The sequence below is a fragment of the Polypterus senegalus genome, chromosome 2 (assembly GCF_016835505.1).
Source record: "Polypterus senegalus isolate Bchr_013 chromosome 2, ASM1683550v1, whole genome shotgun sequence".
NCBI lineage: Eukaryota > Metazoa > Chordata > Cladistia > Polypteriformes > Polypteridae > Polypterus > Polypterus senegalus.
This window is the reverse complement of record NC_053155.1, coordinates 145427810-145534105: the sequence shown is the minus strand read 5'-3', so window position 1 is coordinate 145534105 and position 106296 is coordinate 145427810. Positions and strand designations below refer to the sequence as shown.

At 36.8% G+C, this 106296-nt stretch overlaps 2 protein-coding genes across 3 annotated transcripts; both read left to right on the top strand.

Annotated features, from left to right (window-relative positions):
* The first annotated feature begins 14143 nt into the window (after positions 1-14143).
* LOC120524246 (putative defense protein 3) lies at positions 14144-58889 on the top strand. Its single transcript, XM_039746102.1, has 5 exons — positions 14144-14500; positions 45971-46080; positions 50949-51061; positions 57847-57911; positions 58277-58889. Exons 1-5 carry the CDS (start codon positions 14302-14304, stop codon positions 58396-58398), a joined length of 609 nt encoding a protein of 202 aa, XP_039602036.1. The 5' UTR covers positions 14144-14301; the 3' UTR covers positions 58399-58889.
* Positions 58890-65279: 6390 nt separating this feature from the next.
* upf3a (UPF3A regulator of nonsense mediated mRNA decay) lies at positions 65280-97253 on the top strand. 2 transcript variants are annotated; one of them, XM_039744782.1, is made up of 10 exons: positions 65280-65442; positions 77889-77995; positions 79438-79544; positions 80080-80178; positions 80429-80539; positions 86321-86376; positions 88065-88223; positions 89533-89591; positions 90534-90828; positions 96803-97253. In XM_039744782.1, exons 1-10 carry the CDS (start codon positions 65302-65304, stop codon positions 96965-96967), a joined length of 1299 nt encoding a protein of 432 aa, XP_039600716.1. In that variant the 5' UTR covers positions 65280-65301; the 3' UTR covers positions 96968-97253. The 2 variants fall into 2 exon arrangements, with proteins under 2 accessions (XP_039600716.1, XP_039600715.1); XM_039744781.1 differs by having other exon boundaries at positions 89533-89690.
* The last annotated feature ends 9043 nt before the right edge of the window (positions 97254-106296 follow it).

Sequence of the window (106296 nt, the reverse complement as noted above, 5' to 3'; positions counted from 1 at the left end):
ACTTATACTGTTCCACTAACATTTGCAATACCAGAGAAAAGGTTGAAATGATAGACCAGGAGACAAAATGTTTTAAGGTGTTAGCAGTATTGTGGTCAAGGAACAGGATAAAGGTTAAAACACCAGGAAGTAAAGTAAAAAATAAATGGATTATCAAAACTAAAATATAAGCTAAATAATCAGTCAAAAGAAAGAAAGTGAAACGTTCACTACCAGTCTAAGAGCATTTTTTTAACTGAGTTGTGGGCATTGTGAATACTGCACCACCATCTTAAATACTGGCCACTCCCAAATGGCCGGCAATTGACAAAGCAAATGGTAAAATACATGGATGATGCCATAAATCATTCCCAAATATCATAACAAAATTAAAATGTTAAGTATTTATAATAAACAAAATAAGCAATAAAATATGCAAAACTTTGGACTAAATTAATATGTATAAATTGTAAGTGACTGAGAAGTAAGAAAGGCATCCCGGCCAGGATGAAAACTAATCTCTTGCCTCGACTGGATGCCTTAATGGAAGTACCACTGCAATGAAGACACAACCCAGTAAGAACACCCTATAATTTTTATCCCAGCTGGGACCAGTCTTTAATGGATAGACTAGTACAACATGGATTCCTGGAACAGAAGGTGGCAGTGTTCCTTGAGGCTGATCCCAATCAGGACACCCACAGGGCTGGTGGGAATTGAAGTGCGGAAATGCAACCCTGTCAGTGTCTTTGGGTACTACCAGGGGTCGCTGTCGGAGAAGGACAGAAGTGCTCCTGACTGCCAAGGCAGTGACACTGGAAGCAGTCCTGTATTTTGTTTGAAAAGAAGCCAACCGCCACAAATAGGAGAGTCAAGAGTCTGGAGGCAGCAGGAAACACAGCAGGCAACACTTTTGGAGGAAGGAAGGATGGAAGGAATGAAGGAAGTAGGAAGGAAGGAAGGAAAAACAATTGAATTGTATGTTGTTGATGGGTGATTATTGTAAGGGTACATTGTATAAATAAATATCTCTTATTTAAACCCAGAATCGTGTTGGACAGTACTGTGATTGCAGTTTGGGGCTCTTTAGTACCCCCTTGTGGTTACAAAATACAAGAAACTTTCAATTATGAAATTTTCTAACATTATTTTGGTAAAAACATTGCATTACAATTTTTTTTCTGTTTCATGGGTGCTGCCATTTCATGCCATTGTAGTCGCCCTTTTGTGTCTCTAGATTTCATGGGTCCAACCATTTGTATGTCTGGTTGCTATGATAGTATTTGGTCGCTAGGCATATGACGTACATTATCAAGTTACACAAGACATCACTGTGGCCATGATATATAAGATGACTGCCCAAATAAAAGTATGATATTTAGAAAATTAAAGGTAAAACCTTGTGAGAGAATTGTGTTCAATCAACTAACAAGCAAATAATTTAGGAAAAAATCCTGATTTTGACTTTAGTTTTTCTTCTATTACGTTTCTCTTGAATTTAGCCCTCCAGCTTCATTGAATAATCTTGCAGTTTTGGTATTCAGACCTTTACTAAAAGCAATGACTATCTCTTTCTGATAGGATTCTTCTAAAATCCTATTTGAACATAGCACAATCAATCCACATTCAAAGTAAGATGTTATGAGTTGGAAACCCCTTTTGGTTTGTGAGATTTTCATTTTCCGTCCGAATTTGTTTGTTTTTTTTAGTTTATAAGATTTTTATGTTTTAAAATCCCAGTTTGGGCTTTAATTTCATATACATTTTAAATTCTATTTCTTTGGTGGAATAAGGGTTTCATTTTTTTTGTTTTTTTGTTTAACTTAATCATTTAAGTGTGTTAAGAAGCCTCTATGTGTGGGAAATAGGTTGCTAGTGGACAGTGTCCTGCTGCAAGTAATCAGCTTCTTGAGTCATTTCATGAATACTCGCTAACAGATTTCAGCACACTAACAGTAGTCCTTTGTCCGAGACACGAATTTGACTAATGAACAATTGCAGTTTGATGATCCTAATTGTGACACTCTGGTTTTCAGCTCATAGCTCAGCTGTTTTGACTCGGTTTTTATGATAGTATTTTGGTTCAGGCTATATAATATTATTCTGGTGACCGATCTTTTGCAGTCCTTGTACAACTTCTATTACGGTTTAACCATCTGGCTTTCAGAACAAATCACAGTCTTTGAAAAAAAAAAATTTCCATTTCATTCCTGAAAGAAAGGCACATTTTCTGCTCTGCTGCTGTTAAAATTTTAGTAGTTGCTCTCTATCATCCTATGTCATGAAAATATTCAGGCTGGTTAGTAGAGGATAAAAAACCTGTGCTTTTGTGACTGACATAGTACAAGATAAGGGTGACATATATCATGTCACAAACTCCCCCCTGCTATGACAGTTTTGGCAGTTATTCACCCATTCCTGTCATATAATTTATTCTTTTATCTGTTCTTTAAAGGTATAAGCAATAAAACAGTTGTTGACCTATTAACTTCATTGTTGGTTTCACTGTAACTGTAAATTCTAAGTCATTTAAATTCCAATATTTACCCCAAAATAAGATAAGGAAGTTTTGTAGTACCACTTCCTCCAGTGTGACTGACATAACCAGCATGTTTATTTCTTTTCAATTGGATTTTATTTCCTCAATTGCTCTGAGGTAGACATTGAGTTTAATTCAATGGATTGTTATATAGCTCTCTGAATAGGTTCAGAGCACCACATATTAAGGACTCAAGCAGTTTTATTAACAGTATGTTCTATCGCACTATATTTTTTAGTACAATACAGCAGTATCAACTACAACCCAGCTATGGGATGCACAAACCAGTGTGTTTCTTCTTGCCGGTCTCAAGCCCAGATAAATGGGCAGGGTTACGTCAGAAAGGGCATCCAGTGTAAAAGTTTGCCAAATCAATATGCGGACAACAATCCAAATTTCAATACAGGATTGGTTGAGCCCCGGGTTAACAATGACCACCACTAGTACTGTAGGCCAACAGGGTGCTGGCAGAAATTTGGCTACTGTTGGCCGAAGAAGAAGAATAAGAAGGAGAAGAAGAGGGGGGAGATGTGTCCAAAGGCAGAAGGAAAGGAGGAAGGTAAAGAGAGTGGAACTGAGGGTAGGAACTTTGAATGTTGGCAGTATGACTGGTAAGGGGAGAGAGTTAGTAGATATGATGGAGAGAAGGAAGGTTGATATATCGTGCATGCAAGAGACTAAATGGAATGGGAGCAAGGCTAGTTGGATCGGAGGTGGATTGAAATTGTTATATCGTGGTGTTGATAGGAGGAGAAATGGAATAGGGGTTATTCTGAAGGAACAGTATGTCAAGAGTGTTTTGGAGGTGAAAAGAGTGTCAGACAGAGTAATGATTATGAAGCTGGAAATTGGAGGTGCGATGATGACTGTTGTTAGTGCATATGCCCCACAAGCTGGGTGTGCAGTGGATGAGAAAGAAGATTTTTGGAGTGAGTTGGATGAAGTGATGAACAGTGTACCCAAGGGACAGAAAGTGGTGATTGGAGAGGATTTAATGGACATGTTGGTGAAGGGAACAAAGCAGACGAGGAGGTGATGGGTAAGTATGGTGTAAAGGAGAGGTATGAAGAAGGTCAGAGGATAGTGGATTTTGCCAAAAGGATGGGCATGGCTCTGGTGAATATGTATTTTAAGAAGAGGGAGGAACATAGGGTTACGTACAAGAGTGGAGGAAGATGCACACAGGTAGATTACATCCTATGCAGAAGAGTCAATCTGAAGGAGATTGAAGACTGCAAAGTGGTGGCAGGGGAAAGTGTAGTTAAGCAGCATAGGATGGTGGTCTTTAGGATGACGCTGGAGATTAAGAAGAGGAAGGGAGTGAGGGCAGAACCAAGGATCAAATGGTGGAAGTTGAAAAAGGAAGACTGCAAGGCTGAGTTTAGGGAGAAGGTGAGACAGGCACTGGATGGTAGTGAAGAATTACCAGACAGTTGGGACACTACAGCAGATGTAGTAAGGGTGACAGCAAGAAGGGTGCTTGGCGTGACATCTGGACAGAGGAAGGAGGAAAAGGAAACCTGGTGGTGGAATGGGGAAGTACAGGAGAGTATACAGAGGAAGAGGATGGCAAAGAAGAAGTGGGATAGTCAGAAAGTAGACAAGAGTACAAGGAGATAAGGCACAAGGTGAAGAGAGAGGTGGCGAAGGCTAAAGAAAAGGCATATGATGAATTGTATGAGAGGTTGGACACTAAGGAGGGGGAAAAGGACCTGTACCGATTGGCTAGACAGGGAGACCGAGTTGGGAAAGATGTGCAGCAGGTTAGGGTAATAAAGGATAAAGATGGAAACGTACTCACAAAACAGGAGTGTGTTGAGCAGATGGAAAGAGTACTTTGAGAGGCTGATGAATGAAGACAACAAGAGAGAAAAGAGGTTGGATTATGTGGGGATAGTGAATCAGGAAATGTAATGGATTTGCAAAGAGGAAGTAAGGACAGCTATGAAGAGGATGTAAAATGGAAGGGCCGTTGGTCCAGATGACATACCTGTGGAAGCATGGATGTGTTTAGCAGAGATGGAAGTGGAGTTTTTAAACAGATTGTTTAATGGAATCTTGGAAAGTGAGAGGATGCCTGAAGAGTGGAGGAGAAGTGTACTGGTTCTGATATTTAAGAATAAGGGGGATGTGCAGGACTGCAGTAACTACAGGGAGATAAAATTAATGAGCCACAGCATGAAGTTACAGGACAGGGTAGCAGAAGCTAGATTAAGAAGGGAGGTGATGATTAGTGAGCAGCAGTATGGTTTCATGTCAAGAAAGAGCACCACAGAAGTAATGTTTGCTCTGAGGGTTTTGATTTAGAAGTATGGAGAAGGCCAGAAGGAGTTGCATTGCTTCTATGTGGACCTGGAGAAAGCATATGACAGGGTGCCTCAAGAGGAGTTATGGTATTGTATGAGGAAGTCGGGAGTGGCAGACAAGTATGTAAGAGTTGTACAGGATATGTACAAGGGAAGTGTGACCGTGGTGAGATCTGTGGTAGGAGTGACAGATGCATTCAAGGTGGAGGTGGGATTACATCAAGGATCTTATTTTCAATCTTATTTGCAATGGGGATGCACAGGTTGACAGATGAGATTAGACAGGTGTCCCGTGGATTATGATGTTTGCTGATGACATTATGATCTGTAGCGGTAGTAGGGAGCAGGTTGAGGAGACCCTGGAGAGGTGGAGATATGCTCTAGAGAGGAGAGGATTGAAGTTCAGTAGGAACAAGACAAAATACATATATGTAAATGAGAGGAAGGTCAGTGGAATGGTGAAGATGCAAGGAGTAGAGTTGGCGAAGGTGGATGAGTTTAAATACTTGGGATCAACATTACAGAGTAATGGGGATTGTGGAAGAGAGGTGAAAAAGAGAGTGCAGGCAGGGTGGAATGGATGGAGAACAGTGTCAGGAGTGATTTGTGACAGACGAATATCAGTAAGAGTGAAAGGGAAGGTCTACAGGACGGTACTGAGACCAGCTATGTTATATGGGTTAGAGACGGTGGTACTGACCAGAAAGCAGGAGACAGAGCTGGAGGTGGCAGAGTTAAAGATGCTAAGATTTGCATTGGGTGTGACGAGAATGGATAGGATTAGAGCATTAGAGGGTCAGTTCAAGTTGGACGATTGGGAGACAAAATCAGAGAGGCAAGATTGTGTTGGTTTGGATATGTGCAGAGGAGAGATGCTGAGTATATTGGGAGAAGGATGATAAGGATAGAGCTGACAGGGAAGAGGAAAAGTGGAAGGTCTAAGAGAAGGTTTATGGATGTGGCGAGAGAGGACAAGCAGGTGATGGTTGTAACAGAACAAGATTCAGAGGACAGAAAGATATGGAAGAAGATGATCCGCTGTGGCAACCCCTAACGGGAACAGCCAAAAGAAAAAGAAGAAGAAGAAGCAGTATCAAATACAAACAATATTAAGCAAAATAAAAAATGTATATTAGAACACACCAGTATTGACAGAATCCAGTAGGTAGGAAAGAACTAGATGTCAGTTGCAATGAAAGAGTGCCCTCTTGGTGACTAAGATCAAGGAAGAGAAGGATCTGCTACCCAACTGGACTTTCTTACACAAGTTTCTTACACAAGTTTGCCTGGTGGAATGACATGTTCACATGCCCCAATCTGAAGAAAAAAAGCCTTCTCCATCACATGACTTGCAACTACATAGCATTATATCAACCATACACACAATTTTGATAACCAGACTAGGAACACAAAATATCACCATGTATTTAAATCGTATTTATCATTTAAAGTTATTCTTACCTTACTCTTATCTCTATTCTATGTGTTTTGTTCTCGTTTACATTTTTTATAGTTTGAACTTTAATTTTGACATTTATTTTTAGATTTGCTTTAGTTAAAATATTGTCATATCTTGTTTTTGTTTTCCTGCAAAGTCATTTTGTTTTCTGTGATTGCTGCGATTATGTAGTCAATTTGCTTATGGTTGCTACTGCATTGCAATACTTGGATGACAAGAAGTACACACACATTTCATCATCACAATTTTAAGGGTCAGTGTTATGCACTTCCTAGATTTCCAAGATTCTGATTGCTCTATTATGATGTGCCCAGCTCACAAAACAAAAAAAACACTCATATGCAAAAATTAGGCCTCAAGGCATTAATGAGGCCGAGACAGAAAACCCCAACCCTCAAGCAATTACAGGAGGCAAAGTCCAAAGCAGAGCTCAATAATGTGAAAATAATAAAAAAAAAATTTTACAGAATCCCAAAATAGGTCAAAATCCAAAATTTAAAAGGAGAAATAAATGGAAAAAACTGAATTATTACTGAAGCTTTCACAAGATTCTCAGGGCCTTAATTGGTCCTGCCCCTTTAACCCCAACATAAAGAGGACAAGGCACAGAACTGAAAATACACACTCAACATAATGCAACAGTATAAAATAATGAAATAACAGACAATATTCACTAAAATGCAATGAAATACAAACACAAATAGAATCTACAATTATATTTAAAGGACAGATGAACGCATTAAAAGAAAAGACGCCAACATTTGCATTTTACATGCACTTTTGTGAATTACTGTTCTGGCTCACGATCTGTTTTCTTGACAAAGGTTTAGTTTAGTATTTTGGTTTTCCCAATTTGATTAGTAATCTCCTGGGTTTTTTTCTGTTCACTTATCTTTAAGCCTGTCACATTTCCACCCTTTGACTGAATGTACACAAATACAAAATGGTGGTGCCCATGAAAAATTGGGATAAAACTGAAATAATGGAAACTAAATAAATAAATAAACAAAAACAGTACATTATTTGTGATAAACTTACATATGTATCATGGTGCTTTCTTGTTTGAACTGTACTTAAAAGATAAAAGATATCTTTGGACAGATATAGTGATAGGTCATATCAGCTAACCCTGATGGGTTAGTATTAAGGGTCTGTTGGATGTCTTAGAGCCATATGCTAATTTCCTTTTTGAGTTCCCTGTTACTATTCATTTTTGGTGAGCCATCAGCAAATTTTGTGGCTTCAAAAATGTATATTTAAAAGGCCAATAAGCATCAGTGCTTCTAAGGGTTCTCCAAGATCCCTCATTCCATCTGGTGCCTTCTCCATGGTCATCCATCTGATAAAGTCAAAGGGTAGCCATATCGAAGAGTGGGGTCCAGTTTCGGCATTCTCTAACACTGTACACAGGTGTCTTTTGAAAGTGCCTAGGTGTATCATTTAGATTTTGCTTTTACCTTATGTTATATTTATTATACCCATTTTTTCTATCTTTCTGTATTATGAATATCTGGTTTTGAAACACAGACGTAATAAAAAATAATTTGTTATATATTTATACTTTAGCTTCCATTTAATTTTTTTTGCTCATATAATTATACTAAACACTTAAACTATTTTATGATTACCATCAAGTAAAAAGACTTGTAATGGACAGCCTCATAGCTGTAGTGATTTGAACTGGATACCATTACCTAATAACCATCTACACTGTTGTAATACAGAGCATTTGTGTTTGAAATAGAGTATAATTAAAAAAGGTAAATAAATAAATAAACAAATAGCAAGCTTTGAGAATTTTATGTAATAAATAAAGCAAGAAAGAACCATAGATGTCTATTACAAGCTGGCTTATAAACCTGAGTGCATCAACTGATAAAGCTAATATTCAAACTGCACAAAGTATTATTTTTAATATACCATCACATAAACTTGATTTTCTTTTCCACTGTAAGTCTAAACTGAAAGGAGTTTGTTTCAGGTTAAGAATTTGATTCAAGCAATTGAACAACAAGTTGTAAATAAGCACAAAAAATAGCAGTAGTTCAAGCAGGTGCCTCTCTCTCATTTCCTCTTGGAAAAGGGAAGTTCGATGTTTTACTTCAATGCTGTGTTGGACAGCTGATAAAAATTCAGGCCACACCATAAATGTACAAAAATTAAAAAAGCCATAGACAGTATTATCCTTACCTAAAAAATCAGCAAGTGGTACAAGAATTCACTGCTCTCTGTAACCTTGTCAATTCTATTGTCAGTGTCAAGTTCAACAAGAATTTCAATCTCTACTGATACAAGTATAAAAGCCTCAAGGTGCCACAGCATGTTCTTCACAACCTACAGTGTGGAGAAGTTTCATTCACAGGCCATTTTTTTTTCTCTAGCCCTCTATCCTCATTTTATTCTTTGTTAATTAGTACTGCCTAATTTTATTTTTATATTTTTTCTTATTTCTTTCTTCATCTTGTTAAGCACTTTGAGCTACATCATTTGTATGAAAATGTGCTATAATAAATGTTGTTGGCCAAAGCCTATGACATGGTAGGCATCAGACAACGGTTTGTAGTGAAACAGGAGAACATGGCAGCATATGGCAGTTTTTGCTGTATAATTTGTGCTCATCAGCTTCAGGGGCTCATCAGAATCCTGTCGATTATCAAATGATCCTGAGAGCTCCTACCCTTTCCTCACTCCATAAAAGTTTTTTTACTCTCACAAATGGGTAAGCATGCTAAAACTCATAATATCTGATGGATTCTATTAACTTATTTATATAGAACATTTCAAGCACAAAGTGCTTTCCAGATTACAAATGATTATAAAATAATAAAATCAGACATTCATACAATCCCATCCAAGCCAACCCTTGTATACATGAATAAAAACATCAGAGCATGAATTTTAAAGGAATGAACCCAAAAAAAATCAGATAAAATGCAAACATGTTGCAGCAGTGTGCCCAAACATAAAAGAGATAAAAGTAATGTTTTAATGTAAAAATTGTAAAATATTAGTAGTTGTTAGCCATTGCCTAAAAGTGAGGTTTGGGAAGCATTGAAAAGCTGGCATCCCATATGGTGACAACATTTATGATTGGCCTACTACTGCTTATGAAAATTATTCATTTCTATTTAGACCTACAAGATTTCTGAGTGACTCTCTTGGAAATATATTTATTGACATCAGAACACATTGTGCCAAAACAGGCTTAGTTAACGTGACCCAGCAAAAAGTAACCAAGAAGACATTTCTATTTATTTTCCTAGAGATGTCTACCTCTCCCCAAAAATTATTTCTGAAAAAACAATCTCCATGTTTCCTAAGCAACACACAAAGAAAAAGGAATAGTGGAATCAGTCCACTGCAGTATATAAAATTATGAAAACCTGTTTCTTTTTGATAATAAAAAAGACAGTATTGGAACCCCAATTTTTTTTAAAAAGAATGATCATTAATTGTTACATGCAAAATAATCCCCTGTCATTTTTTTTTTTTTCTGTATATGTTTGTTATAGAAAGTAATCTATAGCTACGTTTGTCCCAAATTACCAAAGTTCTGCAACTTTTAGTTTGCTTCATAGAACAGTTCCGGTGCTAATTGATTTGTTTTCAAATAATTCCACAGACCAAAAATCTTTGTTTTAAAGGTTTTAGTAAAATTTTAAAGCAAAGCAATTCACACAAAAATTAGAGAAATATTTGATGTTAAAGAAAAGAAATGTTCTTGTTTAAAGAAAGTGCTGCTTAAGGATCAATTATCTTGTTTCTTTTTTAACCAAGTTTGGTCATACAGTTGTACTTTCAAAAGTTTATATAAAAACTGCCAGAAAACTGTATGCCAGTCTGCTATTTGCACAATAACCTAACAGTCCATAATCTGTATATATAAAAGCCAAATACCATTGACTCACTCATCACGAAATTTCCAGAACCATGAGGACTTGGGACTTGAAATTTGAAATGTAGGTTCCACTTGTCTAGAATTGCCAGATTAGAAAATTAGAAATACGGACACTCTTAAAATCTCTCTCTCTCTCTCTCTATCTATCTATCTCTCTCTCTCTCTCTCTCTCTCTCTCTCTCTCTCTATATATATATATATATATATATAGTATCTATCTATCTATCTATCTATCTATCTCTCTATCTATCTATCTATCGATCTATCGATCTATCGATCTATCGATCTATCTCTATATATATTACTACATTTATACAGTACATGCTCCCTACACACCCAGAACATTATATTATATAAAAGTAGAGACATAAGTTAAAAACATAAAGCAAGGATTTTAATAGGTTATGAGGAAAACAAAAGTAAAATCATTTGAAAATTATTTAACACAAGCTAAAAAAAATTTTGTAAAAGTGAAATCATCAGTCAGACATTTTCCAACCCGCTATATCCCAACACAGGGTCACAGGGGCCAGTCCCAGCCAGCACAGGGCGCAAGGCAGGAACAAACCCTGGGAGGGGTGCCAGCCCACCGCAGGGGACACACATACACCAAGGACAATTTAGGATTGCCAATGCACCTAAACTGCATTTCTTTGGACTGTGGGAGGAAACCGGAGCACCCGGAAGAAACCCACACAGACACGGGGAGAACATGCAAACTCCACGCAGAGAGGACCCGGGAAGCGAATCCACTGCGAGGCAGCAGCGCTACCACTGCGCCATCGTGCCGCCCTAAAAATGAAATAATTTGAAAATATCTATTTAATACAGACAACAGATAAATATTATTATTATTTAACACAGTCAGTAAGAAAAAAATTGGGCCGTGGCAAGCAGTAACAACACACTTAGCTGACACTGTTGCTATGCTGATACAGAACGGCACAGCAGTGCGGCTGGAGAGCAAAACGGTAACAGTGTCGCTGTCCTCAGCCAACCATAGCAAACACTGCTTTCCTCGTTACATTTGGGTTATTTTCATTAAGAGAATCTGTGAAAAGAAAGCATTATTCATTATAAAATTGGAACTAAATACCATCCATCCATCCATTTTCCAACCCGCTGAATCCGAATAGGGTCACGGGGGTCTGCTGGAGCCAAACCCAGCCAACACAGGGCACAAGGCAGGAACCAATCCCGGGCAGGGTGCCAACCCACCGCAGGACACACACAAACACACCCACATTTCTTTGGATTGTGGGAGGAAACCGGAGCGCCCGGAGGAAACCCACGCAGACACGGGGAGAACATGCAAACTCCACGCAGGGAGGACCCGGGAAGTGAACCCGGGTCTCCTAACTGCGAGGCAGCAGCGCAACTAAATACCGCAAGAAGGTATTAAAATATATTTGTATTACGAAATTTGAAAATGAACTAAATACGGGACATTTAGGTGTGCCTGGAAGGTCATTACGGGAAAGGGGACACAATTATCAAATATGGGGCATGTCCCGTATGTAAGGGACGACTGGCAACCCTACCCTTGGCCCATAGGTGCTCGCTAAGAAACGGTTTTTAAAATTTCCTGGTCCAAGCGCGAAATTTCTTATAGTTTTTTAGACCAATTCACTCCATTTCTTTCTAAAATAAATTTCTTTAAAGTAAATTAAAAATACTTTCATTTTTCTGAAGAGTACAAGTTTTGTTTTGATATTTTTGATTTTCCACAAAGCGTTTATAATTGCCATTTATTTATCTTTTTAAAATGATTTAGTTTAAGTTATTCCAAGGTATATTAAAGCAATTTTTTTGAGGATTTTGATTTTCATATATTTTTTTTTTATTTTATTCTTTTTCATACTTTCTTCACGAATTCTTCTATTAAGTTAATACGTCTTTAAATAAACCCGGAAAACTATGACTGAGGAAGAAAGTGTTTGTATTGACAAAGTGGTGCGGATGAGTGGTGACGGCGCGTGCCTGTTCTCCTAGCTGGCCTATACCTTGTGCACGGCACCGCCTCTATGCCCGCTCAGATGCGGGTTGACATTGTTAGATTGCTTATAGGATTCGTAATTTTTTTATGATCTTAAAAACCCCTCGAAAATCTATTTTTAATATAATTCATATTATAACATTCACCTTCATCTATTTTTATTAACAAATAAATTTAGCACTTAAAACTTATGAGGTCTGGTTACTAAATAATACCATGAGTGGTGATGGGATCACTGGGGCTTTAGTCCAAAACAAGTTTTGATCATCACTGTTGAAGTCTTCTATATTAAAACAGCTTATATTTGAGTAAACGAGAAATAATTAGTAATCTATTTTATTTCGTTTATGTGCTATATCTTGTCTTATGACCTTTACAGGACTTATACTGTCACTCTGTATATTTTAGAACACATTTTCCTGTTGCTATCCTGTAGCGAAGCACGGGTATTCAGCTAGTAAGCCTATATGACTATTTCTTAAATAGCTTAATTAACATTCTGTATACAGATACAGCTAAGAAAGTTCTATATTATATTCACTTACTGGGGGGTAAATGACCATATTCTAAGTAACTATAAGAAACTGATATTCTGTTATTGAAATTAAGCAATTACATTAAGATTGACTCTTACATTCTCCATGCAGGAGTTGTATCATCTCCAGTGTTTGCAGGAGTTGTATCATCTCCATAGAGGCAGACAGATTGATAAGTATATTCTAAAAATATATTTAATGAATCAAATAACAAATTAAATTGCAAAAAAAAAATAATAATAATTTGCATGACGTTATCATTTGTTATACGAAAAAAAACATCTTAATAATTCAGTTTACAAAATACACAACTTCTTTCTGTCCAAGTTCAAACATTTCCCCAAACCTACACATCTCCTAAGCTTCCAGACACAACTCTAAAACAGTTTCATAGAATATAATAACATTTTAAACTCCTTCCATACATCTCCTCCAACTCTACACTCAATTTTCAAACAGCTAGTTTGATATACTGTGGCATAATCGCTTTTAAATATTCCATCGCCCATATCACATATTACACACGTAAATATAACAGGATTAGATAGATAGATAGATAGATAGATAGATAGATAGATAGATAGATAGATAGATAGATAGATAGATAGATAGATATTAGCATATAAGGCTTAATAGTGTATGGGGACAGAAATGAAATCTTTGGAACTAAACAGAATAGAACAGAATATGATTCCTCTTTTTTGTCATCATAAAATCACAGGTGGATAAAGACAGACTGTGACCATGCACCAATAAAGAACACTGACTATTTTTATTTATCCAAGCATACATCCTACTTTCTCTCTTGCTATTACACACGCTATTTATTAAACAATAAAAAAAAAAAGTCTTTTGAATACCCAACCACCTCTTTTTGTTATCTGCGTCAGGCATGTGAAAACCTTTCCCCTTCTTACATCTTGGATGAAATAACTGCCTGTTCAGAGCTGGAAACAGGTTCGCAGAAAATTACATGGATTATTCCATACCTGTGATTACACACAACCCCCTGTAATATGAGCAGCATGCTGAAATATCATCCATGTTGATTGTAGGATTCAATCCTCGCTCTTCGTTTGAGCGTAGTGAAAGACACTATAGTGACACCATATGGCCATTATAGAAAAGAGATGGGCTACTTCAGCGATGTCTGAGAGACATAAAGTAATATCTGCTAGAATGAAGTTATTAAATGGACACATTTCAAATGTGGCAAAATTACTAAAAACGTACAAGCATTATACATTGTACAAGTGTTATTTTATATGATGTGATGGTGACGCCGTTCAATTCTGTTACTCCGCGTCATTTACCAATATCATTTGTCCCCAGCTGCCCGCGATCTTGTCTAGAATAAACACATTCAAACACCAAGTTCATTTGTATTTAGATTTTCCTAGTTTATAGCACGGCACCTCCTCGAATGATAGATAATTAGCATTTTCCTTAGAGCGCCGTACTGTGATGCTAATTGGCTCCGTGTCCTACTGTAAGTCAGGAGGGCACCACTTTCCCCGCCCCAAACAAGCGCCTTTTCTATCCTTTGTAGTCCTTCTGATCCTTCATTTCAAGTACGAGCTGCTACAGAATGGCATATGGAAAAGTTGTTTCCCTAGTAGTGTCTCTTTTCGTCGTGACCAGAGTGCAGTCTTATCCCAGCGGAGCTCCTACTGGCGTTTGCTCTTCAATGTTGCCTTCGCATCCACCTGCCTCTCCTTCAAACAACACATCGATCTACACGGTGAACTTCACCGTAAATGCCTACAAACCGGGGCAGGCTGTCTCAGGTGTGTTAAGTATTTCTTAGAATTTGTTAGAAAAAAATGTATTTCCTATAACTACTTTGCAACTGTATCGTGAACATGAGAGAATACAAGAAAGTTTAGTACTATTACGTTTCCTAGGGTTAAAGTCTTATCCCAATGTGAACTCAGTGGAAGACAATCAAGCGATATTAAATATAAGGCAATCCGGTCTTGTTTATCGTGCATTAGAAGGGGCGACACTTTAGAAAAGCGGCATCCCTTATTACTTTGCACTTTATTTTGGAATAAAACGCATGCCATCACCAAAAGTGATTTATTAAGTAAATAGTGTGTTATTTTCAGTGATGGTTTTTACAGTGTATAAAACTGGTTCACTCACGATAAGAAGCAATATTACATAGACGTGTGTGTGTCGATAGATATGTAGAATAATTATTGCATTCAACACAGACTAACACAAAATGATTTACAGTGAACACGGAGGAAATAAAGCAATACAAAAAGAAACATTTTGCAAAAATGTTTCATTAAGTTATCCGTGTCTTGTTAACATTGGACTAGTAATACATAAATCCATTTCCTGACGCTGATTTTTCAAACACAGGGTTGACTGTATCAAGCACGATGCAGAAATCAACCCTGGAAGGGACAATATGTGTGAGCCTTTTATGTGAGTCAGTCATTGTCCAACCCACTATATCCTAACATAAAGTCACAGGGGTCTGCTGCAGCCAATCCCATTATATTTGTCATTAATTGTTTTACATTTTCATTTATAAAACAAGGGATTGTTTATTATTAGGTAGTGTCGTGGTGTATTTCTACCTCACAACTTCAGACTGCAGGGTTTGACTCCAAGCCGAAGCACCGTGTGGAGTTTGCAAGCTCTTCTTGTGAAATTTTCTTCTGATATTAGTATTTTTTTTCACATCCCAAAAACATGTCTTTTAGGTTTATTGGAAAGTCTCAGTGATAGTGTGTCCTGTGATAGTTAGGTGTCCTGTACAGCATTTGAACCTAAAGTTGGTAGAATAGAGGCACCACCTCCCAGTCACTTTGAACTGGATAATTGGGTTAGAAAATAAATAAATGATAGCATGCAAGAATATGCCAAAACAAAAAATTACATTCTGAGATGGAGGCCACAATTATTATTATTATTTTTAATTTTGTCACACTCCTTTTTGACTGGGTGCTATGGTACCTGAGTGTTTAGTGCTGCTGTTACACAAGTCCAGAGACCGTGTTGAGTTTATATGTTCTCTGTGCAGGTTATTACTCTATCTGTTCTTGTTTTCTCCCATATCCTAAAGAAACTTAAATTTCTAACTCTACATAGTTCCCTTGTGAATGTGGGTACTTGCTATTGAACTACAATGGCTTGGGTCCTCACCAGTTAGTTCCTGAACTACACCCAATGCTGCTAGAACAACTAACCTGAAATGGATACAGTAAATTAGTTTAGATTAAAATGATTAGATTACTCTTGATGGAGAGGAAATATTGCTATGCATGATAGGCTGTAGACATATTAATTGTTAATGGATTTATTTTATATTTTTTTCTATTACTAGTTTGTCCATTCCAGATTTGCCTTATATTGCTTCTTTTTTATCATTCATTTATGTGAAACTGTTACTCCTTTCAAGGTGAATTGCAGTGCTGTATTTTTTATGTTTCAGCAAAATAAAATAAAATACACTACAATAAGTTATTATGAAAACAAATTAAAGTTTATTGATCTGAACTGAATTGAATTAGAACTCTGCACTTGTAATGATAGTTATACAAATACAGTTATAAAAAGATAAAATTATTCAATGAGTCTCCATGCTCACTGTGGACACTGGATATTGCTATCTTAATCTATTGCCAATCTATTAGGGACATGTAATACTTAGGTGACTATAGGGTCAATCATCACCAGCTACTGAGGACTGACCATGTGACCCTGATGAAATCACTTACGCTGCCAATGCTCCATATTTTAAAAAAGCATCTTGGAATGATCTTAGCTATAAAAAGCAGCTAAAGTTGGTACAATAACAAGATTTACCTATGTTATGCTAGTTAGTGCCAGGTGGCATAGTGGGTATATTTGATTTGATTAATGTTTGCAGAAACCAGAAAGAAAACCATTAAAAAAAATCATAAACAAAAAGGAGTATGATGAGTTGTATGAGAGTTTGAACACTAAGGAGGAAGCAAAGGACCTGTACCGATTGGCTAAACAGAGGGACTGAGCTGGAAAAGATGTGCAACAGGTTAAGGTGATAAAGGATAAAGATGGAAATGTACTCACGAGCAAGGAGAGTGTGTTGGGCAGATGGAAAAAGTACTTTGAGAGGCAGATGAACGAAGAGAATGAGAGAGACAGAGAAGGTTAGATGATGTGGAGATATTGAATCAGGAAGTGCAACGGATTAGCAAGGAGGAAGTAAGGAAGCTATGAAGAGGATGAAGAATGGAAAGACAGTTGGTCCAGATGACATACCTGTTGAAGAATGGGGATGTTTAGGAGAGATGGCAGAAGAGTTTTTAAACCAGATTGTTTAATGGAATCTTGGAAAGTGAGAGAACACTTGAGGAGTGGAGAAGAAGTGTACTGGTGCCGATATTTAAGAATAAGGGGGATGTGCAGGACTATAGTAACTACAGGTGGATAAAATTGATGAGCCACAGCATGAAGTTATGGGAAAGAGTAGTGGAAGCTAGGTTAAGAAGGGAGGTGATGAATAGTGAGTAGCAGTATGGTTTTGTGCTAGAAAAGAACACCACTGATGCAATGTTTACTCTAAGGGTGTTGATGGAGAAGTATAGAGAAGGCCAGAAGGAGATGCATTGTGTCTTTGTAGAGCTAAAGAAAGCATATGACAGGGTGTCTTGAAAGGAGTTGTGGTATTGTATGAGGAACTCGAGAGTGGCAGAGAAGTATGTATAAGTTGTACAGGATATATACAAGGGAAGTGGTGACAGATGACATTAGACAGGCTTCCCTGTGGACTATGATGTTTTTTGATGATAATGTGATCTGTAGCAAGAGTAGGGAGCAGGTTGAGAAGGAGGTCAGTGGAATGGTGAGGATGCAAGGAGTAGAGTTGGCAAAGGTGGATGAGTTTAAATACTTGGGATCAACAGTGCAAAGTAATGGGGATTGTGGAAGAGAGGTGAAAAAGAGAGTGCAGGCAGGGTGGAATGGATGGAGAAGATTGTCAGAAGTAATTTGTGACAGACGGATATCAGCAAGAGTTTAAGGGAAGGTCTACAGGACGGTAGTGAGACCAGCTATGTTATATAGGTTGGAGACGGTGACACTGACCAGAAAGCAGGAGACAGAGCTGGAGGTGGCAGAGTTAAAGATGATAACAACAACAACATTTATTTAAATAGCACATTTTCATACAAAAAAAGTAGCTCAAAGTGCTTTACATAATGAAGAAAAATAAAAGACAAAATAAGAGATTAAAATAAGACAACATTAGTTAACATAGAAAAAGAGTAAGGTTCGATGGCCAGGGAGGACAGAAAAAAAACTCCAGACGGCTGGAGAAAAAAATTAAATCTGCAGGGGTTCCAGGCCACGAGACCACCCAGTCCCCTCTGGGCATTCTACCTAACATAAATTAAATAGTCCTCTTTGTATTTAGGGTTCTCACGGACACTCTTGATGATGATGGTCATGCAGACTTCTGGCTTTTAATCCACCACTGTTGGAACATCACAGTGCTTTGAGTAGATGGTGGTGGCACAACCGGAAAAAGAAACAGAAGAGAGAGTAGGGGTTAGTGCAGATTTTAGAGCCACCATGAATAGTTATTATAATGAATTGGATATACAGAGTATCAGGATTAAATTACAGTGAAGTTATGAGAAGGCCATGTTAAAATAATGTGTTTTCAGCAGATAAGGTTTGCATTGGGTGTGACGAGGATGGATAGGATTAGAAATGAGTACATTAGAGGGTCAGCTCAAGATGGACAGGTTTGGATTTATGGATGTGGTGAGAGAGGACATGTAGGTGATTGGTGTGACAGAGCAAGATGTAGAGTACAGGAAGATATGGAACAAGATGATCCGCTGTGGCAACCCCTAATGGGAGCAGCCAAAAGAAGAAGAAGAAGAAGAAGTTTAGTCACAAAGCACAGTGCTGGAGTAAAGCTTTTGGTCTGACTTCTTTTACTGTATTTCCTTTGTCCCTTCCATTATTTGACTTCAGTGAGATGAGTGTTATGCCAGAAAAGACAGAGATAGGCGGAACAGAGAAAACAGTAGGCAAAAGAGTAGAAGTGAATGGCCCACTCAATCCAGAGAAATCAGAATATAAAAACAGATGATTCTGCACGTTTTAGAGAAGTGAGTCAATGATATTTAACACCAGCCTCCACATCCAAAGTGCATTTATTTTTAAATCAGCAGATGGTTTTAAGATAAATAGGTGGGTAAATGGAAATGAACTGTTTTGCTCTACTATTTTGTTTACTACAATGTGGCAGCTTTGAAAACAAAGACACCTGATCATTTAACAAACCCAAAGGAATTAGTACCTGTGGGGGCATCTAAAGAAACACAGTTAAAGTTTAGAAAGGTTAAACATCTTTTCATAAACTCAAAATAAGCACCTAACATCAAATTGATTTTTACACAAAATGTTCAATGTATCTGTCTTTCAAGCAAAACCTTTTTGACTAGTTTGACTCTTTGGACATACATGCTGTAAACACATCACAAAGATTTATTTAATAACAGCATTAAGGACGAACCATAAGAGCTGCAGATGTAATAGTAGAGAATTGAAGAGCTGAAAGGCAAAAAAAAAAAAGAAAAAAAGAAAGGGCCTACTAAACCAGAGACTGCAAGCAAATTGAGGTCTTAGGATTTTAAGTTTGGATTAGAATTCAGGTTGTGGTGTACAGTCATTTTGACTTTTGGTTTGTTTCATTACTATTATTGTGATTCTTTCATTTTCTGGTCTATTTCCTTAAAATTCCTTCTTTGTATTTAATTTGTGGAAGAACACTGGCAAATGTTCTTGATAAAAGGGCAGAGCAAGCAATGTCTTCCATAACATACAGTACAATACAATACAACTTATTTTTATTATTTTCACTGAGTGCATGGGCAGAGTGCTGTGAACAAGTTCTCAGAGGAAACACAAAAAAGATTATACAGTATTTATTACTAAATACATAATTAGTTCATATAAAGATATGGATGTGTTAAAACACACCAACACACCAAATAGAAATTAGCAAACATTATCTGTGCATTAATAATTGTTGAACTATGATCAGTTGACAACAGAGGAGATTTAAACTGTAAAAGCAAAAGTCAAGGACAAAGTCAAACATAGTCACAGTACTATAGCATTTGGCCAACTAACCGCCCCCCTCCTCCTGGGCTTTCTGTAGTACAGTCTATGCTGGGCCATTTAGTATGATGACAGGATCTTTCCATCTGATGATTCCAATGTTCCTTTATTTGAGATGACTTTTCCATATATGTAGGGTGGCAGCTTGGCAGTGGAGTAGTACAGAAAAGAGAAACAATAGAAGAGGGTTAGTAATGGTTTGTAAATATCATATTTCTAATGCTTTTGTACAAATGACTAACAAACAGAGATACAATATGTATATTCAATATTCAGCTGTAGTCAGGGTATGTTAGACTAAAGCAGTGAGCCTTCAGTGTGTATTTAAATGCTGAGACTAAAGGGGCATCTTGTATATTAGCATGTAGATCATTCCATAGCTTTGCGGCCCTGTAACTAAAAGCTTGATCCCCCACTGTTACCTTCTTAATTCTTGAAATCTTAAGTAGGCCAACATCTTGAGAGCTCAATGTTCTCTGTGGTTTGTAAGTAATGATCAATTAAGGTAAGAAGTGCTTTTTCCATTTAAGACTTTATATGTTAAAAGGAAGATTTTGAAATCAGCCCTAAGGTTAACTGGGAGTCAGTGCAAGGACTTGAGAACTGGAATTATGTATTCATATTTTCTGGTTTGTGCAATTTTTCTTGCAGCATTTTGAATTAAATGAAAGCTGCATACAGAATAATTTGAAGAGCCAGTGAATAAAATGCACCATACTAGTCAACCCTGCTAGAAATAAATGCATGAATTAATTTCTCAGTATCCAGCATATTTAGAAAATATTTTAATTTTCCAGTATTTTTAAGGTGGACAAACATGTCTTGGATTGTTTTGTAATGTGTATTTTAAATGACGTCAGTGCCAAAGACAACACCTAAATTGCTTGCTGATTCAGTAAAACTGATTCCAACTGATTTAATAAGTGACAGAGAGTTGCTGCTGTCAGCATCATTCTCCCCAATAATACCATTTCTATTTTTTTGTATTCAGAGAAAAATAGTTTTCATCCATCCATTCCTTTAACTCACTAACACAACTTATTAAGGACAGCATATGAGAAACATCAAGGTGTACAGTAGTTGGGTATCATCTGCATAAGAGTGACAATTAATGCTGTATTTCTAATGATAGTTCCCAATGGAAACATGCAATGTGAAAATAGAAAAGGTTCTAGTACTGAGCCTTGCATCACAACATATTTAACTTCTAAGTGTAATGATAAAGGACTGTCAGCACATTTCTGCATACACTGGAATCATTTTTATAAATAAGAACTAAACCAGGAAAGCACAGTGCCAATGTAATTTTTCAGCTTGTGTAGTAAAATAGAATAGTCAGTGTTATCAAATGTTTCACTTAAATCTAACAACATAACTCCTATGCAGTTTCTTTATTCAGAGGATATTAAAATGTCCTTTTCAACACAGTTCAGTGCTGTTTCTGTGCTATGACCAGCACAGAAGCCAGAAATGTATTTCTTAAATAAATTGTGATGTGTTAAGCAAGGCTGAAGCTGAGCAGAAACTACTTTTTCAAGTATTTTAGAGAGAAAGCAGCAGCATATATTCAGGTAAAGCAAGTGGCAAGTCCCCATGAATATTTAATTTAATTTTGTTAATTCTGTTATCTATGTACATGAAGGAGGGAAAACATGCCAACCTATTACAATTGTGGAATAGTATGTTCATACAGGCTCTTTCAAGTTCACATACGGAAGATTTATAGCATGATATTCTATTGTAAGAGCTTCTCAGAAACACACAATTTGGCAGTTGGTGAAAAAGTGGTGCACTACTGGTTCAGTAAGCAATGTACTGAAGCCATGAAACCCTTCTGACCATACACCAGAGGTTGTTGTTGACATTGCAGATCATATGCAAAGAAGTCATCATAAATCAACACAATGATTATCACAAAAAAGACCACGTAAGCGTGTACTTTATTATGCCCCACCCAGTAGTATTGATTGTATCTTTGCCTTTTCAAAAGCAGTGAGCAACAGGTAAAGTAGTTATAGCCTCGTAATGCGTTTGTCTCTTTATCTTTGCAAGCAAAAAATTCAGAAGTACAATATAACAGAAAAAACAAAAATCAGTGTTAATTCTTGCAGCTCAACATTTTGAGTAATATACAGTGCATCCGGAAAGTATTCACAGCGTATCACTTTTTCCACATTTTGTTATGTTACAGCCTTATTCCAAAATGTATTAAATTCATTTTTTTTCCTCAGAATTCTACACACAATACCCCATAATGACAACATGAAAAAAAGTTTACTTGAGGTTTTTGCAAATTTATTAAAAATAAAAAAAACGAGAAATCACATGTACATAAGTATTCACAGCCTTTGCTCAATACTTTGTCGATGCACCTTTGGCAGCAATTACAGCCTCAAGTCTTTTGAATATGATGCCACAAGCTTGGCACACCTATCCTTGGCCAGTTTCGCCCATTCCTCTTTGCAGCACCTCTCAAGCTCCATCAACTTAAATGGGAAGCGTCGGTGCACAGCCATTTTAAGATCTCTCCAGAGATGTTCAATCGGATTCAAGTCTGGGCTCTGGCTGGGCCACTCAAGGACATTCACAGAGTTGTCCTGAAGCCACTCCTTTGATATCTTGGCTGTGTGCTTAGGGTCGTTGTCCTGCTGAAAGATGAACCTTCGCCCCAGTCTGAGGTCAAGAGCGCTCTGGAGCAGGTTTTCATCCAGGATGTCTCTGTACATTGCTGCAGTCATCTTTCCCTTTATCCTGACTAGTCTCCCAGTTCCTGCCGCTGAAAAACATCCCCACAGCATGATGCTGCCACCACCATGCTTCACTGTAGGGATGGTATTGGCCTGGTGATGAGCGGTGTCTGGTTTCCTCCAAACTTGATGCCTGGTATTTACACCAAAGAGTTCAATCTTTGTCTCATCAGACCAGAGAATTTTGTTTTTCATGGTCTGAGAGTCCTTCAGGTGTCTTTTGGCAAACTCCAGGCGGGCTGCCATGTGCCTTTTACTAAGGAGTGGCTTTCGTCTGACCACTCTACCATACAGGCCTGATTGGTGGATTGCTGCAGAGATGGTTGTCCTTCTGGAAGGTTCTCCTCTCTCCACAGAGGACCTCTGGAGCTCTGACAGAGTGACCATCGGGTTCTTGGTCACCTCCCTGACTAAGGCCCTTCTCCCCCGATCACTCAGTTTAGATGGCCGGCCAGCTCTAGGAAGAGTCCTGGTGGTTTCGAACTTCTTCCACTTACGGATGATGGAGGCCACTGTGCTCATTGGGACCTTCAAAGCAGCAGAAATGTTTCTGTAACCTTCCCCAGATTTGTGCCTTGAGACAATCCTGTCTCAGAGGTCTACAGACAATTCCTTTGACTTCATGCTTGGTTTGTGCTCTGACATGAACTGTCAACTGTGGGACCTTCTATAGACAGGTGTGTGCCTTTCCAAATCATGTCCAATCAACTGAATTTACCACAGGTGGACTCCAATTAAGCTGCAGAAACATCTCAAGGATGATCAGGGGAAACAGGATGCACCTGAGCTCAATTTTGAGCTTCATGGCAAAGGCTGTGAATACTTATGTACATGTGCTTTCTCAATTTTTTATTTTTAATAAATTTGCAAAAACCTCAAGTAAACTTTTTTCAAGTTGTCATTATGGGGTGTTGTGTGTAGAATTCTGAGGAAAAAATGATTTTAATCCATTTTGGAATAAGTATAAGTAAAATTTAGTAGCTTTGTTTTTAAAGATGGAAAAGATGGAAATGCTTATTCTATTTTATCCTATGCATATAAAATATAACTGAATAGTATGCTTCATTTTATAATATGCTCTGTAATCACCTAGTACTGTAGTTAGATACGTATAGTATGTAAGTAAAGCATTCTGACAACCTTCATATTTTCTACAACTCCGTGATGGCCAGTGTGATTGTGTACGCTATGGTGTGCTGGGCTGGTAACATCACTTCAAGAGAGGCCCACTGAATCAACAAGCTAATTAAAAAGGCAGGCTCAGTTATTCATCTGTCTATGTTGCTAAACCTCCCATTTTGCATTCATAATGCTGTCATCCCTTGAAACTTCTTAATTTTGCTACTCTTCCAATACTCTATGTGTCACTTCTTAATGTTGCCACATTTTCTTGTTTGCATGCAACATCACTTTTAACTTTGAGCTGGCTGTACTACAGAGACACTGTATGTACTGTATATTATAAAATTAGATGTTCTCCAACTTGTATCGGTGGAAAAACAGACAAATGTTAGAGGTAAGATATTGTAATGACAGTCATAATCATAGCTATTGTTGTTAAGAAGCAATGATGATGCAAACAGAACTGCCAAAAATCAGAGGCGATGATGTGAAGAGAACAAAATACAAGAAAACACAGAAAAGTTAATACATAATGTAGAAAAGAACAACCACATACAGTAAATGCAATGACAAGAGTTGAAAAAACACGAGACTTGCTTTATGTTGAATTACAGTAACTATCTGGACACTCATCAGAAATGGACCCTTCAGTGTCATAGTTCAGGTCATAGTGAAAAGTATATTCTGTTAGTTGGCATCATATACATTATTATGGTGCTACTCCAAAAACATAAAAAACTAGCTAAGTACTCTGTTGCTGAAACTGCCTTCATTCAGTTCATTTACATGCACACTAGGATAAGGCGAATTAACCCAGTTAAGGCATAATTCTGGTTTCTTATAAAACAGTTTACATTCGCAAGTAATATTCTGGCGTTCTCCTTTACCAAAACACTCTGACATCATTAAATTGCACAAAAAACAGTTAAAAGTCATCATTGGCTACCATGAATCTGAAAACAAACATAAATCCTGTGATAATTTCCTTGTGTCTTCTCCAACCTGAGCCCCCGGTAATTAGCGGTATGAACATTGATACGTAACCTGATCGCACTGTTTCATCACATCTATAGCAAATAGCTGCCTGAAAACTAAACTGACACTTTATTAATATGTTTCTTTTACTCTTTTATACTTGGCTGTGCGATTGAGCCCTGCAAATGATTCAGTACATGTACTCCTTACCCCTAGTGATGCTACAATAATAATAATGCAGGTATTTTAACTTCAATAAAATAAGTATTGTGTTAGGTTACTCATTATTTTAAAAAGTAATTGAATTATGTAAAGCACACTCTCAAGATCTAGTGGATGCTTCTACCTGTGGCTGCTAAGCTGAGCAGGCCCATAAAGTGCAACGGACACGCACAGACTACAAAATCCTCAACTGTAACCCTGTTAAGGGTCTACAAGGCCACATGACTGGGTTATTCGTGGAGAGATGCACCTCTGCTAACCAGGAGATTAATAACCTGGTTTCTCTAACCACAATAAGGGTTTACATGGCATTTTAGACACCAGGTTTCTGTGAAGCTCTGGGTTATTAAGATGCATGTAGTCACAATCATTGACAAGATATTAATAACCTGGGAATAACATGCAATGTTTTCACAAATTCTGACTCCAAGAAGATAGCTGTAGCTTAGTATTTGTCCAGTTTTTCTATTGGGATACTTGTCCAGAAAGTGTTACAGACAGGGTGTTTTTGCATGACTCCTTCACCTAATTGAAATAGTTGCTACACATGGCACAACAGAATACACAAAATTCTAATAGTATACCCACAAGGATCCTTTCTTACAGAACTAATGAATTCTGGTAAGTTTTACATTGAAACAAACCATACATTCAGAAACTGGCATCACCAGTCTATATCATGTGGAAAACGCATGTAAAATATCACAAGGAGCAGCCGATATTGAGCACTTTATGCACTGTGCCAAATTCAGATACAAATATATATATTGTTATATAATGAAAACTTTATTTCCACTTGGGCAATCATGTCTTCTCTTAATCGATATTTTTGTGAGAGCTATTGATGTTAACATTTTTGGCAGAACATAAGGCAATTCAGATGACCAGAAGTTCTTGTGATATTTAATGCATTTTTGATTCATGTTTGTATGTTATACATGCAAATGGCACAATTTTCTGTGTTCTTTTGTAATTCACACTAAATCTAACATTTGACTTTATTCATTTATTATGTGTTTGATTTTAAGTTTTTTATAACAATACTCCATCATACTAAAAACTCCTACACTATTCTCCTAGAAAGCAAAGAAAAAAAAACTTTAAAATGAAATGATCAATTAAAAAACCCAAAATGCCCAATTATTAGTAATGGTTTAAGATATTCAATTACTTGTGGCAATTGATCAGATTATAATGAACTTTGGAACTCTTCCTTGTAAAGTTAATTGAATTTTTTTTTTACAATTTTCAGTATAATGGGACATTATTTAACCCTTATTTGATAGTGGCCTAGGACCTTTCCTGTTGAGCAAAAGATAAACAGTGCACTAGCAGTATAGTGTAAATTATGAAAACAGATTGTTCCTTAAGTGGTAATGTCCCATGTGATGTTATCCCAAACAAAGCTGTTAGATCATTATTGTGACTCCTATTGTTGGAGTTCTCTGTTTCACACTCCCAATGGGACAGCAGAATCATGAAGAGATCTGTTCAATTTGTGGTGAGTCAATGCAGTCAGCTTTCACTTTCTCTGTTTGTAGTTTGAATATGGTGATGCAAATAACCTATATGTGCTTGCTGCAAAAAACAAAATACATTTTATTCATGACATAAGGATAACAGAAGATGGATAATGCAAGTCTGTGCAGACAAGCGTCATTAACGAACAACAGAAAACAAATGTACATTAGCATCATTTGATTATCGTCTTTCCTTTTGAAAAAGGCATACAACTTGTGAATTCTATTTCCTTAATCCTTCTTTAAAGAATTACCCCCTAAAATGTTATGTGATCGAGAGTGATTTAAAATGTTCTCGTCTTGGTTCTGATCTTTCAGCTGGTTAGATAATTTGTGTAAGTTTTTTTAGCATATTCTCTTTGAGTTCTTCTGCAAAGCCAGCCTGAAATTGCTTCCCATCTCACCAATAATAATAATAATAATACATTTTATATATATATATATATATATATATATATCTTCATTTGGATCTTGATCTTTGTTTGTCTGTGAATGAATTAGAAGAAGAAGCACTAGATGGCAGTAGAGAGACAGCTAAAACATAGGCATTGCATTAAGAATCTCCTCCAGGCTTATACTACTGAAGACTGTAGTACTCCAGTCACACCTCAAAACACAGACAATCAAACTAAACAAATTGTTGTGCTTTAAATTACCTAAAGAGATCTTCATTTAGATCTTGATCTTTGTTTGTCCACGAATTCCACGCATGCGTAGACCACCTACCAGTTTAGTAAATTTTTGTTACTCATGGATGTCAACAATGTGCCGGAATAACGAAAGGGGTGGTGGACAGTGTTACGCTGGTTAGCTCCTGAGGCCAGGTTAGAGAATGAGATTGCCGAAGATAAAAGATACGTGCCTACGTAACATATGAATGAAAGAAAGACAGTGGGTAAAATGAATGACAACGTAACAGCACGTAACAGCAACAGCAACGTAACAGCACATTCCGGCAATTAGTTGTGCTTTGGCTTGCTCACATGTCAGTGAAGTGATCCCTATTTATGCTTTAAAGAGCCTGGATACCCCTGTGTCCCCCTTTTATAACAATTGCTCCGTGTATATTGCCTTACTCTTTAGATTGCCACAAAGCAACCTGCGAGATTGGAGAAAGGTTGAGAAGACATCGTGAGAGGAAACGATAGTGTTGTGAAAACTGTGAACTGTGAACGGACAGAAGCAGAAATGCTCCACCACCACCACATAATTACTATTCGGACCGTGATTCCGAGTAGGCCTTTCCTATCAAATCAATGTCCAAGGGTTTTCTTTTGTAATTTTGTTTACCTTATAAAAAATCATAATGCTGTGCGACAAAGGGCCCAGTTCACGACTGGCAGCCGCGTTTAAACAGGGAGCCCTTCACAGACAACTTTAACACGCGCGTAGTTGGGCGCACATGGCTAGTATATATATATATATATATATATATATATATATATATATATATATATATATATATATATATATATATATATATATATATATATACTGTATATATAGTGTCTTTCCTGTGCTCAAGGTGCTATACAGAGTCTCAGAAAAAACAGCAAGGTACTGTATATGCAACATTGGGTATAAATGTTTCCTACATAGAACACTAAAATAGATAAATACAGGATATGCAAAGAATTAAAGGAAATGAAAGACAATTAACCAGAAACAATACATAAATCTGATACTAAAAGAAAAGCCTGAACAAATAATAAAATCTGTGATATAACACACATTCAAATTATTCTGATTGTCTGGAGAGATAAACTGAAAGAAGGGGACTGTCAGGTTAAGTTAAAAGCCATCTTGTACAGATGAGTTTTAAGTTGTTTTTTTAAAAGAATGAATTGAGTCCGCTGATCTCATTAATTTATGGAGGTCATTCCAAAGTTTGGGTGCTATACAGCTGAAGGCCGTGTCACCCACAGAATGCAGGTTAGTGTGAGGCCTAACAAGATTGCTAGAATCAGAGGATCTTAGTGGGCAAACAGGAACATAGTGATAGAGAATCTCACTAATGTAGTCCAGTGAAAAGCCATTTAAATTTTTTTAGGTTTATAATAGAATTTTATATTTGATCCTGTAAGGAAGCGAGTGAAGATGATGCAGGATGGGAGTTATATACTCACTGTTGCTGGTTCATGTAAGGACTTTTGCAGCAAAGTTTTGAATCAACTGGAGCTGAAATAGAAGATTAGAAGTTACACCTGCCAATAGGGAATTACAATAACTGATGCGGGATGTGATAAAAGCATGGAAAAGTTTTTCAGCCTTAGAAAAGTAGAGGAATGAGCAAACACAGGATATGTTTCAGAGGTGGAAGTGAGAAAAATTCTTAATGTGTTTTGTGTGGAAGGAATAAGACAGGGTGGAATTTAAAATTACACCAAGATTTCTGGCATTACAAGGTCTGTTGAGATCATTCTCAAGAGTGATTGAAAAGGAGCTCATTTTTTTAAGCTGCGCTGTAGTGAAATTGCAAGAGTTCAGTTTTATTGCAATTTAATTTTAAAGAGTTCTACTCCATCCAGGTTTTAATTTCACTGAAGCAAGCTGTGAGCTGAGAAAACTTTGATGAAATTTCACTTTTAGCATTGAAACAGAGATGAGTATCAACTGCATAAAAATGATAACCCAGCCCAAAGCTACAATTAATATGGCCAGGAGAAGCATATAGATACAGAAGAGCAGAGGACAGAGGACAGAGCCCTGTGGAACTCTTTGTGTGACTGGCGTTGAGCTGGATCTGCTGTTGCCAAGACTAACAAATACTTGCCTATCAGTCCGATAGGACTTGAATCACTGGAGGGCAGTGCCAGAGATCCAGTATCCAGAATTTTTTCCCTTCTAGACAGTAGAATGTCATGTCTGACAGTGTCAAATGCTGCACTGAGGTCTAACAGAATTAATATGCTGGGTAGCTCAGAGTCTGCTACCGTATGCAAATCATTGGTTACCCAAAGGAGGGCAGTTTCACAACTGTGCTGCACCCTGAAGACAGACTGAAAGGGTTCTATCAAATTATTAGATGTTAAGTAATTGGAGAGTTGGGAGGCTACAACATGCTTAAAAACATTTGGCAGAAAATGTAAGTGAAAAATAGGCAGAAAATTATTAAGACTGTGAGCATCAAGACTAGACTTTTTAACAGTGGGGTTACAGAAATGATTTTAAAAGTGGCAGGAGCAAAGCCAGTGTCAAGGCATGTATTTATTATTGTTGTAACAGTCAGGGTTATGGCATGAAGGCAGGATTTAAGAAGTGTAGCGGGGATGGGGTCCAGTACACAAGTAGTCGGCTTCATCTTACAAAGCAGGTCATTTACAAATACAGATTTGACTGGTGAAAATTTAGAAAAGGAGCTGGATGGAGTGGGAAGACAGGGAAAGATATAAATGGATGATGGATTTATGTTAGTTGAGTTATTTAGATTTTTAATTTTATTATGGAAAAAGTGGAGAAGTGATTCACATAATCTGTCTCAAGACAGATTATTATTCTTAAAACAAATTATTACTTTCAACAGCAATAGCCAGAAATGTATATTTTTATACATTTTCTAGCTCTGCTCTGAGTACTCAGTTACAATCATCTCAAAATCAAAACATACTGTAAATCGTACTTATCTGCTTCATTCCTATTGTTGCTGAGTGGAGGCAATGCTTTGTACCAGTTTCTTTAGGATCTGCTTTTGGTCTTTCTTCGTCTGTATTGACTTTGGTCACATATTGTAGTTATTTATGGAACTGCAGTTTCAGTTTTTCAGGTTTCATGTATAGTCGTACCTAGTTGAAACATGACATCTGCTGGTGATCAGTTGGCACCCTAAATTCAGCAAAACAAACAACCTGTTATTATGCATGGTCTCTCTTGCTTATGCACCTTGCTGCTCCTAAGCAAGGCTGAACTCATTGCAGCACAAACAATCCAGCTCCACTATGAACTGTCACCTACTCCTACATTTCCATGCCCATATTTATTAAGCATCTCAGAGTAGGAAAATGGCCCAAACTGGATCACATTGATGCAAATTTGGTCCAGATTTGAAGCAGAAGTAATAGCACTGTTTAATTTTCCTATTTAGGAAACTACTCCTAAGTTCACCAGGGTTTAGCAGAAGTCATGAGCTGTCCTCACTTGTTAGAAGCTGCCAGAAGATGGTGTCCAGGCATAGATCAGCATGCACATTCCAGGAAAGGTGGGATATTTTGGATACACTAGACACCAGTAAAAAGATACTGATTTGATAGAGATGAAATAATATTTGTAAGAAATCTTATCATTGATCATCTATGTGGAGAAGCCAAAATGAAAATGTTGGAAATGTAGCTTTGTTTTGCACCAGGGAAAATGCAGCTTTGCAATAGCAATGATTTGGGAATTTCACAACCTCCCATTTCTCGAATTTTGCCACAAACTTTGAACTCACTTACAGTGCATGAAGTAATTCACATATTTATACATTTCCCCATGATTCCACATGAGGTAATGTTGAAATAAGGGGCAATTGATAAATGGAGCCTCACAAAAGATAATAGAGAATCACCAAGAGATTCCATGCTGCTATGGAAGACGATCTGAGTAATACAGGAAGATGAACACAAGTTCAGAAACACAAGAACAGCCGTGGGCTGTTGTAGTCTAAGTTTTACTTTATAAGGTATTTCCCATGGCCATAACAGCAAGAAGGTTATTCTTCTGAAAGTATGGCTGTGGAACATTCATTGTTAAATAAATATGCCCATTATTGTGATTTACTCTCATTCTGTCAGTGTGTCTTGGTCCTTACATCTTCATGATCATTGTAGTATTATGCTTGATTTATTGTGAACTGGCAACAATTATGTGCAACTTAATGCAAAAACCCTACCTTATTAAATTTATTGGTAACACTTTAGATTAGGTGCTGCAAAAGTGTGTCATTTCTCATTTATTATTAGGTAACAAGAACTTAGCATACACTTCTTTGGGTCTCCATAACACTTACAAAGCTTCAGTAAAGTGTTAATTTAACTCTGCAACATGACTCGCTAACAAAACGTCACTTTGGATTTGTCCAGAGATGAATAACCAATCTACTGATGCTTTGTAAGTGTTATAAAGACCAAAAAAAGCTTTTGTTAAAGTCTTGTTACATAAAAGTAAATGAGTAATAGATATTTATGCAGTACTTAAATTAAATTGTTATCATTTTGTGTCTTCTTCTCCTATTACTTTGATTATCTATACTAATAAAAGGCAAAGCCCTCACTGACTCACTCACTCACTCACTCACTCATCACTAATTCTCCAACTTCCCGTGCAGGTAGAAGGCTGAAATTTGGCAGGCAGCTTACTTACAAAAGTTAAGCAGGTTTCATTTCGAAATTCTACACATAACGGTCATAATGGTCGACAACATCCGCCATGTTGAACTTTCTTATTTATGGCCCCATCTTCATGAAATTTGGTAGGTGGCTTCCCTGCGCTAACCGAAACCGATGTACATACTTATTTCGGTGGTATGACGCCACTGTCGGCTGCCATATTGAACTTTCCAGCATCACTAATTCTCCAACTTCCTGTGTAGGTAGAAGGCTGAAATTTGGCAGGCTCATTCCTTACAGCATACTTACAAAAGTTAAGCAGGTTTAATTTTGAAATTCTACGCATAATGGTCATAACAGTTGACAACATTGGCCATTTTGAACTTTCTTATTTATGGCCCCATCTTCACGAAATTTGGTAGGCGGCTTCCCTGCGCTAACCCAAATCAATGTTTGTACTTATTTTGGTGGTATGATGCCACTGTCGGCCACCATATTGAACTTTTCAACTGTCTTTGTTACCTATGGGCCCATCTTCAAGAAATTTGGTACATGGGTTCCCAACGCTAATTGAATCCTACTTACGTACATATATACGTCCATAGCCTGGAGTTCAGTCACCATGTGAGGCGGCGTTGGGTCCCCCATCCCAACGCCTCCCACGCTGTTGGCTGCCTGCCTATATAAGGCCCTCCGTCGCTCCTTTCTCTACATTCCCTTCGTTGCTTCACTACGGGATTCACGTCTCCCTGCTGATAACTACAGCCTTTTTATTTAATCCACAGCTTCTCCTCTGTTTTATTGTTCATTTATTATGATTGTAGTTATTGTGTAGGTATTTTAGACTTACTTTAAATTGTTCAGGTACCCATTTCCTTTATCATTCCAACCGTACCCCCATTAACATGTCTATCGAGGTGATCACCATCGATCAAAGAACTGTCACTTACAGAGTGGTTTCCATGCCCAGAGATGGCACCCACCTTTTCCATTCTCTTTGTTACATATTGCACGGCCATATCAGGCTCACTCTTGATATCCGGAGGAACATTGTGTCTTATGTATTGAATGACTGGGACAGGTTCAAGGTGTGGACTGATGACGGTACAGGAGATAATCATACTACACAGGAGCAGTATAAGAGTGAAATGCTTAAGCCCTTCACCTATGGTTCTGCATGTGAGTTGATGGCTGCCGCTGAATTGTTCGGTTGTCGCTTTCCAGTGTACCGAAATGGCCAAATATTTTACACCTTTCGACAACCTCCAATGCCTCTTAAACATCTTAGATTCACAGGTGACGATTTCGGTAGTGGACACTTTGATGTTTATGAATGTTTAAACTCTTAAAAGCTGGATGTGAAGTTATCGATGAAACCGGTTATATACTTACAACACTTGACAGATGCCGAATGTCTCTTCAACACAAGTCCTACAAATACTGTCGTAATTGAAACAAACCATGAAACTCAAACCGATTATGACAGCAGCAATCCAAGCTGTGAGATTTGAAACAAGATTACTGTTCTCATGGCCAACTGTATGTTGCATGCTCAAGAGTAAGCTCAGCGCACAGCTTGGTCATATTACAACTGGAGGGCCGAACTCACAATGTGGTATACAAAGAGATCCTTAACAAATAATTATTGGTATATTTTCCCTCAGTTTAAAAAGGTTTAATTTTCTTCTTAATAAAAATTTTAAGGCAGTACTTCGCCGCTGTGAAGCGCAGGTATTTTGCTAGTTATTAATATTATTATTATTATTATCTTTGTTGTGAAGTCATTAGTATCAGAAAACTACAAAACATTATCTTGAGTGCCAGTTTGTGGCTCTGGATACCATAAAATCGTGACGTCATTAATTCTCAAATATGGCCTCCCAATTCTTGCTGGGAATGGGTATAGGATGCTTCAAACTACGTCTCATGTCCTACTCTGGGATAGGATAAATTCTTATTCTAGTTAGACTTTTAGTACAATTCCTAAGAGTAACTCTTGATCAATTCATTCACAAAGCTTGGTTGCCCTCTGGAATAGAAGGATCACTTACCTTTTTTTATAGCCACGGACTATGCAATATGTAATCTGCTAAAGTACAGAAATTAAGGCCAGATACGCAGCGGTGAGAGACCAGAGAGTAATAAATTATTGTATAAAGGATGAAGTGAACAATTTGCCATTCTTTTCTTGAATATACACAATTCCATCTTTATGTCTGATAATGTTAATAACTGGTACAAAGTTTTGTCCATTTAGGTTGCCAGTGGTTGACTTATGGCTCTATTTACTGACCAAGTGTAGCAAATCTCTGGATATCATTTATCTCTGACTGAACAGTGTTAATTACATAAGACCCAGAAACTGCATACCGAAGAGAGGCCCAAGAGGAGAACCTATACTTTAACTAAAATAAAATGTCAGTGAAATATAGGGCTTGGAGCTGCAGCTTAAGTAAAGCAAACTGGGCAGATGTCTGCCGGTCCTTTATTAAGCTGTCTGATAATAAGCAAAGATTGCATTTTAATAAGGTCTAAACGGTAGACATTCCCAAATCAACTGACCCAATGAAGCAGGTGCCTAATGACATTATTCACAGATATGTCTCAACCTGGACAAATTGTACATAACTTGAGTCAAAATAGACATGGGTGCAGTGAACAATTTTTCAGTGCGTTAGATCATACTTTGCACAAATTGAGGAAGAGTGTATTTTATTGATTACTGAATTCCATTCATTATCTGACAATCTAACTGAATTGCGTTGTCCCCAACACTATACCTCAGATTATCCTCAGAGAATATTGGTATTGTGTGGATATACTACCTATATACTGTACTTATCATGACTAGAAGGTATAATTTCTGTGATAGATTAGTGAAGAAGGATTGAATTTATTTGGCCATGTATTTTTTTCAAAGTTTCTAACTTGCATATATTAAAAGATTTGTTTTGATGAAAAGTCCTTCTTAGGAAGTTAAAGTTCATGCTGCATAATAAAAATGAGTATTTGCTTAGTTTTAATAAGGAATTCTCAACTTTACAATACATAGTTAAGTACAAACTGTTAGTATTGATAGCTTAGGATAACCACCTCCTGAACTTATATGTAAATACAACATTTCAACCTGTCACTATGCTAAATTCTGCTACAAGCAGTAAAACAAATTCATCTTGTTTGCAAATGGCATGGCATAAGGGAACACAACTTTCTAATTATAAGTATAACATATCAAACATTGAATGTAAACAACATAACAAAAGTTTTTCATGTCTGTGCTATGAGATTTCCTCTTCACTTTTTGTGATGTGTTCTTACTTTGAATTTTACAAGAATAATGAAAACAAAATTACTATGGTCATAGAAATTTTTATGTTCTGTGTCATGCTATATGCTTGAACATTTGGCATTTGAGAAGCAGTACAGTTTTGGCAACCATGAAGAAATATAGCTACATTACACTTTTCTCTGTATGTGTATATTTTTTGTTTTTAATTGAAAAATTAAATTGGTATTCCTAAAAAACACTTCATTCCTTAGTGACTGCAAATGCTAGGAATACCTTAGCTTTGCTTATGTCAGGTTTACTGTACTGCTGGAAGCTAATAGGCCAGACTGTCCTTTCTTGAATAATATGGACAGTTACTATTGTCATTTCATACCAAGTCTTTTTTCTTTCTCAGATTATCAAAAAAAAAAAAAAAATTCTCTTGCTGGTGATGTACTTTAGAATTGAAAGCCACACCCTTCATCTTTACCCTTAAGAAAGTAAAAGCATTGTAACAAAAAACCCAGACAAGCGTAAAGGTTTGAGGCACCTACAGGTAAACCCCACATAATTGAAAATAAATGCGAGATATAAATACGTAGAAAAAGAGGAAAAAAGATGACTTTAGAAATGTGAGATATAAATACGTGGAAAAAGAGGAAAAAAGATGACTTTATAAAAGTTAGTCTCAAAATGGGTGCTCCAAGATGGCATCACTTCTGGGTTATGTACAGGACAGCACGAAGAGACAGGTCCAGGGGGCAGACACCAGACGTGACATCAGAAGTGGTATTGCTGTCAATCATCTGGTCTGTAGATGGAAAAAGAGGAGTTAGCAAACAGCACTACCTTGTGGATTGGCAAAGAAATACCACCACCAGACCCTTTCGGCTGTCCCAAAGGAGCATGTGCATGACAGCAGGTGCATGGGTTCTTCATGTTGTATATGATGTCTCCAGTATGCTGTTTTATACACTTTTTTGCCATTTATATTCAATAGGTAATGATTGTTCCTCAACCATTAATCGGTAAAAGAAAATTCTGCTTTACTTACCTGATTAATAAAGTCAAAAACATAATAACCCATGTAAATTTGTTAGTTAAAGGTAGGAAATTCACATATAATGTGCAGATATATATATATATATATATATATATATATATATATATATATATATATATATATATATACAGTATACTGTTTAACTATAGTCCTACAGTAAACAATGAGCTCACAAAACATATGGACTGTATATTTGTCCAGAGTGACTTTGCAGGTCTAAACCATTGTTTGCCTTTTGTGTGGAAAAAAGAACATTGCCTAGCCACAAGCAAGGAATAAAACACAAATCCAAACAGCTCTCCACAGGTTCTCATCATGTGTGACTGGGGTTCAGTTCATTCCCTGCAGATGTCTTACTCCATAGCAGGTAAGTCAATTAACTTTCTAACCCTTTTGTTTTACTAGGCATTCCAAACACAAACCATCTTGATTAAAGCTGGTACACCCTTCTACAAATTGCTCAAATCATATGTAGCTATCAATGTTCAGGCCATTTTTTGCCAATTTTTCTTTCTGGAAGATCTATGATTCTTACTAGGTGGAACTTTTGGTTTTCTGGTTCCTTTTTTCTTGTCTTCTCTTCTGTTTTTTGCAATTACTTGTGTCTCCCATGTGCCATGCTCCCTTTTTTATCTGTCCACTCTATTATTTTCACTTTATTCCAATATTTACAATTATTTATACTGGTGGTACAGTGGTAGTGGAGTTTGTATGTTTTCCCTTTATCTGTAAAGGTTTCCTCCGGGTGCTATGGTTTCCTCCCACAGTGCAAAGAAATGCAGGTTAGATGAACTGGTGATTCTAAATTGTCTGTAGTGTATGGTTGGGCTGTGTGTGTATTCGCCCTGCTATAGACTATGACAGAACTAAGTGGGTTAGAAAATGACTGACTGAACCATGTACAGTATGTCAATTAAAATATAGTCATATAGATCAATGTGAAAGCAGTTTCATGTTCATTTTTTTCATTTCCAGGAAGAACTTGAGTTGAATTGGAGAAGTCCATCTCATTGTGGTATATATCCAGTTGCGTTTGATTCTGAGAAAGTAGGAGATAGCCACTCAAAACTCCAAAAAAATGCTTCAGGAATTTAAAAAATGTTGGAGGTAATGAAGAAGCCAGCCACAAAGTAGAATAGTCTACACATTTTGGAACCAGCTGTCCCACCTTCAGAAAAAAAAGAAAAAAATCCAAAATAAATACTGATTAATAAGTGTAAAATATTGAACAATAGTTACAAAGTTTTTTTATTAGTATTATTCTTACTGCTTATGTTTTACTCCTTTCATGTAAAGAATGGAATGGAATATGGATCACTGGAAATCATATACCATTGAAGTATATAAGCATCAATAAATAAAATAGTTCAGGACCAATAGTATATAACAGTCAAAAAAATGAAATAGAGAAAAGGAATCACCTAAAGTAGTGTGTAAAAGATACAAAACTAGCCAAAGACCAGAAAAGAAGTGTTCTGACCAACACCATCAGAATACACTGACCTTCAGTTGCTTTATTTGTCTATTTATAGGGAGCAGGCTAATTCATTGGTTTCATTAAAGTCTTGGGGTGACAATGTGTTGTACTTAAAGATCCAGGCTGCTTCAGTGTTTAATAAATGAGTATCTAGTCTCTATGACTAAGAGATTATGTAACGATTTCCAACACTGAATATTTAAGTGGAGATACAAAATGCTTTTTTTCACAAAATGTCTTAAAACAGGATGCTGAATAGAGCCCATACTAATATTGCTTTTATGTTCCATGATTTCGTTTTTAACTGGTCTGAATGCTTTTCCAACATAAAAGAGGGGGCAGGAGCAAGTCAATCATAAATGGCCCCTTCACTATTAGAATCAGAGTGCTGTTTTAAGGCAAAACAGGTATTGTTAATGACAGTCTGATCACATTTTAATTTTATTTTATCTCAACAAGTACATCTTAAACATGGCAAATGACCCAGTTTGTTAAATGTAAAATGGTTAAATGGAAGGAACATAACCCTGTTCTGTATTGACTAGTAAGTCCTTAATGTTTTGATTGCAGGTAAAAGTGAGAACTGGGAAAAATCACAAAAACTGAGTTAAGTTTTTTTAAACCCTAACCCTAATATTTTTACAGATCTGACAAACTAGTTAGCAAAGACAGAACATAAAAAACTACACACCAATTTATTATTATTATAAGTTTTTTGCATGAATCAAGCAGGCAATAACAATCTGTTAGATATACACCATCAGTGAGATGGACTTCTATTCACTTCAAACTCCTGAAAAAAAAAAATTCCATGAAACTATTTGTACCATGTACTATATGACTGCTTGTTTAATTTTTGCGCAATGCAAATGAAACCAAATACAGAATTGTTTTGCAGACATTCAATTAAAAGATAACAGTTTTCCTTTCCCAACCTTTCAGTGTCTGCTTATTTTATTTTCATTAGACTGTTTAATGTGTTTTTAATATATAGTGACAATGAAGTGAAACTTTCAAAATTTTAGAAATAATGTTTTGACAGCATTAAGTATTTAAAAGAGAAATCATATGTCATGGAACAGTATCCTACACAGAGATTATTTGCAGTGAGGATGTTGGAGCATTGAGGTGTTAACTCCCATCTGGTTTATTACTTGAAATCACAAAGTTATAAACAGCTTTTGTAACATTAATTGAGTGAATAGGGACCAGAGAGTCTTCAAAACAGTCTTCAAAGCTTCAAAACAGGGAACATTTTTACAACATTGTTCATACTGGAAGCCTCTCTGTGACTCAGCACAGTATTTCTTTTGTTGGCAAAGCTACAGCACGATTCAAAGTAAGATTCTCTATACCACATGTAAATTATTATTATAATCAATATTATTAATAAAAATGGACCTTGAGATATGTTGTGCTTTTATCCAATGCCACAAACTATTTCTGTCACTCTCCTTTTTTGTTTTTAATAAAACGGTACACAATAATGAATTTAAGAAACAAACTAATAATAAACTAATAAAGAACTACAGTTATGTTAGGTACAATGCCCAGTGGGGTCTGGGCAGACTTTTGGCCTGGAACCACTGCAGATTATTTATTTTATTTTATTTTATTTTTTTTTCCGTATTTAGAAACCTAATAAAAAAAACAATTTATATTCTATATTTTAAGGACTCAATTTCTCTTTGTTATATACAGTATCTTTCAATGTAAATGTGCATTGTAAGTGTAAGTATAAGTGGGGTCCCCTTGATACTGTATGGAGACTGAGTGTTTAAAAAATTCATACCCTTCCATCCAGCTTTTTCACTTAGTTCACCTAAATGGTAGAGCCAACCCTGATTGCAATAAGACCTACTTTTGTCATCATGTTTGTCTCTCCACATGAAACAACTCACAGTGTGCCAATTTTGTTGAAATTTTACGCATCAATTCTTCAAAGACAATTTTTGTTGCAATATCTCTAATAAAGTGCACTGCACAAAGTTTTTAAATTTCAAAAATGGAGGAACATTATGTGCAACTTCAGTTATGAATTAGCTTGCTATTTCAAATATACCTTAAGAAAGAATACTTAAACTTGTATATCATGTATATTTTCTTCTTTTACTTATCCAATAGCCATTCCTTATGGCAAAACAGTGAAATGCCTGCAAAGTGATGCCTGCAGTTTCAGCTTGTGTTTGATGCTGCCTGTAGATGTGCCTTAAGTGAACCTGTCATACCAACTCTCTTCTCATGTTATATGAAATTATCTGCAGGTCACAGTGATCTGCTATCCATCATGGTTCAACAATCCTAGCTTAAGACCTCAACAAAGAATGAAAATTTCCATTGGGTACTTAAAAAATGGCAATTATTCATTGACCCTCCACAACCAGCCACTAACAACAGTACCTTAATTAATCCAATTTTTACATAACTTTTGTTTTCAATCTACAGTTTATGAAAGAAATCTGGGTTACCACAAACTCCACTTTTTTGCTCCATTGATATTGATATTACTAAGTATTTTATGTACTTACTAATACATGTAATTACTTTCTGTTATCACTGTTATTTGTATTATTGCTCATTGTTAAAAATATTTAAGTAAGAAAAATGTGATAGATAGATAGATAGATAGATAGATAGATAGATAGATAGATAGATAGATAGATAGATAGATAGATAGATAGATAGATAGATAGATAGATAGATACCAAGGGACTTATTATAATAAACACTATAAAATAAATATTAAAATCAACAACAACCCCTCAAATACGCATGAGAACTTCTGGCCTGAATAATGAACAGTGGCTGTAGTCAGTAATAGGCATGTAGGTGGTAGGCCCCGCTTGCTTTGTCCACAAAAGGAACATGCCATTTGATCCAATTTTGCTGTGAGGTCCAAAGTTTCATGGTTGTTCAGAATTACTCATCTTTAGAGACAATCATTTCTGTTGCCATGTTTAAAAATAGGCATCAACAGGATGATGTCACCTACTCTAAGTCATCAACGTGGACAAATTCAGAATGTATTTCAAGGTCCGGATTGCAAATTTAGGCTTTAATTGTAATGTGCTTGGCTTTTTAGTATATCTTATTTACACAAATCTTGAGACATCTTTTCACTCTGATCTTATTATATGTAACCAGTCCAGCAGTAAATAGCATCTGAAATAGGAGGTTTAAGTCTAGATTGAAGCAGGTTGAAATTTGCCAGGATCAACATATAAAATACAAGTCCTAGCTGAATAACATCAAATTTATTGTGTTAATAATATCATTTTCGTATCTGGTAAATTAAGTGTGCTGTGTAAGGATCAGTGTACACTTCTATTGGACTATAACCATTCCTGAAGGCAGGAAACCACATATTCATACGTACATATTGATGTATGAAACAAAATGTATATATGTAAATTCTAAATTTATTACAGAGAAATAAGATTTAAAAATAATTATTCAAAATGAGTACTATGCCTGATATCATCCCAGCAGTTCCAGGGACTATTAGGGACAAACTCAGTTATTTAAAAATTGTAGAGACGCAAGTGCTGCTTAGATTTAAAAGGCTGAAATCAAACAAATTGTTGGGACCATATACTGTAATATTTATCCCAACATACACAGGTAGGTTAGTAAGTACATAAACAAACCCTTGACACATATTTTTCAAATATTAGTGCTCAAGGTAGTTTCTACATGTGCAAATGTCTAATTACATAAAAAAAGTGATAAAGCTGATTCAAGTAGTTATAGGCCAGTAAGCTTAAACACATCACAGATAAGTTAATGGAAGTAATTATTAAGTAAAAAAATTTAGCATCACATGTCAAGAAATTATGCATTAGTGAATATTCAACATGTGTTTTCACGCAAAGATCATATTTCGTCAATATGCAGGAAGAAACAGAAGCATTTGATCAGAGGTTTTTATAAAGCTTCTGATAAGGTCCCACACAAGAGGCTTCTGATCAAACTAAAAGAAGTGGGATTTCAATGAGTAGTGTGTAGATGGCCACAAAACTGTTTTAAACACTTAAAAGTGTTGTCTCTCGAAAGTCAGTGCTTGGGCCACTAACTCTTTAATATCTGATCTTACTAAGAATATAAATGATAAGCTGGTTATGTTTACAAATTATGCTAAACTTGGTGGAAGGGCAGATGACCTAGAGTGAACCGCATTGTAACAGATGGACAAATGCATTCAGATTTGGCAAATTTGTGGCAAATGAAACTTAACATAAATTAATGTGAAATATTAGACATAGGAAGTAAAAATGTTAGATTTAAATACAAAATGGGAGGTTTGTATCTTGAAAGTAAACCTTATGAGACAGACCTGGGAGTAGTTGTGGACTCTTCACTTTTAATATCCAGACAGTGCACAGAAAGGATAATGGGATGCTGGATTATAAAGCCCAAGGTATGGATTACAAGTCAAAGGAAGTTGTGCTTAAGATGTATAATGCACTGGTGAAGCCTCATCTAAAGTACTGTGTACAGTTTTGGCCCACATATTACACAAATAATATACAGTTGGAGCGATAGACAAAAATTCAGAGAAGAGTGATTAGGATCAGTCTGTTATTACAAAGTATGAAGAAAGACTGAAGGAGCTGAACCTTTTTACTTTAAGGTAACAGAAATTAAGAGTTGACAGAAATGAAGTGTTTAAAATTATGAAAGGAATTAGTAGGATGGAATCAGATTATTTGAAAATGAGGTCTTTATCAAAATTAAAGAAAAACAGATGGAATCTTCTTAAGAGTAAATTTTGTACAAAGGTCAAAGTTTTTCATCACACTGAAAATACAGAAAACTGTGAATAAGTGACCAAGTAGTATGGTAGAGAGTAGAACTTTATGTACCTTCAAAACTCTGCTTGATGTCATTTGGGAAAAATTGATAGGCTTTGTTGTTGTGAATGGTGTGTTCTTGTCAAAATTCTTTTAATGTTTTATATTACAAAAGCGCTATACAGGCACTCTTCAACGCTGGACACCACAACTGGTTTACATTGCAGAAGCAATATACAGTAATTCTAAAGTTGCACGAAAAGCACAAATACTGTGTTCAAAATAAGTTCAAATGTTTCATATGGTCTAGTACTCTTCATGATCACTTCAAACTAAACCCAGAGATATATCAGTGGTATGTTCCAGCAGCAAAGAGTTCTGCAGGTTTAGTAATGGTGTGGGATATTTACTGGTCTCTTTTGGGTACTCATCCTTTTAAAAGGCAATGTCAATATCAATTACTCTCTGTTGAATCTGAATTAAACCTTTCATCCCATCCATCCATTTGAAAATCTGTCCAATCCAATATTAAGGATACAGATGGACAAAGCCTCTTTTTCTCTGTCTACAACATTAGCACAAAGCAGTAGCCAACCCTTCCTTTGTTGGACTAAATTTTTGTCTCTTTTTTCTTTTCTGAGAGGAGAGGTATGTTAAGGATGGAAAATGCTCTAATCACCAAAGTATTTGTAGTGACCCAATAATTTGATGAGGGTGACAACAAAGCTATCCAATGGCCAGTAAACAGGACAAATCAAAACTCAAACTCAAAATCTAGCAAATATTAAAACATGAAATTCTGCATTTGATTTAAATATTTATTTTAGGGAATGTGAACATTATTTTCTGTATGGTAATAAAGAATCACAACAGCAGCCCCTAGCTTTTACATAACTAATAACTAATTAAAGAACTACTTTGCTGTTCCACAAATTGAAACACATGCAAAGGTGGACTCACTGCAAGAATTGTGTCTCAAAATCATTTGCAATGATAAAACTAAATCATGTCATCAAGAAAATGAGAAAAAAAGTGTAATAATTAAATACTAATTTAAATAAATACTAATAACAAGGAACAGAACAAAGAAAATTTTTTGAAACATATCAAAATTACATTAGACAGCCACAGTTTTCTCATGTACCAGATCTGTGTCCAATCAAGCATTTATTGCAGATTCTTAAATAAGACCTGAAACTGACATGAGAATATTATATTTATATTTTAAAGCATGAACTGACTTACATTCATTTGAAAAATAATTCTACATACTTCCAAGTGAAATCTGCATATAAATACATGTAAATAAGCTGTGTCATTGGCAGATAATGTCCAAAAACCAAAAACATAATGTATAATTATTTCATGCTGCTTATGATACCTATTTAATAACTCAGGTGATACATATATCAGAAATGCGTTAAACTTTAAAAAGAAAAGCAAAGTTAAAGTAAGAAAAGTTGTTTTGTCAGGTGCCCAGATTCCAGTGAAATTCTTACTCGCATACATGAATTTTGGTCATATCATATAACTACGGTTGAGCATGGTTTTCAATTTTAAGGTTGCAAATGTAATTCTGAGTATACCAATCATTTAATGAGATATATGGTAAGAAAATAAAAAATAAAAAATACATACTTGTCGGATTTCCGCTAAATTATACATTTATTTATTTATTCCACTGAAGTCTAGATATTATTGCTGTTACGTTTGTTGCAATTTGACAGTTCTGATTCAATCTAGTAATTTTTTGAATTATAGCAGTCAATGTTAATTTTTATCACAGCTTTCTTAATATCATTGTGGTACCATTTTCTTTATGGTTTTCTTCAGAGGCATGGCTATTTTGTGTGTTTTTCCACTGTGTTGTTAACAGCCATGTGGGCTACACCGATGTGACACATTATGTCTGTTGTAGCACACATCAGTCTGTATCTGAACTTTGGATTACCAAAAGTAAAAGATCTATGATAGCTTAGAACTATAGTAACTAATAAAGAGAAATCAAAGAAATAATAAGCATAGTTTGGCCGATTTCACTTATGACTCAGAACATTTTGATTTGGTGTAAGGCTTCTTGATAAACATGTACCTGACTTCTGTCTTCTTAAAAACCATCCATCCATCCATTATCCAACCCCCTATATCCTAATTACAGGGTCACGGGGGTCTGCTGGAGCCAATCCCAGCCAACACAGGGTGCAAGGCAGGAAACAAACCCTGGGCAGGGCACCAGCACACCACAGGGTGCACACACACACACACACCCACCCACACACTAGGGACAATTTAGGATCGCCAATGCACCTAACCTGCATGTCTTTGGACTGAGGGAGGAAACTGGAGTACCCGGAGGAAAACCATGCAAACACGGGGGGAACATGCAAACTCCACGCAGGGAGGACCCGGGAAGCAAACCCGGGTCACCTAACTGTGAGGCAGCAGTGCTACCCACTGCGCCACCGTGCCGCCTCTTAAAAACCATCCATTTGGAACACACAATGGTTATTTATCTCTGCCTGCTGCTCAACACACTCACAAGATAATTTCAAACTAGTACAATATATTTTCCAAATACCTTGAAATGATACTAAAGAAAAAACATAATAATAGCAGGTTCCTATGATCAGCAAATTTTTCTTAGTTTCCTCAAAATATTATGTTTTGAACCAGCCGTTAGTGAATTATTTTTTTAAGTCTTTGAGGACCACATAATATACATTGATGATGTATACTTCCCACATCATCATGGAACATTCACTTATAAATTTTAGTCAGGAGATAATTAGAAAAAAAATCAACATTACATTTTGTACAAAGAACACTTTCAGGTTTATGCATAAGGAGGTTTCATAAAACAAATGTTTTTTCAAAATGAGTTGAAGTTGTATCTTCACAGGCATGCTATATATGAATCTGCCAAGCAAAATTTTGTTCTCAATTTAAGCACTTTCTATAAATTTAAAAGAATATCTTGCACGCACTGGCACTTTACATTGGGGTATGGAAGAAAAACAAGACAGTTGTTGATTAATATAAAATTGTTTATACAAGTAATTTTTGAACAAAAAATCACCAATATTATGAGATTCAGCCATTTTCAAACAATACCAGCTGTGTACGATACCTCAGCAGTAAGTCTGCCTCTGAAACAACCTTTTGTCACCTTGGGGGGAGGGGGATGGGGGCAGTTAAAAGACAGACAGACCAAATCACCATAAACCTTTCATGCCACGTGTTTGGCTTGTTTTGATTTACTTCCATTTATTTACATGACAATTCACACAAGCAAATAGAAAACCTATCCTTACCATACGAAAACATGCGTCAGAAGGCATGGATCAATACCCGACAACTGTCTTGGACTCCCGACAACTGTCTTGGACTCCCGACAACTATCTTGGACTGAAAAGTGGACATATTTGCTAAGTTTTTAAGCTATTTCTCCATGCCCCATACCTTCCACTGTGAAGCACCACAGTTGGCAAGGTATTTTTTTTAATTTATAGAATGTGCTTAACTTCAAAACACCATGTTTGGGAAGAAATAACTATGATTTGAAAAATACCAATTGTGTAATTGTGATTACAAGTAAACTTATAAATCCTATTTTTTTTTTTTATTTATTTATTGCAGTGAAAATAGCAGGCAACCAGTACAAAGGATTTCTTCTTGAGGCCAGAGATGCTGGGCAAAATATAGTTGGAAGTTGGATTTCTCCTCCAAGTAACTGCAAACTCATAACTGTAAGGCTCTGTTTTGCTATGTTTTCTAGTACATATATGTCAACTTTATCCAAACGTAACACCAAATTAAGTGAGTTAAAACAAAATTTCGATTTCTTTCTTGTATTAGTAGTTTAGATATCTCCTTAAAAACAAAGATTATATAAAGAAATATGTGGTTTTCTCATTTAAATAAAATGATTGCAGTGATTTGGCATGCCAGTGTACGCAGGAGTGTGCCACCTCAACTCACTTTCATATGTGTATGACACACTAAACGTAAATGAGAGAATGAAAATATTTATTTGCAAGAGGATGAAGAATACCCTGGCTGTGTTAGGCACAAGGTAGCAATCAGTGCCACTGCAATGTCATTCCATATCGACAAAAGCCAGGCATACAACCTAACAGTTTAATTAGATTTTAAAAATCTTTTAATGTAGTTCAAAATCAAAAGTTCATCTTGTAGTTAGAAGCCATTGGCATTAGCAATAATGTGGATTGCAGGTTAATTAGATAGATAGATAGATAGATAGATAGATAGATAGATAGATAGATAGATAGATAGATAGATAGATAGATAGATAGATAGATAGATAGATAGATAGATACTTTATTAATCCCAAGGGGACATTCACATAATCCAGCAGCAGTATACTGATACAAAAAACAATATTAAAGAGTAATAAAAATGCATGTAAAAACAGACTATTAATAATAATAATAATAATAATCCCGCTAATAATGTTAGTGTTTACTCCCCCGTGTGGAACTGAAGAGTTGCATAGTGTGGGGGAGGAACGATCTCCTCAGTCTGTCAGTGGAGCAAGACAGTGACAAAAGTCTGTCACTGAAGCTACTCCTCTGTCTGGAAATGACACTGTTCAGTGGATGCATGGATTCTTCATGATTGACAGGAGTAATTAGAAGTAAGTTGACAACCATGTTAGCTATGGGTATAAAGAGAGCTCCTCAGACATACAGTAGATTCAAATATCTAGCTAGGGAATTTTATTATAGTAGATCTATTATAGTAAATTATAGTAAATCTGACATTTAGAAAAAATGGAATCATGCTTCTGCTTCTGCCAGAGTTATTCCATTCACTATTTTTTCTGAAAACATACTTGAAATATTTATTTAGTTTATTTGCTTTTTCAGTCTCACTTTCACTCTTGGTTTTGTTATAAAACATGTTTAGCCTTCTATGTTTATTTTTTCTTGTTTTACAAATATTTAATATTATATTTCCCAAGGTTAAACTTCAATTAATATTATTGTTCTGACAACACTTATTGCCATTTTTTTTTTTGCTACTAAAACATTGCCACTGCCATATTAAATATTATTTTGAATGACTAGTGTCAGGGATGCCAGGGGCAACGACCCGGCCGGGACGCCATGAGGGACCGGAAGAGGGTCAAAGCCCACCCTGGATCACGTGGGGGTCGCCTTCCTGGTTGCTTTGGGCGCCACGGGTTGAGGGCATGGAAGCCCTACCCTGTAGGGGCCCGTGGTCACCGCCAGGAGGTGCCCCAATGCCTTGGGGACCTGTTGCCCCAGCACTTCCGCCACACCAGGAAGTGCTGGGGGGAAGATTTAGGATGACACCCGGAGAGCTGCCGGGAGGACAGCCGCCACTTCTGCCACGCTGAGGCGTGGGCAAGGGAGGAATGCCGGGAATACCTGGTGCTCATCCGGGAACTGTATAAAAGGGGCCGTCTCCATTCATTCAGGGCTGGAGTCGGGAGGCGGAAGGACGAAGCACAGGAGAGATGTGGAGGTGGCCCGAAGAGAGGCATTGTGAGGCCAGGACTGAGTATTTGGGGGGTTGTGCACTGTTTGGGTCTTAGTGACCATTGCTGGGGTCTATGTGACCCGTTTATGTACTATAAATAGTGTAAATAAAACGTGTGGTGATTGAAAACCAACATGTCCACCTGGCTGTGTCCGGGTTGTTTCCACACTGGGTTATGTGATTCTGTGATGTGGAACATCAGTGCCATCATATTATAGAAGATGGTGGCACATTAAGTGCCTAGTTGGATCAAAAAATACCCATATTGCTTATGTGAGCAGAATGTTCCCTAGTTTATGCCACTCGTTTTCATATTGATCAGTCCATTTAAATTCAATTGGTGACACTTTAGGTACTACCTATAATGATTAATGATGAAGTGGTTAATTATCACCATGCAGTGTGTCATATTAACAGCATGTGATATGCTGGTAAAATGACTTGTGAATATGAGAACTTCATTTGGTCTTATTAAGCACTAACTGAGGATTCGCAAGCCTTAATTTATTTTAGTATTGAAAGAAATATGGTCACCCACTTTGACCACCAATGTTATTTTAGTATGCCACAATGTGCAGAGATAAGTAATCAATTTATTGATGCTTTATAAGTGTTAAGACCAAAAGAAGTCTTTGTTAATGCCTTGTTACAAAACAGTATGTGACTAATAAATTGCTTCTACATAGTACCTAATTTAAAATGGTACCATTCACGTGTATTACATAACAGTTCTCTCATGTACCATGTTTTAGAAGACAAGTTTGATGAATTTTCTAATGAAATGAGTCATTCCCAGCACTTGTAAGACTGCTTTTTACCTTTGGCACTGGGCATACTGTATTAAGATTGCATTTACCTTACTTAAAACAGTTTGTATACCATCATTTGAAGGCTTATTACCTATACTGTACATGGTATTATTTTAGTATCAAACTGGTATTTAGCTTTATTCAGTTTCAGTTCATACCTTTTTATTTCTGGTAGTGCTCTGGTTAGCCTTTTATTATGCTGCTCAAGAGCTGATCCCCTAGTTCCAACATCATTATTTCAGGAAATAATGAAATGCCAAACGATAACCAAAGGTCCATTAAACGCATATAGCTTTGCACTTTCTTCATGTATTTTCAATTGCCAAAAATCTTGAGATGCACTTAGTGGTTTAAAAAAGATGTCACACTTGTTATTTCACTTGTTATTTCTTCCCTTGTTGGTGTTTCATAATGTTCTCTTATATTTGCATTTACATCTTTGGATTCCATACATTTACATGAATCTACATTTTCATTTTTAACACACACCCTTAAGTTTACACATTCTGTAGGTTCTTTTACTGTCTTTCTCAACTCTGCTGCAAGAGTCCTTACTCGAACCAGCAACAGTGAACACATCACACCCATCTTACTTCTCCTTCTCTGGCTCCCTGTGTCTTACAGGATTGAATATAAAATTCTATTAATAACCTACAAAGCTTTAAATGGCCTTGCACCGGACTATATCAGTGACCTTCTAAATCATGATGCTCCTGTTCACCTACTAAGGTCCTCTGATTCTGGTAATCTTGTTGTGCCTCACACTAACCTGCACTCTATGGGTGACAGGGCCTTCAACTTCATAGCACCCTGACTTTGGAATGACATCCCAAAATTAATTAGATCAGCTGACTCCATTCATTCTTTTAAAAAACAACTTAAAACTCATCTATTTAAACTCATCTGTTTTAACTTAACTTAACATTCTGCCCTTTCTTTCAGTTTACCTCTCTGTTCAGGTGTTCAGGATAATTTGTGTGTGTGTTATATCACAAATTAGGTTATTTGTTAGGTTTTTCTTTTAGTATTGAATTTAGTATTTTATTCTTGTTTATTGTTCTTTATTCTATTTAATGCTTTGTTATCTGTTTCATTGTTCTATTTAGGAAAACATTTGTATCCAATGTTACATATACCCTGCTGTGTTTTCTAAGACTCTGTGAAGCGCCTTGAGCATGGGAAAGGTGCTACATAAATAAAATGTATTATTATTATTATTATTTCTGAATTCTAGTGCTGTCATTTTATCTAACTCCTGCTTTAGGTGACACATTGTATATTTTTTCTTTCACTTAAACTTGGTAACTGCACATACTTTTTAATTGAGTGTGAAAAATATTCCTCTGTTAGGTTTCATTTTTTCCTTGTCAAACAGAGTTTGTCAAATTCTTCCCTGACATCTCGCCAACTTTGTTGAATTTTTCTTTATTATTCTGCTTATTTGCAACACAAATTAAATTGCTTCCATGCATTTGAACACACACTGTTCTCTACGTTTCTCTCCAATTCACGGGTATACACTGTTCATGTCAACCTGAGAAACTAACTGAACTACTAGCCATACTTACAGTATACTGGTATCTTGAACTCAGTGTCCACTTATCTCTTTGACATCTGACAAAAACCTTGGGGTATTTCATCAATGCAAACTTCATGAATTGTTTGTTTACTTAAAAAAGAAGAATCTTAGGGTTCTTTAATTGAAATGTATTATAATTATAAAGCAATGGTATAATCTCTAATATACCTCTTATGTAGAAAGTTTGCCTACACTTTAATGTCATACTTTAGTATCATCAACAGGATTGACACACTTATTTACACTATCATTGTAAGTGTAATTTAAAGGTCTTCTGTCCTTCTAACAATAACATCTTTTGCAAATATGAAATCACGTCGTTACTTAGAAAGTGTTTTAGTTCCTCAAACATGATGCTACTTTTCAGTATTTAAAATTGCAGTCATTGTATCAAGGGTGGTCATTAGGCCTTTTTGTTAGGGGAGCTCATCTCAGGCCATTCTAATGAAGGAGTGGAGTGGTGGTGGGGTGAGTACGGCATGATTAGAGCCAAAGTTACTTTGCTGGTTGGTCAGAATCTTTTGGGCAGGAGAAGAGAGTACATATCTTTTAAGTTGCTCTGCAACTCTCACCCTCTACCCCATGTACCTTTAAAGGTATTCACTGTAAAGAGACAGGCTTTTCTGTTGTGTGTGACGGTAAATATACTTACTAAATTATTTTAGTCTCCCATTCTAATACCATTGTCATTTTTGTATTGCAGTGTACAACAGGGAATGATGCTGTCACCCATTCTGATAATACACCAAAAGTACCTTCCCTACTCTTTCAGTGGAAAGCCCCGAGTGAAAATTGCCCAAGCAAAGTCACATTTTAGTAAGTATCCTAATGATTCCATGCAAATGTACATGAAACAAAATGAAGTTGAAGGCTACTCATAAGTTTCAAAGAGATTGTGTGTTTGCAAATTGCACCTTCAGTGTTCTGTCTGTCCAAGAGCAGCACTACGTAGAAACCAGAGGAATTTGAGGATGACCTCCAGCATCTCAGATTGAGTATTCAGAAAACTTAAGCAATTCTAGACCTTTGAAACAGAAGCCAAGTTGTAAGCCAAATAACAGTTCCACTCAAGAATAAACACCAAGACCTAACAGTCCCCCACCTCCAACAAAGAATGATTTTATAGAGAACATACACACTTCTTGATAGAGCATATGAATTTGTAGTTATGGCATTATCAGCCAAACCTCTCAGACAGATCCATAATTTTATGTGTAAAGGAATGCTTTGCAGGTGTGGTGTTCTCAGAAGAATAAAGGCCAAATTGCCCAACAGAAAAGTCACCTATAATTGTGAATGTGAATAGGCAGGGGGTTTGTGCCCTGTCACCCTATTTGTGAGCCATAAGGTGGCACACAATATTACAGGCACCCAGGTACCTTCCGTTCAGGACAGATGCATACACATGTATAACACTAGCTCCCATAGAAAGCCACACAGTATAATTAAAGACCTCAAGCATCTAAAGTTCACTTTACTTGCTCTTTCGTTCTGGCAAATAGGAGCAGAACCAATGGCACTTGAACTAGCAGATTCAATGAGTGTTTCTATTATCTATAGTAGATAGAATAGATCTATAGATCATTAGCTCACTAAACAGCCATTTAGCTAATTTGTGTGTTTGTTGGTATTGTATTATTGCCACTGTCCTATTAAGACTTGCAAATATGAATTTCATTTTACTATGTGTAGTACAATGCCTATAAAAAGTACTTACCCACTTGGAAGTTTTTATATTTTATTGTTATACAAGATTGAATCACAGTTGATTTTTTTGGCATTAACCAATAGAAAAGGACTCTTTAATGTCAAAGTGAGAACAGATTTCTACAAAGTGGTCTAAATTAATAAACAAAAAACCAACTGACCACATAAGTATTCACTCCCTTTATCACCCTTTTTATCAACTGGTGCAGCCAAGTGGTTTAAGAAGGCACATAATTATCTTAAAGGAGATCTGTCATTTGTAGCCAGGGGGTTTCAGTTGATTGTAGTATAAATACACATATGGAACCTTGTGGTGAGTCAGTATCATGGCCTAACTTACATAACAAAGACAAAAGAACACGCCAGGCAGCTTTGTGAGAATGTAATTGAAAAGCACACGTCAGAGGACTGATACAAGAAAAAAACTATGAATATCCCTTGTCCATTTAAATCAATTGTTAAGACTTGGAAAGAGTATGGCACAACGGTAAATCTGCTTAGAGCAGGCCTTTCACAAAAACTGAGTGATAATGCAAAAAGAAGACTACTGAGGGAGGACAGCAAGAGACTTGTAATAATTTGAAAGTTGATACAAGCTAAAGCTGATGAGATTGGTGACTGTACATGCTGTGCAACAACTGTTGCCTGGGTGCTTAACCAGTCACATATTTATTGGAGAGTGGTAAAAAGAAAGTTACTGTTATAAAACACAGACACACACACACACATCTGAGGTAGAGTTTGACAAAAGGCACATGAGTGATTGAACGTCAGTTGAAAGATGGCTCCATGATCTGATGAGACCAAAATTGGGTTTTTAGGTCATCAGACTAAATGCCATGTTTGACAGGAGCCAAACATTGCCCATTTATCACAGACACACCATCCTCACTGTGAAACATGGTGGTGGAAACATCATGCTGTGGGTATGCCTATCTATAGAAGGTTGTGGAAGGCTTTAGACTTACAGTATGAGGGTAAAGGGTAAAATGAATGCATCAAAATACACAGAAATCCTGGAGGAAAACTTGATAACAGTCTGTCAGAAGCCTGCTCCTTGAGAAAATATTGTTTTCCAGCAAGAAAAGGATACCAAGCACAAAGCCAAAGCAAGACATTTATTCTTTGCTTCTAAAATCATATATAAGTATATGAAAACTCCAAGCAATGAGAATGAATCATCAGCAAAGTTGAAATGCAAGCTTGCTGGGAGGAAGTACACCATTTCCACTCACTACAACAAAATAACAAGAGTAAATAGTTCCTTAAATTGTTGCTAAAAGTTATTTACAATTTTAACTACTTGTCTTACCTGTGGCCATCAACTGTAACCACATGGCCATTTCTGGCCTGTCTGTCTTTATAATTGGATGGACTCAACTGCAGCGGTTAGTTGCCAATGCCCCAATTGCACAAAATGTAAATGAATCGTATTTTATCCTCATCTTGTAAGTTTTCTAGGTTAAACCAAATGTAAAATAGCAATAATTGAGAAAAGCTAAATTGATTTGGTGGAACTTCTCCTAGCTAAATTATTATTATTTTAATGAACGAGATTTCATATAATAAAGAGTCAAATAATGAATGTAAATCTGGGACATGAGTGAGAATACTACAATGTACAAATAGTGAAATACTCTCCTAGGAATAAATATAGATCTGCAAATGAGATGAGGTCACTGAGTTTACCGAGTTTGTTTTGACAGCTAATTGTTAAGTTTCTCTCCCATGGGCCATAGAACAATGGTGCTGTACTGACGTCAACTACATGGTTTGGGCGCCTTGTTCCAGACACACACTACTCTTATGGGAAGAAGTGACCTATTCATTTATTTCCATTTCAGGTCATTCTGATTTTTTACAGTTAAAGATTGTGAGGACCCAGTTCTTTTAGCAGCTACAGCAGTAAGGTAGACCAGAAAGAGATGACAGACATAACAGGGCTCTTTCTCACAGCTTAACTTTGCCTCTTGAACTGGATTCTTCTTAGACTTAAACCCAAATAAAGGAGGGTACAGCACACTACTCCAAACATGACATGCAAGCCATGAATAGAATCAAAGTTTCAAAGTAATACACAAACATAGTGCACTGGATTTAGGAATACATTGCTTTCGAGCATTCAGATTATTTATTAGTAGTAGTATGTGTTTGAGACGTACTACTGTAACAGCATTAAACTTGCTGCACTATTCAGTGCCATGATAAACAAAAATGTATTCAGATACATAGCTTCATTTTAATTAACAGAAAACACAAATCAGCCTACCTGATGTATTCCTTATTTCTGTTTCCATGCTTCCATTAAGTGAAACTGTGAATGAATCCCAGGTTGAGTATTAGCATTTATATTAAATAAGTACAGTAAATTGTTGTGTCTGTAATCTGTTTAAATAGTTTTCTCATTATGTTTGTCTGTTAACGACAAATGGGTTTTTACATTTTTGTGGCAAGGAACACATATGTTTTGAGGTAAGGTAGTGATACTCATTAATAATGGAGCCAGAGACTGGTGATATGTTGAATGTTGATTATCACATTCAAGTAAGAATTTCACTTTACTCCATGAAATTGACAATAATGAACCTATATATTGAGAGAGTGAAGGTGATCAGTTATACAGAATACACATGTATATTTTGTCAACATATACTAGTATTCCGGAACTAAGATTGTTTTAAGAAAACACATAAAAATCATCCAGCAGTGAACTTAGATTTATAAGAAGACAATATGTTTTGCTCATGTGGAATGTTAACAACATGTCAAACAGTAAAAAAAAACCCAAAAAACTAGACATACTCACTATAGGACAAGGGTTTTCAAACTCTGTTTCCTTTCAATAACAAGAATGAATAGGTACTGCTCTATGTAATGTGTTGGCTCAGAATCTCAGTTTAAGATCCCATGATATTAAATCTATATTTGCTGCTTCATTTCTTGAAAGTGTGAACAGTTCCCTCAGGGTTCCTACATTGCTCATCAATGCTGTTTCTTTGTCCAAGTTACATAATCACCTTGTAACCAAGGGAGTTGCTTTCTATGCACAACAGCTATTTGAAGGTATCAGTATTGCCATGATTTTTTTTTCTTTATTAATTTTCCACTCCTTTATGCACTTATTTTCATCAGAATGAATTTTAAATATAGTGGTACATTGGACAGCATTGCTGCTTCATGGATCCAGCATCCTGGGTGCGAGTCCTATGCTCAGGCTGTCAGCATGTCTATGTGGCATTTCGTTGGGCTAATCATATTTTCTTGCCAAATTCCTGAAGACATGCTAGTTGGGTTGATTGGCATTTCGAAATTGGCCCTGTGTAAGTGTAAATGTGTTAAGAAAAGACTGAAGAATATCTGTGTCTGATAATTATTTTGAGCGGACTTGATCAAGAGAATGAAAAGGTCTTTTTTGTATAATTAAATGATTTGGCACACTCAGAAACCAGCAGAAGTCAAAACCAGAGAAACCCAAGTTTCATAGCCAACAGATTTGGCTATGCAGTAATGCTCATCTCCCACTGGCAGACAGCAGTCAGAGCAAGTCCTCTGAACACCTATTTGTGCTTGCAGCTTCTCTATATAATTACACAATGATACAGATCTACATTTATAAATTTGAATGAAAGTATACTCCAATAAGCATTGTCTTACATTGTGTAAATACAGGGTGATTCAAAAAGATTAATCCGATTTCAAAATGATTTATTTCACTTGTAAATCATTATAGAACAATGAAGTAAATTGTAAATGGTGTAGGTGAGCATAAAGTTTATTATGTAATTTTACAAGTGCTCAATATGACCTCCTTCAGCTGTATGGACAACATCAACGCGATCAAGTCAAAGTCAAATTCATTCCATACTTGATTGAGCGTGTTGGGTGTCAGTGTCACTGTATGCTTTCTGCTCAGGGGTCGCCATCTCCTCGCAGACTGAAAGAAGCCATCTTCCGGTGACAGTCAGAAACCCTATGATCCCCTCTTTCAATTGGTATGTGATTGGTTTCTAGGCACCTCACAGTTGTATAAATATGACACTTTGAAATTGGATGAATCTTTTTGTGACAGTGCTGTTTACATCTTTCTTTGTGTTCAGTTTGGAAATCCTACCCTGTTTATATTTACAGTATACCCTTCTACCAGTGATAAGAGTTTTCAGTATCTCTGCATGCTACTTGTACACATTTAAGAAATACTCAGCCTAAGAAGTACAATGTTTTTATCTATTTCCTAACCAGCATTGTGAGAAACACTTTTAATGTTATGTTTTCATGTAGAATGAAGACAGCAAAATTTTTTATATAATGGCTGTAAATTGAGACACTGCTTGAACGACAGCAAACAATATCAACACATCCATGTAATCCTTGGACTTTCCTGAAATGATTTATTTAACAATTCTATTAAACAAAATACATGTGTTTGAGATGTTGTGAGCAAACATTTAGACATATGACATTTGGATTAAAGTATGTGACATGAGCAATCTTGAGATTTTTTCAAGCACATTTAGAAAATGGATGCATGGATTTTTCAAAAAGAATTGCTATTGTATAAATCCAGTTACCTAGTACTGTAATTAATAGTTTATGCCTCCAAGGACATTTACATTTAGACTGGACATTGTTGAAGTAATAATAAATGAATAGCAACTATTGATCGATAATTAGTTCAGTGTTCTGTTCTCAATGATATACCTGTTGTGGTAGACGGCCGGAGGCCTTGCCTGGTTGGGACGCCCTTCTGATGAGAGGACCAGAGGAGAGGACATGTCAACAGCAGTACCTCCCCTGGAACACGAGAGGGCAGCCCCCCTGGATGGCATCGGGACCGACAGGAGGTGCCAGGACAGCTCCGGAGCCTTGGTCGGCAGCACTTCCATCACACCTGGAAGTGCTGCCAGAAGAGGATATGGGAGCACCTGGAGCACTTCTGCTATAAAAGAGGCCACCTCATTCCATTCAAGGAGCCAGAGTTGGGAGATAGAAGACATAGCTCGTGAGGAGTGGAGTGGAGGCTGCAGAAAAGAAAAGAAAGAGAGAGAAAAGGAAAGGAAAGGACTGGGCTATTGTGGTTGTTGGCGCATTGTGTACAGTGCTGTGTTAAAGGCAAAAGAAGAGTAAACATGTGTTTGGGACGTTTGTCTCATTGTCTGTAACTGAGCTTAATCTTCACACTGTTCACACAATAAAATCTATACCTACTCTTAGTGTACTGCCATGATGAGCAAATGGCAATGTTATGATTTCTGAAATATTGGGGGGTGGTACCCCAACAGTAGTGTCAGAGAGAGGCACTGCCTCCTTTGACTCAATATAAAGACAACAAGGAGCATAATATGAAATACTAGACAGGACAAAACAAACATCACACATAAGCACAGATATAAATAATTAATAAATAAAATATGCGTCAATACATAAAAAAGAAAACCAAAACAACACCAATAATATTGACAAATAATTAATTGAAATAACAAACAAGATTAAACAAAATGGAAAACTGGCTGTACCATAATGACAGTAAGAAAGGTATTGTTGCAATCAAAAGAATAAACATTGGTGTGCTCTTAAATTACAAATCTTTTTAACGGTGTCCTGACTAATTTCTGATTTATGTCTTTCATTTTTGCTGACGTGTTTGGCTTGGAAAACTGTTGACTTTTTTAAAAGTTTAATCTGCAATCTTGGATAATCAGGAATTATACACGCTGACCTTTATACAGTTGCGTTGATGACATTGTAAACCTTGCACTACTGACATTCTTGAATATATATTGATAAGAAGCATTTTTTTTTTAAATTTAAATATGGATAATTTTAATGTTAGTATGTCTGTTATTGTTGTTACTCTAATGAAATGCAATAATAATACAATTGTTTCTTTTTTTAAGTGCTACAGTAGTTCAAAGTGAATATGTTTTCTGGACAATGCTTAAATCAGCAGATCTACAATTAGGTAGGTGATTTCCTTAAATATAATGTCTAACAATTAAGGTCTTATTGTGCTTCTTTTTGTTTTATGTTATAGACGTCCTATATTCTAAATGGTATAGTGGTGGCACTGCTGCTTTGCAGTAAGGAGATCATGGGTTTGCGTCCCAGGTCCTCTCTGCGTGGACAGCGCTTTGAATAGTGAGAAAAGCGCTATATAAATGTAAAGAATTATTATTATTTAAATAAAAAATAGTCCTTTAAGTGTATTTTTATGGGGAATGAAGATAGTGATTAAAAATACATTTGACTAAAGTGTAATCAGCTAATTATCCATATAAGCCTTATAAGTTGTGCTTTTTTTGACAACTATCTCTTATTGCATTGCAGATAGCACCTCATTCTGTCCAACAACCAAAAATAATGCTGCACCCAAAATGGGACATACAAGCTACACCTTTTTCTATACTGTCACATTGTTTCTTTTCACTTCTTGTCTTCTTAATATATGAAATATGTCTTTCATAATTTGAAACATTAATTTACCGCATTAATGTCATGTCATTCCATATGTAAGTTTGTAAACGAAGACAAACTGTATAAGAAATTATTTTTTAAGTAACAGTTTCCATTATTTACATGTATTGAAATTGCTTAAAATCTTTTTCCACAAATGTGCAACATCTTCTGTTGCTCACTATGTGGGATTGTTGGTGAATGCATAAATAAATAAGTACATATATACAGTTAATAATGTATAGAGTACAGTAATTGTTCTGTGTAACTTAGAACATGATCATTTCTCATTATCATGCCTAAATTATGTATTTGTAAAAAAATTTGATTAATATGATACTTGTCAATATAATTATATTGTAATATACTTTTTCTTATGAAATCATTTAATTCCCTGATGTCTTCATTTAATTAGTCTAACCAATTTATTTTTTAATGTTGCAATATTTTTTTATTTGGCATCTTACCTCTGTAAAAATGATTAAAAACTTGTAAAAAATTAAATATTACTTGAGATGAACTCACAAGAAACAAAAGAAATAAAATACTTTGTGCCCAATCTGTGTAGTTTCTAGAGTTTGAGCAATAATCATACAGGGAGATTCATTCGAAATAGGTCCCAAATATTCTATTGTAACTCCCGTTAAAATGAAACATTCTGAACCAAAAAAATATGATATATACCTTGACATATGTGTAATCAATTGCATTACATGCAACGCTGGATGTGGTTTCCGTTTCTTGCCAGACACATTTCAACGCGGCGCTCCATGTTCCCGAATATATCAGCAAAAGTCTCGGGAGGAATAGCAGCAAATTCATGTTGGATGTTTTCCTTTAAATCTTCCACAGTGCAAGGCATGTTCCGATAGACATTTCCTTTGAGCATACTCCTCAACTCATACCTGAAAAGAAGAGGTCTGGTGGTGTCAGATCCAGCGATCATGATGGCCAAAGCCCCATTGAAATTACCCTGTTGTCAAAGAAGGACTCAGTTTCTGCCATGCTCCTTGCCGATGTATGATATGTTGCTCCATCTTGCTGGAAGTAACCTTCCGTTAACTCATGATCATCCAGCTAATTCTGACATTGCTTAAAGGAATTGGTGACCCAATAGGTTTACACCATGAAGACATGCTGCTCAATATTGTACACCATCATCCTGATGAGAAATCAAGTGATTGAGTGATGGGGTATGGGAGGTATGCACCCAGAAGTTGCAAACGCAGGTTAAACGACGCAACGGCTATCTGGTGCCTACCTCATCGCTCCGACGCAAGGGCATCCCGACTTGTTCAAAGCTACATATACTGAACAGCACATTGCACATTGTTTCATTCAGATTGCTTTGTCCTAATAAGAGATATTACAGAATATTCGGGGCCTCTTTCCAGTGAATCTCCCTGTAGTATCATCTCTCTATTATAAAAACAAAATCCTGGAAAGCAAAAGCACAACGATACGTGATCTTCTCAGAAGTTCTCGAAAGATATTTAAAAGACCCACGAGACAAAAGAGACTTGCCACAGAGCGTCTCATGGGGACCGTAAACATTAGACTTGGTGCCAAGAGACTGTGCCAGAGCCGTGGGGATGGGGCGTGGAACATGAGATTCTTGCAAGACATGCCCTTCTTACAAAAGATATCATATAAGAGTCAGTTGTGTAAAAGCACGTAGTTCACACAGATCCTATGCTCGCAACACATATAAAGCATATAAGGACAATATGGAGAATAGAGACCCAAAGGCATTAGAGAGAAAAAAAGGCAGATAATAAATTATGAAACCAGTACAATTTGAAAGTATTGCAGCGTCCCAGCCAGGTTGCGACCTTTTTGGTTTTAAGTGACTGCTCAGTCTGATTGAGGGAGGGCAGAGTACAGAACAGAAGACAGATAGCGGGGTACTGATTGATGCGGTAAGGGGGGGTGAGACACGGGGGATGAGGGGTTAGAGAGGGTGCTAGAAAGTTGTGTTAGGGGTTACAAAGCCAGCGATTGTTTAAGTAAAACTTTTGTGATACTTTATCATGCCAGTCGCTACAGTATCAAAGAAAAGATAGAAAAGATTGCATTTCCACAAAACAAATGGTGATTAATCATCAGAACCAGGTGTAATTGAAAAAAGAGCAGGACAAATCGAGGTCAGAAATAAAAGGCAAAGAGTAAACAACAAAGTCTTTTCACATTTGCATCATTCAATGCACAAAACGTGGATTTACACAATAATAGACCATATGCTATGAGAATCTGTGGTTCCGGAACAGTTAAAGCAACGACAAGTTGAATTTCAAAGAATACACAATTCGGTCAGGTGTATATTTATGATCACGGAGAAGCTATGCAAATTTTAGAAAGGTAATGTATATATTCCACGAATAACATTACACACCAAAGGAGATCGTGATATGCCATTCATATTAAAATGTTTACAGTTTACTGTGAGAATAGCTTTTGCTATGATAATCAATACATCACAGGGACAAACATTAGAAAAAGTTGGATTATTTATTAGAGATACAGAAACAATATTCACTCACGGGCAGTTATACACTGCGTTGTCACAATGTGTCTCCAAAAAATATTGTTTTTAATGAAGCTTTAACGTAAAAGTGCAAATAATGAGATTGAAACAAAAAAAATTAAAATTGTATATCCGATTAACCAAACACAGGGGTGGCGAAGCCCCCCAGTTACTATTAAATAAATAATACAATCCTATCAATCATAATGAAATGTATGTATTGATACTGTCATATTTCCACAAATATAAACAATGACATGTACATATGATTACAGTTAGTATAATTCCACAAATGTAAAGACATTTTTCTAAATGTGGAAGGGGGAATCTTCTTTTGAATTCTGGCAAAGAAACTGAATACCTTATTGTTGAAAAATAATTATATCAAAAGCCTTAATGTGAAAAGACAGAATTCAGGGTTGTTTACCATGCATACTGTAGATTGCATTTGTGTCATCTCAAAGGACATCAAGGATGCAAAGACAGACTAAGGTGATGTAGCAATGCTATGGCTTCACCTTGGTGACACCTATGGAAAAATACCTCACAAGCTGGTAGAAGCCACAACTGGATCCTGCCATGTCCTTGGACATGCTCAACAGCTTCTCTAGAGCTACTTCAACCACCTACAAAATGTGCTTCATTTGTAGCAGTTTTGCCAACAAATGGAAAGGTTGGGCATTAGAATTGTCTCTGGCTACATTTTTCTCTTTTCAACAGCAGTGAGCCTCCTGGTCAAGCCTGTAGGAAAACAAAGAAAGGATGCAGTAAGTGGAAAATGGGATCCAACGGGCACTAATTAGTGAATTTATGGCAAATTGTACAATAAAAGTAAGATCAGTCACAGATGGCTGGTGGATCCATACCACCCCAGGTAGTCATTATGAGCTTCTGCCCTTCATCGTTTACAAATTAAGCTCTATGTAACAAATGACACAAAATACCTTGAAGGGCTACTACACTCCCAGGCCCAAGGCCTGGAAAAAGCTTGGAATAGCCCAGCCCCTGTACTTTGCTCCCAATTTTATTTCCCCAAATTACGAAAAAATGACAGAAATTCACAAAATATAAATGTCAAAGGTGAATATATTGTAAACATAAATAATACAAAATGTCCCAAAATATACAGTGAATTAACAAGAAAAACAACACAATATTTAAATTTACTAAAAAATTGTTACGAGATGAGGGTGAATAGCACAGACATCCACAAGAGGCTCAGAGTAGAGCCACTGACCCTCAGAATTAGAAGGAGCCATCTGAGGTGGTTCGGTCATCTGATACAAATGCCTCCCAGACGCCAACCTGTGGAGGTTCTATAGGCACCACCAACTGGGAGGATACCCCAGGGAAGACCTAGAGCTCGCTGGGAGGATTATATGTCCAGAATGGCCTAGAACACATTGAGAACCAGCAGTATGAGTTGGCAAGTTGGGCTTGGGAAAGGGATGTTTGGGACTGACTGCTATGACTGTTGCCCCTGTATCAGATAAGTGATGGAAAAATGAACAAATTAATTAAAAAATTGCCCTTTCTTGTTCTCTCTGTTAATAAACACTAGTTACAAACCACACAAAATATTTCCCCAAATAACCATTGCACACAACAGGTTGAAAGAAATACCATAAACCAAAAGCACACAAATCCATATTGTAACAATGACTAAGAAGAGGGTGGAAAATGATGAAGCCAGTCAAAATGCTTCAAAGTAAAGTGGATTGAAAAAGAGTAACTGAAAAAATGTCACTACCCTGAAGTAAGTAAACCAGAAAAAAACACCAATCTTAGTCCAAGATGTGAATTATTTTCCAGGTAAAAACCAGAGACAACACTCTTCTGCCTAACTGTGGTGATGTGGATTCTGGAAGTCACTTGGCCTTGGCGGCCATCTTAGCATGTGAGATCAAGATAGTGTGTTTTTAAAATGTGATCAAGATGGATATCCAACTACAGTCCAAAGGCCTCTTTAAATAGAAATTTTAACCAGGAAATATTTTTTCCAGAAACAGGAAGTGCCAGCTCAAAGGGTCACCAGCTGTCAATACGCAATTCTGTAAAAGGACAACAAAGGGACAGAAAAAAATGAACAGACCAACACAAATGGCAATAATCATGTCCCAGTCCCAATCTTGGACAAGGTAGAGCTGAAATTTGACTTCACATTGGCCACATATAAAATGTCCAATTTGCAATCTGGTTCTATTCACTTCTGTATTTGGAAATTAACAGGTCCTGCGTGTTTTATAATTCTGGCTGCTCCGGTGCATTTCAGAGCTAGCCTTGTTGAGAAATGCTGTGCAGCATCAGAAAGACATTGGATTCTAATCTAATCCAAGTCTCCCGGAACAAAGTGAGCATCTCGGCAAAGGTTATTGGAATACTTGCTTTGTCTGGACATCAAGCCCACCAATTTCTGATGAATTACCTGCCTCAGTTGTTCTATTCCAGTTTATTGCATAGTTTAGTGTCTGGAGGTGGAGATGGGCTCGTCTGGTGAGCCCTTTAATTATCTACTCAATGCAGTCAAAGCAGGTGTTTCACCAGTACCTTCATGCAATGTAGTGTTCAAGGCAAACTTCAGAGCATCTGTCATTTGTCTTAATCCTGATGGCGGTCAGCCACATAGGAGGCTAGCATGGTCTTGACAGTCCAAATCACTTATTCATATTTGCTTTTTATTTTGCCTGTTTTATTGATTTCCTTATTTCCAAACTAACCAACTTGTGCTAAAGACAAAAGAGAACAGTGACCTTGGCCAAATGGTGACTCCATATTGATCTCTGCTCTGGGAAAATTATTCAACACATACTATATATATGTATGTTACGGTTACTGATACTGTAGATGTAGATGACATGTTGCAACAAAGCCAATAAAATTATCTGTTGGAACTATACTATGAAATAGCAAAAAAAAAAATAAATAAAAAAGTGTGATACTTTATAAAAAATGTATGCAAGCATTTTCTTAAAGTGAATTATGAAATTTTATTGAAAACAACACGAGTCTCAAAACTGTAAAACCATTCTATTTAGGTAATTGATAATGTGAGGACCACAAAGGTTTATAGAAAAGCTAAATTAAGGAATCCTAAGAATCTGATCCAATGGTCTAATGAAATATATGGTACAGTACACAAGTCCACACCATGTTACATATTTGTATGTGTGTGTGTGTGTATGTATATATATATATATATATATATATATATATATATATATATATATATATATGGTTGAAATGCGTGTGTACGCCTGATGAGCCCAGAATTAGGGCGAAACATGTGTTGCATACTCTTTGCATGATCTGACAGTAAAACCATTTCAACCATTCTATGATCTGCTGTTCGCAACTGATAGAGGGAACCGTAGCGGATGTTAGCCAACTTGCTGACCAACCACAAGTGTTACCTGGTAGGTAACCACCCATACAATCAGATTGTGATTCTGACTACGAATGCCATGAATATATATATATATATATATATATATATATATATATATATATATATATATGTTGGCTCATTTATTAGATAATTAAATATTTACCTCTGTATAATTACAGTTAGATTTAACTACTCCCGTTGGATGTAATGGAAAATATGCTAGAAGAAAGATAAAACGCAAATTAAACTATATTTTACAGAAGTATTACAATTGTAGCATAACTATTGATTTGTGCTTAATTGTAACTATATTATAAAATATGTAATTTTTTTTAATTAAATTGATTAATTTAGTAAAAGAACCCAGAGAGTTACATATATATATATATATATATATATATATATATTTACCTATTAGCACACTGTAAAAAATACAAATTCGTGTTCTGTTGCTTACCCACCGTTTCCAGCGTCACACCACTTTACACTTCTTTTAAAATAATACTTCAGTACGGTTTGTTATTATAAACATGTGAAAAAATATATATTGTTGAATCGTTTTAAAACAATTAACACCATAAAATAGTCACCTAAAAGTTTTGCTCAATGATAGTAAGTATTACTCCAATGCTTAGGTATTGTGGCATTCATGGACACTGCGCTGACCTTATCGAAATTGCACCTCATGCTTTTATTTCATAGGTTACTGGTTTGGATTTCTCCCTGATAAATAAAGAAGTAGTTGCCAACTTGTTAAGAAATCTGCTTAAACCGTTCACTCAGTAAGACCTCTTCGTTCGACATTTCATCAGTGTTTTCAGTTTTCCAACGATCAAGTCAAAAATCTCCACAGCTTCTCTCCGAAATACAAAAATAGCGGAAGCGCCTAATTTCATCTACTCCAAGCATCACACAACGTCTCGCGATATTTCGCGTATTAGTTATTGTCGCAAGGAATTGTCGCGGTGATTGACAGACGGAGAAGAAAACATGAGGGCCGAGAAAGAGCTGCTCGCCTGCGGCAGGGAAAGGAGGGCTGTAGAAATTCAATTCCGAGATACGCCAAGGGATCAAAATTGCAACGCCGCTAATCTAAAGCATAAAGAGGAGAAAAAGGAAGTCTTCACTAAGGTAGCTTACTTGTGTATGGCGTCTAAACGGAAAAGGAATCGGAATCATTGCAATCAGCACCATAGACAGCGGTGGTACACAGATGTAAACGGATGCACTTGCATGACTATGCTTGAAAGATAAAGATGCTCGCATTTAGGACGCATAAGCAACTAATCCAAATAACAATCGAATACCTTTTCCTTGGGCAATGTAAGGTAATGGCTGTATCATTTCACAGCGTTCTATGAACTAAGAAAGATTAAAATTTAGCTTTACAGTATGTTATGATGCTAGCTGTTTGCCATTGTATGTTCCACCATATTTTGTCAGTGGTGACAGAATTAATCATATTATTAACTCAGGCACTCCATTTCTTTGCCATGTGGTGCAATGTAAATATTAATACAATGTGATAAGAAGGCTTCTGCTCTTGTTTGCACTGAAGGCATCTGAGAAACGTACACTTCTTTAAATTATTAAATTAATTAATTAATAGCATCTCAGTATATAAATTAGATTGTCAGAGTCCCATAACAGCTCCAAGCATTGTGTTATGTACTTGTTAGAATTACTTGGCCTTGTCTTGTTTGAGAAATTTAAAACTGCAACTGGCTTTACAAAAAGAATTAGGCGTAAATATGGTACAACAATATGAGCCCTGCAGAATGTGAGAAGTTTGTGTACAGTATATGTAGAGTTTTTGAACTGCTATAGTAGATTGCATCTTCATTATTAAATGCATGCTCTGAATATTTTATTATTAAAATCAGTTTATGATTTGCAGTTATTTGTATATTTATACTAAAGCAGTTGGCTACATAAATTTTGTAATGCAGCTGGCTTATCCAGGAATCAAGGAAAATCTGTTTCAATTGCAGAAATGAAATAATGTGCAGCACACTGAAAAAAGTATAACCCCCACTCAACTTAAAATAATTAAGGTAATGATTCACACTTAATATTTTCAATTTGAACCAATATAATTCTTTTTATCTTATTGAACCCACAATGTTTAAGTTAAGGCAAATCAGTTAGAGTGATTAAGTGTAATTCACTTATTTTATACTGAAGTAAATCTATGTTTTAAGTTGTTGCAATTTAAAATGGTTTATTGGTCATAACCTGTTTTTATGCTATTAGAAATATTATGAACATAACACATTCCAATGCTGTACTTTTTACATTTATTTAAAAATCTAGTGCAAATACACAAGCATTTTGCAGTGTAAATGTTAAATATACAACAAAAAATGATTAAATGTTTCTACAGCTTTCTTGAAAGTATGTTTATTACGAGCTCTTATACTTAAAATTCACAGTTGAGAAACAGGGTTACTTACCAGAAATCCTCCATTATAAAAGTCTGCTGCTGAAAATGACCAGACTTGTATTACCATGTGCACTCCACTCGGGAAAGTTTTTTGGCAGTTTTTTTGGCAGTTGGAAAGCCAGCACGCTGGAAAGTTTGACCGGAAGAATATACAAACGGCTCCTGAAATAGGATTTTTATGTTTATTCCCTCTACCATAACTTACTTTGCTAAAAACAATTTTTTTACTTTGATTGAGATCTGAAACCAGATATTTCTATCAACTATTTCAAGCTACAACACTAAATGACTAATCTTAACTTGCTTGAAAGAGAACATTTACATTGAATGAACAACATCAATGTTATACTTTTTTCAGTGCAGTTTCATTTCATTGCATGTTTGATGTATTTACGGCATAAGGAAAATGTATTATTTTTTTCCAATATTCTTTTAAATAGACAATATATATTAACTGAGCAAGCATTTTTTGATCTTGTATACCAGCTTATCCATGCAGCTATCTAATCAGCCATTCATGTTGCAGAAGGGCATTGCATAAAACCCTGCAGGTACAGGTCAAGAACTTCAGCAACTGTTCAAATCAAACCCCAGAACTGGAAAAAAGTTTGATCTCAATGATTTTGACTGTGTTATGATTATTGTTGGTGTCAGACAGGGTGGTTTGAGTATTTCTGTAACTGCTGATCTCTTTAATAATGATAATTTTCATGTCCTTCAGTCTCAACAGTTTACTCAGAATGGTTTTAAAATAAAAAAAACAGGCAGTGAGCATCAGTTCTGCTGACTTGTTAAAACACCTTGTTTATGAAGGGAGGTCAGAGAAGAATGGCCAGACAGGCTCAAGCTGACAGAAAGGCTACAGAGACACAGATAACCTCTCTGTACAGGTGTGGTGAGCAGAAAAGCATCCCAGAGTGTACAACAACATGAGCCACGAAGCACAAAGTGCTACCATAACAGAAGACCATGTCTAGTTTCTTCCAAGAACAGAAAGCTGTGACAGTGGGCATAGGCTCACCAAAACAGGACAGCTATGGACAGGAAAAAGGTAGCCTGCTCTGATTTCTTCTGAGGCACACAGATAGTAGTTTCAGAATTCAGCACGAATCCATGCAGCCAACCTGCATTGTGTCAACAGACTATGCTGCTAATGGTGGTGTAATGGTGTAGGGCACGTTCTCTTGACATATTTTGTGCCTACTAATATAAATTAATCGTCATTTGAATGCCACAGCCTCTTTGAATATTATTGCTGAACATGTGCATCTGATCATGGACTCTACTTACCCATCTTCTAATGGCTACTCCTAGCATGATAATGCACCATGTTAGAAAGTAAAAGTCACCTCAAACTGGTTTCATGAACATGATAATGAGTTTGGTGTTCTTCAGTGGCCTTCTCAGTTACTGGATCTGAATTTGACATAACACCTTTGGGATGTGGTGGAACAGGAGATTTGCAGCATGAATTGTGTGATACAATCAAGTCAACATGGACCAAAATCTCAAAGGGATGTTTCCAACATCTTATTGATTCCATGCCACAAAGAACTGAGGCTGTTTTGAGATCAAATGAAGGCCCTACCCAGTATTAGCATAGTGTTCCTAGTCATTTGTTCAACGAGTGTATTTACCCTTTTTTTATGAAGATTTAGACTTGCATGCATATGAGGATTGCAGACAATCAAAGAGCACATTTATCCAGATTACTGTTTTCCCTGTATTAGTCAATATTTATTTCTTACGCCCTAACAAAACCAAAGGATTTCTACTGGTATATATTAAGAAAATGTATCTTAAAGTTGGTGGTAAATTGATTAGCAGCTCTGGTTTCAGTCATCAGCTCCAATCAGTATTATGATGCGGCTTGTACTCCCTTAGCTCATACTGATTTTTGGCCTAATCTGTTTCTTCACAAAACCCTCCAGTGTATGTTATGTCTGCCCATGAGTCTTCCGTTAGTGGGCTGTATCCTGTACCCCTCTGTAGAAGGGATTCAACGGGCACCCTAACCATATGCCCAAACTGTCTGCAAACAGCAGCAGTTCTACTCCCGAGTCCAACTAAATTTTTGAGCTCTTCACCCTGTCACAGACAATTGGTCCCACATCCCACTGCATGAACCTCATTTTAGCCCCTTCTGATTGCACTAAAATTTTTTAGTCACTATTTAATGTCCATTATAAAGCAAGGATGGACAAAACAGACTAAGTCGGAAACTTTACAGATTAACATGACTCATAATTCATCAGAAGCATTTATACAATTCCTGCAGTTCATGATCATCTCTATCACTACTACAAAATCCCAATGTACTTAAGCTACTCCACTAAGATAAGTTGCTCCCCTCATACAGGAAAAGGAGCATGAATTTTCAATTTAGAAGAACTTATTCTCATTGCAAACTTGGAAAATCCAGTTGCTGGTGGCACACGTCCATGCAAAAGAGATATTAGTCAGATGAGGCTTAAAGGACATAGTTATCGCAAATAATAAAAGTGAAACATTTAGCTGGCCCTTTAAGAAAAAATCTTCAGAGAAATAACAAATCTTGTGGTTTTAATTGGCCCATATTTTCTCATTCTTCCTCCCATTTTCAGACATCCTTGTCCAAACTAGTTTTGTACGAACATGCCAAACTATGTAAAGTTTGCTGGGTAATACAAGGGTATAGTACTTAGTAGTAGATTACTTTTTTCCAGTTGTGGTAAATGAAATATAAGCCAGTAATGGCATACTGGGCTTTTGTCTATTGTGAACCATGGCTCTTAAGTGGGTCTTTCCATTTTAAGTCAGTGCATTTGCATCATCATTTTTGATTTTTATTAAAGGTGGCATACCTTCCACAGCTCAGAAATATTTTTATTAAAAAAAACACAAAAACAAACTTCCCTGTGCAACATAGGCACTTTTCTTCACCACAGACAGCATAACTGTTATAATCTATTAAACCTACATGGCTCAGCTATAGCTCATTGGAAACCTGAACAAGAAGGATATTTTTTATTTTAGGCTATTTTTATGAAGAAAATGGATACATAGGGAGAGAGAGAGAATAGGGTACAGTTGCAGTGATTTTTTTGTAAGTTCAGAGCTTTGTAGCTCCTTAAATCCCTTTAAAAAATATTTTTTTGAAAGCAGGTGCACAATACTTTCTTTCCAAATAAGTGACAAAATTGCACCCCACTTCATATGCCTTTTCTGAGGCTTGAAAACTGCACTTTTTCTTTCTTTCTCTTCTTCTAACAAACCCCAACACTTTTGGGGTGAAGAAAAGTGCTGATATTTCAAGGGGATTTTTATTTTTTAATTAAAAACGTGTTTGGGCTCTGAAAGGTAAATATGATTAATATACCAAGTTTCATAAAAATCAAAAATGGGGGCAGAAAGGCTATTTATTGAATTTAAATATAATATCACAAGCATAAATAGCACAATTTCTTTTTCCTTCATAGTGCTACATGTAGATTGCCAGCATCAGTATTAATTTCACTTTAAACTCTCATCATTTTGATTTGTCTGATGATTTTGTAAAAAAAAAAAGAAAAAACAGAGTTCTCAATGGAATCAAGCCGGGACATGGGAATACGATGTAAACTTCAAACAAAAGGGGTTCAAGCTTAGAGCAAAAGTACTGTACATAAGCAAATAATCAAGTAAATACTACTGGTTGCACCACTAAAAAGAATAGGATTTCCCCTCCTACTTAAGCAGTTGCCATTTTTAATTAGTATCCTTTTGAAATAGAATCAAACTATTTCTGTGTCTTGATTATATACTGTACTATTTTGCCCAATGACTGGAGGTTACAATAAAGTTACTATTCCTCTTGCATGTTATAAAAGGCAATTAAAGGTTAGTGATGATGATGATGATCCCTATATCCTTGTTTCACTTATTTCATTGCTATCACTAAGATTACTACTTATTAAGGTTTCAAGCATCACCAGTGCTTCCCTGGCAATTTTCCTTTCCAGTTCATAGTTGAATAATATACTGTACTGTATATATTTCATACGGGACCTACAGGATGCTGCTACAACAAACAATGATGAAAGCACATGACCTGTTGTTAAGTAAATCTGTTTGAGTACTGAAATCCAATCATATTTTTGTTGAGATCCTGTCTCACAATCATTGTTGTTGTGAAAGCATACTTCATACCAGTTCTAATCTTATACATTGCCTTCATTCATGTGAACCAGAGTTCCTAAACATGAGTATTACATAACTTATTATAGAAGTAAACTTAAGTCATACCTTCCTTATATTCTTCCATCCATTTTTCTGAATGTGATTTTCTTATTAGAAGACTATGGCTAATCATCAAAAAAAAAGGGGCACCTACCATGAATAGGATGCCAGAAGCCCACACTGGCTTACATCAGGATAATTTAACATCACAAGTTAATCTTAACACACACATCTTTGAGAAATTTTGGGAAACTGGATAAAAAGTCACACAATTCTCATGAAAAATATAGAAATTCCATTCAATGACTTAGCTGTTGATCTAACCCAGACTCCTAAGGTTCTGAAATAACAGGAATGGTCACTATTCATATCTTTTTAAATCTGGAAACCTAATATGGTAAAATGATTTATGTTTTTGGATTGGGTATTGTAGCTTCTTGACAACTGTGAGTTCACTGTAATGGTCACTCAGGTGTGCAAAGGAACAAGCACATCACTTGGAGCAATATATTGTATATGCAGCATACCATCAAAAGAGAAGTGTGACCTTGGTAGAAACATGTCATGATCCATTAAGATGCTGCAGGGCAGTTGGTCCTTGGAGAGATGGTGCTTTCTTTCAGGTGGTAGGGAGGCCGCTTGGGGGAGACCTGGATTTATAAGGTCAATGAAAGGTTCAGGGTTGCAGGGTACGGAACTGCCTTCAGCCTGGTGTTCATGTTGCAGTTACAGAGCTGCTCCAGGACATTGTGTGGCAAGTGCATGACTAACAGGAGGAAAAGAGGACAGGGTTAAGGTGACTATATGATGAGGTGGAAGAGGAAAAAGAAGTGTACACTGAGAACTTTAAAACAAACAAGTGGGTAAGCCAACCTATCTAGCAGCCAGTCAACTGAACCAATGTATATACAGTAGGCCCAGACAGGGCCTACATTACATTATAATATGCCAGGACCAAGTATGTATTTTTTAAAAGCAATAGAAACATTTTAGAACATGATTTCTCATGGCACATGTATATATACCCTGTTTGTGAAGAAATAATTTAAACTTGACAAATACTTAACTTATACTTTAACTTTTCTAGAAGCTTGGACCCATACATGGACAGGCCCCCCTGCTCTTTAACAGATTTGCCATTTTGCCGGGCTGGCACTTTACTTAAAAGCAAAAGCATCTTCAAGTACAGTAACACAAAAACAAAAACCAACCTGAACATCCAAAGATATGGTAACATAACAAAACAACCCCATAGTTGTTCAGCAGTTTGTTTTTTTGGTAACATTTATGAGTGCAGCAATAGAGAAATAAATCTCCAAAAATAAGTCAGAAAATAAGACTCACCATTGTGATTGCATGATCAGTTGGTAGTGGTATGTAGGGATTGTGAAGTAACTGTTTCAGTACAAATAACAAAGATAGAATGGAGCAAGATTGGAGAAAAGACAAACTGCAAAAGCGAGAACCTACCAGTGGGAATATGCTTGTAAGAGATGCAAAATCAGCCTCTGCATCACCATAAATTTTCACTTAACATAACATAATGTACACCACACTGCTCACTTGCTGTCTTAAAATTTTTTGTAGTAAATGGCAGCCCTTCATTGATACCACCCTAAGCTACCAAACGTTGTAGTTTTGTAACTTTGAGCTACTCAGTCTCTCTAAACCTCTAGCCCAGGGGTGTCAAACTCCAGACCTGGAGGGCCGCAGTGGCTGCAGGTTTTCAATTTGACCCTTTTCCTAATTATTGACCAGTTTTCACTGCTAATTAACTCCTTTTCCCTTCATTTTAATAGCCCTGTTTTTAAGGATTCAGTCCTCTGAATTGATTTGTTTCTTCATGAAATGTCAGCCAAACAGAAATAAGATGTGAAACGAGCCAACAGATGAGCAGCTAAACTGGGATTTCAAATTCCAACCAATTTCACTCCAACCAATCTATTAATGAGAAGCTTTTTTTTGTTGTTAATTAGTTAAGCCCGTTATTTAGTTTTGTGGTCTGTTGCTGCTCTCATTCTGCCACAGCAGACATTTCCAAAACTGTTGATTTTCTGTTCGTCAAAATATTTTGGTGACCTGAGAGATCAGCCTTACCGAGACCTTCACTTTTCTTTATTTTCATATACAGTATTGTGTAACGGGCATAGGTGAGCTGGGGGGTATTCCAGAAAGCTTGGTTAACTTACCATTTGGTAAATCATAACCTCTGGGTTGATTTACCCCAAACCCGCATACCATGAGTATGTCGGTTCCAAAACACCTGAGAAGAGTAAGTTCAATCAACCTCCTACTGGTTACCCAGAGTTAATGCGCGTGCACCGTGCATACATAAAGACGTTTTCAATGGATCGCCGATTTCACGAGTCAAAACGGAAGATCAAGGAGAAAAAAAGCGAGCGGCATATTTCACAGAGGTGGAGTTGGAGGTGTTAATGCAGGCGTTTGAAGAATTCAAGCCTATCATAATGAAAAAAAGTAATACGGCTGCATCGGCTAAAGAAAGAGAGTTGGCTTGGCAAAAAATAACGGACAGAGTAAATGCGTGAGTGTATTAAATTGCAAAATTGACATCGCCTCCCTTTTATTATACTGTAAAATAATGAAACACCCCTTCCGCACCCTTTTCACCGTTAAATCACTTTGAATGCATTCACTTTTCCTGCCATTCATTTCTTTAGGTTAAAATAACAATGTGTATTGACTAGGAATATATGGTTTTTTATTTAATAAGGTGTAATCCGTCTGGATGCAGAAGAACTTTGAGCCAAGTCAAAATGAAACATAAAAACATACTGCAAAAAGGTAATAGTTGATTACACGATCACTGAACTATTGATTAAACACGATTTAGTATATTCTGTCTGTCATGTAGCTAATAGAAAGCAAGCTGAAGCCCGTCTAACTGGCGGGGCCCACCACCACCTCCCCTCACCCCATCTGAGGAGCTGGCTCTGTCCCTTAATAAAGGGCGACCAGTGGTTGCTGGCATTCCAGGGGGCACTTCGTCACACACACCATGCACCACAAGTAGCATGGTGAAATGTAAGTTACCACTATGATTTGTTTTCATTATATGACTTAATAAATTACTATCTCTGTCACTTAAAGGCTTCTTCAACATGCTTAATGTTTTTATGCAGGCTGACTTTATTGAACACAAAATCCAGTTCTTACCTGCACATTGATACTATGAATAGATTTCCTATTAACATAGTCTCCCTCATTCATTGAAGGAGCTTTAATAGGAATGTGGGTGCCGTCAATGCACCCAATTACATTTGGAAACCCTGAAATAGAAAGTCATATAGGGAAGTATCAAGTGTGTGTGCAGGATGAATACATCTATAGATATAAATAGTATGACTACATATTAAATATGCGTCATGAATTTTACTACGAAGGACCAACCTGCCACTCTGTGGAATTCCTCTTTAAATACACGCAGAGGTTTATGGCCAGGGAACTGTACAAACGTGTGTAAGAAGTGTTTCAGTGCCAGACATACTGTGTGAACGGCTCTACACACAGTTGCCTTTCCCACATGCTCTGCATCGCCCACATTATACAAAAAATGCCCTGAGCCAAAAAACTGAAGTGCTATGCACAGAATATTTTCTGTGCTAAGCGCAGACCCGCGGTTTGTGACATGTGCAATATGCGGTGCCAAGAGATGGGTCAAGTAAATTAACGATTCTTTTGAAAACCGATAACGCTCTTTTAAAAAATCATTTGGAAATGAAAAGACATCAATACGCGGTCTTATTACTCTCTCCCGGCGGAGAAAACCTCGGATAATTTGTGCTTCCACGTCCACAGGATCGTCATCAAAAGGGCACGTCATGCTCAGTAACCTTCTGAAACAAACTTACCCTGGAACATAACCTGCTCGGTGGCAGGTTATCTTCAGAGAGTAAGCTGCTATGGTTACATACATACCCAGAAAGTTACCTCCGTTTTTGGAACCGAAAGTTGAGGTTATCCACTAACTTACCCTTAAACTTACCCGGGTATGTCACATAACCTGCTTTCTGGAATACCCCCCTGGTCATGTGGCAGCTCGTTTTGTGTCTCATTATTGTTTGGCTGCTAATTAAAAAAAGAGACAACTAAGGGGCCTAAGTTAAGTTAATTAAAACTAAAGCAAAAGAAGTTAATTAGCAGCAAAAACTGGTCACTAATGAAGAAGATCGTTAGAATGAAAACCTGCAGCCACTGCGGCCCTCCAGGCCTGGAGTTCGACACCTGTGCTCTAGCCATTTTAACATTACTGACTTGCACTATTTTATGGTAATATACTCTAGATATTATATTTATTCCCTTTTTTACTTAATAGGTAAATGGAATTTCAATATTGTCATTGAATTGAACAAACAGTCAAGTCTGGCTTATTGACTTGGAATATGTGTGTTGAATAAAGTACATTGAAAGAGTTAACTTGTGGTGCAAGGAGCCTTGTTTAGAGTTGCAGATCTCTTTCACTTTGGGTTCAAACGTTATCTTTTTGGCATGAATATTGGCTTAATATACAGTTAGGTCCATAAATATTTGGACAGAGACAATTTTTTTCTAATTTTTGTTCTGTACATTACCATAATGAATTTTAAATGAAACAACTCAGATGCAGTTGAAGTGCAGACTTTCAGCTTTAATTCAGTGGGTTGAACAAAACAAAATTGCATAAAAATGTGAGGGAACTAAAGAATTTGTTTAATACAATCCCTTTATTTCAGGGGCTCAAAAGTAATTGGACAAAGTAAATAACTGGAAATAAAATGTTCATTTCTAATACTTGGTTGAAAACCCTTTGCTGGCAATGACAGCCTGAAGTCTTGAACTCATGGACATCACCAGATGCTGGGTTTCCTCCTTTTTAATGCTCTGCCAGGCCTTTACTACAGCGGCTTTCAGTTGCTGTTTGTTTGTGGGCCTTTCTGTCCGAAGTTTAGTCTTCAACAAGTGAAATGCATGCTCAGTTGGGTTAAGATCAGGTGACTGACTTGGCCTTGCAAGAATTTTCTACTTCTTTGCTTTAATAAACTCCTGGGTTGCTTTGGCTGTATGTTTTGGGTCATTGTCCATCTGTATCATGAAATGCTGCCCAATCAATTTGACTGCATTTAGCTGGATTTGAGCAGACAGTATGTCTCTGAACACCTCAGAATTCATTCGGCTGCTTCTGTCCTGTGTCACATCATCAATAAACACTAGTGTCCCAGTGCCACTGGCAGCCATGCATGCCCAAGCCATCACACTGCCTCCACCGTGTTTTCCAGATGATGTGGTATGCTTTGGATAATGAGCTGTTCCACACCTTCTCCTTACTTTTTTCTTGTCATCATTCTGGTTGATCTTGGTTTCATCTGTGCAATGTTTTTCCAGAACTGTGCTGGCTTTTTTAGATGTTCTTTAGCAAAGTCCAATCTAGCCTTTCTATTCTGGAGGCTTATGAGTGACTTGCACCTTACAGTGCACCCTCTGTATTTACTTTCATGCAGTCTTCTCTTTATGGTAGACTTGGATATCGATACGTCGACCCCCTGGAGAGTGTTGTTCACTTGGTTGGCTGTTGTGAAGGGGTTTTTCTTCACCATGGAAATGATTCTGCGATCATCCACCACTGTTGTCTTCTGTGGACGTCCAGGTCTTTTTGCCTTGCTGAGTTCACCAGTGCTTGCTTTCTTTCTCAGGATGTACCAAACTGTAGATTTTGCCACTCGTAATATTGTAGCAATTTCTCGGATGAGTTTTTTCTGTTTTTGCAGTTTAAGGATGGCTTCTTTCATCTGCATGGAGAGCTCCTTTGACCGCATGTTGTCTGTTCACAGCAAAATCTTCCACATGCAAGCACCACACCTCAAATCAACTCCAGGCCTTTTATCTGCTTAATTGATAATGACATAATGACAGACTTGCCCACACCTGCCCATGAAATAGCATTTGAGTCAATTGTCCAATTACTTTTGAGCCCCTGAAATAAAGTGTTAAAAAAATGCTTTAGTTACCTCACATTTTTATGCAATCGTTTTGTTCACCCCACTAAATTAAAGCAGAAAGTCTGCACTTCAACTGCATCTGAGTTGTTTAATTTAAAATGCATTATGGTAATTTACAGAACCAAAATTAGAAAAAAGTTGTCTCTGTCCAAATATTTATGGACCTAAATGTAGCTGGCAGGGAATATGCAAGGCTGAGTTACTGTAATTAAGGTTGGGATCCTTCCTTTCACAAGACACTTCTGCATTGTAGCTGATGCATCACTTGTAATGATGAGAGAATCACAGTGAACTTTTAGAAGTGCTGTCAATTTCCATTGAGATGGCATTTGTAAATGCCTACAGTTTTTGACCCCTATATCGGTAACCTTCCTGAAGGTCTAGTCCATCATTGTGAAAAGCAGTGGTTTAAGCCATAAAGATTAGAATAAGAAATGTAAAGCACTTTTTTAAAAGGCATGAAAAAAAGTATTATTTTTAATTAATTATTTAAATTAATTTATTTAAATAATCATTTTTAATTACTTATTTTGATGAATTTTTAATTTCATTTGTCTATTCAACATTTTGACTGGGTTGTACTGAAAATTGCAGAGATGTTAACTAATCATTTGAACAGTGACTCAGGAGTAGAACAGGGTAATTTTTCCTATTTATTGCGTGTATAAGGTGACTAAAAGAGACTAGAATCAGTAAGGACATCTGCTGTGCTTCAGTCAAGAAGGGCAATTGGTTGTAACTCAGAAACCTGGATGAACGCAAAAAATAATGCTGAAAAAAGCAATCTGACGTTGGCAGAAAATTGATAAAATAGTTTCTTCATTTAACTCAGCTACAGATTTCTGGTATTGTAATGGGTTTTTCAGTATAATACAGATTTTAAGAATTAAACAGAATTAATATTTTATCTTTATGGCTTGGTTTTACTTATTATTTTACAGGTAATAATTCGACGTCTGCCACCAAACCTTTCTAAAGAGCAACTCGAAGAACAGTTAAACCCATTGTCTGCTTATGATTATTTTGAATTCTTCTCTGCAGATCAGAGGTGAGCATAAAGCTGAATTGTCAATAGCAGGTTTTTAATCTTGAATGTAAAAAAGAAAACATTTTCCTACTGGTTTTTCCATTTTACACTGTGATTGATGTTAAGATTTTAAATTATTAATCATAGGTTATTATGCAATAAAGTGGGAGTTAAATTTGGGAGTTGAAATGGGTGCTCCAATTTTTTTGTATAACGTAACATCCTCAAACACACTTAATCCAAGACAGTTTCACTCAGGGCTGGAACATATCCTGGCAGCACTAGGCACAAGACAGGAATCAGCATTGCAAATGGTACCAGTTCCAGGGCCTATTCACACACATACCTACGCTCATATGGGGCCAGTTTACAGTCAACTGTTTACCTAATTTTTGAAGGACATAGAAGGAAAACTTACACGAACTTCAGGAGAAAGCACAGACTCCAAGGGCCATGTGTGAGAATGAAGTCCAGGGTGCTTGTTCTATGATTTAGCTAAAATTGCAGAATGCTAAAACCCTGTTCTTTAGAACAGTAAATGGTCACTTTGTGATTGACATTTACCACTTTAACCATTAGAGACTTAAAACCTAGCAGTTCTTCCTGTTTCTTTTTTTGTAACTTTTTTTTGTACTGTTTGAGATTCACTTTGGTCATTGGTTAAGAAAGGAAACTTCTCTTATGTCAAGGGCAGTGGATTTATATTACTATGGTACACAGAAACTTTCTAAAATAATTTTGTTTGTTTTTCACAGGATATAGCCTTATTTTTATAATGCAAAATAACCGAACTTGCTGTTTGCCACAATGACACCAGTTAGTATGATGACTGTGAAACCTTTATATTTCCAGAGCTACATATTACATGAATGCCTGCATTGACAAATCATCTTTATACACCTTTTAAATTCTGCGTTTTCCTTGACTGTGGATGAGATAATGCTATTAAACCATTATCGTACCTGAATCACAATTCTGTTTTTTTTTCTTTACCATTATAAATTATTTTGCTGTTTTTAAACTAGTTTAGTTGTTCAAAATGTAGAAAGTCCGATGAATATCTTTACAGCAATCCCACTAATTAGTTTTTTACTGTTTGGTTCAGCACAACAACGCTGTTTTTCTGTTATAGATTACACATACAATTATACTTTATTGAAACTGTAGCATTAATAATTGTTCAGAAACTAGTTGCATGTTAATTAAATGCCTCCCGCTTGGTATGTCTTGGAACTATTTGCCTAGATAAAGTTAAAAGTTACACAACTAAGTGTTATCATTCTGTGAAAGGAATATTTTTGCGTGATTTTGGTTTTTTTTTTTGATTTCTTATGAAAAATACCTAATTTAAATTAAGTTTAATGCTTTCTCATTTCCATTTTCTCTTCTACTATGTGCTCAGATCGCCATCATCTACTCCATTATCCAGTTATACATAATTCTTCTTATATTGTCTATTCCAGCCTTTATCCACATCTTTTCTCAAGAGCATACATCAATTTTAAAAATCCAGAAGACATTGTTCTATTCCGAGACCGGTTTGATGGATATGTTTTTATTGACAACAAAGGTATAATACTTGTTCCTCAAAAGTAATCTGTAGACACAGTGCAGAAATGAAATAATTTGCAGCAAGACTGTAAGATAAAATATATACTGTCCTAAGAGTTATGTACAAAATCTGCATCTAATATTAGTGTTTGGTAGAAGACCTGAAAACATTTAAAAATGTGTACGAATAAAAGAAGGCAGAAAGAGGGCAAATACTTTTTCATAACAATTTATGTGACTATGTGTTGGTATTAGAAAATAATGCACTTAATATATAACATATTTAAACTAAATACTCTGTATATTAAAGTGTTCTTATATTTTTATTAATTATCCTACACGTTTAAATGATACATAACATACAGTATTAAGACAAAGAGAAATCTGTAATATCAAAATTGCATTTTACTTGCTTTAAAAACATTTTTTATGAAAGAATAATCCCTGGCCATATGTGGCAACAGTTAGTATCTTTGTAACATATAGTGAAAAAGATGATGATGCATTGTTTTCATTGCTAACCTTAATAATCTTAAAGATATGTTTTGCTTTAGGTCAGGAATATCCTGCCGTTGTAGAGTTTGCACCTTTTCAAAAAGTATCTAAGAAGAAGCTAAAAAAGAAAGATGCCAAGGCTGGAAGTATTGATGAAGGTAAATGTTTCAATAATAGGGAAATGCTTATTAATACTATTTCACTCCAAATATTTTACAAATACAGATTATAACAATGTGCACTGGAAATTCCTTTCAGAAGTGTGCTGTCTGCAAGTGAGCATTTTTCATATGTGTAAATTAGAACTTCTTATTTCTTGTTACATTTTGGTTTCTGATTTTTATATTTTTTCTGGTATGTTTTTACAATTAGTTTCAAGTATTATAACTTTAATACATGTTTTTCCAGATCCTGAATACAGAAAGTTCTTGGAAAGTTATTGTGGAGATGATGAAAAAACTATAGCAAATCCTGAAACGTTGCTTGGAGAGATTGAAGCAAAGACTAGAGAACTTATTGGTATGTTATGTGCACTAAGACCATGAAGAGAACTGTACAAATGGTCAGTTATAACTGTAGGATGCAATACTGTAACAATATTCTCCATCCAGTGAGGGATGAATACAGGAATAACACAGATATGCAAAGTAAACTGAACAGAAGCAAATCTCTGCTGCCCCTCTAGGAATTTCTACATGAGTCTTGAATGCTTACCTAGCAGATGGCAGCCTGCTCAATGTCCTGCATCTCAAGTAAGCCCTTATTACATCTGACAAAGACTACTCAGGTATTTCACCTTCTCTCTCTGTCTCTCTCTCTGCCACCCTCTCACACACATATACACACACATTCACACTCCTTGCTCCAGTGAGTCTTTGCCTAACTGAAATCCAAACTGAAAGACTCACAGACTTTCATAGGAGTCACATCTAGGTAAGCCAGGTAACACTTCCTGCTCCTCAACAGGTTAGAAGGAAATGACAAGGTTCTGGTCAATGTTCCACTTAGTCGCCACCTTTGAAAGGGCATCATTTCCCACTTCTGAGTAGAAATCTGGTAAGGCCTTCATGATCCCCACTATTTTTAAAGTCAGTCACAATTTACCATTCTCAGATTGCATCTTCTTTCTTTCTTTCTCTTTCCTTCTTTCTTTCTTTCTTTCTTTCTTTCCTTCTTTCTTTCTTTCTTTCTTTCTTTGCCACTTCCACTCCTCCACACAAGCTGTGTCCTCCACCTCCCGACTCCGGCTCCTTGAATGGAGTGAGGCAGCCTCCTTATATTGTACCCGGAAGTGGTCCAGGTGCTGTCCCATTAATTTTGGGAAGTACTCCTGAGTGTGGTGGAAGTGCTGCATGGGCATCCAGAAGTACTCCAGGTGTCCCAGTTTCTTCTTCTCGCAGCATTCCCCAGTGTTGCGGAGTTAACTGCCATCCTGGGCTCCATAAATATCCAGGTGCCCGCTGGCCTTGATGAAAACCAGGGCGGCTGCTCTCTCGTGTCCTTGGGGAGATATTGTTTCTCTCCCAGTCCTTCCATTCTCCAGGTGTCCTGCAGAGGGTGCTCCTGCCACACAAACCCGACACAGACCGATGCAGGACACAAGTTCAGCACACATGCTTTTATTTTTTTTTATTTTTTCCACGTGGTAAACGCCTTCCCCCATTTCACACCTGTACAAGCACAATACAGAGCACCTAACACACTTTTCTTCTCTCTTTTTCTTCTCTCTCTTCGCCTTCACTCCTCCTGGATAGTTTTGTCGATGCCTCCCAACTCTGGCTTCCAGAGTAGTGACCGCTGGCTCCTTTTATACGGCACCTGGAATTGCTCCAGGTGCTTGATGACCTTTTTCTGTCAGCACTTTTGGGTGCTGCAACCAAGGGCTCCGCAATTGTCTAGGCACCCCCTGGCAGTGGCCATGGGCCCCAGCAGGGTTGATCTTCCATGCTCCAAATATGTGGCCCTGCTGCAAGCCAGGTGAGCTGCCCTCTAGCATTCTGGGGGAGATAATGTCCTGGATAAACTCTCTCCCCCAGTCCTTCCAGTTGAGAGGTGTCCCGGCCCCGGTTGTGCATCACAATATATATTCCCTGATCAACAACAACATTAAAACCACCTTCCCTAGTATTGTATATGTCCCCCTTATGCCGTGTAAAAACAGGTATGACCCACTGAGGCATGGATTCCACAAAACCTCTGAAGATCTCTTGTGGCACTAGGACATTAGCAGCAGATCGATTAAGTCCTGTAAGTTGCAAAGTGATGTCCGTCATGGATCAGACTTGCCTTTCCAGCACATCCAACAGATGCTTGTTTTCTTTAAGATCTGGGCTGTTTGGAGGCAAAGTCAACACCTTGAACTATTTGTCATTTTCCTCAAACCATTCATGAACAGTTTTTTCTGCATGGCAGGATGCATGATCCTGCTGAAAGACACCACTGCCTTTAGGGAATACCTTTGCCATGAAGGGGTATAAGTGGTCTGCAACAATTTTTAGGTAGGTGGAATGTGTCAAAGTTACATCAGCATGAATGCCAGAACCTCAGATTTCCCAGCAGAACATTGTTCAGAGCATCATACAGCCTTCTTCCCATAGTGCCATCTCTTCACCAAATAAATGACGCACACACACCCAGCTTTCCACATGATCTAAAACAAAATGTGATTCATCAGATCAGGCCATCTTCTTCCATTGCTTCACGTTCCAGTTCTGATGCTCACGTGTCTATTGTAGATGCTTTTGGTGGGTTGGCATGGGACTCTGGCCAGTCTGTGGGATCGGACCACACTTCACTCCCCAAGTGCATCAGTGAGCTTTGGGTGCCCATGACTCTGTCGCCAGTTCACAGGATTTCCTTCCTTGGACCACTTTTGGTAGGTGTTAACCACTGGGAACACCCCAACAGACCAGCTGTTTTGGAAATGTCCTGACCTGGTCTTATAGCCATCACAATTTGTCCCTTGTCAAAGTCACACAGATCCTTACACTTTGCCATTTTTCCTACTTCTAATACATTACCTTGAAAAACTGACTGTTCATCTGGGGCCTAATATATCCCACCCTTTGACTGGTGCCATTATAATGAGATAATCAATATTATTTGCTTCACCTGTCGTGGTTTCAATGCTGTGGCTGTGCCCCCTGCTTGCTTCACTTGCCAAATCTGCGCTACGTGCCATTGTGAAGAGGAGGGCTGAATGCACCCCAAGGAGACGCACTTGCTCCTCCGATACAATGGGAAAGAAATGCATTTTTTTACCTCCTCTTTGCTCGATCAGCTGCTGTGCTGCGTGATCTGCATATTGTGCGCTGCTTCGAACATTTAAAAGCCTGTACAGCAGCTGTCCTTTAGTCTCACTGCCTTGTCTCTCTTCTCCCCCAGACATCGTCAAATTGTGAAATGTATAGGATGACGTTCCTGCTCACAAAATCCCCAACCACAAACAGGCTCAGGGACACAAACTAAAATTATAGGGTCTTTATTAGTGGGATACCCTTCACAGTACGTGTTTCCCACCGTCACAACCACAAGCATATGCACTAAAGCAGAGGTACAGCACAAATACAATTCTTGTCCCCTTTCTTTCTTGGGTCTCTGCTCCCTCCAGTCCTCACAAGCATTGTTCTCCTCCTCCCGACTCCACCTTGTCTCTGTGAGGCAGGCAGCTCCATTTATTATATCTGCCCTGGAAATGATTCCGATCTTCCACACACATGGTCCATCACACTTCTGGGAGAGGCAGAAACCCCATGCCATAGGGCCTCTCAGTCCTTGTAAGCACCCCCTCGTGGCACCCACTTTACCCAACAGGGCAGAGTTAAAGAACTCCAAGTCCCATGGTGCCCTCTGGGAATCTAGGGCACCACTGTGTATGCGTGAAAATTGCATATAGATGAAAACCAGAAGGAGAGAAAGAGAGAAAAAAGAAACTTAGGTTTGAAGCTTCCTTTTTTGGTTTGCAAAGTAATCAGACGCATAATCACCATGACTGAAAAAGTTTTTGCCCCTGATAGTAAACTTAGCCCAGTTAAGTGACTTAGCCTTGCCTTTTGAGTGAAGTTGTCAGTACCCAAGGTATAGACATAAATCACACCATACTCAAATGAAATTGCTGAAAAATATAAACCTGTATGTAAAGGTTTTGTATGTCCGTTAGACTTGAAAAGATTACAAAGACATTAAGCTGGGGCAGCAATGAACCACAGTCAGACCCATATTGTCAGTTTATCCAGGAGTGACCATTCTTCCAAATTAGAAATATATTGATGAACTTAAATGGTATCCATGGCAGAAAAAATAATATTGAAATAATGGCTCTCTAATTATATCCTGAGGGCTTGTTTTAAGGTTGCCAAAATACACCTGTGTGATCCTCAAAAATTCTGTTAGAGTTTATGGACAGATGAGCCAAAATTAAACTTACCCACATAAGCCCAGTTATGTGTGCAGTAAAGCTAAAACTGTGTTTTGCAGTGAGAATTGCATACCACTTATCACGCATAGTGCTGATGGTATTACAAGAGTCATGGTTATTGAATGCTTTGTTGCATTATGGACTTGCTTATCTTATTGTTATTGAAGGAAACATAATAAATGCTTTGTATCAGTAGATTTTTAGGAGAATGTCAGGCCACCTATCCTTGATCTAAAGCAGATAGGTCAGACAGCAAGACAATGATCCAAACACACACAACCAAGTCAATATTGGAAAAAACAGAAATGCCCTAGTCAATGTCTAGATTAGAGTTTCACCAACTGATTCTCAAAAAAACATAAATGTTTCTAAGTAGGAGAATCAGGCAAAACTTAAGAAACTGACCAGTGTAGGAAATATGTTGCCATAATTATGTTTAGTTACAACAGCTGGTAAGTTTTTACATGGAGTATTATATAATATTTTTTTAATAAATAAATTACTTAATTACCATAATTTTGTATTATTTTTTGTCATAGATAATCTAACATTATGAGTTATGAGATCTTATAACAATGAAAAATATGGGTAATGCTTTAGTTTAAATACTGCAAAAATGCATGCATTACTCATTTAATTTTATGTAACAAGACCGTAACAAATTATTCTTTTAGTCTTAATTACACTTTTAAAGCAACAGTAAAGCAGCTATTCATCTCTGTGTAGCATGGCATATTAAGAGCCATTCATACACGTCTACATGAATATGGCCGGCTTATGAATACAAAGCATTCGTTGTTCATATACTGAAGTATGCAATATCAAGAGAAATAGATCTCACTTAAATCACTTTTGACTATTCCAAACAGGTTATGTTAGTAGGCCACATTACAGAAGGAAATAAACTGTTTACTTATGCTTTATAAATGTAATTAAGACCACAAGAAGCCTTTATTAAGGTCTTGTTTTGTAAGAGTAAATGTGTTATAGATGCATGTTTGCAGTACCTACACTAAAGTGTTACCAAAATATGCAATAATAAAAAAGATATATATTTTTCAATTTTTAAATCTTTTAATCATAAATAGTCTGCATATTCTGAACAACTTATTAATGAAAGACTGTCTCTTTTTACAGTGAAAAGAATGTGTCTTAACTATTTAAAGACAACTTACCATATTTTTTAGGTAGGTCAGCAAGTTACTTAATGCAAATAAACCATTTTTTTTATAACAGCACTAGGAGATCACCCAGTGGCTTCGCTCACTGAGTGGAAGGGAAAAATTTGTGGCTCTCATGAGGCAACGGCATTAATGCCATCTGAACAACACATCCCACGTGATTCAAATTTAACCCTCTGTGCTTGGCAGTACTCACACATGATGTCCATTTCTCCTGTTGTAACTTTTGGATGTAGGCAATAATCTTTTTCAATGTTATAATTGAATCCCTCCACATACAGACACTGATGCCTGTGTGATGTGGTATCCTGTGAATACTGCATCCGTCGAATTCGATTCTGTTCAGCACGTTGTTCGGGTGTTTGTGTGTTGATCAGCAAGCCTGCAAGCCTTCTCTCTCGATCTGCTTCTGTTTTACTTTCTCTGTATAACCTGACTGTTGTTGTCTTATGTAATTTCTGTTTCAAACATGAGTGCGCGAGTGCATTATAATATGTTCTGTGGTCATACGTAATTTCCATTTCAAACACAAAAAGAATTTTATATATATAGATAGATTGCATATATAAAAGACATATTGACTGTTAAAATGGATTAAAGTTGATATTCAGTTAGCTGTAACACTCATTTTTTTCAGATGTTCTTACTTACGGTATATTGAGATTTTTTTAAGCTTATATATACATATATATTATTTTACAGCCAAAAGAACAACTCCTCTTCTAGAATATATCAAAAATAAGAAACTGGAAAAGCAAGTAAGTACAGTATATTCTTCCCATGAGTTAAGCAACCAATTTGTACATATGTAAACAACACAAGCAGTAAATACTTTATAAGTAATAAAAAGCAAAACTTTTTTAATTGTAAAACATTAAAAAAAGAAAAAAAATGTAAGCTATAATGTCTTTAAAAGAAAAAATATATGAAAACTGCTACGGAACAGAAACTAAAGCGCTGTTGACAGCAGAAAACGGAAAATGCAACTGTTGAAAAGTGAGAATTCCTTGAAACAAATGTCTAGAATGATTAAAGAAATATTATATGCTGAAAGAAATCCTCCAGAACTGAACAAGCTCATCAATGCAATGGAACCAAAGGCTTATCCTGACTGCATCAAATGCAAAACAGAAACTAGTCGTGTACAACATACCTGTCTGTTATAAGGCATGCCCACATTCATTCGGAACAAATTTGAATTTCACAGTAAACTTAATCTTATGCTTTTTGCTAGTCAAAGAGAAAACGTAAACACATTGTAGACACCCAAAGGGAAATCAAACAAGGATCCAAGAGTGGCTGTGTTCCCCATAGTGTTTTCATAATAGTTTGGTTTAAAAAAGAATGCACAGAAAAAATACTATTGTACATGCAATTTACAACATTTATCAGTCAACCTGCTGTAACCACTCTATTCTGTAAATGATAATTAATAAAGCTTCTTACTTAAAATGTAATAGTTACTTGCTTCAGCTGATCAACAGCTAACAATATTCAGTAACTGGTAGCTGACATCATAAGTAAGCTGTTCGTTCACATAGTAGTTGGCCTTGCTGAATGTGTTTTGGAAAGATACTCCAGTGTGAACATGTATGCAGTTAAGTGCATCTGTTTTTTTTGCAACATAATGAAATCATTGCTTATATTTGCCAGTCTGAACTTTTGCATAGGAAAATTGTTTTTAATGCCATTTAAAACATTTGGTATGGCATGACAAGATAGTTGGTGCAGTTGCCAGTACAGCTGCCTTATAGCTGCATAAATGTGGGTTCATATTCAAGCCTTGTCAATATCTGCTTGGGCCTGTTTGTTCCAGCCTTGCACTTAATGCTCCTGGAATGGATAGATGGATGAAGGGATTATATGGATCGTGAAATACTAGAAAATTTCACCTTTGATTGGTGTATCATGAAAATCAAAAAGGTAATTACACATGCACCAGTTATTGCTGCTGCCAGACAGATCCAGCATCCTTGGTTTGTGTTCATCCATTGTCTTTGTGGAGTTTATAAGTTCCCTTTTTATCTCTATGGATGCTTCTCTTTGTGCTTAGGTTTTCCTCCCACATCTCCAAAAATGTACATGTTAAATGGATTAATAACTCTAATTTGCCCATAGTATAATGTTAGTGTGAATATATAAGAGAACCCTACAATGGCCTTACACCCTTCTTTGATGCTGGGTAATTAACTGGGAAAACAAACTATTAAAAGTTTTTTTCTAAAGGTTGTGCGTAGGAAAAACAATTTTGCATGTGACAAAAGATGATGAGTGCAGACATTTCAATAAAAATCTTCTTACATCAACTTAATGAAAAAATGTGTGCAATAGAATATTACCAAAGCAATATCTTTCTATTTGTTCGAAACTGTAACCATTTTGCCATACTAAAATGTTTCCATTGCCCAGTAGTTTTCCCTTAAAAATGCTTGTTTACATTTTGCAGCGAATCAGAGAGGAAAAAAGAGAAGAAAGACGACGCAGAGAGCTTGAGAAAAAGCGAATGAGAGAAGAAGAAAAGCGGAAACGCAGAGAGGAAGAAAGGCGTAAAAGGAAGGAGGCAGAGAAGCAGAAGAAACTAGCAGAAAAAGAAATAAAAATAAAGGTCTGCATAGTTTTATCTCAACTCTGTCTCCAAATCAGTGTTTTCATGGAGTTAGTCTATCCCAGCCACATTGGGTACAAAGAACAGCCCTGAACAGGGTGCTACTCCATCACATGGCCTATTCGCACACATACCAAATTGGTCAAACTGGAATCATCTTTTAACCCAACCTTACAGTGCCATCCTAATTGTTATTTTTTAGGAATAAATTGAAAAAAGGAGTGTTTGCAATTAATTCATAAGCCCAGAAAAAAATGCCTTTTTATTTACCCATTCATGTATTTTTTATATTTCTCAATTTTGCACCTGAAACTTTCCTGACTAAAATTACAAGACGACAATTTTTTTTCAAAATACTAATTGAAATTTCTAAAGTTAGAATTAATTCCATGTTTTAAAATTTATGCTGAAATATCTAGACAAAGAGTTGTATCTCTTAAACATTTTTTCTGGATTAAGATAGCTGTTTATTTGCCTTTAGCCTTTGGGTAAAACACTGATTAAACGTTTGATTTTTAGGTTGGTCAGTGTTTCAGCTGCATTTACTTGCTTTCTTTGCACTCACATGAGTGTTAATTAATTTCTGTTCCTCCTATATATTTAACACCTACATGTTACTTTAGTACTTAAAGCTGTCCCGGAATAGAAGAGTGTGGGTATGTGTGTGAACATGCCCATGAAGGACCTTCGTACCACCCAGAGCTGGCTTTTGTGTTGTGCCTAATACTGTCACAATAAATGTCAGCGTGGGGCGGCACGGTGGCGCAGTGGTAGCGCTGCTGCCTCGCAGTTAGGAGACCTGGGTTTGCTTCCCGGGTCCTCCCTGCAAGGAGTTTGCATGTTCTCCCTGTGTCTGCGTGGGTTTCCTCCGGGCACTCCGGTTTCCTCCCACAATCCAAAGACATGCAGGTTAGGTGGATTGGTGATTCTAAATTGGTCCTAGTGTGTGCTTGGTGTGTGAGTGTGTTTGTCCTGCGGTGGGTTGGCACCCTGCCCAGGATTGGTTCCTGCCTTGTGCCCTGTGTTGGCTGGGATTGGCTCCAGCAGACCCCCGTGACCCTGTATTCGGATTCAGCGGGTTAGAAAATGGATGGATAAATGTCAGCGTCATTTAACTTGGTTGTGGATTAAAAGTGGTTTCAGAAAATTAATGAATGGGTATTAAAAATATGCCTATAGTTTATATGCTTTTAGTTATCTTGCTGTAATAAATAATGTACATGTATGTTCATCTGTGTCTTCTGTCATATAATATTATTAGTTCATTTTTCAAAAAACAAGACTAACCGGTTCCTTTTTTATGTCCTAGCTTCTCAAAAAAACTGACAAAGATGATGAACAGGATTCAGAGAAGCTGGATGATAAAGGGGAAGTAGAACCTGAAAAGGGAAAATGGGATAAAACTTCAGTTTCTATTAATTTAAAATGTAAACACATGGACAGCATAAATAAAGAACAAAAAGAAAAGTAAGAATTTGGATGGGGTATGTTGGCTGCTGGCTGGTCCTGCTAATATAAAAAATGTTATGCTGTACTCATAAAAATATTGTGGCACATTTTAAGACTAATGCCAGTATTTACAAGTTTCAATTTGATACATTACTCATTTATTAAACAGTAAAAAAGTAAAATTATTTTTATATATTGTGTAATATTGTTTCATTCGTGCATCCATTTTCCTAGCCCGCTTATCCACAGCTGGGTCATAGGGCAGTTTGAGCCTATCCCAGCAATCATCAGGCACAAAACAGCATCGATACCTGAACAGATGGCTAGTCCATCATAGGATGAATATACACACCTCTTCTATGGCCAGTTTATGCATGTCTATGAACTGTTGTATGAAACAGCAGTAGGAAATCTAGACTGACACAGAGAGAACATGCAAACTCCAGGCAGAGAGTCCCCCTTATTGCAAGTATCACTGCACCACTGTGCCACCAATGTTTAACCCTTTAAATATGATTTATTGAAAGAAGTTCTTATTTGTGAAAAAGATGTTAGGTTACTTGAAAACTCTATGTTGACCACGAGAGAGCGTGGGAATGAGTGTGAGTGTACCTTGATATAGCCAGCCGCCTTGGTAAGGGTTTCTTCTTGCCTTGTGCCCAATGCTGTTAGAATGGGCAAAATTTATCTAGAATGTTAAAAAGCAAGTTAAAAATGGGATGGATGGCTGCCTTGCAAAAAAAGAACACAGTACAAATATCTTATATAACTTCTTGTACATATGATAATCTCTTCTATAATTTATAAGTTCAAACAGCATTTCCATGCTGACTTTGATAGTTTCATTATCTCCTGTTTTAGAGGTCTGACTGAAAGTGACAAGGAGCAACGGGAGCATGGACGGAGACTGAGAGAGAAAGACCCCGACAGGCAAAGATGTCGTGATGATGAGCATAAAAGGCAGAGGCACCATTATGAGTTTGACAAATTTATGAGAAGAAAGGAAGAAACCAAATGGGGAAAGGGGTTCTGCCAAGACAGGATTAAGAAAGATATTTACACGAACTATTCATATTGTGTGGACATAAGTGATAAATTGGGGAAAGATGATCGCTGTGATGATTTGGCATCCAAAAAGGAGCGAATCCGCAATAAGGTGAATAAATCAGTGTTTTTTTTCCTTAAGTCAGAAAATATCTTAAATGATTACTTTTTAAATAAGAGCATTTATAAGGAACCATGTTAGACTGTTATTGCTTTTATTCACTGAAGAATATCACATTTGAAAAATTGCTTTGACTTAACATTCAGGTTGCACTATGCCAGTGTAGTGGTTAACACTACTATCTTGTAGCTCCAGGAGAGCCTCGATTTATTACTTAAACTGAACTCTCCCTGAGAGCAGTCCGCATGATTTCACTTTTAACTTTTTTCTTTTTATTACGTGATTTTTTTTTTTTTTGTTTTCACTCTAGATTTCTTTCTGGACTCCAAGGAATGACATGTTAGGTTAACTATTGACTCTAAATGGTCTGATATGATGTGCATGAGTGTGTGTGCACTACAATGGACTGAAATCCAACATAGCCCTGTTTCCTGCCATATGCTGAATGCACCCGAGATAGTCTCTAGCTCCCAGCTGCCTTGTAAATAGTGTATTTATAAAACTGATCAGTGGATGGATGAAGGTTCACAGACATTGCTTTTCATTATTTGTGATGATTTTACTCTTGGTGCAACACAATACAACATGCTGATTAAAAAGTTCAGTGGAGAACAGATTTTTGGAGTGGAATGTAGCTACTAAATGTGTATAATTCTGAAGGAAAGACAATATAAAAGTAGTGTTAGAACAGGTATTTCATTATATATTAACATTACATTTTAACATCTTCAGACACTCCAAAGGCCTGTTCAGGGTTAGGGGCAAATAATATTGTACATGTATAACTGCAATATAAATAGGCCTTCACCTCAGTTTGTTTTTCTACTGAATATACTCACGTTTAAGTTCTCCCGCAGATAAGTCGGGGCTTGATTTTATTTTATAATGCTGGTCATATAAGTCGAATGCAGAAAACTCACGCTATTGATCCAAGAGATTATAATATGCTAACACCCACCTGAGAGAGTAACCACGGAGCACACTGCCTTTTTTTTCTATGTATTGACCACGCAGTAATACCTGAACCATTCTGAAGTGACGTTTGCACTCTTTTGTGTTTTTTATATCTTACACCCTCATACACCTTTACCGTAAGAGCATCCATTATCTACGATGGAGTGTTCGATCAGAAGAAAATAAGAAGCTGGTTTTAAGTTTAAAGTCATTGAAATGGTGAAAGAATTTGGTAACTGCGCTCCTGCAGCAAAATTCAGTGTGTCTGAGAAACTGGTGCGAGATTGGAGGAAGCAAGATGATGTAAAAAATAAAAAAATAAGTGTTGTATTTTTGAACAGGCGTATAAGTTGGGGTCTGATTTTATGGTCAATTTTTCGAGTTTCAAAACCTGACTTATACGCAAATTTATACGGTAATTTTTTGTCTATTTGTCCATTGATTTTATGACTTGCTCAGTTCACTTAATAGCATTCTCTCCTATCAAAATCAGGCACAGGACAGAAACCAACATTGGTCAGGCCCCTAGTCCATTGTATGGCACGTAAAGTACAATATTTAATCAGTTACTTTAAATTAAACCTAAAAGCTTTTCCTTCCCATTTTTAATGTGAATTAAGCTGAATACACTGTTTTGCCTTCTGGTTGTTATGCTTTGCAATCTAGGTTTCACCTAATAAGCCTGTAATGCTGAATTTGTGTAAATTTCAATAGCACTTAAATTGTGTATTTAATGCAAGGCAAACTTGCTTGTGCTCTTTAAATTTTTAAAGGATATGTTTATTTGTTTTTTTTTTTACAAGTCAAACTTGTTTCTTCACAGTCATTTGTTTGTCACATGAAGCTGTGTTCTAAACTAAAGCATTTTTTATAAATGAAACAAAATACCTCTCCTGTTTTTTAATTTTAAACTTGGTGTGATACGGCCGGGGTCCAAATGTGAAGACTAAAGTCTTAAAGCTTACCAAGTATTTCTATTTTTCAAGCCACAAGTGTTAACAGGTATTGATTCATGGCTTGAGATTGCCCACATATTGCAAAAAAAGTGCATCTATGAGAAGATTAAGGGAGGAAAATAAGCAACAAATTTTGTAAGGTTCAGCCATTTTAAAATGAGACAAACATTGCACTTCACCTCACTTACAGGCTATATGCACAGTAACTTTTCAGCTCCAGAGGTGTGCTTACACTACGAAATGACATTTCCAAGTCGTCTTTTTTACATTTTTGAATGTTGATTCTCAGATAAGAATTACTATCTCTGTTTTGTAGACAAGCAGACAATAATCACTAAAAAAGTGTCACCCTTAGGACCACTCAGTCTTTCACTATGTATGATAAAAATAATTTATGATTGATTTAAAATTGCTACAAATCACAACTCACAATTACCCCATTATATTGTGTGGTTGAGGAAATGTCTACCAGGAAGAAACAGTGAGGCTTATTAATTACATTTACTTGCTCTAAAATTCCCTTGGTTCTTTTATATCCATATCCAGAGCAAGAGTGACTAAGCAACACTATAAAATTTGATATTTGCTTTGTGCTGCTTGTGAAACAAACAGCCAGACACACAACGAAGGTTTGGCGCAGCCACCTGTATAGTTTCCCTGGCAGCAAAAGGCTTAAATTTGTGAACAATGTTTACAGGTTAGAGTCCAAAACAGAACTGGCCAAGTATGAAGGATGGAGGGTTTTTAAGGCGGTTCAAGGGAAGTGAAGTCATTGGTGCTGAACCAGAAGTGACATCCTCACGGCCAGGACAGGAAGTGATGTCCTTGGGCCGTAATCAGACACAGGGTGAATTTCTTGTGTTTGATCTGTGGATAAAAAAGAGAGAGGTTTAGTGCAACCCGCCGCCCTCTGGCCTGCCGTGGAATTGGCATTTTCTGGTCCCTTTGGTTGACTCCCAAACGCACGTGTGTGACATGCTTCAGTCTGTTTCATCATGCTTTAGCTCTATTGCATTAAGTTTCATTTTTCATTTTCTGAGTATTTTTTTTTATTGTGCACACAACATGTTGTAGAATGTGCATAATGCTGAATGTTGAATAGCAGTGTGAACTTAGTTTCAACATGTAGGTGGCTATGGCTGTTTCAGAATCAAAGGTTTTTATAAAAAATGCAATGCAGTACAATCAGTTCAGATTTATTGTTATGTGTACGAAGTACAATGAAACTCTTATTTGCACATTTCATCAACATACACCCCGCACTGCCATTTGACATGAATCTTAATCCATAAACTATATAAAATAATAACACAGAATGTACAGTAATAGGTGAAAGTAGGCACAGTTTAGGAAAAAAAATCATTGTATGATTTGAGTGCATATCTGTAGTTAAACCACAGTGTTTGTATGTGATTCAGTTAGTGTGCCAGCATTGCCTATAAAAAATATGATTTGAGTTCACATGGCCTAAGAATATAATTTGATTTGAACACTGATGTGTCATCTGTTCTAATGCACATTGTGAATTATTGCAGATGCATACTCGAATCAGATGATTTCATATGATATTGACAGATTTGCCACTACTTCAGACAACGAATCATTTGTTACAAGCCATGGCAAAATATAACCTTTGAAGAAACACAGACAAAAGTAAGATAATATGCAGCGTGAAGCTACAAAAATTTGGCAAATTGGGTATAGGTTTTTGTTTTCACGTTTGGACCCTGGCCCCATCAGAAGTGCACTGGTTACAACAATGAAATACATTTTTATTTTATCTTAAAAATGGCATTAAAGCTGTGTTTTTTTTTTTTTTTTACTTTCTTATATATGAAGTATAAGGAAAATATTATAAATGTCCAAATATTTGATGTCAAGATTTTGACGAATCTCGATGTTATAGACCTCCCTGTCTTTCTCGTTTACGCAGTATAGGGAAAGTATTGGAATCCTCCAAAAATTCCATTTCAAAATTTTAATGAAGCTCGATATTTTAGACCTCCCAGAGTATGACAATATCATTTTTGGAATTATTTCTGTGTGTCTATGTGTGTGTGTATATCTAAACGCGATAACTTGAGTATGCTTTCACTTACAGTGCATCCGTAAAGTATTCACAGCGCATCACTTTTTCCACATTTTGTTATGTTACAGCCTTATTCCAAAATGGATTAAATTAATTTTTTTCCTCAGAATTCTACACACAACACCCCATAATGACAACATGAAAAAAGTTTACTTGAGGTTTTTGCAAATTTATTAAAAATAAAAAAACTGAGAAATCACATGTACATAAGTATTCACAGACTTTGCTCAATAGTTTGTCGATGCACCTTTGGCAGCAATTACATCTTCAAGTCTTTTTGAATATGATGCCACAAGCTTGGCACACCTATCCTTGGCCAGTTTCACCCATTCCTCTTTGCAGCACCTCTCAAGCTCCATCAGGCTGGATGGGAAGCGTCGGTGCACAGCCATTTTAAGATCTCTCCAGAGATGTTCAATCGGATTCAAGTCTGGGCTCTGGCTGGGCCACTCAAGGACATTCACAGAATTGTCCTGAAGCCATTCCTTTGATATCTTGGTTGTATGCTTGGTTGTTGGGTCGTTGTCCTGCTGAAAGATGAACCTTCGCCCCAGTCTGAGGTCAAGAGCGCTCTGGAGCAGTCATTTTTCCCTTTATCCTGACTAGTCTCCCAGTTCCTGCCGCTGAAAAACATCCCCACAGCATGATGCTGCCACCACCATGCTTCACTGTAGGGATGGTATCGGCCTGGTGATGAGCGGTGCCTGGTTTCCTCCAAAAGTGACACCTGGCATTCACACCAAACAGTTCAAGATATTTGTTTCTCATGGTCTTAGAGTCCTTCAGGTGCCTTTTGGCAAACTCCAGGCGGGCTGCCATGTGCCTTTTACTAAGGAGTGGCTTCCGTCTGGCCACTCTACTATACAGGCCTGATTGGTGGATTGCTGCAGAGATTGTTGTCCTTCTGGAAGGTTCTCCTCTCTCCACAGAGGACCTCTGGAGCTCTGACAGAGTGACCCATCGGGTTCTTGGTCACCTCCCTGACTAAGGCCCTTCTCCCCCGATCACTCAGTTTAGATGGCCGGCCAGCTCTAGGAAGAGTCCTGGTGGTTTCAAACTTCTTCCACTTACGGATGATGGAGGCCACTGTGCTCATTGGGACCTTCAATGCAGCAGAAATGTGTAGAATTCTGAGGAAAAAAATTAATTTAATCCATTTTGGAATAAGGCTGTAACATAACAAATGTGGAAAGTGATGCACTGTGAATACTTTCCGGATGCACTGTAGGTCAACCAAATTTTTCATACAAGTATTAGGTACAAAACGTGGATTTCTGTCAACTTTTGGGCTAGTTCTGCTAACCGGAAGTGATACTTTAACTTTTATTAATGCAGCTGCAGAGTCCAATTTATTCAACTTTACTTTCATTATAATTGTTCAATATATTATTAATTTGATTTGATTTGCTGTTGATGGTTCTTTAATATACATAATATAAAAATATAATCATTGTCTTGCGATTTACTCCACCAATATCCATCCCCATATCTGAGTATACGAGAAGGTCTAGGGTAGACCACTCCCAATTTTTTTAAACAGATAACCATAGCCCTCATAATTTACCTTCTTCTTATAGATATAGGGAGTGGTGCTGCTCTTTATTATGTTTTATTGAATCCCCACCAAATTTGCTTAGATAGATAGATAGATAGATAGATACTTCATTAATCCCAAGGGGAAATTCACATAATCCAGCAGCAGTATACTGATACAAAGAAACAATATTAAATTAAATAGTAATAAAAATGAAAAGAATTAAAATAAAATTAATGTTCGCATTTACTCCCCTGGTTGGAATTGAAGAGTCGCATAGTGTGGGGGAGGAACGATCTCCTCAGTCTGTCAGTGGAACAGGACAGTGACAAAAATCTGTCACTGAAGCTACTCCTCTGCCTGGAGATGATCCTGTTAAGTGGATGCAGTGCTTAAGGACATTCTTCTCTGGTATTTTTTATGTTTTTGCAGGACCGGCCAGCAATGCAGTTGTATCAACCAGGAGCTCGCAGCCGAACACGATTGGGGTCCGGTGATAAAAGTTATGAGTGTTCTAACAAATCTCCAGATCACATCTTTGAGAGAAAGTATGATGCAGCTGCAGGAACCGGATCACAGAAAAGTGAAGATGAGTAATTCATTTTGTGTTCTTTGAGTAAAATGGCACCATCAATTGTTTTATGACAGTTAAGAAAATATTTTAATTTGATATATGTTTAATTTCAATTGGGGAAATTAAATAAATAGTTTAAATTAAACATTCACTCAGTGACCACTTTATTAACTTTTCAATGCTCTCCCAAAACATCTGATTATGTGCCTACAACTCAGTGTATATACTATATAGCACACAGACAGACAGTCTATATCCTAACACAAGGGTCTGCTGGAGCCAATCCAAACCAGCGCGCAAGGCAGGAATAAACCCTGGCAGAGCACCAGCCCACCACAGGGCACACACACACCAAGCACACACTAAGGACAATTTACGATCACCAATGCACCTAACCTGTATGTCTTTGGACTGTGGGAGGAAACTGGAGCACCTGGAGGAAACCCACACAGACACGGGGAGAACATGCAAACTCCATGCAGGGAGGACCCAGGAAGCGAACCTAGGTCTCCTTACTGCGAGGCAGAAGTGCTACCACTGCACCACTGTACAGCACACAGACACGGTCAAGAAATTTAGATTTGTTTAGTGAAACATTAGAAAGGACAGGGCACATGATGAAATGGACTTTGCTTGTTGTAAGGTTGTTGATGCCAGATGTGTTGATTGTGGCTTCTCAGAAGCAGTTGACCTACTGGGACTTTCATGTACAACAATCCCCACAATTTACAAAGAATGCTAAGATAAGCAAAAATATTCAGTGAGTAGAAATTGTATGGGCAAAAACAACTTGTTAATAAGAGAGGTCAGAGGAGAATGGCCAGGCTCATTAATGCTAACCGGTAGTTCTCGAATACTCTGATAATAGCTTTTACAAAAAAGTAGTGAGTAAGAAGGTATTATTGAACTCAGTGTGTCAGAACATGAAACATCGGCTATAGCAATGTAAAACTGCTGTGGGCTAAGAGCTGGAGGATACAATGGAAATATGATCACCAAAACTGGGCGTCTGAACATTGGAAAGGTGTCTCCTGGTTTTACAAACTTTGGGCTGTTTCAGCTACATCACGAGATTGAAAGGCCAACATTTGACATGAAGTCCTTGAATCCACGGTTCCATCCTGCCTGTATCAATGGTATAGGCTGGCGCAGACAATGTAACATTATCTTTGTTTGGCATACACTAGGCCTTTTAATACCGGTTGATGATCATTCGAAGGCAACAATAAATCTAAGCATTACTGTTGACCATATGCATCCCTTTTTCAAATGAGTACCCCAAAGAGGATAATGCACATGCATCAAACATGACAGTAAATTCAGTTTTCTGCAAGATCTCAGTCTAATAGGGCACCTTTGGAATGAGGTGGAACAGGAAATCTGCAGCTAAAAATTCTTCAGGAATTGCATGATGCTCTCAATTCAGCAGGATCCAAAACGACAATGGAATATTTCTAGCTCCTTGTTGAATCCATGTTTCAAAGAAATCAAGCTGTTCTGGAGGCAAGAGAAAGTCCTACCAGTGCTAGATTGGTTTACTTAATAAAGTGGCCACTGAATGTTTATACTCTGCTTTAATTGGTACATGTAAAACCACTGAAAAGTCTATGATCCCACATGTTACTCTACCAGCAAAATAATTGTCTTCAGTGTTCATTTTTTCCAAGAACACATCACGCAACTATGAAATGCCATTTGTACCTGATTGTTGATATATATATTTCACCCCTTAATGTACTGTGTGACCATTGATAATCCATTTTGTTGTTATGGTAAATATTGTCAAACTATATTGCTTAAATTATAAAAAATAAATTTTGTGAGAAAAAAATGTAATTTCAGTTCCGTATCTGTTCATATACTGTACCTAAGATATTTTAGTTGTCATGTTTTGTTGCATAGAGTGGAAGAAGCATCTATGGGTCACCATGCAGTGTGTCTGCTTACACTGAGTCCAACGTTAAGGTATTGTGGGAGCAACTTCTTGTGTGCCAAGAGCTGAGAGATCAACTTGCAACGAAGTACATCCCATCTAGAGAACAACTGGGGACCTGAGATTTTTTTTTATTTTGTACCAAATCTTTCTTTCTCTCCCATCCCATATGCAGTAAATTATTATACATACACCATAGTTAAAACAGAAAATTGCAAGCAACAAAAACGCAGTCATAATGCTGATTGCCAAAATGGCATACAATATGTACACAGAAATACTCATGCCACTTTACCTTTTGGTATTACTCCTGCCAATTTGTATGGTATTGATTTATCTCTCTGATCATAAGGATATTTTGTTTGATATGCTTATATTTGGTCAGTCACACGGTCAACAATCAATTTGTAATTTCACCTTTAGAAAGATGAAAAATATCAGTGCCACTGCTCTTGTAGGTACATTGAAGCAGAGTCCTCCTCCGACTGGTGTTTCTTTATCGCCTGCTACCTTAGTTCTTCTTACTTTATATATACTTTCAACTAGTCTGAATCATCTTGCTCCACTTAAAACTCGTAGTGTGACATTTCAGCACTCTGCTCCTTGGTTTTCTCCTGAGCTGCGTCACATGAAAGCTTTTGGGTGAAGCCTTGAACACCTTAGTAGGAAAGCAAGTTTAGTTGTCCATGCAACTGCCTATAAGGAACATGTCGCCCTCTACAAGCAGGCACTACAGAGAGTTAAGACGGCTTACTATACTAATAGCATTCTATGTGGTCATAATATCCAAACACTTTTTGCTACTGTGGATAAGCTACTTAAGCTTGCAAATAACTTTTCATTGGCTGCTTCTTCTGACCTTAGTCAGAAATTACTGTCCTTTTTTAATAATATGATTGATCTGATTTATTCAGAATTTCAAAAATATCAACTTGATCTGTCAAAATTGTGTCAATCCCCTATCATATCTAACAGTTGTTTATCCAGCTTCCCATTGTTGGACGATCCTGCAATTCCTAAGCTTGTCATGACTAACAGGCCAACTACCTGTATTCTTGAACCCATGTCTTTGTTTTTGGTTAAGGCTGCTTTGCCTTTTCTTCTAACTTTTATCACCAGTATCACCTCTTTATACTGGCTTGTTCCCTTCCAGCCTAAAGATGGCTGTTGTTGCACCTGTCTTCAGAAAACCCGGGCTTGACCCTGAGGATCTGAAAAAATATAGACCTATTTCAAACCTTTGTTTTTTTTAGTTAAATCCTACAACGTGTTGTTGCGGGTCATTTAAAACACCATCTTGCCTGTGATGATCTATTTCAGTAATTTCAGTCTAGTTTTAGGGCCAATCACAGTACAGAGACAGCACTTGTCAGGGTGGCTAACGATCTCCTAATCGCAGCTCATCATGGTCTTTTAATACTAATGATTTTTTTGGACCTCACTGCTCCATTATGACATTTTTTGTTTAGACTTGAGAATGAGTCAAATATTGCTAGAAAAGTTCTTGCATGGCTTAAATTATACCTTAAGGACCGTGTGCAATTTGTTGCTGTCAGTAGGTTCATATCTGACACAACTTACTTATTCCAGGGTGTCCCTCAGGGATCAGTCCTTATGTTTCCTCTCCGTGTTATTATTAGATGGCATGGTCTACATTTCATTGTTATGCTGACAGTACACAGATTTATTTACACACAGGGCTTATGCAAACATTACCTCCTCCTGCATTAGTTGGCTGTTTGGCTGACATTGAACACTGGTTGTCTGAAAACTTTCTCAGAATAAATAGTGATAAAACTGAGGCTTTATTGCATCTCCAGGCACTTTAAAGAAAATTAATAATTCCTCAGTAAAAATCCATGGCTTTTTTACATCCTTGCCTGCACAGGTTAAAAATCTTGTTTATATTCTTGACCCTACACTCTCCTTTGATCCTCATATTAATAATATTACCAAGGTTGCCTTTTTCCACCTAATGCAAATTTCAAGGCTCCGTCCATTGCTCACTGATATTGCAACTGAGACACTTATTCTTACTTTTGTCACCTTGTAACTTAACTATTGTAATGTAGTGCTGTTTAGTATCCCTATTTAGAGTTCCCAAATTACAATATGTGCAAAATTAAGCAGCATTAGTGGTTACTCACTTAAAACCCTGGGAGCATATCACTCCTACACGTCTAAAATTGCACTGGCTACCTGTTCCCTTCCATATTCAATATTAACTTCTCCTTTTAGTTTTGAAGGCGTTTATGGTCTAGCCCCGCCTTACTTGTCTTCTTTAATTTGTTCCAATACTTCATAACGTGCACTTCATTCTTCTGACTCTTTGCCATTAACCATTTTATTATGCAGATTGCATAATGTGGATGGCAGGGCTTTTAGTGTATCAGGGCCACAGTTATGGAGTGCCCTGCCTTTGGAGCTCCGTGCGTGTACATTACTTTCAGTTTTTAAATCTAGACTTAAAACGTATCTTTTTATAACTGCCTTTTGTTGTTCTCATTAATTTTGTTTGTATATTGTACTCCTTGATTTTATGTGTATTGTTGTACAGTGGCCTTGGGTACCATGAAAGGTGCTTTTAAATAAAATGTGTATATATATCTATTATTATTATTATTATTAGAAATATACTTAGACAGACATCTAAATACTTGTATTTATACAGTATATTGAATGTACACAACTGAAAACCAATAACTTTCCTAAAATGTCACTTTACGCATTTTCTCGTGACAATGACTTAACTCCATACCTTTTCTCATAACAATCACCTTCCTAGTTACCTTCTCACAACAATACACTTCCCAGTATATTTTCTCATCACAATTTCCTGGGTTCAAAAGACATATTTGCCACCTGCAGGTGACCATCACCCAGTCACCTCTCCATTAATTCTCACTCTCTCCTTATCTTGGGCTGTTAAAGACTGGTGTTCTTTTAGTTAATCAATTCTCACCTTTCACAAGTGAAAACTGGATTGTTCAATTGATAATTACTTTTTGAACACCAGCATCCCTCACTGCTAAAATCATAGGCGGTTAAGCCATTAGGCAGCCTCACACTATCTCTGACTTGCCAGCACAGAGACCAAGCTGCTGGGAATGGAAGCAGGTGGCCTTGAGCTAAGAGGCATCTGCCTAAAAGAGGGAAAAACAAAAGCCTTTTATAATCAAATGTTAAGCTCGTATAAAGCTCAAGCTAGCTAGTGCAATATGTTTTGCTTTAAATTGATTGCCTAAGGCAGGGGTCCTCAATCACAGTCCTGGAGGGCTGCAGTGGCTTCAGGTTTTTGTTCTAACCTGGCTGCTTATTTAGAAAGCAATTCTTGCCAATAATTTAATTTCATTGCTTATTAGTGCTTTAACGCTGCTATGTCGGGTTATTCTCATATCCTTTATTTTCTTCCCCTTTCTAAGGTCTAAGGATATCATCCAAATGATCTGAAGGCTAAAATGGATAAGTAAATCTAGTCCTTTTCTTTTTTTCTCTTTGCTTTCCTTCCAAGTATTTCATTAAACCCAATAGTGCATGATAAATACACACAGATGTAAATGGTAACAAGCTAAATGGAGAAATGCTGGTCTCTTTTGTCATTTGCATGTTATTGGTAATTAGGCGCAATTAAAAACCAAAAACACAGCTATTTAAGACTAAAATAAGCAATAAGGGTTCAAAATCTTAACAAGCAAGGCAAGTAAAGTGAAGCAGAAGTGTTACTTGAGCAATAAGAGCTTCTTATTAAGCAATTGGGTTGGAGCAAAAACCTTCAGCCACTGCGGCCCTCCAGGACTGTGATTGGGGACCCCTGGCCTAAGGTATTGATAAGCCTTGATATATTTAAATGCCATCTAAAATGTCTATATGTATAAATACTTACATGAAAGTCTGCTTAGTTTTCTTAAATTAATTGCTTCTGAAAGTTTGTAAAAGCTTGTTTAGTCTTCTTTCAGTTAGAGGCCTCTGCAGCTGTGTTCCCAAAACAAAAATCTGCAAGTCTGCTCAGTTCCCTCAGAGAACACAACGTCCTTGACTCACTGAAGTGTAAAACATAACAATTGAAAGGACAGGCAGGTGGCAAAAAAAGTGGCCCTTAGGCTAATGAATTGTAACTTACAAGCATAAGCTTTTAATAAGTAATAGCTCTAAAACTCATAACAAAGCACTTTGATCCTTAAACTAAATTCTCCATACCAACTAAACTGACTGCCCTAATTATTATTGAAAATCAGCATGAAAATTTTCATAGATAGATAGATAGATAGATAGAATGCTTTATTGATCCCAAGGGAAATTTAATTACCAGTAGCCAAGAATTATACCAAGTTAAGATACATATTTTTAAGTACACACTATACAAATAACATTAAGTAAGTACACTGGGGTAATGTAGATGGTAATGTAAATGGTGCATACAATAATGCCATTGCAATGGTAATCGTGCAAATAATAATTAGTATGGGTGTATGAGTTTAGGAGTGCCCAGTGATGTACTGGCAGCTTGTCTAGCATTGCTTCCCATATTCTAGCAGAAGTAAGATTAACCAGAAGTAGAATTAAGTTGGTTTAACAGACTAATAATATTAGTATAGTCATAATTTGTACTATAATGCCAACATTTTACATAAGGAAGATTGTGCATTTGTGGATCTGCTCCAAAACTAAATAGTGATGTTTTTCTCTGAAAGAGAGAGAAGTGCTAATCCTCAAGAAAACTTGGTGGAATGACATACCAGTTGGTGTCTGCTTCAGATAAAACAGATCACTAATTTGATGTCATATCATTTTCAGTTCCGCTTAATCCAGGCCAGGGTTGCAGAGATTGCTGGACCCTAACCCAGCTATTATAGTGCAAAAAGGCAGGAACACCCCTGGACAGGGCACCAGTCCATTGTAGGGCAAACACACACACCCCAAACACACACTAGGGCCAATTTAGCTTTGCCAATTCACGTGATCTGCAGGTCTTTGGACAGTGGGTGGAAACAAGAGCATCCAGAGGAAACTCTGATAGACACAGGTAAAACATGCAAAGTCCATGCAGGGAGGACCTGGGAGGCAAACACTGCATTTCTTACTGCAAGGCAGCAGCGCTACCACTTTACCAACCCTCTCCAAGTTAATGGCATTTTTGAATGATTTGTATAGCAATTTAAAAGAAAAAAAATCAAAATTAAATCGGATTTCTGCCAGATTGTATCATGAAGCATATACAGAGTTATTACAAAAAAATATTTAAACTCATCGGAATTATCCATCTGTGCTTTGCTTGTTTTTTTCTTTTTGTGATCAAATTTTTATTGAAATACAAAACAAACACTTTAAAAGGGAAACAAGCCATTCTGAAATGAATTAGAATAAGGTATAACCCCATGTTCATCACCCACCTCAACATCCTAACAAACCATTACACACCCCAACCTGACACAGACCTTGCTACATTAAAATAGATAGCAACAACAAAAGAATACAGGAACCTATGAGAACTAGAAAGTGAGGGAACAGCAACATCGCTTCATTAAGAAAAAGAAGAGCTAAGGTTTAGTGTCGCTGACAGGACCTGGTTGCATCCATGCATGCATTGCTTTTTCCATTAGAAGCTTGAAGGAATTCAAAGCCTATTCTGGCAGAAGTAGGCACAAGGGAGAAGAGAGCAGCACAAAGCTACACTCACTCATACAAGAACAGTTTTTAGGTGTCTTTAAAAGCCAGCAACACCATGCTGTCCCAGTGTTATACTTCACATAAATTAACTTCACATAAATTAAATCCAGCCTTGCAAAACTCACCATCCTCGTACATTACTGATGCCAAACATTATAGTAGAAATAAGCACACCCATTCCCCTAGGTGACTCTCAAATAAGTTTCATACTTTCTTTTCACCTTCTATTCTAGCTGTTATATCTAACTATTTTCCTTAAACTCATCTTCTGTAAATTTAGAGGCATCTTCTGAATACAGAGTACTTGCCTTTAAGAAATGTAGCACAGCACTCTGAATTCAAGTGTCAGTTATCTGAACAGACCTTCACCTTTGGTTTTCAAATGTATTTTCTAAATAGTACAACACCTCTTTTTAAATAAAAGTTTAGTAAAACAGTTTAAATTTAAATATAGCATACTTTCATATTTTAATTTACTTTTTCTCTTTTGGACTCATAGAGTAGACGTAATTCTTTTTTTAGAGAGCACACTTTGATGTTGGAGCAGTCATGTACTTTAAATTGTGTTTTGCACTTTAAATACACTATACTGTTGTCTGAGTTTGGTTTTCTTTAAATATAAACTGTAATTTAATCAATTTTCTTTAACTTTGCTTCTCAGACTGATAATTAATATAGTGTCCCAACAATCTGCAGATTAAACTAACTTTTTTGGCACTGTAGATGTGTGTGGATGTTGGTGTGTGTGTCCGGAACTGTTTCTTGCCTTCTGCCCAGTGTTGCCAGCATAGACTGTGGCCCACTGTGACCTTGAAGTGGATTAAGTGACCTTATGATTCTTATGTCATTTTAAACACTGGAAGCCTTTGGGTTTGAATGTTGTATATATTTACATTTACAGTTTTTTGCTTAGTATACATTTTTATCAAAAGCAACTTGCAAAAGAGGTTAACATAACTGAGTAATATCAGTCTGGGGGACTGTTTGGAAGCAAGTGCTACAGTACTAGTTTACAAAATTTATTATGTGCAGAGCTCACAACAAAAATATAAGTAAGTTACAATTCTTAGATAATAAAACTTACAAAGTCTTCAGATGCTTCTTAAACACATTGAGAAAGTCAAACGGAGGTGGGCAGCTCATTCCACTAGCCAGGAGCTACACATAAAAAGAGTATGGATTGAGATTTATTACCATGCAGAAATGGCAACATCAGATGACATTCAACGGCAGACCTGAGTGATCGAGAAGGAGCAAAGGACCTCATAAGTGTCTCCATATATATATATATATATATATATATATATATATAGCTGCTCATCCATTGATTACTTTGTAGGTATGCATCAAAGTGATGAACTTAATATGTGTCATTAATGGAAGCTGATGTTGTCATATAAAGAGAGGAGTGGCATGTGCCCACTTTGACTGGTTTAACACCAGACCTGCCGCTGTGTTTTAAATCACCTGCAGTGGTTTGGTGACACATGCCGATATTCTGGCCAACAACAAGTTGCAGTAGTGCATACAAGACAAGACCATAGCCTGGACCAAGAGTTGGGCTGCATACTCTGTTTGATACAGGCTGATCTTGCAAATGTTCTACAGAGTGAATCTGCAAGGCTCAGAGACTGTAGCAGCATAGTCTCTGAAAGACAGCTGGTCCTCAGTCCTCACCGCAAGGTTTTGTATTGACTTGGTGGGAGTTAGCAATAATGAATCGAGATGAACAGATATGGAGTGCTGAGCAGA

Coding starts and splice junctions, on each gene's coding strand:
- LOC120524246 (XM_039746102.1), top strand. CDS start 14,302: ATGGCATATGGAAAAGTTGTTTCCCTAGTAGTGTCTCTTTTCGTCGTG. Junction 46,081..50,948: donor GTAACTGCAAACTCATAACT/GTAAGGCTCTGT, acceptor TTTGTATTGCAG/TGTACAACAGGGAATGATGC. Junction 51,062..57,846: donor CCAAGCAAAGTCACATTTTA/GTAAGTATCCTA, acceptor TCTTTTTTTAAG/TGCTACAGTAGTTCAAAGTG.
- upf3a (XM_039744781.1), top strand. CDS start 65,302: ATGAGGGCCGAGAAAGAGCTGCTCGCCTGCGGCAGGGAAAGGAGGGCT. Junction 80,540..86,320: donor AAAGACTAGAGAACTTATTG/GTATGTTATGTG, acceptor ATTATTTTACAG/CCAAAAGAACAACTCCTCTT. Junction 86,377..88,064: donor ATAAGAAACTGGAAAAGCAA/GTAAGTACAGTA, acceptor TACATTTTGCAG/CGAATCAGAGAGGAAAAAAG.